This window comes from Pipra filicauda, unplaced genomic scaffold (genome assembly GCF_003945595.2).
Source record: "Pipra filicauda isolate LSUMZ 115617 unplaced genomic scaffold, ASM394559v2 scaffold12_size5214236_pilon, whole genome shotgun sequence".
NCBI classification, from domain to species: Eukaryota; Metazoa; Chordata; class Aves; order Passeriformes; family Pipridae; genus Pipra; species Pipra filicauda.
This window is the reverse complement of record NW_024103763.1, coordinates 4295827-4440005: the sequence shown is the minus strand read 5'-3', so window position 1 is coordinate 4440005 and position 144179 is coordinate 4295827. Positions and strand designations below refer to the sequence as shown.

Genomic DNA, 144179 nt, shown 5'->3' with positions numbered 1-144179 from the left:
CAGCCCATGGAGGAGCCCATGCTGGAGCAGGTGGATGCATGAAGGAGGCTGTGACCCCATGGGAGGCCCAAGATGAAGCAGGGTTTTCCTGGGTAGGACTTGTGGCCCCTGTGGGGGACCCACACTGGTACAACTCATCCGTGAAAGACTGCACCCCATGGAGGAGTGACCCATGGGACAGCAGTTTGGGAAGGACTGCTGCCTGAGGGATGGACTCACGCTGGAGAGGTCCATCAAGGACTGTCCCGTGGGAGGGACCCCATGGGAGCAGGGGAAGGACTCCTTTCTCTGAGCAGTGGCAGAAACAACAACTGACTGCAACCCCCATTCCCCGTCCCCCTGCACCGCTGGGGGGGAGGAGGGAGAACGTGGAAGGAAGGAGGGGTGGGGGGAACATGTTTTTAAGACTGTTTTATTTCTCACTCTTTGGCTCTTATCCTGTTAGTAATAAATTAAGTACTATCCCCACTTTCAGTCTGTTTTGCCCGTGAAGGTAATCAGTAATTGACCTCTCCCAGCTGTTATCTCAACTCATGAATTCTTAGCTGGTTTTTTTTTATTCTCTCCTCTGTCCAGTTGCAGAGGGAGAGTGAGAGAGTGGTTTTAGCAGGTACCTGGCATCCAGTCAGGGTCAACCCACTACAATCACACACATAACCATGCTCTAGAAAAGTCTGAAGGCCTTTCACAGGAAGGAAACTAAATGGAACCTAGAGAAGGCTTTTTTACAGTCTATTAAATTCTGCATGCTTTATTGTAGTTTTTGTTGACTTTTATTTTCCCTGAATTTTTAAATCTTATCCCCCAGAATTCTACAGTTGCAGTTTGTCTTTCTTTCAAAGAGAAAAATTGTTTCAGAAATTGTTTTTACAGGTGCTAATTTTCCATGATGATTATTGGGGAACCACCTGGAAAATTATTACGGACAGAAATTTCAATTACATAAACACCAGAGATGGATATTTTATGTGTGTGAATCCTTATGTAATTACTCACATTATGAAGGTTTTCCAAGTGAAACAATCCATAGGAGGGAATGAAGTTATTTTCTTTATCAAATGCTTTTTTATTCATTCCTTTTGGCAAATAAAAAGTAAACATCTTAATACACATAATTTGTTCTAAATAAATATAGAAGTTTACTTATTTTCTATATCTTCAAAATATCATTCATTAGCATCAGCTTCTGCTACCTCATACAAATTAATTTAGAAGGAACCAAAGGAAATGGAGTTAGATAATACCTTGATATGTAATTAATGAGCTCACTATTGCAGATGTCTTTGAGTCAAACAGCTGGACCAGCCTGATTGAAGTGGTTTTTAGTGAAATGTCACAAAAGCATGTGATGAGCTATCGCCTGTCAACACTGGCCCTGAGGCAGCAGAACAGGGTAGGGATGCTCAGAGTTGCCAGCATGCTCGGCTTCACATGGGCAGAGGAGCTCAGGGACTTGTCTAGGAGTCCCTAGCAGTCAAAAAAATTCCCTAGAAGTCAAAAATTCTCCATCCTTCCTATTTCTGGGAATAGTAAGAGAGAACTTACCCTCCTGAGACATTTACAACATCACTGGTCAAAACAGTAAAAGAAAGTATTTTCCTACTGGCAAATCCTTATGCATTTGTTATTAAGTAATATGGCATAGAAGAATGGCCTAGAAGGGAAAATAGAAGTTTCTATGTGTACTGCAAGACATCTTTTGTGGAAATCAAGGCCATGACTGTGGATTCAAGTTTTACTGAAAAGACCTTTAGATAGTACATTAGAAATATTTTCATAACATCAGCAACCCCCTTTTCAATTCCTCTGCCAGTTTGTCTCCTATGGAGACTGAAATTCAGCTAATGTAGGGCAACACAGAGACTCTCCCTCACAAATTAGGTTTTTTATTTATTTATACTTAGGCACTATTTTTGGTAGTCATACAGGAAAAAGACACATTTTCTTTTCCAGGAGCAGGGCATGACACAGGCCACACGATTTCTTTCATAGAGAAAGAGATTCAAGTTGAATAAAATGGGGTGAGGGAAAATCATGTAAGACACCCCACGCCACTTAAGAGTTGGCCACTTCTCCTGGGTCAGGCAAAGAGGACATCAAGGGGAAGAAAAAGCTCTGTCTTACCCATGTTGGCTCAGTCGGGACTGACTAGTGTTGTTTAAAGCAATTGCTCTATATTAAGGTCACAGGGAACTGGTGATTTCACTGTGTCATGAATCAGATTCATGTTCATTAAGCTTCAGTGGTCTCCACTTACTCAATCCTTTCCAAGCAGTGTTTGTTCTCACCCTGACTCCTAACAGCCAAAGTCAGTAGAAAGCCTCCTGTCATTGCCCATCTTTATGATGCTGCATTTCTCTCCTTCTCACTGGCAGAATAAAACATCTGGGAGTTGTTTGCACTCTGACCAGTGTGAAAAATGTGAAAACATTTTTTCAGAAGCATAGGAACAAACTCCAATGACTTGGCTTTGATTTGGGGGGGCTGATGATTGTAACAGTGACAACAGATGTTTTCTTTTGCATCTGTAGCAAGATTTATTCTGAAAAGTTAAAATACATTAGAATCATAGAATTGTAGAATCACTAAGATTGGAGGAAGGAAGGAGATCAGGTTGGACTAGCAGGACCTGCCTTTCCTAAACCCCTGCTGGCTGAGCCTGATCCTCTGGTTGCCATGTGATGGGACTCAAGATGATCTGCTCCACGACCTTCCCCAGCACCGAGGTCAGGCTGAAAGGCCTGTAGTTACCTGGATCCTCCTTGTGGCCCTTCTTGTAGACAGGTGTCACATTTGCCATCCTCCAGGCAACTGGCACCTCCCCATTTAGCCAGGAGTGCTGATACATGATTGAAAGTGTCTTGGTGAGCTCTTCGGGCAGCGACACAGAACTGTACTGGCATTACACAAGAACAGGCACTGATGCTGTAAACAGTGGAGCAAGAAACTAACTCCCCTTGTAGGAGCAGACAGGGATGTGAATTTTCTTTCTATGTCATATCTGCCCCTTTTAAGGATTCTATACATTCAATTCACTTGGAGCTATTTCATTCCAGCAGTGGGTGTCACACAACTTGACATACAGCTGTTGTCAATTAATAACAATGGGATATTATAATAAAATGAACAGCCTATTAATTCACATCCTGGTTTATTTTCGTGCCTCACTCTCGATAAAACCAACAGGCAGCTGCACTATGACTTTGAACTGGTCCCTATTCATTTCCTACTGGGGTGTGCTTGGACACCAAAATGTATTATGCATGCACACCAGCTCAAAGGAGCCCAGCTCTTGCTTCGAGCGTGTGAAAATAATACATTGGATCTGATGGTTATACAAATAGTAGTAATTATACAGAAAAAAACCCATGTTCCCTTGGTAATGGCACCTCATTAATTTTGTCGAAATCTCCCTAAATGATAGCAATGAATTCTGCTGTCACGTTTGGGTTCGGGGTTTTTTGTTTGTTTGTTTTTCCCTTTCAAAAGCAAATTGTTCTGTAGAAAAGTAAAAGAAAATTCTGCTGGTTGCAGTGGACAAATTGCCCACTAGATAAAACAGTGGTGTTGAAAACAAGAGCTGTGATGTCTAGTACACACTAATAGCTTGCTAATAGCTGTAGAGGAAGTATTAATTTGACAAAAAAAAAATTCAAGAAATAGTTCCAGAAGTGGTTGAGCCTAGTTCCCAATGGATTTTTGTCTTGTGGCCAGATGAATTGCATGAAGGTTGCAGCATGAACTCACTATGTCAGTAGACATGAGAACATTCTGAGGAGGTAGAAATAATATTAATTTTGAGAAAAATTGCTATTAGCCAGTTGGGGCTTTTTATTAGTAGTAGTTAATGCCAGATTATCTCCTTAGGAGACAACCTTTGATAGAGGAGAGGATTTTCCACTTGACCCTGTGCATTGTGCAGCTGAAGGTCAGCCATGAAACACAACTCACTGGAGGCCTTGAAGACAGACGGAGCATCCCTTGGGTCTTATGGATCCTCTGGCAACTGATACAATTTGAGCTCAAGTTGGAATAAGAAAATGAGTGAAAATGCAGTGTCTTCGAGACCTTCAGGAGTCTGTCACATCTGGTCAAAATTGAACAGCGAGTTTGAAAGTTATTGAAAAGAGAGCTGATGGTGGACATATCTCTGCAGCAATAGAGATTGGGCTTAGTTTCTTTGGAAATCAGGATAATAAAGAATATGTTTTCATTATTGTCACCTTTATGGTTCCCAGGGCTAGCTGATAACAGTGTCACCATATGGATTTGGCCTCTAGGTAAAACTACACATGTTCCTCTCAAAATCTCTGTCTTTGGAGGTCCATGCCTTTAATATAGGTGTTTCCCTGTAACGGGCAAACACAAGAGAAGCGGCTTTCTACTCTCTAAAATCAAGTATCATATAACTTTTCCCATGGAAAATTGCTCCAAATCAATGGGTAAAAGGAGGAACTGACATCAGGACAAGACACTGGTGGGTTGTTCTTGGCAGGTACATTGTTAGAGATAGGTTTGCTGAAAGAGTGAATTGCTGAAAGAGTGAATCTAAACATAGATCTGTATATGTGGCCAGTGTTCACAGTGCGGCCTGGTAGCAGGAGGTTGCAGAGACTCCTTTCTCCTCGTGCATGGATATGGAGCAAACAACTACTGCTCCAGTGATGTTAAAATCAAAGACCCTCAGCACTTTTCAAAACGTGATTATTTCCAAATATATTTTTTCAGTCTTCATTCCCACTTTTCAAAGACTATGAAGATGCTTCTTCAAAGACTGAGAAAACATTCTAAGGTATTTTGACTCCATTTGCAAAATATTGGCTAGATGACTAACTGCTAATACATACTCCACAAATCCTAGGGGTGAGTGACATTTTGTCCCTTATTTCTCTTTGTGAAGTCCTAAAAAGGGTTTCCTTTGGTTTGCATTTGGAAGGAGGAGAATGTTTATTGTAGAGCCTCCTATATAAACTTACATTGATTGTTAGGTGTTTCTAATGCATATAATTTTATTCTATATACTACTGGATGCAGTAACGGAAGCAACTAATTGGGATAATACACCGTTACTGCTCCACTACACATACAGAATCATAGACATTCAACTGCCAATTCTCAACTAACTAACTTCAGTTAGTTATCACTGTGTTTCTGATTTATTTTATTTTTTTCAAATCCTTTGTTAATTTTACTTTATCTAAGAATTCCTAGTGACTGTAAAAAATAGTGTTTTCTAAATAAAATCCCCAAGTGGAAAAAATATCAGCCAGTGCCTTTGTTACTAGCTGTTTCAAATTATTCTCTTGTTTCTTTGTGCTGGGTTTACATCGTAAGGTCTTGGTAGCCAGCGGACTGCAGGGATGGCTCCTGTGAGAAGACACCAGAAGCTGCCCCCATAGGTGGGGATAGATGTTGAATAGAGCCAGTTTCAGAGGACTCCAAGATGGACCTGCCATGGGCCAAAGCTGAGGCCATCAGTGACATTGCCTCTGTGTAGTAGTAGTAGTACCTCTGTGATAACAGTTAAGAAGGGGTAAAAAAGCATTGCAGAGTATCTGGGAGAGAAGAGTGGGAAAATGTGAGAAAAACAGCTCTGCAGACACAGAGGTCACTAAAGAAGGAGGAGGAGGAGGCGTTCCAGGCACCGGAGCAGAGATCCCCCTGCAGCCTGTGATGAAGGCAATGGTGAGGAGCCCATGCAGGAGCCCGTTTCCTGACAGGACCTGTGAGCCTGTGGCAGCCACAGGTTACCCATGCTGGAGCAGGCTGCACCCCGTGGAAATGACCCATGTTGGAGAAGTTTGTGAAGGCCTGTATGCAGTGGGAGAAGCCCCCCACTGGAACCAGGGGAGAGTACCAGTTTATCACACATTGTCTCTGCCACAATTCCCATTCCCAGTCACCCTGAGCCACCAAGAGGGTGGAAGAGTGAGGAGTGAAGTTGAACCTGGGAAGAAATGGAGGTGGAGGAGAGTAAGTGGGTCTTTTTCCTTTATTTTATTTCTCACTATCCTAGTCTGTTACAATTAATTGTCAGTAAATTAACTTACTTTCCCCAAGTAGAGTCTGTTTTGCTCATGACATCAACTGGTAAGTGATCTCCCTGCCCTTTTACTTGACTCATGAGTTTTCTTCACATTTTCTCCCCTTGTCCTGTTGATGGAGGGGCTTGGTGGGCACCTGGCAGCCAGCCAAGGAAAGTCTGACACAATCATTTTTATGTTTACTCTTTTTCAAAAGTTCTTTTGTGACAATTTAAACTGTTAGTCTCCCTATCTGATATGACTTATTTTCTTTCTCTTCTGCAAATACAGATCATAATATTTACATAAACACCCTTGTTTTTACTAAGCTTTACTAACTAATTTGCTTCATTTTTATTCACCAGTTGTGCTACTTAATAATTTTATTTTACTTTGCTTGGCCTTTCCAAGTACATATTCAGCCTTTACCAGTGCAACACATTATCAACTCAATTCTTGAGATATAGCACTTTCAACAAATGCAACAATAGTCTGTTCTCTAACAAGCTTACAGCTCAAATAATGGATGACAGAAGAAGCCTGAGCTGGGGGCAATCACAGAATGATAAGATTTTCAGAGTATACAGTCAAGAATGAATTGACCACAGGATATATATAGATCAACACATCCTTGATGGCATGTAACTCTGTAATCAGTGTCTGATAATGGCTTCTAGAAATCAAAGCAATGAGATTTTAAAACAACCTTCTTGTTAGAGTTGTGGGGACAACAAAATAAGTCACCCTTAAGCTGGAGAGTGGTGTGTTTCTGGGAAGGACTGTGTGATGCTGTTGCCTGCAGCAGTGGGGGAGTGGATTTTTTTTTTTTTTATTTTATTTTACTTTTTTCCACAGTATTCTTTGTATTTGCTTGTTGTGAACAGGGAGGGAGAGGGGCCTGTTAGAGTGTAGGTTTACGGAAGGTGGATGTCTAAGTTACATCTGTGAGGGACAGAAGTCAGGGCACAGTACCTTGGGAATGGATGAAGTGCCAGCACAAGATCTAGTGACAAGCAGGCTCATTAGACAGCTTTCCACAACCTTGCCCACCTGCATTTGTGGTAGCTCCTGTCCATGCCCAAGAGGTGGAAGTATTTGGTTTATTGCACAAGAGATGGACAGTGTGCATTAAACTGAGTATTACTGCAGACTAGCTGATCAGAGACTAACCCAATGACAGCTGTCAATCTTCCATTCAGAGCAGTCAGCGTGTGTGGCACCAACCCTGCTAACGTGCCAAACCATGTTAAAATAAACAATAAACTGCTTTCCAAATAGGGAGTTGCTCTAGCTTTTAGAGAGCAAATAAAAGCAAGAAGGAGAAGGAAGGTGGTCTGCAGGTCAGGAAGATAAGAGGGTGGGGCACACAGCCAGAAAATGATCTCACGATTGACTGTGATCTGCTTTTCAAAAATAGTTTCTACTCCGTCTGCAAACAGTATATTTGATGATAAATGGCACTGCAGAGTGGCTAGACGTCTTAAGAAAAAATTAAATGGTTTATTTGATTATATGGGGATGAAGTATTTGCGCAGGCAAAGCATAATTAAATACCAGGTTCTCTCCAGCCCTCAGAATGTCGCCACAAGGTTAAGGTACTGTCTTTTTCCCTTGTGCACTGATTGCTTTTTGCCTACACACACGCGCACACCCACCCCCCCATACCCCCAGATCTGTCAGCTTGCTGTATTTGACAATTTTTTTGTGATTTGAGATAGTCTTCTCTTACTGGAGAAAACACTTTTGTACCACTACCAGTAGCTTTCCAAGTACTAGTAGCATTCAGGGAGCAGTGATAGGGAATGGTTTTTTCATCCTGTGTGTTTCTGCCATTGGTCATACTTAGAGACTGAATCTTGTTTTAAAAAGAGCTATATTTCCTAACTGACTGTTGGTCTAGAAAATCAGATGTCTGAATGAAAAAGGTTGACAGGGAAGGTGGGGTATGATTGTAGCCTTTAAATTTTTTACTGAATTTCAAGTAGGAAATTCTATGGTGCTACATGCCATGGTCTTGCTGATGGAAAGAGGGGTTCAGCAGTCCTCACTGCTGAGGCCCTCAGAGACACTTCTTGCTCAAATCTGGAGTTGGCATCCACAACCTGTTTCCCAGACGACCATTGGTGGTTACCATTGGTGGCAAGCTATAGCATGTGCCTCTTAATTCTTGAGGAAAAGTACTCAAAATCCCTTGTGTAGGGATATAACAGTCCAAACTCCCTGAATGGAAGGAGAAATGGGGTAAAATGCAACATGGATGAGGAAGTAAGAGAACCAGATGGAACAGCCATCCTGCCACCAATAAGTGTGGTCAGTGAAAGGATCTCCAGAACACGGGCTACACCATTGCCCTGGGCATCAAACATCACCTTTCTGTTGACCAGATACTTTGGCAGTCAATTTTGTGGGGAATTTTTGTCCTGAAAACCGTTTACTCATTGCTCCACATTGTCTGGAATCAAAGCAAAGAGCCTGAGAAAAGTTTCAGGAGATAACCTGACGGGTTCAAAGGGCTTCAAAGAAAACATGACTGTAGGTGCCATGAAACAAAGTTTTTCTTGTCCAACCTTTGTCTGGACATCAGCTTCCCTCTTGCCACTCCAGTTAACTTCATTTCAGTCACCTAGAATAGGTAATGCATTATTCCTTTACGTTCATACACAGATAATGGCCTGGAAGATGCATTCACTGTAATATCTTAGATCCGTTTCCAGCTCAGCTGTGTTTCAAAAATAATTGCAGTTTCAGATTAAGCCAAGCTTTGCTTTTGTCCTGAGTATGGACTTCAGACCAATCTAAGTTACATGTAAGCTATTTCTAAAGCTGGGTTTGAACTTTCCAATAAGAAAAATGCCTGTTTGAATACAGACCTGTGTCACTGTATCCACCTTGATATGAACTGAAATGATCACTAATATCTTGAATCTAAAACATATTTTATTGTTCTTTAATTTAAAAACAATGAACAAAAGGTCTGTTCATAGCTGCTGTCAGGTAAGAAGGGATCAAAATATGCTGAAACTGAGTTTCTCTAGCTCTCTCTCAGAGCCTTTAAATTTTTTCACTTAGTAAAAATTTGGGATATTAGCAAAAACTGATTAACACTGTTACTCTAGGCAATTAAGGAATTATTATAATGTTTTCCCACTTTTTGAAGTATCTTGAGCCGTATGTAATTCACTGTAGTTCTAACAACATCTGTCATTTCCTTGGGAATACTTCACTTGTCAGAAATTAAAATACATTACCACTAATGAGACATTCTGATTTCAGATTGTCATTTCCGATTCTAAATATAAAAGTAATTACCAGCACAAATGACACCCCCCAACTGAACACTTTTATCATCATTCCCAGAAGTAACATCAATACTTTTGTTGTTTCTTGTAAAAGAAAAGTCTTTACCATAATGACCCCCCTGCTAGTCAAGGGGAAGCCATTACATAGATACAAGGGAATAAAATAATAACATCAATGATCTAGCAACATTTTCTACTTAAAAGAGTAAGAAATAAATACAAAAGGACAGTTATTTAAGTTCCTATGTACAGTTACATAAAGCAGTTTTTGTTTTGGAAAAAAATACCTAAAATATGCAGCTGAGTCTCTGAAAACTGCAGCAGCAGGCAATGAAGTTTGTGCTACTTGTAAATCTCAATAAATGAAATATCCTTTCTTTTCATCATACCAATATCTCATTTTGCAAACTATACAGCTGTTCATGAGAAGCCTTTTAAACATAAGTAGCAGAGTCATAAACAAGCTATAATTCAGGGATAATTTTGCCAAATCCAGACCTGATATTCCTCTCCTTCAGAACCTCTCCTTTTTCAGCAGATCCTTTACAGTAGGTAAACATTTCTGTTAGCATCATCATCCATCTTATGATTTGGCCCTGTCAGCCCTGTATACTCCATATTGGATATCCTGTGTTTGATATAGAATACAAGATGTCTAAGAAGGGAGTCAACAAGTAAACAAACACGTATAGACTCTCCCTTTATCTAGTACTTATAGATAAAATTATCTAAATAATTGCTGCATTCTTATACAACCTATTCCTATTCTGCAATTGCATTGAGTATCTCTGCACGTCTGTACATTATAACACACTTCTGTATAGCTCCTTCCATGTTTTACAAATTAAATTTTTAGATGAGTATTAGTAAATATATTAATAATGGTGATTAAATAAGTAAGAAAATTTCTTTATTACTTACTACTTGGTACTGAGAAACTGTATTTTGAACAACTGTTCTGGTTTATTCTAATAGAAAAGTTTTTCCTTTAAAGGACCCTACTGGGTATCTGATTAGATCAATATTCAGATATTATGTCCTCTATTCCCATTTCCTGCCCATGTGAAAGACAAGAGAACTTGGTAGATTTTTGCCCTAAGTCTCCTCTTTTTCTTGAGAATAAGACCATGACAGGAAGGATCTTCTAGGATCATCAGATCTAGTTTTCTCCTATCTCTATTAGCAATGTCACACACATTTTTCCACAGAGACAAGTACATAAGTTTATTTTTCACTCGTATCACTAATCAGCTATTGGTTAGGAACACTGGGTTCATTCCAACTTTGAAATTATTCTTGTCCTTGTTTATTTCCAGTTGTTCTTTTATCAGCTTTTAGGTCAGTTAAATGCAGTGAGGTCCTTTGATTAGCTGCCAGAAAATGGGTTTTCCTTTCTTCTGATTCTCTTCTTCCTCTTGCCCTCATTTTTACTCCTCTTCAGAAAGGATAGATCATCTGCAACTGTGTGCAGTGTTTTGGATGGGAACTTACCAGTGGTTCACAGAGGGTGAATAAGACTTTTCCAGTTTCTGCTGAAAGTACTGTCTGATCCAGCCACAGGCCCCTCGTTGGCCTTCCCACGGTTGTGTCTCAACCTGCTCACCCTGCAGCTGCTTAGTATGACAGGGTCTTGTTCCCTTCCTTGTTTCCAGTTGATGGACTCCAGCTTACAGCACAAATTTTAGCTACTTAGCAACCTTGTAATTTTGACTTCTACAATGTCATTATTTCTTTATTATGTCCAGATTTAAGGTCATCCTTTTGTTCCTGTACTGTTCCTACCTCCCAGCTGTTACCACCAAGAGCTTATCAGCATGTTTCTGCTTTTTCTGCCAAATTCTAAGATTTTTCCGAGTCCCACATCCAGTCCCCAAGGAATTCAGTTCGTCTTTTTCTTCCTATTGATTAGTTTTCCTCCACTTGCAATGTGCTTCTCAGGCATTTCCTTAGCTATCGTATGCTAACACATGAAACTTCAGCCCGACTAATCATTTTCAGTGAGGAAATGTTTTACTTAAGTCCAGACAGATTGAAGCTATTTCACTTCCCTTTTATCAAAAATTAACTGAATCATGAGAGATAAGTATTAGGTTAGACTGACACAATCTACTGTCAGGAGATGGCAAGTCTATGTTGTGTTTTATACTATTCCCCATCTAGTTCCTTGCCTTTAATTATTCTTTTAGAATTCAGGTATGAATATTGCTTAAGTGTCTAGTTTGACCGCATTCAGCAATTGAATTCAAATTTGGTCATCAAGTTAAAAATTACTGTGTTCAGCTGAAAACACAGTCACGTTTAATTACTTGTAAAGCTATCTTTCTGTTATGTAACAGGTCTGTTTGGACATCTATCCTGCTGAAGAAACTTTTCTTATTTGTGCTATTTTTCTGCAGTAATAAACTTCTTGATTTTCAAACTGTATTTTTTGTTATTGCTGTTGATCTATACTTTCATTTTTATCTGATCAGTCTAAAAAATGCTTGTTTCTCTATACAGCGAAAATCCAGGAAAATTTTGATGCACTGTTATTTCCATGGTTCTTCATTCTACACCTGAGAAGGTATTTTCCTCATTCATATTGCAATTCTTAAAATGTTTTTGATTTGGAGAAGTACTTGAAAAATAACCTACTCAAACGCACCCACACAAGCAAGTATAGATATAAACACTGGAGGAAAAAAAAATGAAATATGTGTGTGAAATAATTGTGAATCACACAGTACTAGTAAATTTGTTTTGTTAAAACTAGCAGAAAAAGCCTTTCTCATTGCAATTCTTACTAGTAACTATAATCACCTGATGCATTTACCTTCACATGTAAGAGAACCAGAGAATTTGTCCTAGTTGCAAGGTTTAAGAGAAACAAGACATACAAAGGAAGAAGCTGGAGATTTTCAAGGCAGGATGTTGCCAGGGTTACAGGAATTTGCTCTTGCAATCCTCTCCACCACACTTAAACTATCCCAGGGCTGTTTCCTGGGCCCACACACTGAAATAAATGCATACACCAGATCTTGAGAATGTCATTTATAGATTATAGGAAATACAAGACGCTGTTTTCAACACTGCTTTTGGCTCATTCTGTTCTTTATTCCTTATTAAACCAAATATTCTATGTCAAAAAGAAAAAAAAAAATGAGGTGACCTTATTTGGAGGAATGTAACTGAATTAAATTACATGTCAAGATGTTTTGGTACTATTTCCAGAATGCCAGAGTCTTCATATTTTATACTGGACTTCATAATGCTGCTGAAGAGTTCCAGAAAAGCAAACCTACTTTTTAAGTGTGTATTGATTCATATTTCACCTTATCAGCATCCAATCAAAACAAAGTATTTGTTATAAAACAGCACACTGTAAACCCCTTTAGAGAAAGACAAATGGTAAACTTTGAAACACACAAACCAGGAGATTTCCTGGCCCCATCTGGGCTAATGTCACAGGTCCCTGTCCCCTGTGGCATTTGTTACCACTGGGCATCATGGTCACTGTCATGTCCCCAGTCCTGCCCAGCCCTGCCTCCTGTGTGAACCTCAAACTCACATTGCAGCACTGTCTCTGCTGCTGCCAGATGGATTCTGGACTTGACTCACTGCCTTGCCTCCTCTGGGACTGCTGGTGGATCTTCCACTGCCACCAACCCACTCCTGCTCAGACACTGTGGGATAGAGCTTCATTGGAGAAGGCAAACCAAATCCAAACTCCAAAGGCAGGAGGACTGGCATTTCTGTGCAAAGAAAGGGCAAATCTTGTGGAGGTTGTGATGAGAATGAGCCTTACTCACACTCTTTGGTCCTTCTAGACAGATCTCAGGTTGAGAATCATTGCAACCAGGCACAGCCTGGCTGAAGGTCTTCTGTTGGACTATCCTTTGAGCAAGAAGGATTATGGTAGCATACACAGTACATAGTTTTGCAAGCCAATGGAGAATTTTCTTCTGCCTGGGAAAGTGCTTCTCTTGACCAGTTGCTCCCTCTGAGCTTTCCTGGGAATCTATGGGACACAGGAGAAGCCAGCAGTATGTGAAACTATATTTCACTTCAGAAATATTCAAGTAGCTCTCGGAATCCTGCTTGCTACAGAGTCTAACATGGTGTTAGAAACTAACCTCAGTTTCTCAGTGCCCTGAAAAGAATCCCTTTCCTCCAGTCATGCTGCCAGTTCTAATCTTTGTTTTGTTTTTCATGGCCAGTAACTAATTATCCCATTGCTTGATGCAGAAGGCTGAGAGGACAGGTTGCTTTCGGCATCAAATTTTTTTTAAAAAAAATCTTCATTAAGGAAAGCTGGAGATGAGGTTTCTCAGAGGCCCATATGGATAGAACCAAAAGACCTGTTAGACCCATAAGTAAAGTTGAGACCACAATGATCTCATGCACTCTATTTTCATTAATAAAATGCACCCCGGCAAAGGATTAACATTACTTGAGCACATCTTACCTGGGTTTTTGTGTGAACACTTAGTGCACTTTCCAGCATATCTTAGGCTTTGAAGGACTCACACAGAATAGGGGCAGGAACGGGTTTGGCCTGCTAACAGCCACTTTGCCATTGTGACTGTATTGTGGTGTTACACAAACCTAATACCAACAGCCCCAGCGTTGTTTGGGCATGTTCATAGAAATGAAATGTAGAGCATTCAGAACAGAGGCATTACGCCCTGCCTTGCATCATAGCCCAGCTGCCTTTTGCGCAACCCCCCCCCAGAGCCTCTGAATTCCTGATTCCATAAGTAACTCCTAACACTCAGCAGCAGAGCAAAAGGGCAGAAGGCAAACTGCTCTTTCCCCACCTGCCCCTAAAGGCAGCTCTCCTGGCTCCCAGCCCTGCCTTATTGCAGAGCAGGGTTCCAGTGGGCGTAAAGGAGGGTCTCTAAATCCCTGGAGGAGGAGATGAGGTAGAAGTTTATGTCGTAGTGAAGAGCTAGGGCAGGAGAAGAGAACTCATTGTATGACCTTGAATAGCAATGTTCACTGTGGAGACACATCCCAGGCTCATCACCTCTCCTTTGTTCCTGTTCCAGCTGAGCACTCAATGTACCAATTCTCTCCTAATCAGCATCACCCTTTGTGAGCAACACAGGAAGTTTCCCATTTTCTAGATACATCAAAATAATGCCTTGATTGAATCTCCTCCCTGTAGAGGCACACAGAGAGAAAGACCTTCTTCCACCTCTGCCCCTACACTGAGCCCCTTAGTGCAGCATTATTGACACTAATCAGAAACTGCCTCCAGAAATGAAAAACCGGGCAATCAAGAATAGCATGAAATCTATGCTGTTGCTGCTTTAAAATGACCTTTAACTGACAGCTCTCAAACCCAGCATCAGAACAGAGGCATGTCCAGGCACTGAATGACTTAAGATGTAGTGTGACAAGGTTACAAAACCTAGGCTTTTCAATCTCTTTTGTTCTAAAGTTTATCTCCATAGTCTTGGACTCACTAAGTAGCTGCAAACACCCACTGTCTTCTTAAAATGAGGGTCTAGTACTGTGTGATTCTCAGCACTAGTAGCACCATGGCAAAAATATGCTAATTGGATAGGGGCAGTGTATGCCTGCAAGACAATAAATATATCTTTGCAAGCGGTTCCCCCTGGAAGTGTTGAAAATCATGCAACATGGTTACTTAAACACTTGGCTTAGCTACTGTAAAGAGACAACATTCAGATACAAAAAGACAGCATCAGCTTGTGGAAACTTTATTCCGTGGTCTAATGGTCTTTGGAGCAGCATAAGTGAAGCTGTGCACAAAACAAGAAAATAAACAAGTAAGCAGTGATCCTGGCAAATAGCATAGCTATTTATTCTAATTAACTAAACTTAATTACAGGAGTCAGACCAACTGTCTTTCTACAACCAGCCAACAAAATCAATACCAAAGATTAGTCACAGCAAATGTAGTAGTGCTGCCTGTTAGGAAGGTGGCTGGACATTTCCTATTGGAAGATCTGCTTTTGTGCTAATTATCCTTTGCAAAACTTCATCTGTCTGAACTGAAATCGTCCATATGTGTTATCTAATTTTGACTGATTCTTCCAGAATATTGTAGCAAGAAGAGGATAACCATTTCCAAGAATGAAAGCAGTGAACAGGATGCTGCTTGGCCATGTAACTTTCCAGGACCTTTCTTTTCACCTTCTTACCCTTTGCTTTGGAGAAAGAATTTGAAATGCAGTAGAAAGTGCATTTCTACTGCTGGACCTGGAAAGTGCATTTCTACTTACTGGAGCTGGAATTGTGTTCCCCATAGGGTCTAGCCAAACTCAGCTAAACTTCACCATCCTCAGACACTCCACAGATATTCTAGAGTCTTCCATAGCTGCCATGCCCAGAGGTCCAGCTCTCCCTGAGGGCAATGCACCCATGTCCCTCATTGACACAACCCAGAAAATAGCTCAATGTGCAGGAGCACTGGGAAACTCCCTTGAAGAGTTGCTTTGAGTCATTCTGGACCTACCTGGATAAACCAAGAATTTGTACCTTAGGTAGCACTCAAGCAATCCAAGGGAGGCACGAGTTCTTTATGAATAAGGGATGCAAACCAAAATAACAAGAAAGAAAAAGACTTGCCAGGTACAGAAGATACAGTCCTAAGCCTGGGGCAGGAAGAAGAGAAAGCTGTGGCAGAGGAGCAAAAGGATCAGAACCTCAAGAACTGGGTCCATGGGAACTTCATGAGGTTCAAAAGGGTCAAGTGCAAGGTGTTGCACCTGGGTCAGGGCAACCCCTGGTGTCAAAAAAAAGCTGGACGTGACCCAGCCATGTGAGCTCACAGCCCAGAAAACCAATTTTATCTTGGGCTGCATCAAAAGCAGTGTCGCCAGCAGGTCGAGGGAGGGGATTCTGCCACTCAGCTCTACTCTCGTGAGACCCCACCTGGAGTGTTGTATCCAGCTCTGGGGTTCCTGACATAGGAAGGACATGGACTTGCTTCAGTGAGTCCAGAGGAGGACCACAAAGATGATCACAGGGCTGGAGCACCTCTCCTATGAAGACAAGCTGAGAAAGTTGGGGTTGTTCAGCCTGGAGAAGAGAATGCTCTGGAGAGAACTTATAGCACCTTCCAGTATCTAAAGTGGGCTACAAGAGAGCTGGAGAGGGACTTTTTTCAAGGACAGGTAGTGATAGGACTGGGGGTAATGGCTTTAAAGTGAATGAAGGTAGGTTTAGATTAGATATTAGGAAGAAATTCCTGACTGTGAAGGTGGTGAGGCACTGGAACAGGTTGCCCAGAGATGGTGGATGCCCCATCCCTGGTAACATACAAGGTCAGGCTGAACAGGGCTCTGAGTAACCCAACCTAGTTGAAGATATCCCTGCTCACTGTAGAGGGCTTTGATCTAGATGATCTTTAAAGGTCTCTTCTAACTCAAATTATTTTATGATTTTTTGTTGAGACAAGCACCCAGGTGGTGGCCCAAGTCCATATTTTGTGGAGGCTACCATACATATCAGTGTCCTCTCCAAGGTGGTCTCCATGTGGAGAAAGTTCCCTGGGTGCAAGCCAGACAGTAACTTCAATGCAGTCCAAGATGTGTTGACTCAGTGTAATGAGGAAAGCCAGGAGGAGGGGAGGAAGGAGGACTGGAAGGAAGCAAACAATATGGCACATAAGTAGGCAGGAGAGAATACTTCTGTGAGTGACAGAAAAAAAATGATGAATATTTCTTATAAAAGCAAAGTTCTAATCAATACATACTAAAAAGACAATAAGGCAGAATAAGCACCTAAATTGTTATTAATCCTCTTCTCCTCTGGCATGTGTGCTGACTATTCCTGGCCCATAACAGAAGAGGTAACCAAGCTTTATCCAACCATGCAACAGAGCCATCAATAACTCTGTCGCCAAGATGCCTAAGGGAATTCTCTCCTAACCCGTTTAAGTCCCAGTGAGCTTAGGAGTAGCTGTCAGAGCAGACCTTGATGATCCGCTCTAATGATCTTTTCAGGCCACTGTGGAAGAAATAAAACTGAACATTTTATTATCTGACTTGCTGTCTGTTTGGGCTTGGTTTTTTTCATTTCTTATCTTAGAAATTCAACCATTCAAGGACTGTCTTCAAAACCTTTCTCCTCACTTTCTTGGGTGGGGACTTCAAAGTAAATCTGGTCATGGTCACACATACTCTGCAGAAATGACTGTCAAACCATTCCTTATCACCTTCCTGCTGGAGAGGAATACTTCCTGGTTGAAATTAGGAGAATTGGTTGGAGTTCTTCTTAATCAGTCTTGTGTTAGATGCTAGGTTAGTTTAATACTCACTAGAACACAGTCTGACCCTGAGATTAGTTCAGTTGGTTAGAGCGTGGTGCTAATAACACCAAAGGTTGTGGGTTTGATCCCCATATGGGTCATTCACTTTAGAGTTGGACTCAATGATCCTTGTGGGTCCCTTCCAACTCAGAATATTCTGAAGTTTAAGCTGCCCTGGCTTACTCTGCTGAGAGGTGGACAAAAAGGCCTCATATTTCATCCACCTGGGGGAGCAATCACTTCTGAAATCATCACAGGTATTCCAGTAGGAGTCATCTGTCTCCAGCCTAAACTTAAATAGTGCAAGTGCTGAGCACAAAGATTATGTTCCACAGCATCTCTTTGCTGTCAAAATTTAGTCCATGTAATGCTGAAAAAAAAGAAAAATGAGGAAAACACAGGTGCTGCTGTATTTCAGTAGCTGTCAGACATTCGGGCTGGAGACCAATAGATGAACAAAGTAATCTCCACTCTTCATTCATATTAGGGTTCCCTATAGTGTCTGTCTGTTATGGGAGAAGGCCAGCCTATTCCCTTTGTCTCCTCTCCTGTGAATCGGTATTCTGAAAATGCATGAAAAAAACCAAACAAAGGCAATTCAAACATGAATTAAGTCACGCTTTGAAAAAAAAGTAACATAAATTTGCTTGAACAAAAAAGGTCAGGCACAGGGAAAGCATTAGAATGTGGCACATGGACAGGAGCTCTCTCTCTGAGTTTCATCTCAAAATAATTTGGCTTCAGTATTCTTAAAAAGCAGGTGTCATTGTACAATACTGAATCAGACATGCAGAGCTGTGACTGACAAGAAGATCAGCCATCAGTCCAACCTGGCATTTCTGCTATTTTAATTCATCAGATAGAGCCACTGGTGTGTCTGCTACCTGTCTATAGCAGTCATGGAGACAGGCATTGTAAGTATTGCATGATCTCCCTTCAGCTTCCCTATCCACACTGGTGGGAAAGGAGCTATGAAATAACTGGAAACACTCTTAACTCTAAGTATTCCAATCCTTTCTTCACAAAACCGGTTCCAAAACTGAAAACTTGTTTCAATATATGCTAGCTATCAGACAACCTGATTTTTTTTCAGGTTTTTCAGGGCAGCTTTTGAACTGACTCACATCTTGTGGGAAAGCCACGATGCAAGGACCATTCCCCAGACACCTTTAGAAAGCTGTCTCTGTGGTTCCAGACATGGCAAAGGACTAATCCCATTTCAGGCAAGTATAAGGAGAGGGAGAGAACACAAACCCACCTTCCTCTCTTCATCTCAAGTCACAACATTTAAGATGCCAGCAGTGGTCAAGCCTGGCTGGAAGCCCCTCACATACGTTGTTCCATGGCAAAGAAGGAAACTCAGGAGGCAAAAGCCCAGGCAGGCATCACACCTGTGATCGTCACCCCTTGGCAGGCATGCCTGGATTTAGAGAGTGTATGGGCCACCCTAAGGAGACCTCAGCAGGAAGCATTAATAACACTAGTTCATTAGAGATTTGCTGCCAGGTATTTTATTTGGGACATTGTTATAACACTTTGATACAAGAAAATAACCACTGATGGGAGCTAGTAATTATCTAGATAATTGATCTAGAGATCACAAGAAAAGGAAGAAATGATAAAACATTGGCTATGGCACAGCCCACTACCTTGATGCCTTCTGGTGCTCAAATTCTCCTTAGCCCTAATTTCTTTTTATTTTACTTACTGCAACTCACTCCTCTGTGGCCTTCTATGGTTTCTGATCCCTTGCATCTGAAAGGCATTTATTAAACCTCATAACTGTCTCAGGCTTTTTCCCAATGAACAATAGCCAAAAAAAAAAAAGAGATTTACAAGGAATTGCCAACTTTTTAAAGTCACCTTACCCTCTGGTTTATCATACTTCCAGCTCCAAATATCTCTAATTCATGTAAGCATCAAACAGAGACTATTCTTGTTTTATACAATGTGTCTTCCTAGTCTTATTCAATGTGCATTTGTTGTCATCATTGTAGAAATAGAACATGCAGCTGTTCATAATAAGAACATGATGCTTTAGCAGAAAAAAGCCCCATGGGGCTCATATGTCTCTGTTCCCTCTAGTCCTAGTCTCTTCCTTTCATCCTTGGGATGAGAATACAGACAATATGGCTGCTTGAAGGACACTACAACCTTATCTTTTCAAATCCCAGGTTGCTAAACTGCTTCCCAGTTGATGTCTTAAGAAGTCCTTCCTTGCAGCTGTCTTGATGCGCAGGATTTGCTGGTGACAGGACAGACCTGTGCTCTTCCCCCTCCCCTGGAAGCCAGTGAACAAAACCAGTGCAAAGACCCGGATATGTAAGCAGCACATGCTCTTTAACCCTGAATCCTGTGAATAATGATAAAGTTTGAACACCAAGGCTCTCATAGCCTCATACCTATGGCATCATGAGCTATTTCACTTTGATAAACTGCATTAGTGCTTCTATGTCTCTCATGGCCAAGGCCAGCCTTGATTTAAAGACACAGCAATTGTTTCTGTGACACCCATGCCCAGATTTTCACAGTGTGCTAAAATCTTTGAAATATCTGGTACCATTCACATTGAAGAGGAGATATGGTCTTTTAATGTGTGTATCATAATGAGACTAAAGAAAGTCTAATGAAATCCATGCTGGGATATTTCATTATCTTGCAGGCAATAAAGCCATCAAAACAAAGCCATTCATTTTCTTTCCTATTAGGAAAGAAAACAAGTGATCTATATCATTTAGATTATCTCATTGTCCTCCCTGGTCAAAAATGATAGCAGCATTATGAACATTAAAAAAAGCAATGTATATTAGTCACTTGTTTGTTTCCACAGTAGGAAAGCAGTTCCCTAGAAGGAAAAATAAGCTTGAGGGCTCAGCTGCATAAAAATTGTCTATTTTACAGCTCATTGCATTGTTAAGTAACATTATAGCGTAATTTGGCCTTTGGGGTATAGTTTTACATAGGGTAGACTAGCACTTGCATTTTTTTTAATATTCTTTTCCCCCAAATGCATTACACATAACCAAATTCAATATTTGGATTTTCAAATCTGCACTAAATGGAAATGACTATGAGCATATACGACAGCAGGCTGCTTCTGGACTCCAATTCTGAAAACATAATTGTTTCTAAAGTGATATATTAAACACTTCAGAATTGCTGATCTCTACTGTCTATCTCGTTAAAACAGATTATAAGGTCTTTATTATGAGAGCTCTGTCACACTGACATGCCATAAGGCTGTGATCATAATAAGAGATTTGGGATGTTAAAAAATACAAGGATAGTAATGATTTTTGTCCTGTTTCATAAGAAAAAAATTACTTCAGTGACTGCAGCATTTTTCCCAATCTCTTCCTCAGTCTGTCAGTTCTCATAACTTTCAAGAAATTCTCATAACAAAGAACCACTGGGTGTCAGAAACGTTAAGTTTCCCCAAACATTGTGGAAATAGGCAGAAAAACCAGGGTAAAATGCAGTTATTACTGCCAAAAGGCACCAAGGAGTCAGGCAAGTGCATCAGCTAGGGGCAGGCTGGGATGACCTGCACTGCTACCAAGGCAAGCCTTGGCAGGAGCACTTCTGGCCTGAAGTCACAGGCAACTGCTCTGGGGCTCACCCCTCATCTCTGATGGTAATGAGAATGCTCAAACAGGGCACACCAAGCTCCAAAATACACATCTTCTACAGCTGCCTGTAACACCTGGGACAAGTAAGAACAGCACATCAGCTGCTGCAATGTTTATTAGACATGATCTGCTTAAGCAGCAGAAGAAAATATACCATGGAGATATTTTCCCAGGTTTTACCTTCCTGCTCCTCCTTTGCTTTCCCTGGTACTTACTGCAAGACAAATTATATATATGCAACTTCTATTTTTGCTTTATTCTTCCATATAAATATCTGATAACACTGCATTGCATTAATAAGCTATACTAGCTTATAAGGACCTGCTTTTCAAGTGACCCTCTAAAAAAGGCCAAGCGTTGTCCAAGGGGAGTACCTGTGGCCAACCATCAGATCCTAATACACAAAATGTGTCTGTTTTGAGATAGATATCTCTCAGCTTTCTAAGCTTAAAATAGGGAGGACAGGGGTATCTTTACTACAGCAGATTCCCCATCTGCATGTTAAAGACACTCAGTATGGACACTGTGATTGATGAAGATTAGACTAGAAGTAGACCAAGGCAACTGTGGAGTAGGTTTATCCAGTATTTGGACTTAAAATGCCACGGAAACTGTGAAAGGGCATTCCCTAGGTATAAAATACTAGCTTTGTTTATTTCAATTAAGCCAGAATGAGATTCTAGTCTCTACGGCTGTGGGAAGTAAACTGAAGCCAAAATATATTGCTTAGAGGCAGCAACTGAAATCAAAGGGATATTCAGAAGAATGTGTCATTATGATATTGCCCATCTCTAGATGACTAAATACAACAGTATATAAAAGAACAGAAGCATATATTTTACTTTCAGATTGGATTCTCCTACAAAATTGTTGGTAGTAAGGAGAACCAGACTGTGTGCAAGCAAGAATGCTGCAGGTTCCCCCTAATAAGGAATTGCCCTACAAAGAATATGAGTGGCATGCATCTTTTTTTAAAAAGCTTACTTGTAATAAAATTTTTTAATTTAATAGAATAAATTAAAACTAGGAAAGAAATAGCGATATTTCACTTTATGCGGGGAGGGGAAATTCTGGATTATGTTCTGGAATTGGATTCTTAATAAACGAATGCATTATTAAATAATTATTAATTCAGGCAACTAAAATGGTTATCCTGTGGTAGCACCTCAGTCCTGTATTAATAAATAGATAGAATAAATACATAGGTCTTTCTCCAAAGCTGGGCTTTCATCACCGTAATACACAAATCTTTACTTGTAAGTTGGCAGTAGAAGATCATTTGTGGTAATTTAGCTATAAAGCAATTAAGTTCTTAATGCACTCTAGCATAAATTTCCCCTACCATTTTCAACTTACCTGAAAAGAGGGCACCAAATGTTGCCTTTGGGCATCTAGAGGACTACAAATGTGCTCAGGTGGCCAAGAAGGCCAATGGCATCCTGGCCAGTATCAGAAATAGCGTGGCCAGCAGGACTAGGGCAGTGATTGTCCCCATGTACTTGGCACTGGTGAGGCTGCACTTCGAGTCCTGTGTCCAGTTTTTGGTCCCTGTCTGTAAGACAGACATCAAGGTGCTGGAGCAAGTCCAGAAAAGGGCAATGGAGCTACTCCAGCACCCGGGGCCCCTCCTCTTCCTCCCTTCACTGACCTTGGAGTCTGCAGAGTTGGAACCAGCTGGCAGTGGCTCTATCAGACACGGGAGAAGCATCTGCCAACTTCTCACAGAAGCCACCCCTGTAGCCATCCTGTATCAAAACCTTTCCTCGCAAACCCAATACAAACAAATGAGAAACTGATGATAGATATATTTATGCTTTTTTATATACTTCCGTACCTAAAAGCCTTTAAAAAACTGAATACTACTTTAAAGGATTAAACCCACGTAACAGAGCATCACACCCTGGAGAAGAAAGAGACAGAGGAAAAATGCTGCTAAATTATTACTGGAATGTTGTCAGAGCAATGATGGACTGAGGGTAAAGTGAGGCAGGATTTGTGGGGAATACTGGTTTTGTTAGATTGAGAGATATTGCTTGGGAAAACAAACTACATTTCAGGTAAATAAGCTCTCTGTCAGATGACCCTAAAGCTTGTCAGAACCGTTCTAAGTAAGTATTTTCATTTCATGAAAACTGTTACATCCGCCTTCAAGTTTCCTTTTCCTAACTTCACAGCTGAAGTGTTAACTCGTGCCAAAGAGTCAGTAAAGCAGAGGGTATTAATTCAAATAGAAGCAGACACTTGTTCTTTTATCAGGTTCATGTTCCTGAACACTACAGCAAATATTACCAGAAATTTTTAAGTCTGCACAGTAGAAAAAAAATGACAAAAATTAGCAGCCTTGTAAATTAAGGCTCCTTACTGTTAAAGAACAAAGCAAGCAGGCTGGGTAGCTGTCTTTTACCTTTTTTACACTCACATATTCCTTTGCCTCACACAACAAGACAACCAACTGATGTTGAACATTATCTTGGAATAAGCAGTTTCAAAGTGTCAATTGCACATTTTATTTTGTACCTAGATTTTTACTTTACATCACTGAAACATTAAATATGAAAAGTACATAAGCATGAACTTTGTATGATTCCTCTGACCTGCCGTAGTAAGCTTTCTGTCAAAAGTCTCAACTAAAGCAATCCCAAGAGTTCTTCTACACACTTCTCAAATTAACAAGCAATCATGTCTTTCTTCCCCAGTGAACTCAGAGCTGCTTTACTCTAAGTAAAAAGCAGATCATTAAATGTATAATCTCATCCCTAATTCACTTAGTTACGTGCGAAGCAAGACTCCTAATTCATGCCCCCCAGGAGGTCTGATTCTCTCCTGCTCACAATATTGGGCTGCTGTCTAACTTCACATAGCCAGGAGTGCTTTGCATCTTCAGTGGGCTGGAGAGAAATGTTTGCTGGTCAAAACCTTTCTTTCTTAAAGTCTGTGTAAAACTGAAAGGAGATGCTCCCAGGAGTGGTACCCCTGTAAGTCTGTATACACAAGTCTGGCAATAATAATGATGTTAGCAGTAAAATAGCATACACAGATACAACTCTAAATTAGGAACCTGCTCCGTACTATAAACTAGTACTGACCAAGCATTGTAAATGATGCCACATTATGATCCCAAGACTAAACACAGGGAAAGTACATTAGCCAGCCACAAGCCTTAGAAGTTAATGTTTTCACTGTTCAAAATTCTGTATGCCTTTTCAACTTCTCAAACCTTGAGACTCAACCAAGGCATATTATTAGGCAGGTATGTTAACAAGAGTTCAAGCTCTTCCAGGCATTGGAACTATGCTCAGAACAGTTTTTCTTTTATGTGTACAAGCTTCTTTCTATCTGTTTTTGGAATAAACTCAATTAAAATCCTGGGTAGGACAGATGAATGAGTAGCACATCCAGCACAGGAAAACATAATAAGCTATTGCCTGAGGCTGGCATAAGAGAAAGCTGGCACAGGCTCTTATGGGCCAGCAGGGACAATAAGTGGATGGACAAAGCAATGATGCAGCAAGTTCCAGCCATGGGAGAGAAAAAAGAGGTGAGGTGCTGTCACTCTTTCCTGTTCAGTCTGTGCCACCCCAGAGAACAGGGTTCAAGACTTATTTGGCCAAAAAGAGAAAGTCTATTTGCCATGGCACTGGCTTAACAAATGGGAGCCCTGTGCTCTGGCTTCTTTGGCAACGACTGTTTCTGTCTTTTATTCTTAAATTCATATACAGTCTAAAGACATGGGCTCAGGTGCTCTCCCTTCCTCCCTCCCAAGGAACCTCCTGTTGCCTCACCTACAGAATCGTATCCTTGCTGTTTCTCCAACATAGAACTAGTGGGTGTTTTTGCAGATTTTCCTAATGTTATGACAGCAAGGAACACTGGCACTGAGAACTGGCTTTAACCTTGCAGAGTGGGCAGCCCCCGATGGAGAGGGGGCCCGGCTGCCTCTGAAACTCAGGAGGAAATTGGTCATGTATCCTACATCCTGGGGGAGTGCTCTGGGAAACAGACTATTATTCCAGAAGAGAGGGAGTGAGGCACACTCCATGATACCACATGACAGCAGATTCTACTGCTGCTGCTGCTGCATGGAACTGGTCCCAGTTAACAGCAGTCAGAGGTGCTGGGGAGACACTGGGACAGGGTCCTGCTGGGCTTTGGCAAGAAAGGTTTGCTAAATTTAAGGCTTCAACTAACACGAAGATGGGTTTGAGGCCCTAGGGAACTGTGAATGTTGTACTCTGGGGAAACTTCAGCTGTCCAGGGGTGAGCCTGCTTATCAGAGCCCTCCCAAAACATGGAGCCAGCTACATCTAGCTGATTAGTAATGATGAGCTGATGGTAATGACTAATCCCCACTTCAGCACCTACACATGATGAACAGAATCATCTGACCAAACACTGGTATCTGAGCTGTTTGGGCCAGGCTCTTCTTTCAGGTTCATGTCAAGAAAGAAGCATTATTCACCTGATCTACTAAGGATGATTGAAAAGCACCTGGTCCTTCTGCTGAGTACAAAAGGAGCCCGCGGTGAGTCGCTCACATATAGGCATCAGCGTTTAACTAAGGTGATACTGCGCAGGTGCTTATATAAGCATGGTCCACCTGTTTTAAAACAAGGATTATTTGTGATGCTGCGTTTTGCATAATGTCCCATCACTCAAGTAGAGCACTTAACAAGCTCAAAGAGGACCCAGATCAGGCCCATCCAAGGTGACTCGAGGACTGTGCGGCCTGGTTTCTGGTCTTACATGGAAATATGTTCCCAGCAACTCAGAGCATGGTGTCTTGTGTTGAAGCTTGAGGAAGCAATCAGTATTAAAAAAAAATAAAAAAAATTGCTGATAGGACGGTGAATACAATATCCATACAGGATAGGAACCATTTTTGGGTGTCACAGAACACTTGGTTTGACAGCTTTCTACTGGCAAACACACAATGTTGGAGGCATTCATAGCAGTGTGCTTCTCCAGGTGGTTTCAGAACTGAATCACACCAGCTTTTGGAATGGATCTTCAGTTTTATTTCCTCCAAAAGGATCTGAGGTCTGGTGCACAACAGCTGCTGTGGGAAACCAATCACACATAGTGAATGGAGAGAGTTTGCTCCAAAACTACATTATTTCTCCAAATTGCTAATTTATACTTAAGACAATGAAGAGCATGTTCTAAATGTAGCAAAAGCGATATTCAAGCTAAAAGACAACTGAGGTAATATTTTTATTTCTCAGATTGACTCTGCAAAATCATGGGTTATTGAAGCTGTTACTGGTGAGCTTATGTCATGTGGAAGCTTAGAGCAGACTGTCCTAAATATTCCTTTAAATATATGGAGTTTTGGACTATGCTTTATTCAAAGACTTGGGTCAATTCTTAGGCTATCCAAACTATGCTACCGTTAACTTCACTAGCACCTTCCGACTTTTAAGTCTCTTAAATTATTAACAGAGAGCCCACAGAGGTAGAAAAGACAGACTTGCCTTCCCAAGAGAATTTCTGAAACACAGAATGTCCACACTTTAGGCAAAGCTGGTTTTCTAGGCTCTGATCTAAATCTGTGAGAGCATGTTACCAGAAGTCCAGTAAGACAACCAATTTCCTCACATGAAGTAGGATGCTACAAGCAGAGAAAATATTCCATGTACAAACAAACCATCAAAGCGTAAAGATTAAAGTACACAGTTTTTACAAGATGAAAGACAGTTTAATAGACATTACTCTAGCAGCAGGTCAGCTAGGTCAGAGCAGGATGTTAAATCCTGCAATCCATGAGGTATATTTTAAGGAGAAAGGAATCAGATAGAAGTGAAGATAACTCACTTGTATAGGAATAAAGACCAACAGAACCAGTCTACTTCTGTGATCCATGAAAAGTTAATTCACATTTTATTAAAAAAGTGTTAAAAAAAAAAGCTTACAGATAAAATCAAGAGAATCAGCCAAAGATTGGAAAATCAACATTTCTGGAATTGCTACTCAGAGTGAATTTCCAGTTGAGGCAACATAGACATTTTCTTTGGACATATAATAGATGCTTATGTAAATATTGTGAGTCATTTTAGGGGAATTACACAAATATGAACTTCCTATACAGTAGAACGTATGTAGATCCTTTTCATATTATTATTTTAGATGAGTCCTTACTTTATTTCACCCTGTTATCACATGGTAGTTACCAATTCAGGTACAGCTGAACACCTGAAAAACGTAGACAGTACTGCGAACCCAACTAATGGAGAAATATCTGAGATACTAAGTTCATAACCATCAAAAATATAAAGGCTGCTAACTGGGAAAATGTGTGATATGCTTGAACGAAGCGCTGACCATGTCAACAGTGGGGACAGGGTGAAGTGGTAAGGGGAAGAGTTTGCCTGGAAGTTATCACAGAGCTAACAGTCACTGATTCACTATGCTAGCAGGGAAAAGCTAAGCACTATGTGGGCCAAGACTCAGCAATTCAGTCCATCACACAACAACCAGTAAAGTATGAACTGGATACTGCCCCCACTTTAGGAGAAACCCTCAAGGCCATACAGCAGGTGAAAATCGGCAAGGCAGCTGGGATTGATGGAATTCCACCTGAAGTCTGGAAACATGGGGGCCTTGCACTCCACACCAAATTTCACGAGTTTGTGGTGCGCTGTTGGGAACTCGGCGAACTACCATCTGACTTTCGTGATGCAGTCATCATCACTTTGTATAAGAAGAAAGGTATTAAATCAGATTGCTCAAACTATCGTGGTATTACTCTGCTCTCCATTGTGGGCAAAATCCTGGCAAGAATACTCTTGAACAGACTAATACCCACTATAGCAGAAGGAATCCTTCCTGAAAGTCAGTGTGGTTTCAGAGCCAACAGGAGCACCACAGACATGGTATTTGTCCTCAGACAACTGCAAGAGAAGTGTAGGGAACAGAACAAAGGTCTCTATGTAACCTTTGTCGACCTCACCAAGGCTTTTGATACTGTGAGAGAAAAGGTCTGTGGCAGATTTTGGAACGTTTAGGTTGTCCCCCCAAGTTCCTTAAAATGATCATCTCACTCCATGAGGATCAGCACAGCCAAGTCAGATATGGCAACACACTTTCTGAACCCTTTTTAATTAAGAATGGTGTGAAACAAGGCTGCGTTCTCGCTCCTACCCTATTCACAGTCTTCTTTAGCATGATGCTCCAAAGGGCCACGGTAGACCTCGATGATCAGGATGGTATCTACATTCGATACCGTACTGATGGAAGCCTATTCAATCTAAGGCCTCTGAAGGCCCACACCAAGACCTTAAACCATCTTGTCCGGGAGCTGCTTTATGCTGATGACGCCGCCCTTGTTGCCCACACAGAAGCAGCTCTGCAGCGTTTAACCTCCTGCTTTGCAGATGCTGCTGAGCTCTTTGGGCTGGAAATCAGCTTAAAGAAGACAGAGGTCCTCCATCAACCTGCACCTCAGGAAGTCTTCCATCATCCCCACATCACCATTGGCCAATCAGAGCTCAAATCAGTCCAACAGTTTAATTACCTAGACAGCCTCATCTCCTCGGATGGTAAGATTGACGGAGAGATAGACAACAGATTAGCAAAGGCATATAGTGCCTTGGGAAAACTCCATAAAAGAGTTTGGTGAAATAAACACCTGAAGAAAAGTACAAAGATCAGTGTCTACAGAGCCATTGTGCTGTCTACTCTTCTATATGGATCTGAATCATGGGTCATCTACTGCCACGACCTGCGTCTCCTAGAGCACTTCCATCAACGCTGCCTCCGTACAATCCTAAACATCCACTGGTCAGATTATGTGACCAATACATCTGTTCTAGAACAAGCAGCAGTCACAAGTATTGAGGCCATGTTACTGAGAACGCAGCTGCGATGGGCAGGGCACATCTCCAGGATGAAGGACCACCGCCTCCCTAAGGTCCTGCTCTATGGTGAACTTGCCACTGGCTGCTGCAAGAGAGGAGCCCCGAAGAAAAGATACAAGGACTCCCTGAAACAACATCTCAGCCTTGGCCATATTGATCAACATAACTGGTCTACTCTGGCCTCCAATCGGGAGGCCTGGAGACACACCATCTATAACGCAGCTGTCTCCTTTGAGAACACACGCAGGATCACTCTCGAGGAGAAAAGGCAACGCAGAAAGAACCGTGTCTTGCAGAATACACCATCTAAGGAGTCTTTCTGCTGTGCCTTTTGCAATCGGATATGTCTGTCACGTATTGGCCTCATAAGCCACCAGCAAAGAGCCCTTCCCAAATCTTCGTTCGTGAAGCCTAGCCATGAAAAAAAAAAAAAATGTGGGGTAAAATGCTGAAGAGCACGGAAATATACCACAACTTTCATGTCAATTTCCCAGTGAAGAAGCCTTCTCTTTCTTGCATGCAAGGATGAGGTGTTATTTAGTCCTAGGTATGGAAACAATTATAACATGTTTACTTCCCCTGTCATGTTGCAGTGCGTGAGTTTCCGCAGGATGCTGGAGGAGGCCACGTGCTCTCCCAAGAGAAACATTAGTCTGATCACCTCCTTGCTCCACTCTAATCCCTTTCTCAGCAGATTTAGTCAGGTCACATAGGCAAGCAGTGAAACTGCAGGAAATGAGCTTCGGCCAGTCCCACATAGGTTTCCACAGCTCCTGTTCACTTCCATGCCGATCTGGCTTTGCTGCTAGCTGTAGCCAACCTGGCTTGTTACGACCCGCCCCAGAAAAAGGGAGGGGGGTAACCCAGGTTTTTATCAATAATTCCCTTGGGGTGGATTAGAGTGAAACGACACTGAATAATCGGTGTCTGAAAACATATACTGGCAAGGTTTATTTTAACAATTCTGTATCAACAGGCATGCTAGCATTTCTGTGTTGTCATATAACAATGTGGCATAGAGATAGAAAATGCATAGGGGACAATTTTGCATCAACAGGTATGCTAGAATTTTAGGTGCTGTCATATAACAATGTGACATAGAGATAACCTTGGGGGGGGGGAGAAAATGCATAGGGGAGAGAAAAGCAGGATAAGAGTAAGGGAAAGAAAAGCTGAGAATGGACAGATGTCTATAGTCACCGCCCACGGGGTCCAGCGATGAAACTTGGTAGTTGCAGCTTCCATGTCTGTCAGTTGAAGTGGTGGCCTTGATCCGCCGGAGGTGAAGAGGGAAGCCCCCACACTCCAAGAAGTTATGAGTTATTATATCCATGGTCAGTGTCACGGGCCATGCCTCAAGCCTCCAATCTCTCCCTGGGCCCTGCGCAAGAGCTGCTGTGTCTGGCCTGGTTCCCGCCCTTTTCCCGACTGCCAGAGGGGAGGATGGACTCCTATGGGCCATCAGAGGTCCTGCCCCTTCAATTGCCCATCAAACGTCAAAAGCCTGCAAACTCAGCTCTTGCTTTTTCAGGGCTTCACATCTTCAGCACTGGAGGGAGGGAGGGGCCGGATTGCTCATCAGAGGTATAATGCAAGTCAAAAGCCTGCAAAAGTCTCCTAGAATGCATAAATCATCAAACATTTCAGTCTCTGACATGGCTCAGAAGTCCTGTATGCTGTAATCACACTTCCTACTGTCACTGATACACACAGAGTTTAGGGAGAACCTTTCACTTGCGTGGTAGCTGTGACATAGCTCCCATGAGGAGGTTAGCTCAGACCAGAAAATCACACTCTTACACTTGACCCTCCCTTAACCTCCTCCATATCCTTCTGGGCAGCAAGCCCCTGCCCTTGTGATTGTTGTCAATCTGCCTTTTCTTTCCTGAAAACTTCCTTTGCTTGGGGCTACAATTCCTGCTTACACAGAATCTTGCAGAGAACTCAGCCTCTACTTTTAAACTATTGCTCAAAACTTCTAGTTTTCTCCTGGCAAACTAGGGCTTAGATGTCTGCAGAGGAATTCAGGAGAAGTATGCTTGAGTCCCATGAATCCTAGGTGGCAGTAAGCCCTCTTCTGTACCATTCTAAATCAACAAAGTCACATTTTTGTGGGATATTAATATGACAACACTTTAGTGGCTTCAGAAAAACAGTAAGCTAGTGCAGGATCTGGCCCACCCTTCCACAAGTACTCCCTCATGAGGAATAGTCTGTTTGGCTGAGCAAATCCTCCTCAGTGTCTCAGGAAAACTTGGATATATGTATCAGTTAGATCCACTAGATTTAACCTCTGCAGGCATTACACTAGCACATGACGGTTATCTCTCTGAACTGCTAAATAAGCAAAAGAAACCTCAGCTTCGAGGTTTCGAGTACATGTTAAAATATGTTAAGGCAGGTGCTGAAGGACCTCACTTGTAAAGCTTACAGTGAAACAAGTACCTGTGCTGCTGAGATGCAGTACTTTACCAGAAATACTCAGTAAGATGTGGCACTCCACAATATCAGTTAGTGCAATACCTACTGCGCAGTCACATCCAAACTTAGATGCTGCTCCCCTTGTTTAAAAACAAGCAGAGTTTCTGGTCCCACTCAACCAAGCTACCAAACTTGCTGTGAGGGAAAATATGAATGTAGCTGGTGAATCAGCACAGGACCACTTTCTGGGTAAGGCAGGCATAGATTTTAAATGTCATCCTCCAACACACCCAACTGATCTACAGTCAGGTTTTCCCAAAGGGAGTAGTTTAGCTAGTACTAGCTATCTTTAGGCTAGTAAAATCTACAGGCTCAAAGGAGATGTTCTTTTTTTTTTTGATAAAAGACAGTTTCTCACAGACGATACAACTGGACACGACTAAATGAACAATTCCGTCCTTGACACCGCAGTTCACAACTGGCACAATGATTCTTTACTAGGTATCCAAACACTTCTGAATAATACCATTTATTGAAAATATTTTGAAAATACATTTGCACATTATAGACAATCTTAGGAAATTCTTCACTTTTCACAAACCAGTGGCCAGTGCCTCTCAGTGGGGAAGACACACAGTGACACCAATTCTGTCAATAACTATTTCTAAGGCACACATTTGCAAACTGCTTTAGAAAAGTAATGCCATAGGAATACATTTTATATTTCACTATCATTAAAGCTCCTTTTACTAAAGAGATAAACTGGCTGTGTAACCTGAGATTTCCTAGAGCAATGCAAAGCTTCAAACTTGATGTTTTACAAAGCTGTAATAAGGGACATGGTGCCTTTTAATTTTGTGCAGATATTTAATTTTTGATGAATTTTTAAAAAGTCATTTTGCCCAAAACCAAAATGAAACACGACACTCAGAATTCAGAATTTTTCTTTATAGGAAAGTGTGTTCCAGGTATCTGGAGCCCATCAGTTACATAGCTCAGGTCCAGTTTCTGTGACAGGTTTGATGATGCCCCACTGCTAATGGGATCCAGCCTTACACCCAGTACAGCACCTCTCGCCTTCCTCTCCTGTCTCAGTGATTCAGGCTCCAGTCCTGGCTTTGGAGGGCTGCTTGCAGTTGCTTGCATGCAGTGGAAGAACTTGTGATTTTTAAATTGAAACACATCATTGTATTCTGTTGGGGATTAAGTGCTGTGACAACGGAGTGGTCACTGGATGCAGAAAAACATCCTAGAAAACACTCCAGGTTTGTGACTGGTTCTTCTACAACTTTCACACAAGTGTTCAATATGACTGTATTTACTTTCTCTCTTACAAAATATAAATACAAAACCAGTTTCTAATATCACTTCTGTAATTTTGCAGGTCAGTATCACCAGACTTCCAGGAGAAATAGAGCAAATGAACTTGTGTGGAATCAAATCACTTATAAGAGCAAAGTGAAAAAATGTGTATCCAACATTAATTATTACAATCACAAAGAGCTGAAATACAGCAACAATTTTTCATTTGTACATATTGAACAGCAAAAAAAGTTAAAAAAAAATATATATACAAGCTTAACAGGGAAACAAATCTGAAACAGTTTTCTACTGCTCAAGAATAAGACAATTTTCCCTTAAATGTTTTACTGCATTCCCTCTCACTCCCAAGAACTAACGCGTTTTGTCTTCCTGTTCTAAGGCAAATTGAAACCAGTCAAATCTTTCTTCAAATCAAGAACAGCTGTGAACTAGTGAATTAATACATATTCACCTGAGATCACTCTGAAATATAGAACAAGATCAATAATGATTAACAGCTAAGGTGCATACCTGTTTTGTAACTTTTAAAGAGAAACAGCATTTACACAGAACTGTTTTTGCTACAGGACAGTTAAACTGTCATCTGTAATGAGAATTACTGAAAGCCATAGAGGAGGAGACAGTATGAGAACTGAAAGCAGCTTACTCTTCTACTTTCTTCAATATTGTTTTGTTCCCAAGTTTCTGTAACATAAAAAGAGGGAGGGGAAGAAAAAATAAATGTAAAAAAATCAATGATTAAAAACATTTTCTCTCTAACTCAGTTTATTTCATGCTTATGTAATTTTCACTCAAATCTGCTGACTGACTCTAAAGTAGTCCTATGGTAAATACTAAAGTAGATTCATTTCATCTGCTTCAAACAGCACAAAACAAACCCACAAAGCTAAATATAGTCTACATGTGTACCCAGCTCTGATTAATGGGTAGAATTAACTACGAGATAAAAATAAATGAACCAATGCTTCTATCCTTTTATATCCAGATTTAGTTTTTTAGTACTTTCTAGAGTAATTCTGTTGAATACAACTGGTATCCACCAGTGACACGTTCAAACAAAATCAACCTGACTACTGATAACCACTTAAAAGCATCACAAAAGTACATTCATCCACACACTGAACAAGCCAGAGCTGCAACAGTAAACAGAGACCTACCATTCATAAAGCGAAGTAAGGACAAAGCTAAAGGGGCTGTCCCATACTTTGTGCTGGTCTCAAGAAACATAACCATTGTGACGTTTGGAGGTGGGAAGGATCCAGGCAAGAGTGAAAAGGAACATTTTGCTTACTTATTTTTTGGTCATTTTGCAACATGCATCAGTACTGTATCGATATGTACCAGGTCATGAAATCGTTTAACATTCTGTTCTCTGCTCTCATGATTTTGGGATGGATTATTATTTTTAACATGTGGTACATGAGATGGAAAAAGAAATAAACTGAAAATCCCAGAAGAAACTCAGGCTGCAGCCAAGGACTGAACTCCAATTTCTAGCATCTCATGCCTGTACTTCAATCAGGAGATCATCAGGCAGAAATGCATCATTCATGTGTAGCCTTAATTGTCTGTTTGGCACAGCTGCTTAATGACTACACCACGTGAGAGGAATAAAATCAGAGGGGAAAGTTGTGTCGTGCTTACAGATGTGCTCAGAAAAACATGAATCAGACTGCCATACCAGCCACAACTCTCATGAATCTGCACAGTGAAAATAGAGTAAGGCTAAGTTTCAAACCCAGATCCTGCAGAGATCAGGTGTGTCATACGGAAATTAAATTTATGACTACCATGTTTACAGGTTAATAAATAAATGATCCAACACCAGTCTGGCAAAGCCTATGGCAAACAAAGCTATGATTTTATAAAATTTGTTTGTATCTCTATCACTCTGCAGATTAAATCCAAGTACTTATGTTGGGATGTCTTTGTGGTATCAATGCATCAAATGCAAATAAAGGTGAATATTAATGCAAAATAAAAAGTCATGTCTACGTAGTATACTCAAAGTGATTCCAACTTGCAAATTGAAGTAACAAAAAAAATAAGACATAATTTAAGTGATTCCAATTTGCAAACTGAAGTAACAAAAAAAAAGACATAATTTAAAAATGTATTTTCAATATATCTTCAAACAGTAACACAACTTGATTTTGTATAGCATCCTACATATAAGATGTACTCAAAACACTTATCAGACTTTAATATCACAATTACAGAGTTAAGCAGCAGAAGAGAAAAACAAGTGCTACAGGCAAGAAAGAAGACATAAGCTCTCAGATGGGATTTGAAACAAAAGGGAGAATTAAGTTAACTTTGTCTCCTGTTTTAAGTCTAGAAGAAATAAGTACCATAAAGTAGTATCAAAATGATTCAGTTTACCTCAATAGCATCATCCATTTCTGTAATCTCATACAATCATTTCAGCTTGTGCCAGGATTAGGAAACTCTTTTTCTGGAGAACTGTCATCGCTTAGGTCACTGTAGCTGTCGCTGTTAGAAGTAATAAGCATTCAGAAGGATCTAAACCAAATATTTTATTTCAAACCCTCCAACCCATGATGCATATGATCAACACTTTCCTCAAATGCAACCCATTTCCAGAAAACTTAAGAACATCTTTCTCTAAAGGAATGGGCTTAAGTTTGGAGTTTAAGACCTGACAAGAAAAAGTATTCTACCTAATAAACAGTATGCTCAATTTCTTTTTGCTTGGCTCCTGTACATTCATTCTACAGTTTGCTAGTGCTGTGTGGCTACAATCATGATTAACAACATGGAGAATAACAGGTATTCAGAGCAAGAATAAAAGGAATTTCTCCTTTACGATAATCATCGTTTTGACCAAAGAAAAAGTTAAGATAACTTTATCTACTCAGAATTCTTCAACTAACACTTAAATTACAATTTTTGTTCTTCCAGTCGGAACATAAATCATTTTCATTGCACCAATCAATATCCTGACAGTTCTTCCTAAGGTTTTATCCCCTTCTGCTGTTTCCTGAGAGAAGCAGATTGGTTTTCACAGAACAAACAGCCATGCAAGTGATTCTTTTATAAGTGGCCAGAACAGGGAAACAGTGAAAAACAGGAATCACCACAGCAACTGAGAGAAATAAGTGCCCACCAACCACATTTTCAGTCAGCTGTGAAGTCTGTTGGGTCTCCCAAGTTTATCTTAACTTGAAGTGCACTTCAGAAGTGCCTCCAGCGTCAACCTACCCCTACCATACTTCATTTCTGCATTCTGTTTTCCATATATTTGAATTTCCCAAGATCAGAAGCCAGCAAAGGGAGCCCAGGGAACTCACAAGTACATTTGAGCAACAGTAATTCTGGTCAGTCCCATGACAATTCAGAGCATAGGTTATGGTTAATACAGTACAGGTAGGGATCTCAGACCTCACACAGCTTTGGGTACCAACTCTACACCAGCCTCTGCACACCTGTCTTGTCACATCTCACTTTTACCACATACACCTTCATCCTCCAGCCAACAGGACCTCAGTCAGGTCATGCTCCCCACCTAGGGGCAGATCTCCTTCTGAGAAATCAAGAACGTCAGCAGCCCATGACTCACCTAGACACAGCCTTATCCATGGATCCCCAGTGACTGCCTGCTGGGTAATGTTTCAAGGGGAACTAGGTAGCTTCATAGAGATCTTTGATTAAGACTGCAATGTGGGAACAGTGAACAAACGGCACTCAGCTATACTAGTGCTTGTTATTGAGCACTGCTTTGTTGCCTGAATTTCATTGTCTCTTCTTTGAGTGAAAAGAAAAACCAAGAAAGAACAAGTAAAAGATCAGCCTTTTAATAGCGTGGGACAGGCAGAGTGGCACCAGCAGTCATCTCATTTAATTTCTATCTCTGACTGTTAAGAAAGCCTCCCACAGTTACAGCAAGTCACTGTACCAAGTTTTGTATAAGGCAGCATATCTATTCTGGCCGTCCTAACATTAAGATTTTGCCTACAGCATTTTGCCCTTTCTTTGCATGACACACATGCTGCTGATGTGGTTCTTACAAAAGAGCGAGTCATATCAGCCTAGCGTGAAATGCTCAATTTGATCATTTCACCAGCTGGCAATCAATTACACAGTTCAAGTGAGGAAAGTGTTGTTAACACTATGATCAAGCATGCCAGATGCACACAGACAAACACAACATCACCGACGCTGTACTTACTTTTTTCTGAAAGTACCCATGGAAACATGGAACAAAAATTCAGTGTTATTAAACAGTTTCGTATTTTCACATCACAGCAAAACAGCAAATACCATCCACAGAACAGAGTAAAACTGTGATTGTAGAGAGCTGTGTAATCTTATAATTGCCCTGATTTAAGACCGAAGTCTTCAGAGAATTTTTTTAAAATTAGCTCTGCTGCCCAGTGACAGTCACAGCTGTAAAACATGTCAGAGCTCTGTATACAATACAGTATAGGAGTCAGATGCTTAAGGAAAAATGCTTAGGGAGTGAGTGAAGTGAGTGGAGAACTGCCCAGCTTCATCTCTTGAAGGCAGGTAGGCGCTGATTCCCAGCCAGCACTCTCCTCCTAGGTCCTCTGCCACCCAAGGTCACAGGTTTTAGAGGCATATGCCCATAGAAGCAGTCACACAGCACCAGATGCTTCCATCATTTCCCCAACTTCTCAAGCCTGCTCCCAGTTTGCAGAAATTAATTAGTAATTATCTTGGGCAGTAACCTGACACCCCCTTCATCTTGTTCGTAACAATTCTTATAACAGTGGAGTCCAACAAAAAGCAGCTACTGAGAAGATCTAAGGCCACTAGATATAAGATCTAACCCCAGCAGCTGTATTCCTTTTTTTTTTTTTGTGAGATTTGCAGTATAAAGAAGTGGCCAAGGAAAAAAAAACAAAACTCAAAGAGTGTGCAGTGTCACTGCACCTAGTCAGTCAGTCACTTTAGTCTTTAAGATGAAAAATTTTGGTCACTTTGATCCTTACATCTAATCTAGCTGTAGTTAATGGAAATACATTCACTGCACAGTGAAATATTAACCAGTACCTAGCTGGTATTTCCCTTTGCTGTTAACTAATGTGAAACTCCTTAAGTTAACGCAGAACACTTCTTAGAACCTAGCTGGCATTTCACTTTGCAGTGAACTGCAACGTATTTCCTGACCTGAGCAAAGAAAACATCCTTTGTTGAGAAATTACCTTACAGGGTTTTGTTTTGAAGTTCACTCATCCTCAGATCTCTGTCTTCTCAAGACGTAAACAATAAAAAGAGCTTTCCCCTGCTTGTGCATTATTATCAAATTAATTCCCCTTGCAGATCTTGCTTTTCTACTGAGAGAAGCATCATCATCTCCCTGCTATTCATCAGTCTAAAGCATGGAAGGAAGCAAGATGAGAAGATTCCCTATTGGTATGGTATAGAAGGTAGCTGACTGCTGGGGCCATATGACATGTAGCTGGAATGCATTACCTCAGCTGCAAAATCACTTGAATTAAGACTCAAGATCAATTTTAAACCTGTACGTTCCAAACAGCTGCTCAAAAGCACCACACTGCCTGCTTTCTTATTAAGAAACACAGGCAACTGTAAAACGGGTACTCCTCAAACATTCTACTTGTTTCCCTTGGAAAATCTACATTCTTTATAAACAAAGTATTTGACAGTTTCAGAGGATCTTTTTTTTTTCTTTTTTTTAATGTAAAATTGACAAAAACTCATTTTCCAGAAATGTAAGCAATTTAAACAATTGTTACAGTAATGTTATGCCCTGCAAAGGCAGGAGCCAAGCTAAATGCATTTCTTTCTCAGTGCAAATTAAAGATAAATGTAATTAGATTTAGTACAGGCTGTGGTTGTTTAAAACAAACAATTGTTTAGCTTTCAAGAACACAGCAAAAGGAAATCTGTTAATTATTTTCATTTATTTCCTCCCCAAAAAGCTGAATTATTGAAGATATTATAGTCATTAAAACATTGCTTAGAATAAATGCGTATTTGACTGTGCAATGGTTATAACTGCAGTCACCCATATGCAGTGCACATTTCTATGATCATTATATGGTCAAAAAAATTATATAACATTTATTATGATGATCATCATTATACAATCCTATGCTTCAACAAAACATCACTTCATTAAGGAATACCTCAGGACATACCTGAGTCTCCAGTCCCAATCTGCCAGACACCTGCACTCACATAACTGGACCTAGGATAACATCTTCATCTGAGATACTTACCACCAGCTTCTTACAATCACTGGAGAGAAATAGGCACTTGCAGCACATAATGTGTATGTGACCCACATAACAATAATAATAAGCTATTTGGCTCCTTGAAGTGCATTTTCATTTAATGACTACAGAAAAAGACTTGAGGTGACTAGCTCAGAAGGGTCTTCACTGTAAACACCTAACACTTAAATGACAAAGTAACTGACTTAACTAACCATTACTAAGTGCCACTATTGCTAAGAGAAGATTTCCTTTAAAACTCTTCCATAGTTTTCTGTAAGAGCACTGAGGGTAACAAGAGGTCTTTGCTGCCTGGACCATCCTCACTTGGGGCCTTCCCCAGTGGTGACTGTCACTGGAGCCAGACCCCTTGCCTGCTTTGGAGACTGCAGTACTGACTCCTGCCAGTCCTCTCCCTACCAGGACAGCTGCCACCCTGGCTCCTGGATTGTCATCTTTTGTGGAGCAGCCCCTCTCTTGCTGCTCTCTTGACAGTCTTCAAATCACATAATTTCTTTCACTTTAATCTGATATGCCTGGATTTGGCCAATGGCAGATGCTATGCCAGATGCATTCTTGACTGGGGACAATGTACAGGGGACATCAGAGATAGCCCTGCCCATACTGCTTTTGTCTTTCATACACCAGAACATGTCACACAGGTTCTTTTCTGTTCTGTTCACAGGTGCTCACCTAAACTTTCCTCCATAGCTGACCTGGGAGATAGCTGGACCATGCTACTGCAGTAAGCTCCACATGGGCAAATTTTCTGAGGTTTCTGGCAGTTTTCTTAATGCACCACTCCTTTTCTCTGGCCACTTTTGTTCCTTGTCTCTGAACACAACTCATAAGTCATCTTTTATTAATAACCTGCCTGAAACTCAAGAGAGTACTCCGTGATGGCATTGGATTGGTGCCTCACATTAGTATATTCACTAATGATCTGCAAAAATTTCTTTTGGCAGTAGTCATAGCTGCCCACACTTTCTCACCTAGGAACATCTCTCACTTCCTACATTTTCTCCCACCTATGGAACATTTGTGTTTAAATTATTTATCTTCAGCTCTTTATCCTCTTCCTCCAAAGATGTCACTATATTCAGCACAGATTTCTAAATTCCCTACATACTTTTATGTTATTTCTTTGTTCTGAGCAGTGCTTTCAGCTCTTATTGAAATGACATTATTTGCAAACATAATTAATGCACTCTGGCTTATTCTTGCAGGTCATTAATAAAGGTGTAGGTTGCGGACAAAGAAATAAAGCTAAACTTGCTATGGGGAAAAAAAACCCCAAAACAACAAACCAAAACAAACCAGCAACACGGCTTTATTGTACATCAGTGATTCTGCAACCCATATTACACTGTTCCTAAAGATAAGCCAGTTTTTATTATCTTTTCCAAATAAAATTATGTAAGACTCAGTAAAAGCCAACAACATTACATGTGAAGTTCCCCTCTTCATCCACTAGTTTTCTATTAAACCCTTCTGTTTTCTCTTACAAAGCAGTCTATTTGTGGGTATTGTATGCTTTGAGAGTCTCATGTGGATCTAGTTTTCTCTATCCTTGAAAATGAAACATGTAAACTGGAAGCCTCCCACCTGCCTCACTTCTGTATGAAATGGTGCCTTCAGTATTTCCATGGAAAGATGTGGAAAAGGTTGTGATCTAAAACCATTCACAAGGAAATGAAGTGCATGGCTTTGTTTGATGCCTGGGCACTCATGGCATAAAGCATGAGAGGCTGAAACCACAAAGGTAACTTGGGTGCCCAACTACCACTTCAGGTAACTAAGTAATAGCTCATCACTGAGTTACTCTGATCCTTTGCTCAGTTCTTGACTGTCTCTATACACACCAAAGCTTCTGGGAACTAAGTTTAAAACCCCTGAGGATACATTCCAGTCTCAAACTAGGTATGGTCATGCCCATGTGTGCCTATGTCTCTACCAGACTAGGCCTCACAAAACTTTAAGAGAAGGTTTATTCACTTTTATTTATTTAGGGCACTCTCCTGGGAGTTGTAATGCATCTTTAAATTTACTACTAGCTTTGCTTAGAAGCTAGGGCTTCTGTCCAGGTGTCAGATGTTCTAAAACTGCACCCTAATTATGGGGCTGTTAAATGTTTTGGGGTAATGGTTTCCTGTTAAGACTCTCATGCTGAAATACATATTTCCTTTTGTCTCAGGACTTCATCATTACCTCTCCTTTTAGTGTTTATAATAGCCTGGTTTAGGCAATCTGTTCAACTTGCTGATCTCCACAAATTCTCTTTCAGGTTACATCTTTGCTCTAGTCCACAGCATGACTACAGCTTATGCAGGCAGTGCTAGATGAGTTGTGCAGAACAGCCTCTCCTCAGATTTGTTTCAGTCTTGCTATGACCTGCCTTAGCTTTATAGCTCAGTGAAATCACCAGCATTCTGGGGTTTAAAGGTTTACTTTGGAAATCCTTTCCACTCAGCAGGTGGACATCTTAATATGAGTGGGTGTGCTGTAATTAGCACTGAAATTCCCTTCTGAACATTCTTCCCTACAAAATGCTCCTCTTTTAGCCTCTAAATGTTTTTCTATTCCAGTGCTCTTTCTCAAGACACAGGGGTTTTGCTTGATTGCTGTAAATGGTAAAATCTGTAACTTTATATATAATGTGTTGGGGTATGAATGTCTTTGCTAAATGTTTAAGGTTTGGTTGGAGTTTATTGTATGAACGTGAAGAAAAAGAGCTGTGTATAATTTTTTTTATGATTAATTCAAACAAGTCTAAGTGTGGCATATTCCATAATTGCCAAAAATTAAAGTCAAGTTTAGATAGCATAGTTGCTATAATGCTAAGGGATTTAAATTAGCAGGACGTGTACAGATCACTCATCAAAAAAAAAGTAGTTTTTCTTTATCTCAGAGATAAATAGTTTTACCTATGGGATGAAGCAGTGTGAGAAAAGATATTGGGACCTCGGAAACAAGATCAAGGGTTGAGGCAGAGAACTCACAAAGAGGGAAAGACAGAATATCACTGAGGTCAAAGACTGCCCCTTGCCAAGCACCACAAAAATCTGACCTATGTATTGCATCAGCACAGATTTTAAAAGGTAGCTAACATTATGACCACCAATTACAATGACAGGCTAAGGTAATAGGAATATTTCAATCAAGCTGTACTTTGCAGATCAGAAATAATAATTCTCTTTGTATGTACATTATTGCACAACTGGGCAGGATGAACAAAGATGAAATGCATTTATAAAGTCAACTGATATACCCATAAAGGAGTAGGCTACCAAACCAGATTGGTCTGGTCTGGCTTGGCTATTTTCCATTACTACTCAAACCTGAATAAAATTTCTATTTCTCAACAAAACGACTTCATTTTAATAGAACACAACACTCGGGGGGGGAAGGGGGGGGGAGCAGCCCAACCCACAAAACTAATAAGTTTGGTGCCTTGTTTAGAAGAAAAGTCAATATGCCAGAGTTGCATCAGTTCAGCATTACTATTCAGTCATTTTATGATTTTTTTTCATTTTTGTTATTGTGCCCTAAGTTTCCTTCTGACCGCTTTATTATTCCTATTATAATAAAATTGTAACTGTTTTAATATTATTGAAATAAACAAGAATTAGTTAACACTGGCTAAAAAATACTGCTACATGCAACAACCCAAAACCTTCGTGTCCAAGAGAATCAGGACAAAGAGTTTTAGTTTAGCTGAACCATCCAGTTTTGATCTAGATCCAAACGCTTCCATAAGTCTAAAGATACCCCAACTGTTTTGTTTCAGGCCTGTCTCTGCAAGATAGTATTTATTATTTGGCTACTTCAAAATAAAATTAGTGTTTTCTTTCTTGTTGCTATCATCATTCAACTACAACTAGGTAAGAATTTCACTTCAATTGCTTGATTCTCTAGCAAACCTCTTTCCCTAGGAAACTACTGTCAATGGAAGTTAGTACAGGAGGCCACCAGCTTCACATGAATTTACTGAAGGTTTTTTACTTCTTTCTGATTATAATGTGGGGTTATTTCTTCATCCCTAATAGCTCCTGAAAAGGAGAAAGTCAGGAACTGTGTTTTCTGCTACACGTTATTTTAGACCAGGATTTATGACAGGCATGTACAGAAACAAGTAAATCAACACATGAAGAACTCTTCATCCTCTTCCGGACTTCTGAATTGAAGGATGGGATAGTCCCTCCAAAAATGTGACTGTCAAACTGCAGGCAAGTAACAAAGAAAGATTACCTTGGAGACAATTTACATCCACGCTGAAGGTATGCATTGAGTGTCCCAGTTGCTGCTAGCAACAGTCCAAGGTATGGAGGTGAAGGTTTCATAGGTCTTGAGGAAAATTCTGGGTGGAACTGAACTCCCACAAAATATGGGTGATCTACAAGATAGATGTCAAAGAAAATTACACTATATAGGAAGAAGATACCAGAAAAAGTTCAAGAAAAAAAAGTATATTGAGGATTTCAGACAGGTGTCCAGAAGCCAGATCACTACATCTGAATTTAAGGGTAAGGCAGTAGGAAACTTGACTTTTTTTCCACAAAAAGCTATTGACAACAGAGGCAGAAAGTTAGTAAGGCAAATTAAGGAAAAATCCTGTGATTCAAAAAAGCTGAATAATAAACCTGTACCAACAGGGGGTGGGGGGGAGGGAGCGGGGCACACGAAGGAACAGTCACAAAGTTACAATCACCATGTTATTTTCATCATAGTTTGGTTTCCAATATATATTTATGCATATATATTCAGAACAATATGCTGCTTCATCTTCTCTTAAATCTTCAACTCTTTGTTTCTCACTCAGAGCACCCTTTTACTAGTGCTTTTGCTTCCCTTCTTTCTTCTTCAAAATTGTAAAAAAGAATGTTTTTGTACTCTTCCAAGCTGAGCATCTGTTCTTTCTCTGAATATTGTTTTAACCACTTCTAGTGCCAGGACATTAGACAAAACTAGTTACAGACTTCCTCTGGTTCTACATTTTCCAAAATAATCCCAAACATTCAAGGAATTTCTCTGCAGCACAGAGTAGGTGGTAACAAGAAATCAAGGATTTTCTTCTAGGAAGATAAAACTATATGGTCTAGTATACCGTTCTTCTCTCTGCTGTTGTATCTTAAAGAGCAAAGGGATCCTAGATTTATATCATAACTTCAATGACAAAGCACTAAATAGTTCCAAAACCTAAAAGCTTTGCCTTAAGCTATCTGGTGTACTGTTATTTCTGCATTTCTGCTCCAACCTACCCTATTCCTTATGATGACTGTTTTCCTTTAGTAAACAGAGTCTCCTTGCAGCCCATTATGAAATAATTCCAGGTTTTATTGCTGCTTTTCTTCTTTTCACAGTAACACGCAATTTAAAAATTCTGCCTGATTTATTTCATGATGTTCTCTGTAGAAGTTGTTTGATGCAGGGCAAAGTAGCCTCCCAACACCACCATGTGTAACAGAGGCAATCTGTCAGGAACAAACTAACCCAAGAACACCCATGACTATTAGTAGTTTAAGAATTCGCATGTATCCTTTGCTCTCAGATTACTCTCTATGGTGCAGCAGTTTGACATGCCAAGTAGGTGTCTATATATCAAACCTGGTTCAAAATTACAACATACCACGGAGTATATAAAATGAATTCTCAGGTGTATCATGCAACAAATAGCACTCCATAGGCTAATAATGTATTCTTATGATGAATTTTTGTTTCTATATATGGAGTTTATCTTGACCAATGGCAATTAGGGGTCACATAAGAACAGAAAAGGAAAAAAAATCTTGTAGAGTAGCCTGCATCTTCAGGTGCCTGATACTTATCTAGCCAACAGTGACTTTAAGAGCAAGGAGTTAATCAAATATACATGCAAAATCAAAAGGATGGTTTTGAAGAATTACTCTGTGTACCAGTGAAAAAATATATGCAGTGTAGGTCCTTTTTATTTCAGAATCTTTTAGAAAAGACATCATCTTACTTAACAAAGTAGTCCAAATCTACTAAAACTTCCAAAGTGTCACTCATCTCTCTGAATCACTTCCATGTAAGAAAGGAGCTTGCTTTGTAGTTAATTTTCACAGTTTTTCAATTATTCTAACCAGCGGGTAACTGGAAGAGACACAAAGTAACTGGAAGGCACCTTGGGAGGCCTCTGCTCCTACCTTCTGTTCAAAGCAGGGACAAGTTCAAAGGGAAATCAGGCTGCTGACAGTTTATCTAGTCAAGCTCTGAAGGTCTCAATTGCAAGGATGAAGATTTCACAGCCTCTCTAGGTAACATACTCTAGTAATGGTTTATACTTTGGTTATATTGTATGCATACACATTTCACATACTCAAACAAACTGAACACATATTAGTTATTGGGACCTGACTAAGAATATTTGAGGGTCCTTAGGGAGCAGGGCAATGTCATTGTGAAGTTAGTTTTTATCTTTACAAAGCCAAGGCAATCATAAGAGGTCCCTGATGACTAGAAAAAGGCAGTTACCATGCCCTTCTCCAAGATAAAAAGAAGGATCCAAGGAACCACAGAACAGTTAGTCTAACCTCAGTTTATGTCAAGATTATGAAACAAATCTTCCTCCAAGGCATTTCCAGACACATGAAGGACAGGAAGACAGTTTAGCACAAGCTAAAGAGAACAGTCTGTCTTTGGATGCAGGGAAAGCAGTAGCCTTCCTTCATTCTGACTTCAACAAGATTTTGATATGGTTTCCTAGCATCCAAGTTGGAAGTTGTGACTATGGGTAGACCACAAAATGGCCAGACTGCTGCATTCAAAGAGTAGTAGTATACTTGGAGATACCCAAAATTTGACTGATAAAACTCTTGACAACCTGACCTATATTTGAATGTAGCCCTGTGTGGAAGGAAGCACAGGGTTGGAGAGATGACCTCCTAAATCACTGAGTGATTCTACACAGCCAAATCCCCCTGAGCTAGAATTATGACCTTTTGGGAAAGGAGCATGATTGTCCCTGATAATCAAATACATGCACAACCCTTACAAAGTGTTAAGACTTTTCCTAACACACTTTTAATTTTCACCCATTGTAATACACAGATGGAGTCAGCAGTATCCCCCAACATGATCTTGGCTGTTATGACAGCTTAATATCGTGTCTGCATGTCATTTAACAACCTATAGTTTATACAGTTTTAACATGCAAAAAGTACTACAAACAAGACACTCACTCTCCAGTTCAATAATTTCCATTCTGTTCCCCTCCGTATCATGGCCAACAAATTTCAAACCTTTCTCTTCAAAGCAGTGAGTCAATTCTGGGTTCACCTGAAATATTGAAAATAATAATAACTGTTATTCTTGGATTTAACAAACAGTAGTAGTTAATAGTAATTTAGCATGCATACAAGAATGAAAAGAATTGCGAAAGGACTGGGAACTCTTGCTTTCTTGTTTTAACAACTCTCCAGTATAAATTTGTAAAAGTGTGCATGCTTATTAAATAAAGAGATTAATCAGTGAGTTACTATGCAACATTCAAAAGACTAAAGCCAGGGTCCCTTCTGCTTGCTGTCCTCCTGATTCTGAGCAGCTTGCATTCCTCCTTTTTCCAGTGGCCCACTAGACTAGGTGTAGAGACTAACCTCCCCTTTGAACACTGCATTTCAGTGGTTATGACACAAGCTGTGGTTCAGCTCCTCCTTCAAACTGAGGAGCTCTGCAGTGAGCTGTCTCATGCCCTCGATGATGCTCTAACCACTCAGCTAACATTCCAACTTTGAGCACATTTACCACCATTACATTCTCCCCCCACCTTTTAAGGAAACAACATTGTCTGAATCAGTTACAGCATGCACACAACACATCCCATACTTCAGGCCCTTCTTGAGACACTGATGGAGTGAGGCCCCTTCTGAACTACCTCAGAAATAATTCTAGGAGTCCACTCCGTGTCCTCATGACAGTATTTTGAAAGTATTTGGACACCTTTTCCCACATGTTCACAAACAGAGGAGCGGACACGTAACAAGGGACATACACAATTGGATGGTAGGAAGCAAGTGATGTGAATTGGCCTCTGAGTTGTAGATGTCTGAAGTCTGCCTACATTTAGACCATGAAAGAATACGCACTACCTAAACATAATCTAAGCCTTTAGCCAAACTGGCTAGTGCATTTAAGGATTACAAGCCTTTACCTTCCAAGTGTTTCACAAGAAACCAAGCCAGGTAATCTCTGATACAGCTCTCCAAGACCATTTTGCTAGACACTGCATCTTCTCCAACCCAGAAACAGTACCTGACATTATTCCCCTCTGTTGAACACTTCCAAGAACACCTCTGCAATACTGTGTCTACACTCAGGCTCCTCAATACAAGAAAGAGATTGAAAAAATGTTGAGAGCTCATAGGAAGTCAATCAGAATGGTTAGAGGCTGGGCCATGTGCAACATGGGAGGAGAGACCGGATGAGCTGGATTTGTTCAGCCTAGGAAAGAGAAAGCCAAGAGTGGATCTCATGGCTGACTTCAACTATCTAATGGGACAGACTCTGCTCAGAGATGCACAGCACATAACTGAGACTAAAAAGACAAACTGCTCAAGGAATTCTCCTGTTAGAGACAAGGGCGTTGGAACAAATTGTCAAAAGATGTTGTGGAAACTCTCTCTTGAAAGAGATTCAAAATAAGATGGAACAAAATCCTGAGTGGCATGATCTAATTTTAAAGTTGGCTCAACTCCAACAGGGAGCTGGACCAAAAGACTTCGAAAGGATCCTTCCAATCTAAATTATACCATCTGACCACTACTAAATTTTGGTTTATGCTTATGTAAGTAAACTCCCATCAGCTTTTTTCTGTCTACCAAGAGAAACACAGTTTGCTCAAGTTTTAACTTTTGAGCCTAAAGTACATTAGCAGTGCTTACCTCATATCGATGCCTGTGTCGCTCCTCTACAAATGCTTCATCACCATAAAGCTTCTCTGAATATACAACAAAAAATAAATTTATGCTAATGTGTTGCTTTAATAGTTGTTACAAGTATTTCTTGTAATTTAAACCTCAAAAAAGTCATATGTAAAACATAACAAGAAACTATTCATTTCACTCCAGCTTTCTGTCTTTCCTGAGTGATTACTAGATTCCTTTAATTTAGCATTACCTGAGTTTATTCAGGATTCCTATTTCTATTGACCAGAAATACCTTAGGCAGACTAGAGAGTAAAGGACATGCTTAAACTAATTTAAATTGTAAAGCTCAAAATAAAATTAAAAAATGTTTGAGCGAAAAAGCAATATAAAATCCCCTCAGGGTTTTACAACAGTGGTACAGAAAACGTGCAGGGAAGGAAGGCTTTTAGGAGCATCTGTTCCATTTTAATAGATTATGCATGGCAGCTGGCGTAATACCTCCAAAGAACAAACAGAGAATATTGCTTTTTTCTGTTTTCCTGATCTCATTACCCAAATGACTCTTGCAGTCCTCTGTGTAATCTGGAACACTCCAGATTTCACAGCAATAAGGAATAAGTTAGAAGTATGCAGTAAACCAGATTATAATCATATCTCTCACTTACAATCACGGTTCAGACTTTGCTCTCAATTCACCCCAAGGTCATCAGAATTACTACCTTGCTGAGGGGTTGGTACAAGAACTAGACTGCCAAGAACATTTCCAAAAACTGCAGAATGATAGTATTGCAATTTTATAAGAAGTGATGCATACATTAATTTTAAAGAACCATCTCTTAAAAACCATTACTTTCATTCAAGTTGTAAAGCATTAGAAAGTCAAATCAGGTTTCCTGAGTAAAATACCAGAGTTTTTTATGGTTCTTTGATAAATATTGTCATCTAAACAGTTCATAATACTGGTCAAGAGTTACAGCATTTGTTAATTTTTATTAACTTTTCTAAGTGTTTGGGCCGTAGAACAACTTGTGCATATCTATATCACACCTAGGCAAAGTATCACCCAAGTCAGCGAGATCACCAGCATGAGCATTCTCTAGAAAGGCAGATTTTTCATTAAATGCACACATGTATTACACTTTGGTCTCCTGCCGAAGTAGGTGTCACTTTTAAAAAGTTCAGAAGGATGCATTCCATAAGTTCAACATAACTAAATATAAGAATATAAGAATATGGCAATATAAGAAATATGGCCATACGTAATCAATGAACAAGAAACTACTTTTTTCACATTTACAGTATCATTTATATTACTCCTGTATAATGGGCTGATTAATATGAGACAAATGTTACTTCAATTTCCCAAAATTAGACTGTTTCCAGGGCTGGGCTAGGCCTAGGGCAGTGCTGGGTCAGAGACTGGTGTTAAGGAGGGCCTGGCTACTAGAGAACATTGTCAAGACAAGGTAAGGACTAAGGCAGCAAGGCTATAAGACGTTTAAGGCTGAGGTGCACTGGCAACTCTAGGGAAGCAACATTTAGGTCTGGGAAGAGTGTAAGGGGCAAGAGTTTGGGTTAGTTCTACCAAAAAGCTTCAGGGGTAGGATAAGAAGCCCCGGCTCACACATCTTATCAGCTCATAAAGAAAATAGGAAGAAAGCACTCTGATTTTCCCAAAAATATAATGAATTAAACTACCATGAAATGTATTTCAGTTATCTCAACATTGTCCTCATTGTTTATTTAAAGCACTGGACTCTAACTGACAGTTTCACTGGGAATTACAGATGTCTCCCATTTCTTTTTTACATTCCAGTCCTCAGTAAATGTATATGGGAACAGGATCAGAGTGAATGAGCTCAGGAAAGTTGTCACCCAACAGCTTGCTTGAGCTTATAGTCTTCAAAAAAATGTGCTTTGAAATTTTTGCTTTTCCATGTTACAGAGCTCCAATTCAAAGGGCAAGTCATAACAGCAGAAAAATTACTTACTTAAAACAGAATTTTCTGTTTTGAAAACAGTCCTCCTCTTCCCCAGTCTCATCGTTCCCCCCATATCTCCAGGATTGTGTTCTGGCATGTCAATAACCTGTAGAAAAAAGTTGTTCAGACATAGTTTCATCCACCAGATAAAAAACCCCCAACCAACAACTGCCTAACAGGTTGCATAGATTTGTAAAAGGCAACTTTATATAGTTTTCCACCAAGCATTCCCAATTATTAATTCTCTTTGTTTTTCGTAATGCTTTGTTCTTCAATAATGGCACTGTAATAGACTGAGTATATTAACTAATTGGTGAAAGACTTTTTCATTTAATGTTAAGATCAAAAAAAGCAAGTTACTAATCTCTTAATTTAATTTTGAAGTGGAAAAAATGTCTTTCTTTTAAAAAATATACCAAAATGTTAACAATAGGATAATTCTGCCCAAAGTTATTGTTTGTGCTATGAGATTATATAAATTCATAGACCAAAAATATCCACCAAGTGATAAAGACACCATCTCTGAAAAACGAAGTCCCTCAAACACACAATGTTAGAGGCTGAAAGATTATAGTAGGTAAATATTTCTGTACACTCAGCCGTTTCTTATATATTATTCTTCATATACAATGTTCTTTCCTATGCTAAGAGCCAAAAACAGTTGTCTTATCAAGTGAGAAGGTGACCTCTTTTTTGGAAAGTGGAAAGAAGTGGAGGGCATGCAATAGCAGAGTGAAGACACTTGTAACAAGACTATAATTTTGTAAAAGCAGAGTATGAAAAGAGGTGACTCCAATACGCGTGTGCTAATTCAGATTACATATGTAACTGATTTATCACAGGGAAATGGAAAAGCCTACCCCCCAATTCACCTCTACTAAAGGGTTTCTCAGATTGCTAAAGAATTCACAAAATACTTTGTATGAAGTAAGAAGAATATGCTATTTAACACAACATTTAAAGAAGAGAATATACAAATACTGGGTTTGAGGACCAAAGCAGATGGATTGAATGAATGCTATGCAGGTCAAGTGAAACCAAGGACAGTGGGACTCAGGGCATTTGAGAAACCACAGCTTAGCAGAAGGAGTGCGCTTAGTTTTGCTCAGTTTGAAAAATCTGGCAGGGTCTCACAATCAAGTTTAGAGGAGGTCTGTCTCAGAGAACAGTAAAACAGTTCAAAATTGCAGAAATGTGAGCTGAAGCTTTGACCTACGTATTTGTATTCACATATACACAGTCAGTGAGGAATGTAATTGACAAAGAAAGGTTCTACAAATACAAATATTCACATATATGGGTAATCTGGAATTGGATTTTTATTAACCTTAATTTGCCCTCTGGGACTAATGAAAACAATTTCTGATGATACACTTCATAAAGTGAAGTTATTCAATTTAGGAGGGATGGTGGAAAGTGCTTAGCCTTTGGCCTTGTGCCAATGCATTTCAGCTGTGTAATTATCTCTGTATAACCTTATACCTTCAAAATGTTATTTATAAGCTATATACTCATTATAAAATGTAATGAGCATGAGTTGTGATCAAACCAGTGGGATATTACAAATCCTCTAATTACCTCTCAGATCACAAAGGTGAGTACTATGAAGCACATTCAGCTAAAAAAAACCCCCATGAATTCAAAAAATAAAAAAAGCATTCATTGAGTTCTTCTTAATTTAAAAAAATATTAATCAACTGATTTTATTTCCTTCCCTTTATTTTTGCTTTTTTCCTGAAGCAGTGACCACAAAAGAATGTGTACATCAGACTGTGTGTCTATGTCAAACACTCTGACCCTCTGAAATCAAACACAAGTTTTCCTTGAGGTGTTATTTACTTACCTACACCCATACTACAGATAACCTCAAAGATGTGCTACTAGCTCTTGTTAAAAGAAGATGAAGTGGTAAAAAGCAGTTATTGAGTATTTCAAGTATATGCTTCTCTTCCAATTACAAAATTTTCACTTTAAGGGCTGTTTAATGTGTATTTGCAGTTGACAAGAAAAGCAGTGAGATGGGTTTCTTTGTTTGTTAGTTTGAGTTTTCTTAAGTTTGGAGGCTAATGTCAAGATTAGACATTTCTTCACTCCCAAGGAATGCAAGCATTCCAAGGAAGTTCAAGCAGCTGAATGCTGTCTTCCACCATCAGTTTTAGATTTTAATTCCTAAAAATTTGAGGCATGATGTTTTGGTCTAATTTTGCTAAGTGCATAATGGTAATACCCAGCTGTCTGGGGTTCACCCCTTCTCTTGCTCAGGGAAAAAAAAAAAAGAAAAAGAAAGTCACTATTTTCACCTTTCAGTATTTGCTGTACTAAGATATTCTATCAAAACACTTCAAAGTGTAATGCCATAAACAGAAGGAAACATGGTGATACGATAAAGTGAATGGGACAATAACTTCTTGAAGGACATTGCTCAGCTCTTTAAACTCCTCAGTCAAAACACTGGCTCCAAATGAAGTGGACCTGTCTATGCAATCCTTAGCAGATTTCACTAGTTTACTGCACTTAAATGCATTCAGAAACATAAATTAATATATATATGGTTTCCTGTTCATTAAGTAGAGCATATCAGTTTAAACAGGTTATGGCCATACTCTCAGCTCTTCCTTCTTTTAGTGGGCAAAAAAACAAAGACTGAATTCATGTGAGCCTCACTAAAGCTCTAGATAACGGTCTGGAATGAAAACACAGTTGCATCTGCTCTGCTGAGGGCTTTTGTCGCCCTTCAGGTCAGAACCTAACATGAGGCTGCAAGCCCTCTAAAAATTCCACTGGAGAAATGGCCTTTCAGGGAAGATTCAGATGAGTTTCAACATCAACTAACTGTGTGTGTTTTCATCCTTTCATCTTCCCCCAAATTGTTAGATTTACAATAGTAAGAAATAGACAAGGCTTGAAATAATAATTTTTGTATTTGTCAGGTGAGGAAAGGAGCTACTTATGAAATAATACCTCAGACCTACTGTGACTCTGGATCTTCCTTTTTGATACACTCTGGCTTCGATGAACTTCAGCAACTATTACAGCACATCCCTCAGTGTTTGTATATTACACAAATTTCACTGCAACAAAGTCTGCGCAAGAAGTTTTTGACACCAAAGTGGCACTGCTGCTCTACAGCCCAAGAACAGTAGGAGAATCAGAAAGGCAACTCATATGAATGGAATTTTTTGACATATTTTACAGAACTTATTTGATCAGAAAAACATAAACTTTCACGTTGTGGTCATCTTGAACAACTATGAAACTGAGGATATTTTTCAAAGAGCTTATGCTTCCTGACACAGAATAGATCTGCTCTTACTATGTATTATTCTTACTATTCTTTGAAAACTGCCAACACGTACACCAGACAGCCAACATGAAATAAATAATGAATTACTGTAACATAACACAAAGCACGTTCTAAAAATAAAACAGTCTGATCAGTATTAAATCATGTTACTGATTAATAGTGACTTCAACTACCCATGAACAGCGATCTTCTTTCAAAAATCTACTGCTTGGATTGTTTCATTGTTGTTAGAAAACATATAAAAGCTAATTAGAAAACCTTTCAAGCCCTGACATTGAACATAGAGCAACCAAGGCCCTGAAAGCCCCACACCTATTATTTTAGCAATCATCCCAGGACCATTACGTTTTATCTTTGTTTTGCCTCATGTCCTGCAATGCCATTTTGAGAAATATATCTACCCTGGTTACCTTGGTAGAAGGAAGGTGGAGAGTGGGGGGTGTCTGGTTGGGTTTTCTTTGCAGGTTTCTTTTTTTGGGAGTGGGGGAAGGAGGGGAGCATTAGTTGGTTTGAACAACTCATTGGTAAGACAGCTTTGAAAACATGTTTTTACGAGGGTTTTTTCTTTTGTCTTTTTACTCTGCCCTTGACTGGTGAGCAAAAGATTTGTGACTGCTGAAATAAATTGCTACACATGTAAGTTCTGATCAAAGCATCAGGAGATGCCGAGATCCTAAAGATTAACTGAACACTGAAAAGAGGCTCTAAGACACTTGGCACATAAGAGACGTGCACAGGGAAAGTTGACAGTGCGAGCAGGGAATACAGTGACAGGTAATGATGAATACCAACCCCTGCTGAACATGACTATGAAAAAAAAAAAAATCCAGCAACATAAACTGTCAGGGACTTGACCCAAACTTAAGGAACTTATCCTTTTATGGGCTCTTCCATCATTTCTCTGCAGGATTAGTCAGTACTTGTTATATTTGATCTGATCAATCAATCACAAGTTTATCAGTAAACAGATCCAGATACTTACAAATAGGATGTTTATACTAAGATTTTAGAAACAATACTACAAATATTTTAAAGAAAAAGTTGACAGATGCAACACTAAGAGCTGTACTGAGAACTTCCAACTTGGCGAGTAAACCAAAAAGATACACTTTCCCTTTTCATTAATAAAACAGGTTTTAACATTTTCAATTACTGAAAGAAGGTGCAAGGATTACATCTGTCTGAATCCCTTGCTCCCCTTTCCCCCAGAGATATCCTAGTTCAAAGCAAACCCCATCAATGCCCAGCTACTTAAAGCATTCAAGCCCTCTAGGACTGAATCAGTTGTCACAAAACCACTTACAGATTTCAGACTACTCAGAGCTCCATTACTCTGACTGAAGTAATGTTTGTTTTTAAAAAGATGTCCACCATCATGTATAAGATCAAAGAAACCATCAGTAGCTGATTCATGCAGTTATATACTGATATAAGTAACTAGCTTGAAAAGTTCTGTCCTCTACTATCTTCACTAAACTATAGCACAGTATATAAACATTCCAGCAAACACTAGCTGAAATTTCTTAAACTCTTAAAATCCCATAGCATACTATTGTCAACTACTTTCCAATTTGGGCAACTCTCTTTTCCAGAGATTTGTTGTTTCCTATTTTAGAATTAAGTAACTGCCCTACAGCATTTATTTCATTCAAGTCTGAAAGTTCTCTAAGAAGGATTTTGCCTGAATAAACAGAATTTCTGGTACAGAATGTTTTGTAGCATTTTCTCCAGAAAAACTCATAAAGGGTGTGACATCCTTTTCTAACAGTGCTTGTTCACTCATAAGTATAGTGCAGTGGGCGTGGGCCCGGCCCGGCCCCGGGGCACGTGCGCCGTGTCGGCACGGCCCGGCCCTGGGGCCTGGCCCCGGGCGTGGAAAGGAGCAAGAGAATAGGAGCTTCGCTTGTGTGGACAGTACCATTGTGGGAGTTGAGAGGGGAGCCCCGGAACACACAGAAGAGAAGGACAACTCTAAATCCGGGCAGATGGAGCTCGTCAGCCCTGTAAGGCCATCCATCTAAGAGAAGGTCACTCTAAACAAACCTACGTCCTGAGGACCTCGATGCCACCGTCCGAGCTCGCTCGGCCCCGGCAGATGAACCTTAGGATTAAAGGGTGGGCTCAATTCAGCACACAGTGTCTCACCTAAAAAATCCATTGCGCAGGCTCGAAGGCCTTACCCACATTTGCAAAGCCCTGTATCACCAGCGCGCTTGTAACAAATGTGGGTAAAGACCTTTCCCTAATCTTCATTTGTGAAGACTGGCCATGATAGTGCAGTGAACTGAGGAAGTTAAAGGAGATGTTGATACACAAACTCCATATAGATATTACTTAACACCATTTTAAGAACTTATTCTAGTTATTCCAAACACATGTCCCAGAATCAACTTGAAGAGTTAATCAAGTAGAAAGTTTCAGTGTTAGCAAAAGGAACAGGATAAGACAGTGCTGGCTACAGAAATACACTGGAGTGCCAGTCATGCTATGCCATGGAGGCATAATCCCGGAGGGCAGGATTTGCCACACTCTTGAATAACTAAAAAGAAAGTGGAAGACTGTTCTCAGGCTTTGGATTGCTCCAGCTCACATTATAATTAATGACCGTAACTGAATTTCAGAAAGATCAGCACATCTGTAGCTAGGAGAAATCCTTCTTTCTACCATATAGATCTTTTAAAAAATCAGAACTCTGTCACCACCTTTGAAGGGGAAATCTCCAACTGAAATTGCTAGTAGGTGAAATTCTGCCCTTACCAAATGCACTTAAATCCACATCAGGTATTCCAGAAGTAGGAAGGTATGAAGCAAGTCCGTGTCTCTGAGCATCCTAAAGCAGAGGGAAGAACTTAAAGAATGAGAGAGAGTCTGGTGCTCACTTCATCAAACATCCCAGCCACAAAGGTGGGACAGGGATAATCAAACACTTATGGCCTGAGACTGTTTAAACAGTAGTATGTTTGATGGTCTCTGACTCAGAGAACTATTACATCCAAGCCCCATTAGATAAGCAATGCAAAGTAGCCAAGGAGGCATGAGATTGTCCTTAGCAGAGATAAAGCACCGCAGATGTTTCATCCTCAAAATGCTCTAGTGTTCTGTACTTGCTCTACCCTGAGTTATGCATGAGCAAGCATCTGTTGCAGTCGTTTCTCATTCATTAACGTGGCAGTGCTAGTTCGAATCACTTCGTTATCAGTTATCTCCGCCTTCAGCAAGCAAGGCAGAAGGAAAATTGTTTACTTCAAGGAAAGTAAGCAGGAAAACTGCTTACTTCAAGGGGTCACTACTCCAGACCTTCACTGAGAATTACTGGTATCAGCTTTCTGACAATGCTCAGTACCATGATCTGCACTATTCTACAACAAAACATCCGTTCATCTGCCATAAAAATCAGTATCCTCAAAAGGAGGATGAGGAGAATTAGTTTTTCATCCCATTTCCCTAAAGTAATCAGACCACCACCAGGCTTGTGAGTAAGAAAGACTGCCTGGATTACAACCACAGATCTGTCTCACAGAATGGTGTCACCAATCATCCTGACGTTCTGTTCACCTTCCAGATCTGCCCAGTGATGATCTGGTACTTGATAAACACGGATGCAGAAACTGAGTCATTTCTTTTAGAAAGCAAGCAAGCAGGCAGCAAATAGAAAATTATAGATTGCCCTATTTTAATTTTTATTCTAGCTAGAAGGTACTTTTGTTGTAGTGCAAAACTTTCCAGCTAACTGCAGAGCTGAGAAGGAATCCCTGGACAGGTCCTGGGTCAGCTGAAAGACTTCTTTTAAGTAACCTCTCTCACATGCTAATCAGCAAACCACAGCCATTGGTTTCTAATTATTTTTTGCAAGTTCTCCTTTTTCAGACCTGTCAAGAGAGGGGCAGAGGCACTTTTGCCATAAATTTACTGAAATTGTGTGTACACATCCTAAAACATAAAAGTTGCAGCAATGGAAATAAAATACAACTATGGACTAACTATTTTATTTATTGAATATGGAAAAGCATCCCATCAAAAGAATAGCTATTTGAATAGAAAAAAAAAGTAAGGTACTTTGAAGTTGAAAAAGAGACAAAGTTTTCAAGTAAGAGCTCTATTCACAGAAGAAAGAAGTGAAAATGCTATCTAGAGCTTGAAATCCATGTCAGTTTTAAGAATACAAATCTAAATATATCTATATTTTTTGTGGTTTAACCTCTGTCTTCAGAGAAATTACTTTATTCTCTTTTCGATTTACCCTGATAAATAATTTTAACATTATCGGACAACACATGCTTGACTGAGATTAATAACTTCTAGCAGTTGAGATGACTTCACCAACTAGTTTTAGATTTAGTTACTGTACATCTGATTAAGATTTCATTAAATTGAGGTTTTAAACTTAAGGACAAAACTATACAATCACATTGGTTGATACTGACACAAGAAAATGCCTTGTTTAGAATCTGGAGTAAACAAATGAAACAGAAATAAAGGATTCTAGCTCCATAAGGATTTCTCTGCTACAGATATGTAAGAAGCAGCCCAGTACCAGTCAATCCAATTAGGATATCATGCTTCATATTATGCCCAAAGATCAGGGGCAGACCATAAACTTTAATGGTTGATCGATCACTTTTTGAAATGAACACAAGAATTTAAAATCTGACATTTCTACATTAAAAAGAGAATTTTCTATTAGCTGGGCTACACTGGTATCTCTGATAGGTGAACATTTTATGAAAAGCAGCTGAATAGAAGGAAAAATGATACACTTAAAAAAAAATTCCCTAGTGTTTAAGTCTTAACTTCAAAGAACAAAAACACATAATACAATCCAAGATCCCAAGGAAAGACAAAGTAGTGAGAAAATATCTTGAAATGTTTTAAAGACACTGCTAAGCAAGCATGTTAAATGGCTACAAGGTATTTTGCAGGTTGTGTATCTTTGAAAAAAAATCCCACTAAAGTTGTAGACAACTGCATGCAGTTGCGAAAGTAAATGTTGCTCTATAGCTAGTGCCAAAATCTTGTGCCAATTTGATTCTTTTAACAAGAAGCTGAATCCACTCCGCAAAACTACACAAAAGCAACCAGCTCACGCCAACCACTGTAACCTTTAACTGAAGCAATCTGTTCTGATGCGCAAGTCTATTTTCTTTTCGACTCTTCTTTTACATTTAAGTTGTAACTTAGTAAAAATGAAAATAGACGTGGATAATAAAGAAAGGTAGATAATGAAGGCTAGAGTAATTTTCATACTAATTTACAGTATAGTCATGCTTCTTCTTACTTCCACCTCATTCTTTTCTTTGTTCTCAGTTTTGCCTGGTTTTGGAAGGCAAGCAGGATCACCTTTACTGTTTAAACAGAGATTCATATCCACCATGTAGATATCTTGAAATATTTCATATGCACCTTTGTATTGTCCTCCTTCTCTCTTCCTCTTTGAAAGCTTTTGGTTTGGTTAAACTCCTGATTAAATGTCATGCCAGTTCCCTCACCTTTACTACTTATTCCCCTTAACAAGGTTATCAAATGAAATTAAGTCGACCACTGCATTACTTAGTAGTTCCCCCATTTCATTTACTAATTTGAAACATTCTAGTAATGCTAATCTTATGAACTAAGAGGAGAACAGACATACTATAACAGGGAATTTCTAGACAGAAAGCCTCTGGCACAATCTGTAATGTTAATTACTACTCTTGTCTTCCATGGCATGCCTAAGACAATAAAAGTACCCTGGCCTATCTGATCGTTCATGCCTGCAACTTTTCCTAAATTACAAAGAACAATCTGAATGCTGGATATCTCAATAGGCATACAGAATGGACACCTAGAAAGCTCTCCAGCAAAAAGCAATGGGATTTTCTTTCCCCCATGAATTCAATAGCAGCAGTGGAGAATGACTCATGGAAGTATTCTCCTCCCTTCCCTACACATACATCATAACATTTCTCATTCCAGCTGGAGAACTAGAAGAACTAAAGCAAGTGCCAGATATCATATAAGGGTAATCGAGGCACTGACTTCTAATTCTAAGATTTCCTAAATCTTATGGTTTTCTATTGTAAACTATATCAGAACAAACAACAACAACAAAAGAGAGCACAGGATGATAATTACAATGATACATACAACTTTGACCACTTAGATTATCTTGCAAAAAACTAGGTTGGCATCTTTATTACTATCTATCCAACCCAGTACACATCAGCTTCAGAAAACCAAAATGATTTATATTATTATTGCAGAAGAGATTAATTACCTTGATTACCTCTGCCAGCCATTTCAGGGATACTTTGAGTTACATGCCCTACATTACAATTAATAGTTTCCTACTTCCACTCAGAGAAGCTTCAGTTGGCCAAAGATCATCTTGCCTGGAAGAACCTTAATTCTTTTAAGTCTTTTACGACTTATGACCTACAATCCAATTTTTTATTTTTTTTTATTTCACAGAGAAACCACATTGTCTTTACTTCTGAGCAGGATACTTTCTGTTTCACTTTGTCTGTTCTGCCTCCTCCAAAAACCTTATTATGTCCAGATCATTATTTAATTCTGAGCTTCTTGAGATACCTCCCCCCAGCAAATTAACTCTATCCCCTTCAACATCAAATTACAAGAATTCTTTGGAATTTTCTTTCCTTAATTAAGTTTATAAGGTATCAGGGGTCAAGTTCAGACAGCGTTTAAAAAGACAACTGGCTTGCCCAGTTGTCCCCATTCTACCGACATCAGCAGAGCTCACACGCTGATCGCTTCCTCCCTCCACAAGGCACCAGTGAGCAGCACTAGGACGCCCGGATTCATGTATGAGTTAGCATGACAGTACAGACATACCTGTGCAGTTGTTTGCTAACTGATCATAAAACCAGAGCTGCAAACCTACATATTCATTTTCAGGGATGAACACAGTACACACTTTTAAAAGATAAACCAATAGGAAGAGCTACACATGAGGAAGTAGGAAGAAAGAAGCAGAGAGGATGTGTGTGTGCATACAGAGAACCATTAGCAAAAGGGTCAGAGAGGAGGAGAAATGGAGGAGAAATGGTGAAAGCCTACAGGAAATATTTTACCACTATCGTTTCTAAGAAAGTAACATCTATAGAATCATCAACTTTACACTACCACAGATCAAGTAGTCATTTAATTAGCATGACACCAGCTGGACACACCCAGTAGAATTTGAGACACCCGCTGTGAAAAGTGTGGGTGGCCAGGTACAGATTAATTCAACAGATAATGCAGTGATCCACTCAAATGCTACAAATGTTTACCAAGCAATGAAAAGATATTGCCACACAGCAAAAGTTCTAGGCTGTGTCACCACCCGGCACAGTGGCACACAACACACAACTGGCACAGCTGCGACATCTGGCACGGAGCAACACACAGCAGCTACAACCTCGCAAAGGAAAAGTAATCAGTGGTGCCTATACAAAAAGCATTTTTATCCTTCACCTGTACCTCTAATTGTTTGCCTGCAATGGTAGAACGAAAAGTCAGAGAGCACGAGAAATAATTTTTAGCTAAAAAGCACATGTCTACAGTGAATCATGGTCAAATCCACAGTAAATGCAGTTCTCTGTTCAGTGCCTAACTCCCCAGTATGAAACATCTTATTATCACATACAAGTCAAGGATGGGAGGCAAATTAATACAGATTTAACAGACAATCTCATCAATAAAAAAGCTGGGGAATGGTCTGTATTTTTCTTCTTCACATTATTTTTTTCCATTACATTAATTTGATGGGGGGCAGAGTATTTATTAAAAATAAAACTTTAGCTAGTAGTTTTTCCTTTATTTTTAATAAAAATTAATAGTTCACAACATAATGAACAGGCCACTCATATCTCATATATCTCACCCTCCAATACAACTATGCAACTGATTTGAATTCGTCATTTTTTTCTTGCCCATGCACTTTTAGGAGCATGTTCAATTCCAGTGCTCACTTCTGGGTCTCTATAAAGCCGTTATGAAAAGGGTGGAAGTCCTTAGCTTCTGCACAGACCCTTCTTTGCAGGTATCAAGCCACTTTACAAACACAAGTTTGTTTCATTACCTCTATCTGATATGAGAAAAATAAGGTAGATTATACAATTTGTTTAACCAAGCAGAACCAGGACTTTGTGACATCTAATCTTGTTCCTACACTTTAGAAACAAGGCAGTTAATGATATAGAAACCATGCATTCCCCTGGTGAGCTCCTAACAAGGCCAGTGCTTTAATGCAAGTGGGTCATTTATATAGATAGGAGAAACTTCTATGGAAATGACTTTCATAATATTGGAACTGATTTCATGTAGTTTTCAACATATGAACTGCAGTAATCTGTTGAATCAGAATTGTGCAGAAATATGTGAACAGGCAATCTATTTTATGTGCTCTAATTTTTAATTACTTTTTTTTAATACAAAATTTCTGCAAGCTTATTTGTGTGGGTGCTTTTTTGAGGCTGGTGGGTGGGAGAAGGTGTTTTGGAGGTGTTAATATTCAGTGATATAATCACAGCATTGAGGGATCTGGACAACCCCCTTTCAAATTTATTTTGTTTCATTAATCAGAATTACATTTTTAACTTCCTAAACAGGACAATGGTGAGGAACTAGTTAACCACAGTGCTTCCAAATTAGTCCCTGTGTGTGGGAATCACCCCACATAACTTCAGCTGGGTAAATTTCAGATAGGTAATTTAAGGGAATCAGTTGAGTGTTCCTCTCTGCAGGGACAAGAGTACATACAGAGGCAAATACATTCCAGCTGGAGAATCACACCAAAACATGTGGCAGCTTGAAATGTTCATCTAAACCATGAGATAAGAGTGCTGTTCTCTTGCACAAAGTGTTGTTTTGCTTGCACAAAAACAGTTTTTTTAATATCCCTTTCACATCCATTCTTTGCCAACACTACATATACCACCCCAGACCATCCCTAGTTCACTCTGAAGTAACACACTATTCAAATATATTGCAGTATTACAAAGGCAGACTTGGGCATAGAGTCCTCTATTAAATAAATGTTCTCTGCTTGTTAAACCAGACATGGACAGATACTCACCTACATCCACTTCATCCAGAAAAATGTTTTGTACATAGCATAAATATCCTTATTTGATTTACAATTAAATTACACATAATTCCTTATGCAAGTACTGGAAAGGTCAAAAATCTTTTTGAAAATGTAACATTTAACCCTATTTAGAAAAATCCTTCTTTATTAAGAAAACCTTAAGAGAGAAAAAAAGTAGCAGGTTATTAACAGCAAGAAGGCACCCTTCATAAAAACTAAATCTATGTTCAACTGAAGATAAAGAAACACAAATATTTTTAAGTTAAATATATAAATATCAAGTCATTATCCCCCACTACCCAAATATTTGAGAAGTAACTTGTAAAAGGCATCAATAACTGAGACAATTATTTTCATTCATTTTCATTTAAAGAGAAAACTTTAGCATAGTAAAGTTAAACAATGCTACTTGTCGCTTGAACTTCAGGTTTTGTTGAGTTTGCAAGGATGTGGTGGAATGAAGAAAATAAATTCACTGACAAAAGAATTATTAGAAACTTTTTCAGTTGTTTGCTTAAGTACTGGCTCTCTAATGCCTCCAAGAAGACAGAGACAATTAAATGTCTCCTTACTTAAGTTTCAGCTCAAAAAATACAGGTAAAAATGAGTTAAGTTGGGTGAGAAGGTGATAATATAAATATATTCACCACATAATGGTGCTAATTTTATAAGTGACTATGGCCTATTGAAAGAAATAAACCTGTTGTTACTTAACAAAAATTGTAGTCCAGAAAGGATATTGCTTGTATACATAGCTTAATTTTAGATTTTCTCATTACCTATTTTGATTACTAAATCAAAACCAAACTATAATAAGTTCAATAAGTAACAGTAGTAGTAGTTTGGAAGTTCTCAGTTTACACAAATGCATCAAATGAGCAATTTATAAACATCTGTAAACCAGATGATACTGAGTTTACAGAATGATACTGAGTTTCAGAAATGTAATCTATTTGGTGTTAGAGAACTCATATAATTTCTTTGTAGTGTCACTTACAATTCTGCATTCACAGCAAGAGAAACAGCAAGACAACACAAACCTCGTAAGTACTCTGATTATCTCTACTTAAAATGGATTATTCTGAGAAAGATTAGAATATTTTTTTGCCACAAGACAAAAAAGTTTTGTACCAAGTCAAGCTGTGCAAGAAAGCACTGGTCGCTGATCTGTGTTATTTGCAGACACAGCATGTCTGCTGTTATTTGTCAAAACTAATTTTTCAGTTTACAGATTGAGCAATACTGAGGCTTTGGTACTTTTCCCAGACTTGGGCAACTGTTGGGCTTCCTTCTTATCAATGAAGACCAATGTTAACAGTTTCATGGCAAGTTATATCTCTGATTCCTGCACAGGCTCTCTCTAATTAGCAAGGCCAAATGATAGTCTCAAAGGAAGCCATCACTAATTACATCTAAATTATCTTTTATCTGCAATGTAATAATCACCAAGTGTTTTCATACACATATTTTTAATATTTTCAAATGTATAATTCCAGATTCTTCATAGCTAGATATTAGGACTTTTTAAAACTAGGATCTGATGGACAATAGAAGGTGACTGTGCAGAGTGGATGAGAAAAATCAACTTTAGCAATATCTCAGAGGAAAACCATTGTTTCTCCTTTTTTAATGTTCTGACAGTTCTAACACCCAAAGGACGCACAGCACACACAGCTATCTTGGGGTTACACAGGTCTGCTCTAAGCTGATACCAGCCTTAAGGCTGAGCTTCACATAGCATTTGGTGCACATCCTGACAAGCTAGAGATACTTACAACCTTCACATAAAATTCTCTCCACTCTTGATTCTGAAGGTCCGATTTGTTACAACTTAGCTGTGAACTCCTGTCTATTACAGGGGAAAAAAAACAAAACGAAAAAAGCTAAGTCCTTTTGTTTTGAAGGGAAACTAGTCTCTAACCTAAAATAGATGAAGCTGGCTCCAAGGTGAATTCAACTTAATTGATAGTTGGTTTCCTCACTAGCACAATTGAGAAGTGAGTTATGACTGACATGGATAATTTGTTAATTTCAGTTTACAACAAAATGCAAATTTACTTCTTAGAAGTTCTGGTTTACAGATGTTTATAAATTGCTCATTTGATGCATTTGTGTAAACTGAGAACTTCCAAACTACTACTACTGTTACTTATTGAACTTATTATAGTTTGGTTTTGATTTAGTAATCAAAATAGGTAATGAGAAAATCTAAAATTAAGCTATGTATACAAGCAATATCCTTTCTGGACTACAATTTTTGTTAAGTAACAACAGGTTTATTTCTTTCAATAGGCCATAGTCACTTACAAAATAGATAACCGATTGCTCTATACTGTTAGTTAGACAACAGCTACTCCTCTCATAAGCCTCATTAGTTCCCTCTGATTTCATCTTTGGTTTTCCCTCATGTTCCACATTAACTCTTGACTTGCTCAAAAGAGAAGACAGGGGAGACTTCTCTAGCAGCCTTTTGCTTCCATTGTCCCAAATTCTCATATCAGAGAGAACTGAAAGTTATTCATGGTCTTTTTGACAGTCTTCCTTTGGAAATAATTTAGCAAACATCTATTATATCTAGAGAATGATACATCAGAATGCTAACAGATGAGTGATTTCTATGCCAAGGTAAAGCCATTACTCTGTAGCATCATTTTTTTTATATTTCACACTGATAATGAAACATTCCCCAGAATACTACTAATAATCTGACTTTACATGGCATGGCTCAGTTTCAGACTTCTGACAGAATTAGTAACTTCTGGAGCTCAAATGGTGCACATAAGCACATCTTTTTCTGAATCAAAGAGAGAGCTCCAAGGTTCTTACCACAACGTGATTTCTCTCTCTGCCTCCCCATTTTGTGCTGCTGAGTCTGACCAGGCCAGCAAGGCTTGACCCATCTACACAGTGCTGAAGGTAAAAAAATTGAACAGAGAGATTCAGAGGTTTCTACCAAAGAAGCCTGGCAAAATGACCTCCATTTCTTTCTTCCTAAGAGCACCTCTCATGGTTGGTGCTGTTTTCCCCAAACTTACCTGTTCCTGGAGGAGTGCAGGTGGTCATTATCTAACACAAGAACCTTTAGTTCAGTATTGTGGCACTGTCTCAATAATTCCCTTCCACTTCAGCAGCAAGGTCAGCACAGCTGCAGCAGGTTCAGAGCGACCTAAAGGGTCACTGCAGCACAACTCTGGTAAAAGACCTCAGTGTCTGATTTGTAGAGGCTTGAGCATTGTTAACTGACATCAGAATATTCATTCTATCAGCTCCTGCTGTTTAATATAAAAGGCAAAATTGTTTCAGAGAGAGAAGCCAGAACCCAGGATTCTCTACCTTTCCCACATGCTCACAAAGAGAATCAGGACTATCCTATCATGTCACCATACCATCTCAAGCTGTAGGCTGCCTTTAAAAGAAAGCATCACTAACTCATACTGTATCAGGCCCCTGTCCATTAAATCATATTAAGTAAACTATAAGAATACATAATGGATTAGATCCTTCCAGATCAAGACAACGAGGGTATGTCATTCCTGACTCATTACTTGAATTATTACATTGACAGACAGTAGTCCTAAACTTGCATGAAAAGAGACTATAGCTATTTCTAGGCAAGAAAAAAAGCTGAATAAAGGAGTTTCTTATTGGTATATTCACACTGTGAGATTTAGGCATCTCAGTGCCATGTAATTCCTGAATCATGTGCCCATGTGGTTTATTAGGTGCACCTCTAGATCTCTTTTGAACAGTCCATCGGGTTGCATCATTGAGAGCAGAAAAAATGCTCTGAAAATGAACTACACACTCAATACTATCTCTCCTCATAGATTTTGTATATAGGATGAAGAAAGGGTCTTAGATACAGCTGTGACGTCTAGAGAGTCCAGGCATCTCCAGGGTCAAAGGACAGCTGAGAGAAGACTTAATATCAACACAGACAAAACAAACTTGCTAGTGTACCTTACTAATACTTCCTTTGCCCTACCTGAAACTCAACAAAAATCCCTCCTCCATAAATCCATACATGCTTTTCCAGAATGGAGATTTACACATTTTTGATCACTTTAAGCATTTCAAAAAACAAATCCGAGTTTAGTATGGAACAAAAGGTTTTAGGGTTTTAGCAATTACACTAGCTGCAAATTTCAGCCACAGCAGTAACAACTGTATTGCACTGCTGCACAAGTCAAGGTTCACAAAGCGGAAGGATAAAACCTCCTATTGAGACACATTCTCCCTCAAAACTATCTTGTGCAATAAAGAATATCTACATCACAGGGAGTTTCAGCAAAATAATAGTTTGGCTGCCAGATGTGCCCGTATGGCAGCAACAGCTGACACATATAGCTACAATGAATAACACATCACCAATTTAAAGCTGACTACAAACAATGCATCTTATTAAATCATTCATCCCTGCAGCAGTCGCACCCAGTCCTGTTTAGGGAGACACCTTCAACATCTCATTAGGTATATGTCACAAGGGAGGGCCTGCAAGAGACTCTTGTCAGGATAACCCATATAGTTCAAGTATAATTTGTGAGATGAGACAACCCTTTTACACGTCACCACTAGAGGTTTTACAAACAATGGCAATTTTAATATAAAGAATGCGTCACCTGTGACACATAAAGGATTTTACAACTCATCCCCAACTTCCATCTAACAGTTCCATCCCTCAAAGCAATGCCAGGTTCTCTACATTCGCTGTAGTTTAGTTTGCTGAACTTCTCACCCATAACTATTTGATTTTTTTCAGAAAGTTTATTCACTGGATGTTCCTTTTCGCTCCATCAGTCCTTTGTCTCCTCCTACCCTAACAGTAAGAACCCAACTGGCAGCACTGAAAAGTTCTATTGCAACTCCCCAATTTGCACTACAGAGCTAGTTCCCAACATCTGCCAACGTACAACTTGAAAAAAGTCCTATGTATTAGACTCTCAATATCTCAGCTTTAAATCCTTTTCCTTTTTTCAAACAGGTCAAGAATGTCTGAAGATGACTGACTACAGTTGCAGCACTGATTCTCTGCAGAACTCACCAAAGCTCTTACAGCTGAAATGAACACACACCATGGTAGCAGCAGACACCTGCATCTCCAGGGCTTCATTTGCAATTATTTACAGTACAACTATTTAAAAAGAAATATTACTACCATTTTTGCATTGTATCCAACATTTAACTTCAGATGCAGCATAGGGATTGGTACTTTAAAATAGGCATAGACATATGCACATTCTTTGTATTAGCATTACTTCTATACAGGTTCTGCTCTACTTCTTTACTCAATAAGAAATCAAACTTATTTGACACCTGTGCAAGATTTCTTTGCAAATCAGATAAGGAACAGTACGTTCCACAGAGTCCCTAACGCAGCCCAATTTACTTCAATTGTCCCATCATCTTTCTCCACTTCCACCTCAGAAAGTATGCAAAGTTAACAAAGGGCTTTGAGCTAGTAACAGATGTATGGAAGCTAGAGATGATGTACAAGCAGTATACAAGTAGAAATAAGTGAATGCTAAGGACAAAGCCACCTCTTGCTCTTTCTTTTCAAAGGCACAACATCCACAAATACATCAATTACAGCAAACTTCACCTTGACAGCAGACATCAATACTGCAGCCAGGCTGCAACATAAACCTCACAGAGATTCCTCAACTACCTTTAAAGTAGTTGGGCTCACATACAAGTAACAGTGGTGCTGCTACAATAAAACACACCAAAGCAGCTGGAAAAGTACTGGAGGGTTAGGGTGTTAACCCATCACTGGAGGATTAAACAGGATGACTGAGATAGTTGCTGCCCTCGGGGTGACAGCCCCACCCCTGTGGAAGGTGCCTTCCAACAGTGTCAGTGAATGGCACAGAAATCCACTTGTAGACCAACCCAATTTATAGTCCAGCATGTTGAGGTAAACAAGGAGCACAGATTCCCATACCATTCAGACATCAATGGTTGGCAGGAAGGATGTGACAAGGGCAAAACAGACAGCAGCTGAGTTACCCCACTTCATCCATCATTAAATGCACATGACCATGATGCCATAAATTTCACCCCTCCTACCACTAGCAGTGGTGTCCAAACTTCAATCATCCCTGCATGTTGTATTCTCTTATTCTCCAATATGATTGGAATTGCTTGCTCCAAATATGCCAGCAAACCAGTTTATTAGGGCAACACTCACCAACAGGTGATTTTGAGTGAATACTGAATCTGCACACACCATCACTGAAAGAAAATGACCCACAACCAGCACAGGGACACGTGACATGCATCCCTAAACAGTCTTACAAGACATCACCAACTTAGTTCTCTTTTTGCTAATGGCTTTGTACCTAAGCTACAATAAAAATGTCAATTCCAAAAGGCTATTATGCTTACTAACATGATTTCTCTAGCTCAGGGCAAACCCAATTCAATTATGTCATAAACTGCAGGAATGATATATTTTCATATATTCAAGAAAGAGCAGCAAAACACTGTAACCAAAGCTAGACTCCAGCTTCTACACTGGGAGTCAGCTTGCACAGACTTCAAAGCTTCAAGTGGTGTTCTCTAGCACAGATAAATGCTGATGTCTGTTAGTCACACATCATCTAACAGCAGCAACAGTAACTTATGTACCCCTACTTTTGTTCAAATTCTTAATCAGTAACCAGAATTCATTACATCTGTAGTTCTACCACTACTGGGCTGTGCTGAATAAGTTGGACCTATTTCAGAATAGAACTGATGTCCTACAAAGGGGTCTTCTGGCAAAGACAACGTACTGGGACCTGTCAAACTGAGTTCTGGGGCTGATTCCAACACAGAATTCAGAGATGCCACACAAACTATTGGAGCAGGGCACTGCAGTTTAAATGAGAGTGAAGAGAACAAAGAGATGGGAGATCAAACTACAAATCCCAGCTCCACCAGTCTCACATTCAGATAGCCTCTAGATTACAGTGCCTTGTGAATAAAGCTGACCCAAGGAGAATGGATTCCTCCCCTGATTTGGCACACAACTCTTCAGCAGATCACCCAAATTTCCAGACATCGGTCTCTCACTTTCACGGGAAGATGTTTCAGTAGAACTAGTTATGCTATTTTGCAATTAGATAGTGTTCTTTAATGAACCCTTAACAAATTAACAAGGTTGATGTGCTGAATTCCTTAAGTTGTAATCCCTCGAAACACAATTTTTCCATACTACTAAGTATCTTACTACTACATTTTCAACTCAGGGAGGTGCCTTAGGTACAAAGACAAGGAATTTGAACACTTAAATTTTGCAATGTCAACAATATAGATCAGGCACACCAGCTTCCCAGCACCACTTCCAAAAGGGATAAAGCAGTTCCTGATACCTCAGGAACTATTTAAATCTGAAAAACCATGAGCACCCAGAGTGGTCAACAAGTGGTACAACTTTGGAGATGGCACCTAAAGATGGGAACCAACTGAAGAAAGTTGAGAAAAGATGAGCAGATCCAAGAAGTAGGACTCACAAAGGAATACTAAACTGGCAAGGATTTCTGTATCAAAAAAAAAAGAGGACAGGGAATTTGGCTGATGTTAAAGGCCATTTTAAGAAGGAAGATGATAGGTCTCTTCTCCCTATCTATGGAGACAGGAGAAGCAAAGGGCTTCAATGCAACAAGGCTTGTGGACATACAGTAATAGAGTCTAATAGTAAGATAAGGAACCACAAAGAATAGACCAGACAAGAAGGTTGTGGAGTCCCCACTATTTAAAGCATTTAAGAATACATTCAGCATATATCCAACATAAACACTGGTGATCCCACTCCAGGGCAAAGGGAAGAATGAATTATGTGATCTCTGGAGGACCTTCTCATTTCCCTGACATTTTGGGAAGTGAGTACAAGCAAATTCAAATGGGATACTAAATGAAAGGTGCATATCTACATGATTTATCTAGCAAAGTTTGCCTGCTCTTCTCTGGTTTTCCCTCCTGCTTACCTGTCATGGAATCCTACACCCATACACCTGCAGTTCCAAAACCATCCCTTTGAACCCATCCATCTCCTACAGACTACAAAGCTCTTGCTCAGTGATACACTGATGAGTGATTCTCAAGAAGTGATGGATAGGGTGAAAAATCTAGTTAGTGGGCCTGGGACTAAGCACCAAAAAAACGAACATAACAGACAGCAGGCAGATTAGAAACCACAGCCAGAGCCAATAACTCAGCAGCTGCAAAATCAGCAGTGTTGGGTCATGAAGCATCAACCACAGGCTGAATATCAAAATGTACCACAGATCATCAGTGGAACATGATAAATTGGAACATTCAGAATGGAATATTCAGAACCTGTAGAACACAATACTCAGTTATGAAACTGTTCCCAAGAAGTTTTTTCAGAACCTTAAATTCAACTTTCTCATTTAGAATGTTTCAGTCTTTTTTCATTCACGTGATGGAGTGTTTTGATTCTGAATAGTAGCAACCAAAATTTTATCTCAGAGGAAATTCATCACTTTCCTGTGCTAAGAAAAAGCACAAAATTTGGAGAAGTGTCCTTGCAATTGGTGATTATCTACTCACACAGAGAGCAAGTAGCTTCTTAATATGTTATTCATCTGGATCTTTTTAAAACAAATTTATATTTACCATTTTCAAAAAGGCCACTATAATAACAAATGCTATATATATCCCCATAGGAGTTTGTCTCAGGCTTCTTTGAGTGTGGTTCATCTTGAAGTGTAAAACACAAAAATTCAAGTGAGAAAACCTCTACAGGATCACCTACAAAGACCAAGTAAACCTACATCAAGTGCAGTGGAGGATGATGACATTTCAAAGATAAAAAAAATTAGTCATTTCTGCAGCTGAAGTATCCTATTCCTTTGACTATTGAAAACACAGTAACTAGTGCACTGACTCAATGACAAATGCCAGTTTCATAATTAGGGTGGAGCACACAAGCAACTATAAAGGTTACCCCAATCTGAAACTCTCACTTCTGCCGAATACATTTGAAAGCTCCAGATTCTGAGTGAGGTAAGCATAACCTAAACAAATCCTTGGACCTAACTTGGATAATTTCTTTTCTTGGCAGAGTTGATCTAATTTTACAGAAAAAAGCTCAGCTCTTTCATCTAGGTTAAGTATTAATCATTTCACATGGTTAGTAAAACAATGAAGAGCGTGCCAGATGTATTTTGAATTCTGAGGATTGCTATTATCTGCTTTGTTTACAGTTATTCTTCAAGACAACATCTGAGGAACATGGAACATTTACTCAATGAAAACCTTCTGAAGTATTTTACCCAGTATGCTTTAATGGAGGGCAGCACCAGTGCACTGTCCATTGGGGGGCTGAAAAACCTACTTCAGAATCAATTTGCACAGTACCTGAAGGTAAGTTACACTCTTATTTATTTACTGTGCTTCCTATCAAATGGATAGGAGAAAGGAAATACAAGCAATGATGTTCAAGGCAGATTATTGTGCCCAAACGGTTTCACTGACTCTATAAATAATTTTTTAATAAGGTTTGCCTTATAAAACTTCATTTAACGAACAGTAGTTCCAGAAAGATACCTGAGCATAGAGTTTATAACAAAGACTTATGAAACAAAATGCAAAAACCCTAAGAAGCTTTTTGGGGAGGGTTTTTTATGGTTTGTTTTGGTTTGCTGTTTTGTTTTTTTTTTTAATGTAAGCCAAATTTCACTTAAAATATTGCATCTGAGTCTTATAAAATATTGTTGTTTCAGTCTAAATAATTAATCTTGAATCTAGAAAATACAGAGAAGAAAAATTTATAAACCAAGTAAAACAGTAGGACGCATTTAGAAGCAAGAGATCTCAGCCAATTTCTATCTAGATTAAGTTCCCACTATCACAAAATAAAAGAAGGTTTGCCATTCTGGAAAGATGTCAAATAAAGAAAAGAAATTCCACTAGTCTAGAGAAACACCCATTTCCTGTAGCTGGAAAAAAATCTAGATTCTGATTTCATATATATTCTCTGCCAAACCTTTCCTGAACTGCATTAGGACTCAATTTAGATTCTTTTGCTAGACAAACAAATCCCTAAATACTGTGTTTTGGATAGCTGACAGAACCCATTTTTGCTAAAGGTCTGAAATAAGTGGCATCCCAACAGAAAAATCCAGAATTTTGAGAATTACAGTAATCCAATTTAGTCATTTCAATTAACATGAAATGGCTTATCAACAAAACACAAAGGTTGGTGTGGGTTTTTTCCCCTTAAAAAACATGTTAGAAATTAATTGCCAAAAATTAATAGAAATGTGATAGCAAATTCAGAAATATAATGCATTTTATATTAGCTAGAGATCATTTAGCAGAATACCCATTTTGCCAGATATGCAGATATGGAATTGTTCAGAAAAAGCAATACTGATGTTTTCTATCTGAACTTCAGACATTTTCAAGCAACTGGTCTGTTTGCAAAAATTTATGGCACCATAATAAATCAACATAAAAACATAACAGGCCATTACAAAACACACATAGATAAAAGGTATTAAAAAAGAAAACATTTCAAGAATTTAAATTATAACTTCAAATTTGGTTTATATTATTTAATTAGTCTGATCAGGGTTGTTATCAGAATACTCACTGCATCAGGATGTTACATGTACTCTTACCAGACACAACATATAAAAGAAGCTAATAATCTAAACTAGATTTAATATACTATCAAAATTTTTTCAACAGTGAATACAGTATCCCTAACGAAGAGGGGAAAAGGGGAAGGAAAGAGACTCTCAGATCCTGGCCCAAAGAGTAAAGAAAGTAGCAACACCTTTTCAAATAGTGCATGCAGGGTCCAAATTAGTATCTAATAAAGGAGTAGGTGGTATGCATGTTAATTTTTCATTGGTGACTGTGTACATGATGCAGCTATACCACCTGCTGTTTCATACATTCCAAATTTACCCCAACAAGACTGAGTAATACTTGGTATTTCCCAAACGGTCATTGCCTCTTTGTTAACATTTTTGGCAGACAATAGCAAGCTGTACTTCTAGTTTAACCAGTCAAACTAGTAAATACAACACTACTAGTGTTACTTCAAGTAGCACTGATTATTATTGACTGTGTCACTTCTTGGCAACATTCTTAATAGGGAAATAGTCATGGCAATCTACTTATTTCATTCTTTTTTTTTTCCTTAATTCTTGTCCTATAAAAACAGGATCAATTCTCACTTGATAACATAATTAAATCGTTGGACAAAAATAATGATGGAAGTGTCAGCTTTGATGAGTTTGTGATGCTTATAAAAAGGATAACTAATAGAGGACAGTAAGGCATCTGCAAGAACAAATATCACTGCACTGAAGAAGAGCCTGGCATTTGTTTATGTTATTCATACATCTAAACCCACAGATTTGTTATTATTTTAAAACATATGGAATAAAGATTTAACAGATAACAAAGTGTGTCTGTACTGTGTTTCCTGCATACTCACCAGCCACACTTTCCAGCTGAAATGCCTTGCAATTAGTTCAGAACTACCTGTTTCTATTTCACGCTACATCTGAGGTGTCATTTAACAAACCCTGCTTTACCTGAGCTACTATTTGGACCTCTAGAGCAATTCAAATCACACGGTTTCTATAACACACAAAAAGAAAGATGTAGCATTCCATTTGAGGAGTGTTCCCTAGTGGATACCATCCAATACTCCTCCCAGTTCAGTTTCATCATTACATAAGACAACACTGCCATAGGGCAAACAGTTCAATTTTTTAGAACATGAAGTACTTATTTTCAGTAACAATGTAACAATGCCAAGTATGATAACTGCAACATTAAATTATATTTACTTTTTTTTGTTATTACTCCTGTAATAGGTAATTATGTATATAAACTGAGGGATTGCTTTTGCAACTAAAACATTCATTGCCTTTCTCTGGTGAAGTTTTAACCTTTTCATAGCACGATTCCTGTGACAGATGTGTTTTCCCACAAGTAATTTATGGGCATTATTATTTACCTTAAGAAGAAATTAGCCAAAGAAGAGAAATGAGAAGAATGAAAATTTTGAAGGCAAGTAATCAGCAGATTAGGCGCTAATCCTGCTAGATAACTTGGAACTTCGGACTGAATTTTGGCACCAGCACCCTCCATTATCTTGATAAATTAATTAGATCTCAGAGTTACTTAAGGACTTAAAGACTCAGATTAATTGCAAAGTCTGTCAAGTGCATTCAAGACCCCATATGACTGTGGTTCCTATCCCTGAATTTTCCCTCCATGAAATGAGGAGTAAAGTACTACACACCAGTGATGCATGAATAGAAGCCTCAAAAAATATTATGTGTAGACATGATATGAATGTTCTAACAGGCACTCAGGCCAATTCTTTTACAAAAACCCTTTAGTTGTTGAAATATATTGTTTCTTGGAAGAAAATCATAATATTTATTACTTTTTTCTGGTTTATGGAAAAAAATTCTCAATTAACAGCATGCTTCGATTTCAAAACTAAATACACCACCTGCCTATTAGCTTACTAAGCTGTGGTAGCTACTTTACACACCTAAGTACATCACAGAACTTTAGGAGGTGCTTTTGTGTGAGTGAGACATGTTCCTTTATATCTCTTAGACGACCTTAGAAATTTTGGAATTCAATAAGGTTACTGAGATCCTGAATAGGAAACATGGGCACCAAGAACTAAACATGTTTTAAGAGTGTCACCTACTGGCAAAATGTATTTCTGCATTTCTTGAGTACACAGAAAACGCAATTTTATCCACTGCAATAAATTCACTTTCATGATCCTATACAAGGTGCAATAGGTCACGAAGAACAACAGTCACAATTAAAATTAGCTTTTTTAAATCAAAGGAAAAAAAAAGAAAAAAGCATTGCAATTATTTCTGGAAAGAGTCTTTTTTTTTTGCCTCTAGAGAAGTATTAGATGCAGTTGCAATAAAATTGACAAAGAAAATAATTTAAAGGCTCGTTAAAAAAAAATTTAATAATAGAGGAAGATGAGGGAAATGGAACAAACAAATGACTTTTTGTCCATCCAGTGAATCCAGTTCATTAGCAGTTCACAAACTACACAGCTTCCCTTTAAAGGAGTTATTTTTGAAATTAGCATTTGCCAAATTACCAAATTATCACTGGAATGAGAAAATTCATACCAAGCACTACGCTCAAGCAAATGCATTACTTTTCTGAACAGCCACCTTCCTGCAAAGAACACTAACAATTCATCTATCATTATTTTCCAAAAAGGCTATAAAGTAAAGTAGAAAGCTTAAGAATACTTAATAGGAACATCACCTGCAAATAATCAACCAAGGTGAGATCAAGAACTTGAGGGGCTGTGCTCAGAGTTCATGTACCTCCCTCACCTTCCCTACTGAACAATGCCTGGCATTGCTCCAGACTTGGGGAAGAGTGGCTGGAAAGCTGCCCAGGTGACGTGGTGGTGTTGGCTGACAATGGCTGAACACAAGCCAGCAGTGTGCCCAGGTGGCCAAGAAGGCCAATGGCATCCTGGCCTCCATCAGCAATAGTGTGGCCAGCAGGACCAGGGCAGTGACTGTCCCCGTGCACTCAGCACTGGTGAGGCCGTGCCTTGAGTCCTGTGCCCAGTTTTGGGCCCTCACTACAAGAAAAACATTGAGGTGCTGGAGCATGCCCAGAGAAGGAAAACAGAGCTGGTGAAGGGTCTGGAGCTCAAGTCCTGTGAGGAGTGGCTGAGGGAGCTGGGGTTGTTTAGCCTGCAGAAAAGGAGGCTCAGGGGTGACCTTATTGCTCTCTACAACTACTTGAAAGGAGGTCGTAGCCAGGTGGGGACTGGCCTCTTCTCCCATGCAACTAGTGACAGGACAAGAGGAAACAGCCTCAAGCTGCACCAAGGGAGGTTAAGGTTGGACAACAGAAAGAATTTCTTCATTGAAAGGTTTGTCAGGCATTGGAATGGACTGTCCAGGAAGGTGGTAAAGTCACCATCCCGGGAGGTATTCAAGAAATGACTGGACGTGGCACTTAGTGCCATGGTCTAGTTGACAAGGTGGTGACTGGTCAAAGGTTGGACTCAATGATCTGGGCAGTCTTTTCCAACCTCAATGGTTCTATGATTCTCCGTAATTCTGAGGTACATGATTACTTGATAATCTCAGTTTTTATTTCTAATAAAAAGGTTCAAAATTCCATAGATGCAGATAAAGGGAAGCAAAGAAGACCAAGATATTTTCTAAGTATTTTAGAAGAAACTATCGGCTTTGCTAAGTACAGTTCTGAGTACCTGAATGCTTGGCAAATTAAGAAGGGATGTAAGTAGCTGCACATTTTATGGTGGCCCTGGGTTCACACCAAGCTACATATTCCAACTTCTGTCTTTTTCTTAAAAATAAAAGGAACTACTGCCTCTCCAGTACCTTTCTTCACCCCCTTCAGTTTCCAAAGGAGCAGGAACCAAAAGAAAAGTACACTGCTTTGGTCCTTAGCATACAGTGGCATCACAAGACATTATCGGTGCTGATACATTCCAATTAACTTTCTTGCATAATGAAACATCTACATCAGTTAGATATTTCACAAGCTTCACTAATGTGCTTCTCTTCCATTCATTGTTATTGATTATATAGAATATCTAAACAGTTTTTAGCACAAGATGGACTCTGCTAAGGCAGATTATTTAGAAGTTATAATTATTGGTAGTGCAAATTTCCCCCTTGGAATGATTTATATCTGTTTCTTGTCCAAAACTGAAATGTCAAAGATTAGATTAAGATGCTGAAATATGACTGGTAATAACCAACTTCAGAACCTTAATGCAGCTCAGAACAAAAGAATATCCATTACACATACTGCAAGCATACTGCTTCCCTTGTAAACAATGTATTAATCTTCTATGACACATACAGTCATTCTAATATTTCCTTAACTTTATGTCCACATAACTTTCTCTTTAACATATCTACCTTACTTGTCCTTGAATGCAAACTGCAAATCACCCAGTTCATTACAATTACATAAAACTGGCACTCAAAAAGCTCTAAAAACAAAGATAGCCCAGAATCAGTCTTCTTTACTCTCCCTTCTTGATACCAAAAGAATTTACAGTAAGTGTTCAACATCTTCCACATTTTACAACATATTGCTATCATGAAATTGAACTCTCCAGTGAAACAGTATGTCTTTGCACAAATTCAAGAAAGAGGAAGGAAGAGATCTCTTACATGATGGCAAGGCCACAAAAGTTTACCTTTGCTCACCTGAGGACATCTCCAAACACCACGAAGTTTTAGCAGCAAGTCTTACACTAAAACTTTTAGGTCTTTAATTTACCTTCAAAAGTTCAGACTAGGTTATCTTTCCTATAGAAATAAACAACCTTGTCAAAAAGGTCAAATGCTTCAAAACCCTCCTATTGGCACATTTCAGACTAAGCAGACATGAAAAAAAGAAGTTTCACTTGCAAATCCCAACAAAACACTTTTGAAGGAAGTTCATATAGAAACAGTAGGTCACTATGAGCAACCCACTTAATTTGTGACTAGAACAGATGTTTACATCTTACACCAAGATATTGCTTTATTTCTCACATTTTTCTGTTCTTTTTCATTGTCTTTAAACCCCTTGTTCACTGATCATTTTTAAGTCTTACTACAGTGACGATGTGATGAACTTCACTCAAATTCTACCATCAGCATATGATGCAGAAAGCCCTGCTCTATCTGCAGCACTGAAATTTTTGTCAAAAGGAAGACTGTAAGATGAGTCAGCAGGAGGGGTGTAGTGATTATTTATGCATTTTATATAAAGGAAATACAAGAATTTTTCAAATCCTTTCCATTTAATCCTTATCTTTTTTATATAAATTTATATTTTGATAAAAGCTTTGCGCTACACTTTTCAGCTCCCTTTTATATTTTATTCCCTACTAAAGCCAACCCAATCATTATTGTCTACTCCTAGGATCAGTTTACAGACAGTTTACAGGAAAATATTAGAAAGATTAAAAAAGTAAAGCTAAGATAATTCAGAAAAGCGAGCAGGTAATGGTAAGACACTATCAAAAGAAAATACCTTTTTAAACAATATTAAATAGGGACAGCAGAAAACACCTCATGTCCTACCACATAAAAATATATATAGATCTTAACTAAGAAAGAGATAACTCCCTTTTTAACAAAAATGTATGTTCACAAAACATATGCAGGAAAAACTGTACTCACAACAGGGTTTTTTGTGTCTGGGTCAAATTCTGTAGAATTTGCATCTGAAACAGAAATTCAAAGTAAACACAGTACATTTGTTCTACATGCACTACAAACTTGTAACAGTTCTGTAGCATTTCAGGGCTTGTCTGCATTTAAGCTACAATCATATGTTGAAACACATACTGCACCACTTCTGAAGCAAGCACAGGAGGTATATGACCTCAGACACACACATTCCCTTTCCTACTTTCCAAAACTCTTTCCTCTCAGCTCATAGTAGTAGAAATTCGTCGATGAGCTAAATCTCTTCATACTACTACTGCAGTGCTTGTGGTTTCTCCACTCTGGCTAAGGAAGGCAAATGAGAAAACCACTTTTACTTCTCACCACCTGCACACTCCAGAAAGAGACTAGAGGTGAACTGTAAGCACACTTTCTCCTACGCTATAGATCAAGAAACAGGTTTCAAGCAATCTGCATAATAAAGAATTCCTACTCCCTTGCACAGAGAGGTTGCACAGCATATATAGCTGAAAATGATCTTGCTGCAAGAGCTAAGTATCTAACAATCATAGGATCTGTAAATAGTTCTAGTAATAGACATACATTTCACATAGAGAATAAAATTTCTTCTAAGCAAATCATATTCACACTAGCATACTGAGCTCACCTTTCCAATTCAAACAGTTTCTTGCAAATTCCACAACTGCTAACTGCATTCCCAGGCAAACTCCTAGAAAAAAAAAACAAATAACCAGAATTTAACAGGACAAAGCAGGACTGACTAAGTACTTGCTCTTCTGTCTTAGACTTGACTACTTTGAAATCTTAGTACTCAGTGTACAAAGACAAACAGAAGCTGAAAGCCTGGGTATACCCAGATTCAAAGTTTGCTTTGGCAGCTACTCAGAAACTTAAAAAAATCGTAAGAAATGTGGAGTAGGAATGAAATTTTGAGAGGCATTTACACAAACAGCACTCAGCTTATAGGTCAGATGACTTTACCACAATAAAATATATCAGTAAATCAACAAAAATAATCTAATACAACAAATGTGTCCAACAAAGACACCTATGTTTTCGGCACACTACTTAACATATATAATTATAGTGATTTAATTCCAATGAGAAGCAAAGACTCTCTACTCAAAATGTGAACATAGCAATAAAACCTTGGGAATAGGGATAGTCTTCATTTCCTTCCTTTTACAGATGTAGTACACAACTATGATCCTGGGCATTATTTACATGGCAAGTATCCACAACATCATATATACTTCCCTAAGACAGAATCCTTCCCTAGTGTGGGGTTAATTTTATTTTTTTTAATCAAATCACTTAGCTTGCTATACATCTGCAAAACACAGTAACTTCTGACTCTAATGATCTTACCAAGAAAAGGTTTTTTTTTTGATCTTGCCCAGGAGATAGCTTGGAGTTTGCCTTCTGTTCCCCTAATTCCAAACCCTCCTGGGACCAGAATGCCACTGTAATGACAGCCATATATAAAAGAATTAACATGTAGAATCAAGCCAGCAGAGGAAATCCATACAAACTGAAGACTTTTGAGGCAACTAAGCAAGCACAATGCATGAAAGGCATGTTTTGTATGAACATTCCAAATACAAAGAATTTAACTCTAAATTTGGAGATTTGTTTCATCTACCCACCCCAATTCTCTTCTGACCAGCCTCATGCTTCACAGTGAAATTCCGACTGCTTAAATACATATTGCTCAAATAAACTATCTACATATTCACTACTCTAGGATCCCAACACCAAAACTTTACATCTTCTAAGCAATAATGTAGAAACTAAATGCATTTTGACAACAAACAATATCCCTTCACAAATACAAATTGAAATCCTGGCAATGATTCTTAACAGAGACATTTGCAAAGTGTCAACAGCATTTACAAGCACCTTTCACTGACCTACACCGTAAAGAAAGTCCAGCTATCCAAAAAACCAAAACAAGAATAACCCTAACCCAACAACTAAACAACTGCAACTTGTCTAAAGAGAATACAGCAGAGTTTGAAGGTATAGGCTGATACTTCATTTCCTATGTCTGAAGCTTGTCACCAACCATGTAATATTTCCCTTTATATAAGTAACAGAAGTTTGGATGCATTGAGAAATTATCTGATTTATAGAAACATTTTTCAGCATAGGAAATCAATATCATGGTCTGCATTTTGGACACAGAATACCCAACATCACTTACTCTGCTTTGCACAGTTTGTGCCACGCCTGGTGATATTTCACTGAGTTCTCCGCTTCTGTAGAACGTTCAAGTTCTGTTGAATCTATGTACTAATAAAGAAAAATAGGCAATGAAATGGTCTTTTCTTCCACAGAAAGAATAATCAAGCATTAAGAAAAATTATTAAGCATTTCAAGTGAATTTCCGAATAAACCTGTAACAACTTCACTGAAGACCCAGTACTTGTTTTGAGGACACAGTGTTTGCTCCAGTTGCAGCAATCCATGCCCCTTTTTTTGCACATACCTCAGAAGTTCTGCCTGCCAACAGTTCTGTTTGGCATCCTCCAGGCAATCAGACTTGCTAGAATGCTTCACATAACTGTGTACCCAGGTTATCTCCCTATGGCAATCAGGAACCAGCCGAGGAGTGGTGCTGATAGCCAGGATGTTCACTTCCCTGCCTTTTGGGTGCCACAGTTTATCTAATCTTATTATAAGATTGGATAAACCTGCATTGTCTGTGAAAAAGGCATTTCTGGGGAGTGTTGTGTAGAAAGGGAGACACATTACCTATGCCCTACTAGAAATCCTGCATTAGAGTCGCTAGTGCCATTAAGCAGCACAGCTCCTGAGGTACCACTAGAGTGAAGTGAGATGGCTGTGTACTGCACTGGGGACACAAAAGATCAGAGTTGGATTCTGGGTTTTGTCAGTCTTCTCCTCAGAATAACGTAATTAATCACATCCTGCTCTAAAGTCCCTCCTCCACAAAAATGAGATCATCCGAACTGACAGAATTCACCCATGTGCAGAGAAATGAATCTGACAAGAAGCTTGCTGACAGTTTTCCAGACAGACAGGATTGCCTCCTAGAACTACTTCTGAATGTTGTTATTCAATACTAGAATACTACAGGATCTACTAAAAGGACATTTTATCATGCTTGGAGGTTGGAAAGAGAAACTAATTACAGTTTAAGTTAATTGTGTTTTCCTTGCCAAAGATATTGAGCAGGCACATTTATCACTTCAAGCAGCATCAACATTTCATCATTCAGATGAAGCAGCTCCTTCAGAGCATGGCATTCTATCAAGAGCCTTTGGGCAAAAAAACTAAAAGGAGGTTAGGACATGCAGGTAAGTACAGCAGGAGCCCTTGTTTGTTAACCTTTCAGCACTGCACTGGAGCTTAGCAACAATCAAGTCTCATGCTTGTTAATGCAAAAGCCCCACCAAAGTTAAGACCAGCTGCACACAAAGCTGTGTGTTTGCAGACAGGGCATCTTTAACTTTTTTGCTAAAAGCAAAGCTATTTTACATATCAAAAAAATTTCCCACCATGCAGCTGCCAGTAGCACTATAGTGACAGAATCACATAAGTCAGAAAGGACCTTGTGAGGTCTCTAGCCCAACCCTCTACTCAAACCAGTTCAAACTGGAGCAAGTTGTTAAGGATCATCAAAAGCCAGGATCTAAAAATCTCCAGGGATCAATTCTAGCTGTTCCCACTTTCTTGTTTTTCATGCATACAAAACCAACTTTTTGTAGTATTTGCTCATAAACTTCCCAAGGAACAAAGAGAGACTGACCACCTGCCATTTTTGCCTTTTTCTTTTTTTTAACATGGATACAACATTTGCCCTTTTCTAGTCATAGAATCATAGATACACTAAGGTTAGAAAGGATCCTTGAATCCATCCACTAACCTAGCACTGCCAAGTCCACCACGAAACCATTTCTCATGAGAACAAGTGAAATTTAACTTTGATAGTAAATACAAATTTGCAGGTAAAGTCTGTTTTTTCATCAGATCCAGTTTTGGGTAACTTCAGTGTTCCCTTCAGATAACTTTAGTTCCAAAAAAAAAAATAAAAATTAAATCTGTAAACATTTCTTTTAAAAAATTAGATGCTTGGCCTGTCTGTATTTATCTCCACGATTCATTTTCTGATTTTCACATGAATTAAAACTGCCTCACATGATGGGAACTAGTGGGGTATCACAGAATTATACAATAGTAGATTCAAAGTATTCCTGAAAGCAAAAGCCAGAAATATCCTCACCATTAAATCCAGTTTGTAATTAATTGCCAGCGCAGAGTGTTCCAGAGCTTTGAAAACAGATGCATAGCAGTCACTTAGCTTGGTGTACTTGCCAACGAGAGCTATGGAACACACCTTCAGCAACCTTTCATATCTGACAAAAAAAAGTTTTTCAGTTACTACATCAGATTTCACAAAGAAAACATTTTAAGTGTTTGCTTTTTCTTTAACTCCACAAAATATCTTCTAAAATTTCCTAACCTACCATGTTTTTAAACTTAGACCATTCACAGGTGTTGATCAGCACTTATTAAAACACTTATTAAAAAAGCAGCAGGATGCAGAATACCTGCAAGCCATTTTCTTCCATTTCATTAGAAGATCACTTGGCTGGTCATCAATAGGTAAATTTAACCTCTGTTTAAAATACTTAATGATGCCTTGCTCCTCCAACAGGATTGGTACTCGGTAAGTAGAAGAAACATCATGAATAAATATCACCTAGCAAAAGAAAGCATAACATAAAAAGACTTACCTAAAATTCTTCATAGGAAACATACATTCTATTTTTTGGCTACTACAAGCATTTTTTCTTTCTATATACATTCTAATTTTTAAATACTTTTCTTTTGAATGAGCAGGACAGCTTGGCAGCCACCATCCTAAGGATTTAACATTAAGAAAGAATCACTAACTGCTGTAAGTTACAGCTGTGCTGACTATGGAGACTGTTATAATCCTGAAACAAGCTAAAGACACTGCTTTTGTCTTGACAGTACATAGAGTCAAGAGAGGAGGGAGGACTCACTTGAAATAAATAAAATAAAAATCCACTTAGAGGAAGACTGTGGACAAAACAGCACATGGTCTTCATGGACTAGTTATGACTGTCCTGGAAGCCAGTTCCGGGCACACAAAACACAAGAAAATAATCAGGAGTAGTCAGCATAGATTCACCAAAGGAAGGTCATACTTGACCAATCTGATAAACTTTCATGATTAAGTGACTGGCCTGGCAGATAAGAGGAGAGCAGTGGATATCATCTACCTGGACTTCAGGAAGGCTTTTAGCACTATCTCCTCTAAGATCCTCATAGACAACCTGTTCATGTATGGATGAGCAGACAGCGAGGAAACTGTCAGAATGGCTGGGCCCAGAGGGTGATGATCAGCAGCACAAAGTCTAGTTGAAAGCCAGTAATTATCAGAGTACCCCAGGGGCCAGTACTGGATCCAGTCCTGTTTAACATCCTCATTAATATTATTATTATATAATTATATATTATGTAATATGTATTATATTATACTATATTATATTACTGATTCTGTATGATGGGGCAGAGCACACCTTCAGCCAGTTTTCAGATGACACCAAAGTGGTATAAGTGGTTGACAGGGCAGAGGGCTGTGCTGCCACTCTGCCAAGAGGCAGAAGAAATGGGCTGACAGGGGCCTCATGAAGTTCAACAAGGGTAAGTGCAAAGCCCTGCATGAGGGCAGAAACAACCCCAGGCACCATTACATGACACCACCCAGCTGGAAAGAAGCTTAACAAGAAACAACCTAGTGGAGTTGAACATTAGCCAACCCCTGATACCCTAGGCTGCACTAGGAGGAGTGTTGCCAGCAGGTCAAGGGATATGATCCTTCCCCTCTACCCAGCACTGGTGAGGCCACACCTGCAGTACTGAGTCCAGCTGTGAGCTTCCCAGTACAAGAGAGACACGGACATATTGATTTCAGAAAAAATCCAGGATCATTCTAGGGAAAATAAGACATGCACATAAGTGTCTTCTGAAATCCAAAAGTGGTTCATTAATTTTAAGACACACAGTGGACTTAAGAATGGTTTTGCAGAATTGTGATGAATATAGTTATGAAAAGAAAAAAGAACAAAAGAAAGAGGGGAAAAAAAAGGCTGCAACACAGTGTGGCACCTAACAGTTCAGTTAGGGTGGGTCTAACCACCAGACAAACATATATTACACAGTTCAGTGCTGAGGAAAGACATTTGAGCTAGCCAGAACAGTGTAAGAAGAATGCAGCACTCTGCCCTCATGAAAGTTGTGACTGGTCAACCATTCAGGTACTACCCTAAAAGGTAGAAATTCGGAAAGAAAGGAACAGTGCCGTGAAGACAGCTCTCTCCCTGCCATGGAGCTCTTAGGGAAGTTCAGTTATGCACATTGCTCTTGGTCCACTTAGACTGGCATAATAACTGCAGTTGGGATCTGAGCATGTATGTGCTTACACGCAGCCTGATACTGCCAGAAGAGCACACACCATTTCTCTTTGACTGAATTTTCAGTTGTCTCTCTCTGGCTGAAGAGGAATCACCAAGCATATCTGAAGGATTTTCTGGAAGCTAGCTTGATCAAGGGTGTTGTCTTCCACAAATAGTAAGATGGAAGGAATGAGGGGTGGGGGGTATGAAGCAATGGCTTCACTGTTCTCTAAGTCCTCATCCGGAATCTTGCTATCAAAAGCTTTTTCTTACACATTTGCAGAGATAGAAGTCAATACTGACACATATTTGAAATACCACACAACTACTTGCATCTATTTTGCATTTTTACAATAGCAAAAAATATGAAAGAGCATTTGATTTCTCAAAATTAATATCTGAATAGCAATTAATCACAAACTATTAGGCAAAAATCACACAAATTATAAAAGGATATATGACTACACAGTAGATATTCTAAACATGTTGAAAGAGCATAAATAGCCTGTTACATATGATCACAGTAAAAGTGTTCATGTAGTTGCAATCATCTATGGACATAAGCAAATCACCTGACTTTAACCACACTTTGTTCATCCATTACTACAATCACCTGAGATCATTTATGGGCAATAACCAATCAGAGTTGTGAAAACTGTACAGTTTCAAGCTACGTACAGCAACTAACCATGCACTCAAAATCTATTCCTTTGATTAGCTTTTACATAACATGCATTTAAATTATTAAGGACCGTTTGACGTAAAACCTAACATACAAACTTCCAGTATTTTTAAAATGCTATAGTGTACAGAACAGCAAGATAAAAATTATAAAAACAATTACATGTTAATGAAGCAGTCTGAAGTTGAAAACAGAAACACATAGAAATATTTGTATGCTTTCCTACATGTTTAAATAATGACAAATAAAATATTAAGGTACTGACCTGCTCAGGCTCCACATGACAAAACATGGAAATCTTTTCCTTCACTGCCATTTCTATAGGTTTTGCACTTCTGCAGACTATCTGTCATAACAGAAGGAAAAATTTCAAGTATTTACTAGGCAAACCAATAGAAGAACCTCAATACTTCATAGAAAAATTCATCTCCTTTGGAAGCAGAGCACAAACAAATGTGCCTTTTATACTCTTTCCCCTCTTTTAGAGTTCTACAATATATCATAGCTCACAAATAATCTACTAGCAAGGCAGAAGTAATCCAGTCACCTACCCATAGTGACGAATTTTTATTTATCTTTCATTGACACTCTGCAATACTGCTTTCTCATGTTCTCCTTTCTTGCAGCTACTACTGTAATAGTCTGTCTAAAGTCTAGCAGCTCTGTACGGATGAATAATATGATGAATCAAAAGGAATACTGTAATCTTATCAGTAAGATCAGATTTAAATTTAGAGCATTAATACTTAGCTTACATGCATATTTCTAGTATTTCAGTAGTTTAGCATCTTCTTGTAATTTTTAATTTGCACATCATGACAAAAAGAACAAGGCCAAAGATGAGAAAACTATTTCAAAATTGTGTGGGGTTTTTTACTGCTGCAATTATTCTGCTAGTATTTTGCTGATACATTCAAAACTCAGTAATTTTAGGAAATATTGATCATTTTTAAACAATGAAGAAAATTACTATATGTTTGGTGTTTGTTGAAAGGGGTCTTGGTTTTGCATTATGTAACTCCAGGCAACTAGCTCAAAATGCAGAACTGCTCTATCAATGTGTCTATTGATTACTTTGTCTACTACCTTAAGTTATTTTGAAACCTGAAAGTGTAACAGAAAGTAGGATGATCCTGTTACAAGATTAATTCATTATTTTCCCCATCTTTCTAGCAAATGCATCTACTTAATGCATTAAGCCCCTTTGTTCAGAAACTTGTAGCTGACCTTTGATCACCTTGCTAATGCAGTTTAACTACACTGATATTGATGAAGTCTAATTAACTTCCCCTACTTAGTGCACGTTCAAGTAAAAAAAGCACCAGGAAACAATCTGCACATTCTATTCAAGTAAGCACAACTCATACTTAAAAATTCGGTACAGTTTGAAGGTGAAGGTATAATTCATAAACCTTGATAGTAAGAGCACATGACTAAATTAATTTTGAAAACTATAATCCATTTTGCTGAGGCAAATTTAAAGTTAATGCAGACAGAGAAATCAAAAACATCAGAATCAGCATGAAAATAAAGAAACCACAATAATAACAGTGGCAGAGATGCATCTCAAAGAAACATAACACACAGAAGATGAGAACAATTCAATTGGACAGGGCAGCACTGACAAGCATATACTCAAGTTTTCAGTGCTGTAGCAGAGTACATGATGCCTGCAGCTGTAGCGTGTTCATTAGGCACTTCGGACACCCCACAGAGAACAGAAAGGCTCTTGCACACACAGCTGAGACCATCCCAGCACGCCACCTCAAGAAGCCTGGGAGCAGGCAGGGAGGCAGCAGGCATTCAGAACAGGACAAGCCAAGTTCAGATCAGGCAGCCTGGCAGCATAGCTCATGGAGGAAGCCCTCTTGACTGCTCTGGAGGAGCTTCCCCGTGCGCTGTCTCGGCCTTGGGCCTCTGCCCAAGAGAATTACCATTTAAACATTGTCTTGAAGCAGCATCCAAGGAACTTTATAAGGGCGCCAGGAGGCTACACTCTGACTGTAATCTCTTGCTGCTTTAGCAGTCAATAGCAGCAGTCACAAAAAATAAAAAAAAAAAGATACTGTGCTTCTGGCAGTGCCAGAACTGCCCCAGGCAAGAACTCAAGATGTGAGAAAGTGACTACATTTGTCTCTTTTTTTTTTATTACATACATTCACTTAAAAGGCTTTTTAAAAATTTTTATTTTCTGGGTGGGGAGGGAGAGGGAGAAGTGAGGCACTGGCAATTATCTTAACAGCCTTCAAAAATGACATGCAACTTTCCCTATGCAATTAGCACCTCAAGAGGGATCTTGAAGTTTAGGCTCTGAAGCTTCAAATACTGCATTGCATTAATAAAAGTCCTTCCCTCCACAAGACGATTACAATCACCAAGTCACAACAACTGGAAGTTAAACACATCCGTCGTATATCCTGTTTATAAATCCATTGGTTTTGTAGTTATAAAAACACTCATTCATACGTGTAAAATGCAAGAGCTCAAAAAAATCAGAGAGAAGCACAACACAGAATTTAATTGTGTGACTATATTTTTAAGAATCATTTTTCCTTTTTGAGGACATACACATTGCTTCTTCTTAATCACGCATAAAAAGAAATTTGTGAAAATGTTAGGAGCCAGAAACATTCTAGTTCTTCCCACAAAGGAAACTGAGATTTCAGATTATTTTTAGCAGTGAAGAATTATTTTTGCAAAAAGATGTCTTTAAAAGAACATAGCTACAGTCCCAAGATATTGCAAGGAGTTAGTTCAATTAAGTTAACTTTGAGTCAACTTGAGTAATTTGATTTCCTGTGGCTTTAGTGAAGCAATACAGCACATATTTTGCACTTCTTGTTTCTCCTCAGAGACTAAGGCTTATTCTTTGAACATAGGTTATGCAAGGACATTTTTAGATGAACCATCAATAAAAAAAAAATCTGTATTTACTGACTCACCAAATCTGGAGACAAGCCTAGACCCCTCAGTGCTCGAACACTGTTCTGTGTTGGTTTTGTCTTCTGTTCACCAGTGGCGTTAGGCTGGAAAGGCACATTTTGAAAGCTTGAATAAGCAACCAATCTCTACTAAGAAAACAGTTACACATTAAAAGAGAAAATTCATTGCAAGTAATATTTTCAGGACGTAAACATATCCAAACAGAGCCACGATATGCCAGAAACATATAAGTAAATAACAGTGGTGACACTTCTAACAAATACTCTGAAGACCCTAATTCAGGTCAGGTTTATTTTGTCTTTTTTTTATTTTCAGAGAAAAGTTTCAATATAATTGACTCGGGTAGAAGAATAATAATGTTCAAAAAATTGGATTTTGCTAATAAATGGAGTGTCGAACACAGCACAAAACCTCCAGTGACTGTCTTTGAAAATATTCATATGTAGCAAATAATTCTGTTTTCAAATACACAGAATTAATCCTACCAACTGCTAATCAATCCATAGCTGTAGTTAATAATAATAACCTTTTAATCTGTACAAGTGAAATCACATCATCATTACCAACCTTTGCTTACAAAAATCTCCTCAATGAATACTTACATCTCGTGAAGTAAAATTTAGAGTTCAAATGAAAAAGTACTTTTAGCCCTGTACAAAGAGTTGTAGTGGTCTTGACTTGACTCCAGCATAAAAGGGTTAATGGGACAAATAAACAAATACAAAGCCCAATACAGAGTGAAATTTATTTTATTAATTCTCATAACTTACCTGTGGTACTAGGCTAACATGGATGTTACAAAAGTTTTCTCTTTTTGCTTTGAACTGAAACTGTCTAAATGCTTCAACAAATGGCATTCCTTCAATATCTCCAATGGTTCCACCCAGCTGAAAAGTAAAGCTTAGATATGTCAGCGGTAGAAAGAAAAAACAAAAGAAAAAAAAGTCTCTCTTATATACTTCAACATGTTTTCTGAAATTTTTGTCTTAAAAAAATCTGAGAATTGAAATTTGCAGGCACACTCTGAAAAGAACCCTCATCTATTCTGCACATTTTGTTTCTTGTGGAGAACATCAAACAACTTTCCAGTTTTGTTATAATCATTTTACACCAAATACATAAGCTGCCCATGGGAAGATGTTCGGTGCTACTGAATAATACATGCTTTCACACTGCCATCAAAGGGGTGAACCACTAATCAACAGTTAAGCTCATGTGAAGGTTTTTGTGCAGAAGACCTTTATTTTCCTGTCAGATTAAGAAGTAGTTGGGATCAACAAGATACAGACATTTCCCACCATCGCCATGGCTTTCCAACATCAATAAATGTTTTTTACCAAATATTTATTACCAAACCAAAATGCAAGACTAAGTCCATGCTAAAACTTATTTATAAAGACAGAAATTAGATGTCTTTCAAGGACAGATAGAGCTATAGTAGACTAAGCGCTGAATAACGCAGTTTAACACAAAAGTCTGACAAAACAGTTGTGTTTCAGAATGATCTTTCTGTGCCACCAAGTGGCTTTTGACAGAATTGCACATTTGTGTTCATCCAGTATCAGAAAAACTTGTGATAATTACATTTGTACATGGTACACATGTTCAGTCTAACTCCTTCAGGATTTTGCCATGGAAAAACTATTCTTAGAGTACTGACAAAAAATACTTTTATCAGGCTGGAGGTACAAGTGCATAACAAGAAAAGAAAATAGACCCCTTATATGGAGAAAACAGAAAATTAAGACTGAAGTTAAAGGGTTGATAAGACCATCACTCATTTCTGTTGTGCAACTTCTGTATTTACCTTTTTCATATTTGTTTTAAATTAAATGTTTGACTCTCACTGTGCACATCATAAAAAAGATCTATACTTATACTGGTGAGTATATTTGAATCAAGACAGACTCTTCTGCCTAAGAAACACTGAGCAATTCTGCTGCCCAGGTCATAAAGTTTATTGCACTATTGATTATGGTAGTCACTTCTGGTATTAAATGTATGACATATTCTTCTGTCAAATTCTCAAGTATAATCTTTTCCGGTATTGTCTGCTGTACTAGTAATACTAGCAATTAGTGTCTTTCGTCCTCTCAATGCCCTACTATGGGTGGGGGAAATTTGTTGTTTCCATTGTGCAGAACATCAGCAGGTTAAGTGATTAAAAAGGTTGCTGCCAAAGGTCTTAAAGATAACACCAGAAAGTGGAAAACCAACTTACATATTATTTAAATCTATGCCTTTAAACATGACCACAAGTAACAAGATGGACATTTGAATTCTTATGGAAAGCTAGAATGTTACTCCTATTGACCACGGGAGACTTCAAGTAATACACAAGTTTTCTCAGTACTGTGAGCAGTATAAAGCTTCAGTCAAATGCCTGGATCTTGGAATAGGCAGTTCACATTACAGTACCTGTCTGCTTTAATTCCATAAGTTAATAAACTCTTAAGCAGCTCAGTTTCAGCAGTATTCTAAAATGGATTTAGTCAAATGGAAGTTGTAGGGATAAGACCACGCCTATCACTTTCAGAACAAACCAAAGAATATAAAATGTGTCTTTACATTGCTGCTCTCCATAAAACTTCAGTCTGACCTTTTCAGCATATGGAGCAAAGAGAAAGCAAGCTAGTATTTTATGTTCACTGCAGATATATAACCTAAAAAGTTCCATACTTGCCTCAATTACACAAATTTGTGGCTCCTGTCTGTCATCATCCACCGGAACTTTTGCCTGATTCATTACCCATTCCTGAACTGCATCAGTGATGTGTGGAACAACTACAAGACAAAATCAAAGAAGGTAAGCCTAGCTTACTGTAGGTTACTTTAATTTTTGCATGCAAAGGGGGAAAAATGAACAGCAAGTCAAGAGGAAACTGCTAGGTCCTTTCTCTGTTCCTCCTTTCCTTGACCCCAGAACCCAAACGTTACAGGAATACGCCCATTTCTCTTGGAAGGGAGAAAGTAAGGTGGTGCAGCAAGGAGCAGCCTGTTCTAGCTGATCACTTCTTTTGTGAAGACTGAATGGACTAGTATCCGACAAAATTAAAAATATTACCTTGAACGGTTTTCCCCAGGTAATCACCGTGTCTTTCTTTATTAATGACATGCTGATATATCTTTCCAGTGGTGATATTGTTATCTTTATAGAGATTGATGTCCAAAAATCTCTCGTAATTTCCCAAATCCAAGTCAACTTCTCCACCATCATTCAATACAAAAACCTCACCTGAAAAAAGAAAGTGAAAACATACAGATAAACAATAAAAAAATCAGAAATTATTAAACACCCAGCAGGAATACCATGAATGTCTTAAAACAGAAGAATTTTTCTTTTAAATGACAGAACAACACATCAATAAAGCATACTGCAACCCAATCTATATTGCCATTCTGTGTGACTTAATATCCAAGTCATTAGTTTTACATCCAATGTCTGTCCCTCAGACACGTACAGTTTTGCAAATAAATAAAAGTTGTATTGCCAAAATATTTAAGTGACTTATAAATATTTAACCAGTATTTCAACAGCACTACAATCCATCATCAGAAAGAAACAATCTCCAAGAATCATAAATCAACAACAAAATATCAATTTACTTGTAGGAGACAAAACCTGTGTTTTTATAAGCAAGAATTATACACATTCAAAGTGCTTCACCATAAATTCTTGTTTTTTGGATCTATTCTAGTGATTAAGGCATGGATCAGAAGTAAAGTTACGATGAATATGTTTCTTCAAACATGATTGCTGTTTCTTATTCAGTTGTTCCATCCTGTGTATTTGGTTCACTGTGTCCACAGCGAGAGTTATTTCTGACACTGAAAAAACTAAAGTATCTTTAAGGTTCAGACTTTCCCTAGGCCTCTAAAGAGTCTCTAAATTCTGAATCTAGTCAAATTCTGAAGGAACTAAAGGTGCTATATCTTGAGGTAAGGCTGGAAAGGTCTTTAGAAAAACTGTAAAATATTTTGCCCACTGAAACAATGGCCAAGGAAGTTACAGGACTAATGCACACACCCCCCCACCCCCCAAAAAAAAAACCCAACTAACCAACCACCCATCCAAAATAAACCAAAACAACAACAAAACCCCTCAGTTCCCATGAAGGTATAACGTGGACTACAGAAATATATATTCCACCAAGGTACAACACTAGTAAAAAGCCACACAGCTGAAGGAACATTCAACATTTTAAATGCATGTCAGACTGCCTTGTAGCTCATCAGCAACACAGTCAATACAACCAAGGTAGCTTAAACAGCTAACCAACCAAACTAAGCATCTGCTTGAAAATTCTATCATTACCTGGCTCTCTAAGCTTCACTGATGTTTTTGACTAGATCTTCTCTGACTAAAATGAGAACTTAGGCTAATTCTTATGAAGGCATTTACACCAGAAGGCACTGACATCCAGAGAACAGCATTCACAAGTAACTGTTGAGGACTTAAGTTTCAAATAAGTTTTATAGCACTATTTAATTTTTTTTTAATCAAGTTGAACTGAAGATAGCATTAACTGAACAAGGCTTTCAGCTAGGATTTTCCCATTAAGGTGGTATTTTATAGAAAGAAAGCATCTGCTCATAACAGTACCTTCAACAAACAGGCTTCTGTCTCTTTACTTAGAGCAGACAATGAGCTTCAGAACATATAGTAAGCAATAAACTTGCAAAACAATTCTAAAATGACTAATAAGTACCATACTACTGGCTTTTAAAAAACAAAACCAAAACACATTATTGTGAATACATATATTCATGCAAAAGGGAGCAGCACCAGTCTTCATACCATGTTCGTATGGCGAAAAGGTTCCAGCATCTATGTTTATGTAAGGATCAATTTTGATTGCAGTGACACGTAGACCACATGATTTCAGAATGGTGCCAATGCTGCTTGCAATGATCCCTTTGCCAATGCCTGAGATGACACCACCAGTCACCAGGATGTACTTCATCGGAAAATCAGCACACACACACAAAGACCTTGACCTGGAAACCTAAAACAAAGATGTACCTATGATGAAAGAAATTTCATGTCAGGGAAGAACACAGACTCAGTCTACAAAGAATCAAAGTTGAAATGACCTATGACCATTTTGGAATCTGGGAGCAGGATTCACCTCTCCCAGCCTATACACCAATACATAAGCTAAGCATCTATGTTGTCCCAAAACAGGTTCTTTCACTACGGCGGATTGGGGAGATTGGGGGAGACCTCCAGGCCTTAAGCTGCTTGCCCCATTACCTGCGAGGTGAATGCCCTTCCCCCCACCCCTGCACGTGGCCCGTTGCGGAGCACACACAGACCACCTGGGAGGGACGGACAAAAGAGAAAGTTTATTGTGGGGTTGGGGTTTATAAGGCTTTTAGGAAGGTCAACGGGGGCCAATCACAAGTTCAGGGTCACACAAAAGAAACCATCAGGTAAGGGGTCAACAGCCAATAGGAAGGGGTTTACAAGGGACCAATGAGAAACCTCAGGACACCTTGTGTGGGAGAAAATAGCTTCACAGGGGGTGTCTGGGAGAGGGAGACAGTGACACTGCAGAAAATACACAAACATGTTGAGACATGTTCAAACTACAGTAAAAACCTCTGTTTCCATAAGGTTTGAGCTGTTTTCCTCACCAGTCCATCTCTGACAGGACTTTTTCCATACTGCATATGGCAAATTCATTGCCACATTTCACCCAGTGCACAAGAGGCTGATCCACATGCAGAGTCACTGTACTTTATTTATTTCCAGTTCTGTGCAGAAAGGGGTGCTGAGTGACAAATCCTCAAAGCCAACAAGACCATTACCAATTCACGATTTATACTTTTTAGCAAACGAAACCACTAATGTTCATTGTCTACAAGTTACATTTCTCTACCCCACCTGAAACAGGATGGTGTGTGTATCTCTTCCACAATTGAATTCATATTCCATTCAGGCAGCGGTGGAGGCTAATCACTGGAACAATTTTTGAGCAATGACAGCATGGCTCACCAAACAGCAAAAACTCTAAGGTCAGGAAAATGTTTCCTTACTTAAGGACCCAGTTCATCCAAAACAGCACAAAACCGCATGGGACTCAGTATAAATCAAAGCAGTATAGTTCTTCATCAGGTGGTAGTAAGAAGCAGTCAGTGAATAAACATTGTATTTCTTCCTTTTACTATACTGAAATAGCATAAATAAGGCCTGGATCTTCAGGAGACTGAGTTCAAGAATGTATCAATGTTTGTTATCAATCCTCTTTCATTTATGGTAATGGGAATAAATAAAGTACTATTTGCTTTTCAATATGGACAAAAGGAAGACCACAACCATTAAAAGTATTTAACTCGGGAGAAAAGGATGATCAGGAATTAACTTTCTCTTGCCATTTAATTTTAATTTGTAATTTTTCTAATAGCACAGATTTTACGATTTGGAGCCTACTACTTCTTTCACACTATTCCTTCACAACTCAGCTAATGCCCTTGTCACATTTCATGAACATCTAAGCCATTTTCAAAGCTCTTTTCAGGAAGGGGGGGATAATTTTAATAACAAGTATAAATCTTGAGTACGTGCCAATTCAGAACTCTAAAACCTTGCTTACAGGAACCAAAATTAAAAGCTCGCTGTGATTTTAGGAAAAAAATCCGCGATTTCCCAGCAGCCTCAGGAAACGCGATGTTTACTCGCAATAGAAACAGAGAACTACGCGTGGTTTCGGAAGTCACTCGTAAAAGGAGTGGGAAGTAGGGGAGGGCGAGCTGAAAGCGTACACAGTAAGAGATCATTTCGCCGGGAACTGGCACATGAGTTACTCCGTCCAGCCTTATCCCCGGGAGCCGCCGCCTCCAGCCGGGATTTGCGGGCGCTGCATCCCGGAGGAGCCGCCCCGCGCTGAGCGCTCGGGGCTCCGCGGCCGAGCGGGGAGAAGCCTCCGACTTACGTGGGTGCCACGGGCGGGTGCTCCGACCGGGGCCCGGGGGCGACGACGAGGAACCGCCGCGGGGCCGCCGGACCGCAGCGAACCGCCGGGGGAGGCGGCGGCGCCCCGGGGCAGCCGCAGGTGAAGCGCCTCCGAGCGCCGCCGGGGCGGGACGCGGCAGCGCCCAGCGCTCAGCGCCGCGGGGCTCCCGCGGGGCTCCCCGCGCGACAGCCGCGACACGCGCGACAGGTGCGGCGCGCTCCCGCCCCGCGCGCCTCCGCTCCACCCCGCCCGCTCCCGCCCCTTTCCCCGCTCCCGCTCCCGGCGGAAGTGGCGCACGCGGAAGAAGCGCGGAGCGGCCGCCCCGGTTTCCGCAGAGCAGCGCCGGGACCCCCCCCGAGCGCGACCGCCACCGCACCCAGAGATGTTGCGCGGCCTGGGCAGCTGGCTAGGGCTGGAGCGGGCCGGGGAGGAGCAGCTGCTGCCCGCCGGGAAGACGAGCAGTCCTGAGGAAGAGGAGGAGGAGGCGGGTTCGGCCGCGCAGGAGCAGGAGCAGGGGGAGCTGCAGGAGGACTCGGAGGCGCTGCTCAGCCAGGCCAAGGGGCTCGGCAGTGAGTGTCCGGTGCTGCTCTGACATGGGAACAGAGTGAACGGCTGCGAACGTGCCTTTCGGTTGCCATTTCTTTCAGAGTTGTTATTAAAGCAGCAGCGTTTCCTTAAGTATCTGTTCTGTTGGCACTGTGGGAAGCGGGCTCTGTACACATAGAATAAGTCTGTCTCTATAGAATCAATGCACTTCATGAATTGGTGTGGGGGGTTGTGGGGTTTTTTCATAAGAAAATAATGAGGTTTGATGATTTTGTTGAACTTGTCTGTCATAGAATCATAGAATGATTTGGGTTGGAAGGGACCTTAAAGATCATCTCATTCCACGCCTCTTGCCATGGGCAAGGACACCTTCCACTACATCAGGTTGCTCAAAGCCCTGTCCAGACTGGCCCTGAACACTGCCAGGGATGGGGCAAAGCTGTAATTTGCTATAAGATGCCTGCTTTACTATAGATTCATAGATAAAATTAATCCAAAGTACAGATCTATACTCGTTACTGAAGGGTTTTTTTAAATTGATGCTCTGAAATGCTGGATCAGTATAATCTGAGAGGTCAATCTGAGATGGTTCTTGACTGTGCTTTGTCTCAGGCAATCTGAACTGCAGCAGTTTTGCCTGTGGAGATTGATCAAATACTAGTCCTGTCTCATTGTGGTAAATTGATTCGAATCTGCTAATTGCTCTGGTTGTTCAGGAAGAAAAAAGTACTTTGAATTTCAGGGGAAGAATAAGTGTTGACTGTTACCAATATTAAAGTCCATCCCATAATTTGCTCTGGAAGCGAAAATCTGGTTTAGTGATCCATGGGTTCATTGTCCGTGACACCAGGGTAGGTTGTGGTAGAAAAGCTTTTTTATAAAGATTTGGACATTGCTGTTTTAAGACTCTAGAAGCATCTGCACGGCTAACAAACAGGGTAGCTATGTAGAAAAGATGGCACATAATTTCCCTGGCACATAAAGCATTTTACTGGTAAAACCAAAGCCTTACAGATGTTATTTTTTGCTCATTATTACGGCATTATAAAAGTTATGAAAGTTTTGCCAGTGTGAACTAATAATAGCATTATTGCTACATACATGTTCTTAATACAGGCATAGATTTATAAGATGGAGGGTAACTTTTTTTGTCATTTGAAAGTGGAAGTGTTGTTTTTCACCACGAATTCTATTTTTCTAAGGCTAAGTGCCACCTCATAGTGAGGTTTTAGAAGTACCTTACTTCAAAAATATCTTTGCCCTTAATGAAAATAAAAGGTATTTTGCTCTTCAGCCCGGTTCCAGGACTGGCCAGAACTACTTTGTCCAACAACACCAGAATGTCACCAGAAAGCAAATGTCTGAGCACCTTTTGCACCTAACACAATTGCATATGAGAGAGTTTTCAGGGATACATGAAACAACCAATAAAAGCTGGTATGGAGTAAGCAATCCAGTAGGCTGCTGCTTCCTCTACTCTTGTAAGGGAAATAGTGTATGTATTTATATCTAAAGTGTAGAAGTTAAGCATCTTTTTGTATGTGAAGCATGTGATGAGTTGTAAAGCCATATAACAGATATGAAAGATGCTGGCGAGTACTTCAAGGATGTTTGGTTGCCACCATTCTGTGGCCTATAAACAGAAGTTACATATAAAAACCCGGCTTGCTTAAAGGCTGGCTAGACCTCTGCATAGTTCAGTATTGATTTGGTGATATCATAGCAAAGACAATATTTTATACACCACAAAAACAGTCAGCTTTCCAAAAGGTGACATCAGTGTTCCAAAGTAACTCATTCTACCAGTGACTAACAACTGTGTGTTAAAGGAACTCACTTTTTTTTTTGCATGGTAAGACTATTTCTTACATTTCTAACCCATAAGGAAACTGGTCGTTTTGAGAGGTCTTGAGAAGGAAGGTTGTTCTGTTTCTGAAGGTTTATGAAATACATCTTGCTGCTTGCAAGTTTGTTCTTAAAAAACGATAATACAGTGCAGATGCCCACACTACATAGTTCTTTCCCTGCCACCTCTCTTCACTTCAGCTAATACAAAAAATATGAGTCTTTGGGGATATTTGTCACTGCTGTTTTGACACTGAATATATTCAGAAAAATAAGTGAATAGGGCCATGGTGCTTTCCATAGAGATAAAGAGAGGAAAACAATGCAAAATAGGTAAGGGCAAACATCAAGAGCAAGCTTGTATGTTAGGATTTCTGAAGGAATATCAAGTGTTACTTGCATGAAATTTTTCATGGATTTTCTGCTTCACTTTATGAGATTTTTATTGTGCATTTTGGTTTTCTTTTTAAAATATATATAATTATTAATATTAAATTATATATTATAAAATTATTATTATATACAATAATATATAATGTTTTAATACTGTGGCTAAGTTAATTTATTGCTTCATGTCTCTGAAATGCTGATATGAAATCAGGAAAGACCCATTGCTTCAAAAAACTCATTGGAAAACAGTATTTCAAGGACCAGTAGGAATGTTTGATTTAGTAAACAAGGTTCACGTATGACAGTTTGATTTACAGAATGTTGTGATCGAGCATAGAGTTTGATCATCATCATTAAAGAATATATACTAGAAAAGGATAAATAGAATTTTAGGAGTTCTTTGTAGGCCAGAAGCTGGGTTAAGTTATTTTGAAAGACACTTTTAAGTAGGTATGCAAATGTCTAAAGAGAAGGAAAAATAAATCTAGTAAAAGAATTGGATGTAAAGAGATCTTTTCTCAGGTCTTTCTTTTTTTCTCTGTGAAAGGTTACCTCTTCAATTTTGCCACTGCTGCTACAAAAAAGATATCCGAATCCGTTGCCGAAACAGCACAGACAATAAAGAAGTCTGTAGAAGAAGGAAAAATTGACAGTATCATTGATAAGGTATTTTATTTCTAGATACCTTTCTGAAAAATCTGTTTGCTTACTGTTGTTATAACATGTGGCAAATCTGGCATGTGATTACCTTTCTTTAAGCTGTCTTAAGATATTATGTATTTCAAGAGATACTGTGCATCTCCTGTCATGATGAATGATGTGATTGAAATGTTTAGTCATGGTAGACCTGCGAAAAAATGGTCACCCTGCTTTACTCAGTACTGCACCTGTGTTCCATTCCTTCAGGATGTTCATACGCTGGAGACACACCAAAAGAAAATATGGAAAATGCTGACTGTGCATATTCCTGCATGACATGTAGGAGGAAGGGCTGGAAGAATTTGAGACAAGCAGTTGGGGGAATGTCTGTCTAGAGATGTGTGGGCTGAGTTTTTTTCCCCCCAGTTTATTTAGTTGGAAGAAGAAATGCTGTAGCTTGCATCTTAAGTGCATCTCTGAAGCAAGAGTCAGAATTAGCTCAGTGGCTATTAAATCCTAAAACCCGAGAGCTATACAGGTACAGTTTCAGAAGAGCCAGTGAGCTCATGAAACACCTTGCTGTTGTCCTGTTCTTTTACCCCCCCTGACCCTGCCACTTATCTCTTGCCCTCTGTGTTCCTGGCTGCGAGCTCCAGTTAACTTCTGCCAGTGAGTGTTCTTCCAGTGCTTTAAGTCACAAACTTGGCAAAAGGGGAAAAAAAAGGCAATAAGTGCTATGTAGTGTTCTGTGTTTGTTACTGAGGGTAGCTTGGAAAGGGGAAGGGAAAGGGAACTGGCCAAAACCAATGCAGCTGCAGTAGGACTGTGCCTCCACGAGTGTCTGAGGGGAGATGCAGCCAGATCCCTCTTCCTGCTCCTGTCTCTGGCAGCCCTTCAGGGGAATTACAATGTTGCCTTTTTTTTTATTTTTTTAATACGATGAAATTCAATTTCTTGATGTAATTAGTGTTCATGTTGTCTTCCAAATAAATCATCAAATGACACTTCTGAATTTCTATTATGATCACATTTTGTTTTCAGATTTCGTTGACAACAGTCTACAGTAATTAGAGTCTAATGTACTTTTGATCCACATAATAAAGAAAAAATCAAGTAAGAAGGTTATCTGTTAATTTAATACTGAGTTGCTGAAGGAAAAAGAATTATAGGAATTTATCAGGATTTAGCTTGAAGACTTGTGTACTTTTTGGGAGCTTTTTAAGCCATAGATCTCACTGCATAAAATTTGTATTTTGTGAGTGGTTTAAATATTCGTTTCTAGCTTTATGGTTTTTTGCCTCTGCTTTCAACTACAGCACATTTGCATTGTTACTTCTGGATTATGGCATGCCATATTCCGAGACCATTCTCCAATTTTTAATTCTAAATTCAATATAGGATATTTCTGAATGTAATTTTTTTAATGAAAATTCGTCAACAACATAAATGGAGAAGTTATTTCAGCTAAGAAGACATTCTGAAAATTCTGCTTTACGATTTTGCAAGTCCAATTTACTGCAATGGATGTATTTCTTAGGCAACTCTTGAAACTTACTGTAAGGCCAAGGGTATCTTTAGGTGCTTAATGCTTTAAAACATGCTTAAATAAGTCTAAACAGTCTGTCTTGTCCATATTTGATATGATAAGGCAGTAAGTGGATATGCATAGTATGCCAGTGTTCAAATTATCAGCTAGTCTTTTTTCCTTGTCCTCCTAATTTGATAAAACGATAATTTTGAAAGCATACACAATAGTTATAACTTCTTAAATGCAAAATCAAATGTTTCGGTAAAGGGAAATGTATGATTGACATGAAAGACCTTCAACTTACAAAAAGGGCTACCACAGATATAAGAATATGGTTCTGCACTGTATTTGAAAACACTTGCTGAGTGAATGTGAAACAAGGGGAGTGAATTTTTTTTTAATTGTGGTTCCCTAATTTTTTTTAGACAATTATTGGAGATTTTCAGAAGGAACAGAAAAAATTTGTCCAAGAGCAGCAAACCAAAAAATCAGGTAATGTATGCTTTTTTTTCTTAGTGCCTAACATCACATAAGTGAAAACCTGGTGGAAGCTGTGTAGTTGAGGTACATCTAAAACTAATCTATCAAAGCTCTGTTTAATGAAACACGTTATGGCACAACTTAATGCATATTGTGCAATAGGAAGATGATATTTTTAAGTGAGGTTAGTAGTACATTATCTTGCTTTTTTAACCAAATTCAGCTTTATGAAATTACCTCAAAGATCACTGTGCTAATGCAGAGCTGATCTCTTGCTGCTGTTTTGAGTCTTAAACCTGTGTATTTATTGAAAACTGGCATGCTGATTTCTTCTGAGCTTTAGCAATAATGTCACATTTTCATAATGAAATTAAAAACATAGGTTAGGGTTTGCACTATAGTATTTAATTAGTTTTGCTTTAGGAGTTACTCTGCTTGCATTAAAGACATAATTGCTCTTTTGCTTTCCCATAAATCATTTGCTCTGTAATTATCTGTGATCCAAATTCTTTAAGTTATCCACCCATATACTATTAACATCAGTGGATCTATTCAAGACTTTAAAATAAGCACACTTGTTTTTTCACATTGAGTTTCATCATTGGCTTTTATCTATTTTAATGTCTTACCTGATTGCGGTAATTTCTGACAGTTTCAGTAATTAGTGACTCTATTGTTAATCTTTAAAATGAGCTGTTTTAAATGGATTGTGATAAAATTTTTCGTGGTGTTTATAGTTAGTATGTTAGTCTGGTTTCTTCTTGCAAGATTGCTTATGTGATCTTGTTGTCTGTAATTCTTTTTGTCTCTGTTAGTAAACTTTGGCATCTCTTAATATATTTCTACAAGCTTTATGAAAATAGGTAGTTAGATTGGCCAAAGGAGGAGTAACAGATGACCTGACTGCAAGAAGCATTAGCATCAGAAGGGAATACATGTGGGTGAAAGATCTTGCTGATATCAGGTGCACAGGCAAAGAAACATTGTTAGTTAAGGGCACAAGAGTAATAAGTTAACTGTTACAGGTGCATCCTGTTGTCTCTGTAGGCTGAATTTGCATTGACAGTGAAAAGATGAATAAATATCTATACATCTACAATAGTTTATTTTCCTCTCTATACAGCCTATAGAACTATTTTGGAAGTATCTACCTAAATATGTAAATCAGCTGAACTCGAGTGGGCTTATTCAGTGTATAACATGATGTAATTTATAACAAATTTATAATCTTTTTCTCCATTGTTAAAGAATTGGTGTCTTCTGCGTGTAAATTATTTTGCAAACTTAATTTAGACAAAGTTTACACATTCAGAGTGAATCAAGAAATGCTATTTGCAGACAACTTAGCCGGTCATACAGCACTACTTCAGTAACTAAACTAAGAGGCACCAAGTTCTGACTGGTGCAAAGAAATCCCCACAGTTTTATTTTTACAACAACAGAAATCAGCAACTATTTAATTATTATTTTTTACCTCTGATAAGTAAGGATCCATTTCTACAGCTTCTCTCTCAAGCTATAAACTTAATTTAAGAAAAAGGAACTATGAATAGGACTAATGGTATAACTCTGCTTATTTTTATGACACTATATGTTACTTTATGTAAGGTCTGTTTTGTTGTTTGGGGGGGGGTTTTTCAAGTAATACTCATGGAATTATCTTCCTCCTCTCAATAACAGAAGCCGCAGTGCCTCCCTGGGTAGACAGCAATGAAGAAGAAACAATTCAACAACAAATATTGGCCTTATCAGCAGTAAGTATTTAATTTCCTGTAAGATTTGAAATCCTCTCTTCGAGAGATTAAAGCTTCTCTTTTTTTTTTTTTAAGTGAGTTTGGTTGGCATTAAATTATGTATTTTCAATATACTTCTAATATATGTGTGTGACTGTGCTGATCATGTGCAATAGTAAATAGTTCTATCAGTTTCAACTTGAGCCACAGCAGATCCTCGGTATAATTTTTATTTTTGTAAAGGTTTCACGTACTGCTTTTCTGATCTTGCATGTGAAATACGGTGTCCTTTGTCCGATATCAGTTAATGACCATAAATACGTTCTTCAAAGGACAAACGGAACTTTCTGCGGGATCCCCCAGCAGGTGTGCAGTTTAATTTTGACTTTGATCAAATGTACCCTGTTGCACTGGTGATGTTACAAGAAGATGAACTTCTCAATAGGATGAGGTTTGATCTCGTTCCCAAACAGTAAGTAATTTCTGCTGGTAACTATGTATCATCGTACTTTTAATGTTTCTGTAAATACCCATAAATTACTCTTTGTTCTTTTCACTTCCTTCAATTCTTTGTGTTCTTCCGATGTATGTTTTTTATCTGCTAATGTCAAATGTGTGGAATACTGCATGTGCATGGAAGTTTAGCAGTTGGAGGAAAGAACAGAAGTACATCTATTACACCTTCAGTAAGAACCAGTAAGGACCTGTTAACTTAAGTATGGGAAAGGCCTTCAATTTTTCCATGTCCGATGTGCTAAATTAAAATTATTTTTTTCCCCCAAACAAAGGTAAATGCAACAACAAAAATGTTCAGATCTGTTGGTGTAACTGACACCCCAAAAAGGTGGTTACAGATAGTCAGAGACCCCACTGGAGAAATGGTAAAAGAATATTTCACAAAGCAGCAGCAGTGCAAGCAAGAAAAGCTGGGTTCGAATAGGCAATGGGAAAAGCTCTGCGTTGAACTGCCTTCCTTCTAGTGGACCTAACTAAAAGATCCAAAGGTCTTTGTCCGAGCAGTTACGGCCTTCTTGGTCACAGCTTTATTCCCTAACTGTTCTTCCTTGTCCAGTCCCAGACTCTGCTCCTAAAGCTCGTTTCAAAAGTCAACATTATTTTGAAGTGGGAGTTCTCAACACTAGTCTCCTTGTCTAAGGATGAAAACAGAAAACATCTTTCTTTGTGACCTTTTCTGTTTTAAATTTCCACCTTTTATAAACCACCCTAGCTCCGCCTTCTATTTACCTTTTCCCTGCTTTCAGTCCTGAAGATCTGCCCATATTCTAGATGTTCATCAGATCTGTCTCTGATGCTCTGTCTCCAGCCTCTAGTCATGCTGTCCTTGCCTGTTCTACCACATTGCTTAATAGTTTTTTCCCCCCTGTTCTTAGTCTCAGTGGTCATTTCTCTTCCTCTCTCTCTTCCTCTCTCTCTTCCTCTCTCTCTTCCTCTCTCTCTTCCTCTCTCTCTTCCTCTCTCTCTTCCTCTCTCTCTTCCTCTCTCTCTTCCTCTCTCTCTTCCTCTCTCTCTTCCTCTCTCTCTTCCTCTCTTAACCTACATACTTTCCTCCCCACAGGTCATACCATTTCTACCTTTTCTTGCCTCTGGGTTAAAGCTGGGTCTTTTCTTTCTTGCTGGAGGGATTTCAGAGGGAAATATTACCTGAAATATGGGATAGTTTCCCACTTATCAAAGCTGGTCATTTCTGGGATGTCAGTTTCTAGTTACTAAAGGTTGCTGAAAGACTTACAGCTAAGTGAAATAGTTCTGCTATCAAAGGTGTTCCAGTTCCACCTGATGTCTAGGGAAGATGTAGATGAATATAGTTTGACAACAACAGAATGTTGAGTTTAGAGAGGAAATAAAGAGAACAGGGTTGTTTGGCTTGTTGGGTTAGTTTACATAATTTGTCAAGAGAGATGGAATAGCACAACATTTTTCCATACTATGTGTTGCTGCATGCTGTTAAGTTTTTTCTACAGTTGTAACATTATTATTATATGTTCAAGTCCGTTGCAACTCCCTTGTAAGGGATCAAGAAATTCTACAATGATGGATTTTTTAAAATGTGTTAATATCACAAATTCCTTTTTTAAGTTTTTACTTAAATAGCAGCTATGTCTACTCCTTCTCTCTGCATATTTCGTTTTATTTCACTGCTAGATGGTAAAAGGAAACATATTTCCAAGTGTAGTAATCAAAATCTATTTCTTCTCTCTAGCGTAAAGGAGGAGGTGTTTTGGAGAAATTATTTCTACAGGGTGTCCTTAATTAAACAGTCTGCACAACTCACTGCACTTGCAGCTCAACAGCAAGCAGTAGGAAAAGAAGAGAGCAAAGGCAGAGAAGAGGATAGTGAACTGAAAGGTACTGGAAACATTTGTTTTAGCAAGCTCATTAACTTACTGTCATGCATGCTCACTGAATACATCAGATGCCATCAAATTTTTATCCTGGATTTCCTATTAAATCAGGGCTTCTCTCACCGTACTTGGTGTGTTTGTGTAGCATGGGGAAGAAGAGGCTCCTAGTGCTTTCAGGCTGTTTTCCAGCTTCAGCTAACTGTGTCAGAGGAATGGAAATCTCAAGAGGAGAAACGCTGTACTTGGCTTATAACAGCTCATGACCACTAGTGGTCTCAGGTGTGCTTTTTTTGACTTGATTCACTTGGTCAGACAACTAGCCAACCCAACCAGCTGGCATATAGTTTGCTCTTGGCTTTTGCTTATCCCTCAGACCAAACAAATGAGCGAGCGATACAGAGGTAGAATTTCGGTGGTAGTGGAGGCAGAGACGTGCAGGGTGTGGAAAGGCCCACAATGTATTATAGAAATGGGAAAAAATGGGGACCAGGAGGTTACCTGGGATTCAGTCTTGAGATGAAAAAGCCACTTCAACATAGATGTCTTTAGTTACATTGCTCATTTTATACTGATGATTCTTACTGACCCTCTTATGAACCACTGTGCCTCTTTATCTGCATGCAAACAAGTTCTGCGAGCAGGAATATAAGCAGCTTAAAGAGTAGAACAGTTAGTGGCAAAGATGCAAAAAATAACCAGTAGTTCATCAAATCTTAGCTTAAGTTAAGGTGGGCTCACCACCTCTGGTAAGACACTTGAAGATTCTTGGCAGGCTGGGCAGAAACTGGGCAGGAGAAAGCTTTTGCTGCACCCTGGAACAGATTCTCATATCCCCAATATGAATAAATTGTTGTCATCCATGAAATCCATTAATACACATGTCCTGTCATGTGGACATGCTGGCCTGACTGACAGCCAGCTGATCACTGCCAAGTTGACTTCTTTTTCACCCCTTTCAAATACAATAGCTTTCTTAGTATTTTTCCTCTTGAGTCCTTGCACTGCCAATGGTCCCATCTTTCTACTCCTACCTCAGTTTCTAATGTCTCCTTCCTTATTTTTTTTACAGGCTTTCTCACAGGTCTTTTGCATAGCTTACTAATTTTTTGCATTGTTTGAGCTAGGATTAGTCAGCTGGGCCTTGACTTCTTGGACACTGGCAGCTGCACCTTGGGATGAAGGGGAGGTTACAAATGGAATTTCAGAGCTGGTCTTGTATATTGCATGGAAGATACCTTTTTGAAAAGGACTGTAGTGGCTTCCTCAAGCTTTTGTGTGCGTGTGTGCGCCTTTGTTGTCAGTTTTTCTCATTCTGTTTCTCATAGGTTCTGTTTGGAGTGTGCCTGTGTCAGCCTAGGCAAGGTCCCCATCTAGAGTGAAAAAAGTAATTTTCTCTGAGTTATTATCCAAGAGCACTGACAAGACAGGCTATTCCAGCATCTACTGCAAACCAAGAGGCACCAATTCCCACTTCTTTTATTCAGGACAGTGGTCTGCTGTCCAAAGCTATGGGTGTTTTAATTGAAGTGTCTCAATTCTACAGGAGAGATGGCATCTGACCCTGTTGAACAACAAAAATGTAATGTTTGAGTCATCCAAACCCTTAGAAATTGCCAGTCAAAGTGAAAGTTGCTAGATTCTAGTAAAATTTCCATTGTGACTGAACCAAAACATATCTTCAGTTTAAAAAAACCCAAACCACTGTCTTTTGGCCTGTTGTGGCTCTCATACAGTTTAGACCACCATACAGTGTAGGACATGAAAATAGATTTACTGTCATAATGACTCTACATTCTGTAATGGAAAAGATACATATACTAGACTGCAGTAAATACATGTTTTGTTTCATTCAGAAATTGCATAGATTTGGGAAGCTCTGAATCATCCATGTTATTTTTGGCTTAAGTAACCTTTTTGAAGGTTGGATTCCCTAATCAGAGCCTAAAACTGGAAGTAATTGCCTGTTGGTAATTCTTCGTGATGTTCAGTGTTTCTTCTTAAAGCTGACTGTCTATAAAATAGAATTGTTAGCCTTCCATTTTTATGTCTCTCTGTCTCCTCCTTGGCTGCTCTTTTCAGAAAGTTAAATTGGCATGGTTGATGTGAAAGGAAAAAAGGAGATACAAATGGAAGATGTTCCACATTCTAGTGTAAGAGAGAGGATGGGACAGAGCAGTGGGCATTGAGTAGATAAGCTGTAAAAGCAGTGATAGCTACCAATTAGGAAATTATTTTAATTAAAACTGATCTTAATTTTAAAAACTAAACATAAAGAAATTCCCTGTTCTGAAATTGCTGAGTTAGCAGGAGGGGTCCACCTGGGCACACGGCAGGAAGCAGAGCTGTGAGCTCAGAGCTGCTTTGCATATTTAAACAAGCAGAACTGCTAAGCAAGCAGCCCATTGCTACCATAACTTGCCCTGTATGTTAATTGTTCTTGCAGCCGCCTGGCTCTGTTTTGTAACTCTACCCTGATAGTTGCACAAGGAAGAAAGTTGGGGTGTTCCTTTACCTGCCAGGAAGATATATCCTTGCTTGTGAACAGCTGTCGTCTTCTAGCACCATGCTACTAAATACAGAATGCACAGCAAATTTTCTTAGGAAATTTGAACCAGCTTCTATGGTTTATGTTTTTCAATTACTTCCTTTGCCATGTCAGTAGTAGTAGTACCCAGCCAGGGGAGTTTGGGAACTTCTGTGGTAGACATTAACTAAATTTCATGACCAAGTCTACTTATTTGTAACTTGAAAGATCTTGTGGCATGTGGTGCCATCTGTAAGTGTTTTATAGAAGACATTGTCTCAGATTCCCAATTGCTCCTATCTGCATGGTTTTTTGGATCCTTTTGAGTGTCAGAGGTGTTCCTGTCTTTTAACTTTGGAGTCATATTGAGGAAATGGTTTGCTAAATTTGCCTTAATTAAGAATAGTAAATTGCTTCTCTTCCATTTTGTTGTTTGAAATGCTTCACCTATGGTTGAATTCAGCCTTTAACCATCAGGATTCCTCAAATCTTAAAATGGAATAGTTCCCTGTATATTTAATAGACATACAGATTAAATGATATTTTTACATATTTAAATGTAATCTACCTTTTTTTCTCTCCCCCTTGATAGAAACAGTACGACCGAAAACACCACCTGTTACAATAAAGCCTCAAATAAAATCTCAAGAGGTAAAAATGCTGGTATATTTTATCTGGTATTTAATATGTGAAGCTGTTCCTTAGTAGGTAATTATGCATCCTTTTGAGTAAGTTTTGCTGTGAAACCATAATAATATAGTATCTGACAGTCCTAACCTGCTGCTCTTTTGCTGTGATGATAATTTTTAGCGTATAATCTTGAAACTGATTTTCATTAGAAGAAACAGTAATTTATCTGAAGAATGCTTTCATTAGTATCTTGCATGTTATAATAAGATATGTTTTTCCTCCCAAGAGTGACATTTCCAAAATGTTTGGAGTAGAAGGTTAGCATTGTATTTAGACATGAGGAGTACCTTCATAAAAATGTGCTTATGTGCCATGTTCTGTCCAGCTCTTCAGCGGTGGTCAGGCTGGAGTATAGGAAATCTAAATGATGCATTGCAATAGCAACATTGTTTTATTGCACTTTTACTTGATACTGCAGAAACCTGTACCATAGGCATGTAATGACCCTTGTTCATTTCTGGATTGTAAAATCGGTGCCAGAGAAGACTCTTGGCAGAAGCAGAGCTGTGCATTCATTTGCCAATAATATGCAGGGGACTAAATTAAGCTACAAAGATTTCAAAGAACAGTCCTCTCTTAATCTTATTCCTGTGTAGAAAACTGTTACTGAATTGTGGTCAAATTTTTAGTGTTAATCTTAGGTCCTGTTGTAAACTGCTTAGGAGTTTATTATTGTTTCTGAAGATTACCAAAACAGAATTAAAGTTGTTAAGCGAACACAAAAAGGCAGCCTAGGATGCAAAGCAGATCATTTTCAGTACAACTATCTAACGTTTTTGTCTGTGCAAAAATACTCTTAAAGAAAAGTATCCCATAAAGAAAAATAGTTGTCAGAAAAACGCATTTGGTTTGTTTTTTGCTGACTCTATTTAAAAGCAGTCACATGAGTGGAAATATGTGTTGGTGACATTTCTTCCCCTGTCTGGATAAGTTTATACTAAACTGTCTTGCTGCAGGATGAGGAAGAGATTTCCACAAGTCCAGGAGTATCAGAATTTGTGAGTGATGCTTTTGATACCTGTAATCTGAATCAAGAAGACCTAAGAAAAGAAATGGAACAACTAGTGCTAGACAAAAAGAAAGAAGAGACTTCAGTAGTAGAAGGTAAAGCTATTATTACCTCTGTGTCTTAAGTAGAGCAATTCTAGGAAAGGCTGATTTAAAAAAAAAAAAGTTGTAATTCAATTTAGAGAAGTAGATTTGTGACAGTTTTTTCAAACTGTATGAAATGAGAATTTAGCAAATTTTTCAAAGTGTATACAATGAGAGATTGCAGAAATTAATTCTAATTTTCACCACAATCAAACCACGTCTTACAGAGAATGTTAGCTATGAGGGGTTTAAATCCAAAGCACCTAAGAAATTTTAGGTCACTCTTCCATGAAAGTTAGTATGGGGCATTTTTTCCTGTGTATCTCCTTTCCCTGCCTTCTCTTTCATTGGTTCTTACGTGTACAGTTTTTTGTTTCCTTTAAATTCACATCCTTGTAGGTACAGTACAGTATTTGGTAGTCAGGCTCTGTTTTCTTCTTGTGGCACCAGCTAAAAAGGCAGTATTTGCACCAGACTATGAGCTTGCAGAGGCCTCTGCTCTAAAAGGTTTAGAGGCATTTGGAACACTTAAAATTTAACAAATAGTTCTGAGAATGATAAGAAGAAATTAGGTGGAGCTCATACTTAAAATAATTCAGAAGAACTAATATTAGTGTAAAGAGCATAAAAAACAGTCTGTGATGATCGAACTCTGGCCATACACAATGAACAATTTACTATGAAGATGCTTGTATATGTAGATGCTTAAGAGGTAATTCACCACAGTTTTCAGAATTCATCTTACAGTGTGCTTTGGATGTTTCTGAATCATTGTTTTCTGAATTCTTTTTTTCCAATACGTAGCCAAGTTTGAGGAATTGTTATGAGTAAAATCAGATTCTTGCATCTATTTCTTTGATGAAAGTGTTTCAGTAAGTTATTAATTTGTTATTTGTTCAGAGAAATCTCAGCTGGCCTTACTGACTTGGACTATGGAATTGCGTACCTTTGTATCTAGGCTGAAGTACTAACCAACATCAAACACCCATCTCCTCCCCCACACTGTTGCCTATGATAGGTAGAGCTAATTAAAACAGAGATTAATAACACTGTAATGCCTTCTGACTCATTTTTTGCCCTGAAGTATGAAATATGATTACCTTTAACCCTGATTAAATGAGCTTGCCTAGCTACAAATGCCAGTGAGGAGAATACCTGCTTCTTTGTTTTAAATTAGGCACAGCATTTGATCCTATTTTTTTTTCATAACAGTATATAAACGCATTTATGAACTTCATATTTTATGGAGATTGAAAAGTGTAAACTTGATTCAGTTGATAGCAGACTGAAAGACTGTAGGAAATGATGTTGCAAAGGGATGCTTATAACAACTTAGCTATGTATTTGCTTTTTAGATCTTTATTATAGTATGCACATAGGAATATAGACTTATATATTACTTAATTCCTACTTGTGATCAATAAGAAGGTGAAATTTCTGATCTTGAAGTTTCTTTAGTTTTTAAGGAGAATTGTCAGTAAAGTTCAGGAAATACAAGAGAGGTGCACTGCAAATTCATCTGCTTTTATAATAATAAGCAACATTATACATTATCAATTAAATTCTTACACATTATTTATCTCTTGTAGAAGAAACTGCTGATTGGGAAAAGGAATTACAACAAGAGCTTCAGGAGTATGAGGTGGTGACAGAATCGGAAAAGCGTGATGAAAACTGGGATAAAGAAATAGAAGAAATGCTGCAAGAAGAAAATTAAACATTTTCACAAAATTACTATAACCCAAAGCTTTTTCTGAAGACTGACATGGATTTCTGCTTTCATATTTTGCTTACAGAAATATCTTCAAAAGACATAAAAGAATCTAAAATCATTATAATTCCATATGGGAATACAACTAGTATTTCTGTTCTTTATATGAGCAGTTTCTGAACTTCTATATTCTTCAAAAGAAAAAAAGAGGAGGCAGACACTGCAAGTTATATGCCATAATTAAAAGTGATAACATTAATACATGAAGCAACAGTTCATGTTTTTAGATGGTCAAGAAGCTCTTCAAAGAGATTTCTAAATATAAGAATCAAATTTTTTTTTTGTCTACAGCCTTCTGTTTAGGATGTAAAAATGGGTGTTGTAAGTAACTTAGTCCTTGAAAACAATTCTCTCTTGACATTTGCACTCTGGTCCCTGTATAATCTGTAAATGTGTACTATTTTTGAGGTACTTGTAGCTGGTAGCTTTCATGTGTATTTAACTTCCTTAATGTATGTAGCCAATCAATTTGTAGAAAACTCTATTGAATAACTTTCAATGATTTGTTAAAAAATACTAATGCAGACTCCAAAAGAAACTGATTATTTTTCAGTCAGGTGGCAAACATTTAAGCATTTAAATAAGGATAGAATTATTAACAGCTTGAATTAAATTTGTTTTTGTTAAATCATCATATTAAGATATTGCCTTTCCCCACAGAGAGAAATAGTTTAATGCATTCTCTCTGCAGAAGGCTGTTATGTTTCCATTTAATTTTGCTGTCTGAGCTGAGAGCAAATTAAATGTTCCTCTTTAAGTGCTGAAACATTTATGTAAAAACTTTTGCTGGTTTGGACACCTTTATTAAATACTGTAGATATGTATAAAACTGTCTCTTTTATTTGGAAGGAGGGCAGAGTGAGAGGCAAGCATACTTCAGACTTACACAGATTTCAAAAATATACATTGTCACAGTGCTTAAGACGTGGAATTTAAATTAAAAAATAGGGGGTTTTCTCTAAAAGATTTTTGATTCTTCATAGGCATCTAGATGTTTCCTGTAGTTTTACCATTAAGTCAGTATCCTCATATATATAAATGAAAATTTGATGTTCTATTTGTCATCTATTTCATAAACTTCTGTGACAAAACATTCATGAAATTCCAAATACAAAGGAAAATGGGTAAAATTAAGTAGGTTGGAGCCATTAAGCACAATTGAATTATAGCCATGTTACATACAGTAAGCTCTGTCTTAATGACATAATTCTGCAGAAAACTTTTGTAAAGAGACTGAAAAAGATTATAGCTGTAATTACTCAGTCAATATTCATCCCGTGGGAATTGAAAAGAGCTAAGTAGTTTTAACTGCTGTTACCGCAAGAAAGGTCTATTTAAAATTGTCTCCATTAGCAACTTGGACAGAAAGCTCTCCTGTATTTCTCAGTATACAAAAGGAATTGTTTTAAACCTGCATATATTTGGCTTCTCAAATTAGTTTATTGCCATGCACTTTCTCAACTACAAACCATTTTATGCAGAATTTGTATTTTTATAGTGGTTTTCACTTAGTAAACAGATGTGAGATACATCATGGTAAATAAGAGGTACTTAAGAAGCTTTTTATATCTAGGATTAATTAAAGACCACAAAAGTTAAATATGTTACACTCATAAAAATGAGACTATTCACAGCTTAATGGTTACTCTTGACAAATTCAACTGCTTATAGATTTAAGCTGGAGATATTAGGATCTGTCTACTGTACAGTTTGACACAACACCTTCTAAAATGATGGGCAGTTCTATTCTGAGAGTGGCAAGTCTTCCCTAGATGACTAAGAGTTCAAAATCTCCAAATGCCAATCTTCAGTGCTCCAAATGTCCGCTTTCTTAAAAATAAGCCTGATCATTCCTAGTGTTTTCAGATATATTATTACCTTATTTGCATGGAGTTTATACATGAAGTCTCATGTTTGATTTCATGTAAGCATAACCTATATAGTGGTTTCATCTCTCATGAAAGATGGTTCCTACATATAAAACCTTTGTTTTCCAAGTTCCACTATTTGAATTTACATTTAAACAGGCAATAATGTAGCAAGGCTGAATCTGACTAGAACTCTGATATTTAAAGTCTCTTATCAAATATCATATTAATGTTTTCCAATATGCATATCTGGTTTTAACCTGTAAAACTGAAGTAAATTTTGTGTAATTCTGCAGTTTTCAGGCCTGCCCTATGCTTTTCATTTAGGCAGGTGCTACAAGTGCCTAGCAGTTCTTATTCTACGTGGAAAGAAGGATAGTGTCTGCATTCCACTTGTCACGTGAGATGAACACAGGTAGACTTCTTCACGTTCTTTGTCAATATTGTATGTCTCTGTAGCCCAAATGTGTCATAATACTATATATACATGTATATATATAAGCAAGTGTGCTGGTGTTTTCTTAATAGCATCATTCCAAGGACTGGGATGGTGCAGATGCTAAAATCCAGCAACACAACAGTAGGAAATCAATGACAAAATGAAAAGAAACCAAGAATAAATGTAAATCACGTCATCCTGTGGATACAATGTGACAGAAAGTGCAGTTGTTTAAAACATTGAGGAGAAGCAAACAAACAATCAAAAAGATTGTTAACGAGTTTTCTTGGAGGAAGCTGAACTTGCAAATTTTGGAATTAACCTTTTAGAAACAGAGAAAAGATTACCCAGAAATCATGCAGGTTAGCTTAGAATGGTGATACAGCTTTCTCCTGAGATGCCAACATCTCCAGATCTTCTGTGCACTGAAAAATCCTCTTCAGCTATTAAATTACTAGTCCAGTTGGCTTAAGTTAATACCTATATGGAATTTTTTTATTTAGTAATTTTTTCGAGGATGAGGAAGAGGAAAGATTGTAAAATCCTGGAATAAGAAAAGTGTAGTGAAAAGTTCCCTTACATTTCTATTCAATCACTTAACAGTTGTTCTCTTTTCACAGTTAACCTGCATTGTTTTAGTAAACTTTGGATTTTTTTAGTTTGTTTCTTCAGTATTTTTTTCCCTCCTTGCAGTTTGGTGATCTTGGTGTTTGCTTGGTGGGATGGTGTATGTAGTACTGTAGCGCAGGATGTCGATTTTAACCTCATGCATTTAAAGAATAACCCTATGTGCAGGAGCCTGTCACCAGACTGTGAGATGCACCCTTGAACTGTCGGCCCCTCACACATTATTGACCTTTACTTTGCAATAGCTATTTCATAGAAAGGAACAAAGTGTGTCTGGTTACTCCTCAGTGCACTGCCAAGCAGTAGCAGCCACACTGGGCCCTCGGTCCATGGGCTGTGTCTGGAGTGTTGTTGTACTGTTCCAGTGTGAAGAACCACCTTGATAATGGTCTGGGTTTCAATACAGCAGAAGTTTAGAAGATTAATTGTCTGGCCTGATACTCTGTCTCAGTAAGTGCTGACTGATATATCTGTAACAACAGTGCAGTAGCCTAGCCCTAAATACTGTTACCCATTAGTAGATTTTTCTTCCAAATACTCATTTTCAATGCTATTTTTCCTTTGTTTGAAACATTTGGGGTCTCTCGGGGGGTGGGGTGGGGTGATTGTTAGATCATCATTCCAGTTTTTTTAAACAATATGGCAAGTAACAGTCAATTAATGTCTTGCTATATTTTCTTCGTATATATTAAAGTTAACTATTGGAGAAAACAATTTCTGCAAAAACATCAGAAGACACGCATGGCTTCATTTTATTCTCAGTATAGCCCAGTATTTTATATATATACATATATATGTATATAAAGAGGATGTATATATATGCAAACCCACATTTATTAATGTGTCTAAATATATTTAAAAATATAAATGATAACGTACTTTTCCTGTTCAGCTGTTACTTTTACGTAGATACCATTGTGAGACAAGGAGCAACCAAAATAATTAGCATTAGTTTGTCACACTATCATTTTTAATGAGACAGCACTGTAGAAATTATCTGTAAAAATGGAATCACTTGCTTTGTTCCCTAAAAGCCTGGTTTTCATTATGGCACAGGTTAGAGATGTTTGTTTTTTCCTTTGCTAGTTCAGGAATTCATGAATCTATGACAAACCTCTGCAGCTAAACTTGGAAGGTATACTTAATTCAAAACTACATGGGCAGATAGGTTATTTCATCTCTGTGATTTTGGCAAAGTAGGGAAAGACAGAAGAAAAATGCATTTAGTTCAGGGTAATATATAAAATTAGAAGAATAAAGATTGATGCATGCTTTGATACATGATACTCTAAAGAAAACCATGCTTAGTGTGGAGTTTTTTTACTTGTATGCATGCACAAAACTTTAATTATGCGGTTGCTTTTATTTATTTGTTCTCTTGACTATGGTTTCCATAGAGCGGAAGTGTGAAGGTTTCAGAGCCAGATAAAACCACTGCTTTTCTGCATTTCCTCTCTTTCCCAAGGAGAAACGAGCCCCATTTACCTCACAATCAAATAATGGCCAGAGAATGAATTGATTATACCCAGCTTCTTGTCCCACTTACTTCAGAAATGTTTTAATGATGGCCTTATGCCCATTCATGACTTTGATGCCTGCAATTTAAACATCAAACAGTTTTGGATGAGCTGTATCATCACTGCCTTTCATCCTGTATCATGTGTAACAAGACTTTCAGGACCATCGTGTTGGGTGGATGAAAGGTGCTGCTCTAAGAGTGATACTAGGAGAAAAGGATAGGATATTTTAATATCATATTTTAAGGGGGGCATTTTTCCATATACCACAAAATTTGTGGCAACTTTCCTTAGAGCTCATTCACATTTGGAGTTTGTTTTCTGGGAGGGATGTGTGACATGCATGATGCATGTAAGAGAAAGCACCACCCAGCTGACACATCTTGGTTTCATTACTCCTCATCCCATTCCACATGTACCCTGGCATCTTGTTTGGTTTTATTTATAGCTACATGGTATGTTCAGCCAAGCACATGTTTTCAGTATTGTCCACATTGGGCTCCAGGCAATTTCCCTAGTAGCCATCATTGAATTTTAGAATCCTGTGAAGTAGAAGAGTGGTGATTTGAGTTGGATCTTTGGTTTGTTTGCTTTTTCTGTTCCTGCCTTCATTTTAATTTTTGATTAGTCATTCTGTGAGAAGTTCCATTGGAAGAATTACTGTTCCTACTCAATGTCATGGTTTCACCAGGAGGGAAGTGTTCCAATTCTGGTAGTCCAGAGCTTCTTCAAACTTTCAGTAAAAGCAATTATCATAATAAGCATGGGAAAAGGACAATTTGTTACTGCATTTCAGTAGTTCCTTGACTGCATGGCATGTAAGAAAAGAAATAGTATCTTTATTTCACAGTTACTCAATTGTCATTGTTTAGAAGTTTGAGCATCTAGTTCTAGTTTTCACCTTACTAATTTGATTAAAACATAATGAAGGAACTCATTTTTCACCCAGTTGCCTGGGAGTTGTCGTCCACCCCCCCAGTGAGGGTGGTGAAGTATCCAAGAGAGGTGTCAGACTGGCTAACACATGTACAGCGTTCATGAAGTCAGACTACTCTTGAGTATGGTGATAACCACGTAACCTGGATGTAGTTCATAAAAATAAACTACCCAAAAAATTTGTAAAAAGTTGATGACTAAAGATTTTTACTAAGGGATACTTAGCTCTATCTTAAATAATAATTAAAAAGAGCTTATTTTCCTAAAATTTCAGCTTCTTGTCTGTCAAAACATGAGACCACTCCGCCTTCTTGGCAATGGCCAGTTGGGTGGAACACCTACTTGGCAGCTCCTAGTGTGTAGGATTGCACAAGCAATCTCCAGCAAGGTCATTAACAGGGCACAACTGAAAATATGTTCTCAACCTCCTCTCAATACATGTACCTACTTGCAGGAGTGGAATACAAATTTCCAGTACTGTTGACATGCACTTCCTTGGTAAGTGCATTTTTGAGGGAAAGCAGTTCACGGAAACACAAAAAGAGACATAGGGATAGCACCATAAATGCAATTGAAAATACTAATTTTTTTTCATTGAATTTCACATGTGTGTTCTTGAGAGGACAACAGCACAGCAGGCAACCAGTGCACCAGAGATCTGTGTTTGAGTTGTGAAGCTGATGGTACCTCTCTCACTACGCCTTCATCAGCTATCCTCAAAAAAACCTGAACCTTCTAGAAAACTGACTTACCAGGAAGAGTCTCTTTCTTCACAAAACAATTATAATTGATCTGTGTCACTGTATCAGAACCCAGACAGTTCATGTGTGAAAAGAATTACTGCTGGAAATATATTCTCTCACATCTGATAGTTTTTGAAGAAAACTCCCCCTTGACAGAATGGCCTCATGTTTGCTTCTGCTGCATAATGTACGCTACCCTCCCTGGCACCCAGACTCACCAAAATAAGCCTCACAATGAATTTTATTACAGTAAAGGCTTACAGCCAGCAACAGCTCTTTGTGTCTTTATTCCATTCTCTCTCAAAGTAGCTCAGATTTTTAATTAATCTTCCTTCTATGCCAAAAAGTGCCTGAAAGGGGGAGAGTACAGAAGTAATTTATATTTTGCTACATATATATATACTTTCAAGTAATGCTTGGGAGATATTAAAAGTAAATGTTAAAGCCCTATTTAAGGATTGCATGAGCCAACCTGGGATCAAACACAGCATATTTGAATGGATCTCTTGCTGCTCTCTGATGAAAAGGATGCATGGGGAAAATCCCAAAACACCAAAATTCTGCTGGGGAAGAGGAGGGATCCTTCTTTCTTTTTCCAAGAATCATACCAGTATTATGTATGTTTGTAAAAGAACAAGAGTTATTTTATGGAACAAAATCCCCATCTAAAGATCAGGGTGATACCCAAAAATGTAAAATTATTTTTCATCTTGAAACTAACAGTTGAATTGTTCTGGTACGTATGGATTTAGGATGTAAGGACAAAATCATTTAAGCAGGTACTGCCTCACCAAAGCTACTTTATTCAACACTGACACTTGACCTATTTTCCGAAGTAACAAGTGCTTAGGGAGGTTTAGTGTGATATTTTTTTTCAGCAACTCCAAAGTTCCCGCCACATCCGACATGGGAAGTGGAATTATTTCCCTGAAAGGCAGGAACATATGTATTTCTAGGATGCTTGCTTGCACCAGTTTTAAGTTACTCCAGAGCGGTCCCCGACAACCGAGGCCCACGTAAGCACATGGCACGGCCGGTGGTTCGCAGGAGTGCAGGTGACCCTTGGCAGCTCCATCCTCCCCTCCGTGTGTTGCGTCCTTGCTTCCACCGGCGCGATCCTTAAACCTGGAAAGGAGCCCCGTGGCGGGGCGGGCTCCGGGGGCGATGGGCCACACCCACGGGCATCTCCAGGAGATACGCTCCGTGCAGCTCTGGCCTCGGCTACCCCTGCAAAGCGATTCCTGGCAGAACTTCCTTGCGCACCTCGCTCCCCCCGCACACACGCCCTGCTTCTCCTGCAGGAGCAGCAACTCTGCTGAGTATCACTGAGGATCTCCAGGAGCCTCATTGGAGATACCAAGGACCGTCTGGCCGCGATCCCGTGCCGTGTGCTCTGGGATGACCCTGCCCGAGCAGGTTGGACCAGAGGACCCGCTGCGGTGCCTTCCAACGTGCGCCACTCTGTGACTCTGCTGACCCCGCCGCCACCCCAGGCCGTTCCGCGGGCACCGCCCCGCGCCCTGCCCCGTCACGGCCACGCCGCTGGGCTGGCCTCGACTTCAAAGCCGTGCCCAAGGCAGGAATACCGACAGGGGAGGCGGGACACAGGGCGGGGACCAGCCCCCACTGACGCCGCTCTCCTGCGGCCATGCCGCGCCCCCGGCCCTCCGCAGCGGAACTACAACTCCCGGCACACCTCACGGCGGGGTGGGGCGCGGACTCCCACGTGGTGCGCAGAGCTGCGCGGCGATTGGCCGGAACCGGGAGGGGGGCGGTTCCGCGGGGAGCAGTTCCGGTGCCCCGCGCTCGGCACTTGTTTGGATGCTGCCGTCACATCATGGCGACGCGCGGGGGCGGCGGCGCGGCGGGAGCGACCCGGCGGACCCGGAGCCCGAGCGGCGGCGGTGGGGACGAGGCGGCGGCGGCCCCGAGCGGCAGCCCCGAGGTGAGGCGGCTGCGCGGTCGGGGCCCGGCGGGAGGGCGCTCCGCCTCCCCTTCCCCGCCGGCTTGCAGCGCCGCGCTCCCCGCCTGCCCCGTCCCCACGCGGCCGCCCGGCCCGGGCGCACGGGGCAGGGGCGGGCAGTGCCTCCGCCGCTCCCGGCAGCCTCAGTCCGGGGCTGTCCCCGAGGTCGGGCGTGTGTCGGGGAGGTGCTGGCGGTGGCCCCCGGGGGAGCTGCGCTTACCCCGCGGGGCCGGGGGCGGCCCCTCCGTGCCGCCCGGGGGGCGCGGGGCGGTCCCTGCCGAGCGCGGGCCGCTGGGGGCGGCAGCACGTGGCGGGTGCGGGGGCTGCGCGGCCCGGGGGGAGCTCTCGCCGCCTCCCTGGGGGTCCCGCCGGAGACCCCCCCGTGTCCCCACCTGGTGGGACCGGAGGGTGGCTCTGCCCGCGGGGGCGGCGGGAGCGTTTTCTTACCCCCCGGAATAGGTAAAAAAAGGCATTTTTTCTCTTTTTCCGTCCTCTGCCGAAACCACACTGAAAGTAGCGATGTCCCCAGTTATTTTACAGTAATTTCTAGTTGCGCGTCCGCGTAGGAAAAGCATGAAATACAACTACTTGGTCGCGGAGCGGCAAAAACTTAAAATATGCTGCAATTCAGTGGCTGTATGTAATATCACCCACTGGATGTTTTCCGTGACAGAACTGCCTTGGTAATCTCATGTGCTGCTTAAGTATCTCATCCTGTGTCCTTACACAAATTCAAATGGCTTTTTGCAGTAACTTTTTTCTGTGGTGCAAAGGATAACAGCACCCCAGAAATAGTAACTTCGTGGTGCTGGTGGTTGTTTACTTTGGCTGCTAGAGAGAGGTCTAGGAGACTTCGGAGCTAGTTTTCCGTCAATGAAAGCACCATCTTTTGCTATGTGTTTTCTGAAGATCTTTACTAAGAAGTGACTTGTAAGTAACTTTATTGTCTGTTACGAAATCAGATGATGATGATATTTAAAAGAGAAAACAAAATCCCAAACAAACCTGCATTCCATATTGTTTCAAATATTCACAGTCAAACGGAATTTCATTTTTAAATGTGGTGAAATGTGGCAGGCAATGTAAAGCAAATTTTACTTTGAACTTTTTTCTCTGGGTTAAAAATTGTTCAGCACTCTCTTGCAGATTTCCCTCCCCCTGCCTTGATACACAGGAGCTTCTTTATTTTTAGGTTCCTTGTGACCTGTTTGCATTGGGAATTCAGGACTTGTCTACCCTGCTTTTTCCAGAATCATACTGTGGATGACTAGAAAAATACTGGGTTTATAGTAAGGAGGAAGCGAAACCTCATTGGCGGAAGTGATTCATGCAATATTAAATGTTTTCTTAATTAGCACCTGTCTTAGATGCTTACATTAAAAAAGGGTTGGTGAAATTCATAGCCCTTTGCCCTGCATGTAAATGCACTAAAAGTTTCCGAGTAAATTTTGGGTTCCTGCAGTGAATTTTTTGCTAGAATTACAGGAAATGTTTGCCACGAATTTTTTAGGTCACTCAAAGAATCACCAGCAAAAGCAGTTTTCATATAAAAGTGAAAGGACGACAGAGTTCATTGGTAAGGTTCCCTCTGCCACATACTACATGGTTAAAGCACGCAGATTAAAATTGCACTAAAATCAATCAATCTAAACTAAAATGAACCAAAAATTGTCTACTTGAAAGGCTTGGGAAGGGGGGAGAAATGAGAAGGATTGGAAAGAGTAAGGATAAAAAGGAGTAAGGGAGACCCTCCTGTTGAGCCACAAGGCTCAGAGTGGACCCTCCTGCCAAACTTAGCCCCGGACTTGACCAACAGTTTAGGCCAAAGGTTTTAACAGCTTAATCAATAGTTTAAGTTAAACAATTTAACAAAAGATTCTGTTGCATTTACTATAGCACAACAGTAACTCACTTGCAGGCCTCACTTACTTACTAAAGTATTTCAGAATCTCAGAGATTCACACGTTCCCAGTACAGATACTATAGCATATTCACACTTCCACGCGTACAGACCTGAAGAGTATGTACCAGGTATATACCTGGGAAAAATTCCCCTCAAATCCAGGGAAGTACTCACGTCAGATGCCTTTCCATCTTCTAAGGGGGCAGAGAGTTGATCCTCGAGGATTGGTATCGGCCCAGGCTCCATCAGCATTCGGCAGCGGTCCTCCAAGGATAGCAAACTTGGGGGGTTTGCTGACTCTGAGAGGTGCCCCCTCAGAGGGAGATGCTGGCCACAGCCCACTGTGGTCCAGGAGAGCTCAAGGGATCTCACCTAGGACCGCTGTTTATAAGGTCTCAAGAGACTGGGCTTTAGTCATAACAATTTTTCATCCTAGCCACAGTTTTGAGTTGGTAACTTTCTTTGAAAGTTTGGTAACAAAAATATTGTTCCACTTGAGTTGTTATTCAGGTAAGAAAACTAAGTTTCCAAGGCTGTTTGTTAAAAACCAGAAGCTTGTTAGACATCCCTAGTTCCTGGGAGCAGACAGTGTTTCTGATAAACTCCAGAGGAACTCAACCCAGGTGCAATTCCTCAAGGACGCATTTCTGAGATCATGCTGTGGCCTGGGGCCAGGGTGAGGGGGTGAGAGATGCGCCACCACAGTGTTCTAATGTCTTAAGCTAAATGAGGGAAGAGATCATCTTTTTTTTTTTTCCCTCCCTTTTGTGGTTGTGTTTGAGGTAAATAAAAAAGCTTTCCTTAAAAGTAGGCATGCCATCTGTGTCATGAGGCCACTGAAAGAGCAAGAAAAAGAAGTATGGTAAAAGGTAACAGGAAAAAGTAAGGGCCATAAGCAGGGGTCATATGAGAATGTAGGTGTCTGAACCAATATCAAAGAGCATATCTTGAATTGTACAGTATTAATAGTGGAATTCTGTTAGCACTGAGTCCGTATTGACTTTTATAAAGGTAAAATAAAAATTTTGAAAGCAGGTATTTCTTAATTGTCCTCCTGCTGTGTTGGGACTTCTAATCTTGCAGTGCTTTGAAACTAGAGATGAGCAATACTGCAGGTGCCTCATCCAGTGTTTTGAAAGTAGATAAATGAGTGCATAGAACATAGTTTTTAATGTAATGACAGAACAGGGTGAAATGTTTGCTTGAGATGACTTTCAGATCTCACAACTAAGATCTGTGTTCAATGGGGAAGCCACCTCAGAGGCCATTAGGTTTTCAGAAAGGTATAATTAGACTGCATGATCATTCAGGTCAGTGAGCACAGTATAGAGAAGTATTGCAGGGAGAAATAACTTAATAAACTAGTCTTGTGGTCACATGCTTCTGAATAATTGTGTCTGAACCAGTGGATGAAGGTGTACCTGCTATAAAATTCAAACTTAAATTCTGTGGCATCCTAAAATGGCAGTTTTCCTGCAGAAGTTGTAAATAAAATTGCTACCAAGAATGACTGATTTTTCGACACAGTTGATACAGTTATGTTAAATAAAGTCTTCTTGAGTATCTGCACTGAAGAAAAGTCTATTACATACGTGTTTTCAAAGTAAGCTTTTCTCTGTTAGGAGGGAAAAGTAAATTGTTGGGATGCCCGCAGCCTAAAATTTGGTATGAATCATAAACATTTATGAGAGATGTAACATACTTTTTTGCCACAATATTTTTTTTTAATGTAATTGGTCAGGATAAGGGATGTAAACCTTTTATGTCCAGTTGCATGTGCAGTAAGTTTGAAAATGTAGTCAGCTGAACAGTGTTGTCCAAATTGTCTTTTTTGGAGCCTCATGCTGAGCAAACGATTATGTATTTACTTGTGTAATTAGGTTGTCTTACAGTTGTGAAAATCTGGTTTATGTACACTTGTTTCTTCCAAAGCTTTCAGGATATTTCTTGAAAGTATTAGCAATTACAAAGGCTAAGATTGTAAGAATCTTTTCACAACACAGGCCAACTGCTACTGTGGGTATGTAGATGTTTTGATAGATTAATGCTAGTGCTTATATTTTTTAGGATAATTGGCTAACATACAGGAGGAAAAAGATGTTGGTGTAGCTACTAATTATGGTTTCTTTTAATAAAAGGTACGGAGAAGTGTTTTTAGGTGGTTTAGGGAAAGATTGAGTATGTGTATATATGCAGGAGTATGGAATACAGGTACACATAGAACTGACAATAAGCACAGTATATTTTAGGTAGCATTGTGTTACAGACTTGTGTAGGTAGTAGAACAAAAAAAATTATGGTTTGATGCATTTTTGGCATGGTGGTAGGACAAGTTCCACCCAAGTGTCTGTTCTATCCGTATGTGCAGCGCATGTTGCTGAAGCAGTACTGTTTGAATGAAAGCTGGCTTAGGCTCTTGTGGTCATAGCCAGTTTCATAAATAGGATATCTGTCTTGTACTCAGATCTTTTAGGTATGAAGTAAGTAGAGTTTTCCTGATGTGCACCTTTTTTGATCAAGGTATAAGTTGCGATAACAGAGCAGAAGACTGAACAAAAACTCCAGGGTGAGCAGGAGCATTGTTACCAGTAATTTTCTAACAGTCATCCTGAAGTTGATTGTCCTATAACTCTACCTTAAATAGCTTGAAGATTATATGCTTTTCAGAAACGTCAGCATCTTGTAATAGCTGGTTTCACAGCTAGGTAGGTAGGAAATATCTTATTTTTTAATGGTAAAATTTTGATAAATACTTTTTGATCTTATGAAGTTGCACTTTTCCTGTGCAACATACCCGTTTTGCCTCTCTGAAAATCTTTCTAGGCATATAATAATCTGATTCTGTTCTGTCAGAATTACGAGCTACCTGAGGCTCAGGCTGGCTGGAAGCTGAGAGAGCATGGTAGCAGCTAGAAAAGGTAGCAGTGATTTCAGTAGAAGGACTTTGCTGGGGTAGTTTTGTTTTTATTCAGTCAGTACTGAATCAGCGCTATTATACAATGTGCTGTGGGAAGTGCTCTGTTCTAGCTGGAATGTTAAACTGAGAAGTTCACTGATGAGCACACATTTGAAAAGATAAGAGGTAAGAGTTGGGGTTTTTCAAAACATTGCCTCAGTAAGGAGGGAGCACTTTCAATGATATGATATGATACCATATGATTCCATGGCTTAGTACTTAAAAGTTCTTGGTGCGATGTTTATTATTGCTGCAATTTGAAGCTTGATACAGACCAAATCTGACACTACCTGTAGTTTTAGTGTTTTAATAATAGCATTGAGCATATGAAGGCTGTTTAGACTTTTGGTTAGTGTTTTTAATATCTAAAGTGACAGCTAATGTAGAAAATCTTTTGTTAGTCATAATAAGGAAATCATCTAGCTATTAGTGTTTGTGGCCCCTGTCAGGCAATAGCAGAACTTTTGTTTTATAAAAGAAAAACAAACCCTTTCTGATATAGGTTAAATAAATTAGAATTTTAATATGCCATGCCACTACTGTCAGATTTGCTAGAACTTATGGACTGCAACTCGATAGATAAGAGTTTAACTAAAGAGGGGGTTTGGCGGGGGGGGGGAGCTGTGGTTTGGTTTTGCCTTTTTTTTTTTTTTTTTATGTTATCAGATTGTTCTAGCTGCTGGTAGAACCACTTCTTTAAATACAGTATTCTAGCCTGTGGTCAGTAACTTGTAATTGTATTTAAGATAAGAAAACTGGATATTTTTAAAAAACCTGTCTGCTGCTACACTGAGCTTTGGTTTTGCAGGGAGCATACGTGCTGGTCAGTAAGCTTGGATTAGTTCCATGTTCACTGGAAAACTGAAAGAAAGTTGACCAGTTCTGTATATTTTCACCATCTTTACAATTTTCAAATATATTGGAGACTTGAAGGACACTTGTACACAAACATTTTTCTTCAATTTAGTATTCTGATAGGTTATTTCTAACTTCTCTGTTAAGACTTCAGAGAATGAGTCTGAAATTCTAAAAATCCTAGTGGGTTTTTTGACAAAGGATAGAGAATATTCAAGAGTTTAGAAAAAATTATTGTCAGTAAAAAATTGAACTGACACCTAATTTGACTTCAACAAAAAGCTCTGCTGAATTAATGAGGTGGTGGTGTTCACTTTGTCAAACTTCCAGATGCTGTAGAATATGCATGTGAATTGCCAGCTCTGAATTGATGTTTAGGTTATTATGATGGTTTGCTAGAAGAGAGGTGGGCATATCATGACTTACTGGTCACATGTATGCCCCTGCCAGTATTTGTTCTTTTTTTCCCCAGAAACGACAGAATTTTCTCAGATGAAAAGCAGTGACAATTTTTTGGTTGTCTAAATTTGAAGCAATGCTTCTCATGAACATCATCTTCTCAACGGTGTTCAGTAACCAGTGTTTACTATGTACTTGTGGTGAGGATAAGGTATTTGATGATTAGATTGACTTTTATTTTTTAGTGGCTCTCATGCTTTGGCTTCTTTCCAGTCATCCTGCTCGCACTTCTGGTTGGCAGGATTGCCTATTGCTGTGCAGTGAGCTGGGGTGAGGAACTGATCTGGCTGTAAATTGTGTTAGAACAAGTTGCATGAATGTTGTTGCTAGCACAGAGGAGGTGGGTATGAAAAAGGGGAATGAAATGATAGCAAGAGCTGCTTGGGCAGTGCTGCTGTTCAGTGTATAACCACAGCCAGTCAGGCCTTGTCAGCTCCTGTTAGAGCTGCTGGCAGTTTTGTGCTCTGCTTTCAAAAAGAAACTCTTAAGTCTGTTTATGGATATCAAAAAGTGTGGAAATGCTGTGCCAAATCAGAAACTTTTGAGTCTAGAGCAGACTTTCCCTGTGTTTTGCTAGACTTCTTAGGCACATCAGTTCATGTTCTATGCAATGGAAAAACTGCAAGTTTCAGCTGTTATGTTGGGAGTGCAGGTGCTCTGGTATCATGTTGTGTTCAGAATACTCAGGTCTTTCCTGTCTTGTCAATTTAATGTGGCACACTATATTCAGCTTCTGTATGAATCATGGTTTTTAGAGAACATCTGTGCCATCGTTTCAACCATTGGCTTGTACAGAAAGGTTAAGTAAGCTGTGCTGTTTTCACATTTCTTGTCCATTTTTGTGAAGCATCTTGTTTATTTAGCTGACCCCAAACTTGCAGGGGTAAGCCTTTTGCATGCCCATGGAAGACCCACAGTATAAGACAAGGAAAAAAAATGCCCATTTTACAGTTGACTTTTTAGAGATGTAAAACATTGGAATTGGTTATTTGTCACACCAGTTCAATTACTGCATGACCTTTTTAGGCATCTATCAAGTGTGATGTCTGACACGACTGGACAGTAAAACTGCAGTGCATTTATATTTGTCCATAAAGCATGTGCATGATTTCCACACTTGTAAAGAGCTGTGCAATGTGAATCTTCCTTGGTAAGTCAGAAGTTGCTCCTTAACATCTGTACAGATTATTTGCAGTTAAAAAGCTTATTGTCCTGTGTGAAAGGTACTGTGTGAATTCCATCTTCTCAAGGATGGATCTTACCTTAAGATAAGTTCTGAAGCAAGAAACTTGCTTTGAGAATAGAGAACAACAAAGCTGTTATGCATGAACATTGCAAAAAGGATATATATTTGTTTAATGATTTTTAAATAACTCTTTCAAGGATGCTGAACAAATTGGAAGTCAAAATATATCTCACAATATGTTATTAGTGTTGCTGCGTTCCTTTGATGTTGGCAAATTCGTTTTGAAGAAAAAAACAGTCCTGTGCAGAATATAAAACGCAGTGTAAACTCCTGGCTTTAAAAATTAGTTCTTTTTAACATACGAAAATGTAAGATAATCTGAAATTAAATTGTGCTTAAACAGCATAACTGCATATAAAGAAGCCCTGTTTTTATAATTCCTTGTGATTTTAAGGAAATTTACTTTAGGTTCACTGAAAAAACCGAGAAGGATCCCTTTATTTTGGCAGTAAAGTGAGTTCAGCTCTGATTATCATGCTTTTAGCTATCAATGCACATTGTATAGCAGGGTTGCAAATGGACAGGAAAAGAATACCCAGCCACCTCCATATAGTTCCAAGCCTCTGCAGTGTAACCAAATGAACAAAACAAAAACACACCCAACCAAACACCCATGAAGTTCTCATCAGCCTTAAATAAATTTAGAAATTGAGAATGCTGTTCAGGTGATTGAGAGAGGGTCTGTAGCTGCTTGATAAGCTATAGAGTGTTATATCAAGAACATCAGGTATTCTGCTCTAAAATATGAACGTATCACTGCAACATTAAAACAAGTGGTGACGTTTAACTTTTTGGTTAAATGATTTTGCATTTTCAGAAGTCTTTAGAGAAAGTGGTGTTTAACTGAGCAGAATTAATGAATTGTTAAATACCATAGGTAATAGGACTCCAAATCTGACACCAGGTAATATTCACTTCTTGGATGATTTCACAGATGAAAATTTTACCATTTCAAAAACAGATATGCTTCTGATCCTGCTTATCATTTGTGTTATAACAACCCATATTCTCCCGTTAAGAGCTGTCATATTTGGCATTGTGATTGAAGTCGTTCGAGCTCTTGCTCTCTGTCATTGAAGCAGTGCATTAATGTATATTTCTTCAGACTTCCTAGCAAGTGGTTTTGGTTTTTTTAAATTTTACTCTAATTTGTCCATGCAAAAGAAGGCTGGAAGTTTTCATTTTAAACACATTTACTTGACTATTTACTTCCACTTCCTCCTTTCTGTTCTAAAGGTGGTTGGTGCTACCATGGAAGAAGCTGGATCTCAGGAGATGGGAATGAATAACCAGGATCAGCTGGTGAAGAGCAAATGCAGTGAATTGTCTGATACAGCACTGCAGCACACGCAGTCCAACTGTTATGGCCTGGAAAACACAGGCACGTTGGAAGAGGCTGAGTATATCACAAAGAACAGAAAGCACCTGGGATCCACATGCTGCTCCCAAGAGTCTCGTGAGGAGACTCCTGGGAGAGAAGAAGCCCGTACTGATCCACCTGATGGCCAACAAGATCCAGAGAGTGAAAAACACAAAGAGAAAACTTTGGGTATGTTCTCTTTGGCATTTTGATTTTTAAATAGCTTTAATATTTTTGTCAAATAGCTAAACGCATTTGCTTTGTCTCAAATTTACTCTGTAGCCAAAAACTTGTCACCTTCAACACGATACTTTGAGAAACTCTGCACTTCTGCTTAGGAGAAGATAGTTCTTAATGCATATGTAAGACTCCTTCAGCTGTCAATGCTATTTTTATAGGAACTTTAATAATAATAACAACGTGGTAATTGCTAATCAACTTTTTTAATTTTCTGGTTTGAATCTGGGATTGCGGTGTTCAATGCTGCCAAAGCACAGCTGATAATTAAATTCCAAAAGCTTATTAAAAAAATTTGTGTAATTATCCTTTAATAGCAAAACTTAACCTTTTAGATTTCATTTTTTTCAATTTTTTCTTTTTATCTGTGCTATCGTAAAACTGAAATATTTTTGTGGTTTTAAGAGTAAAGTAATTTTTTGCTGTGTAAGATGTTGAATGGTACATAAGCCAAGACAATTTTATTCTTGCTCTGATGACTTCCCATTTGTTATCAGTTAGGATTATGCAGCTATCAAACAAGAGAGCAACTTAACTCACTAATTTCTCATGGATTTATATTTTACTTCTAAAGACAGGCTGCTTTTCTGGTATGTTTTTTTTCCTCAGTATCATTGTCTTTCATCCATTTCATAGGAAAAGAAGTGTTATTATTAATGCAAGCCTTGAATACACTTTCTACTCCAGAGGAAAAGCTGGCAGCTTTGTGCAAGAAGTATGCTGATTTGGTAAGTAATTTGTAAAGATAGCAGGAGTTATTCATGTGTTAATATTAACTGTGGAATGCAAGCACAAGTAATACAGGACAGTTAATCATTTTGAATATTTTTAATGTTGGGGAAAAAAAATAGAACACTCAGGCTGACTATGAATATTGCTTTAGCCAAACTTATTCCTGTAGTCATTTCACTTCTATGTGACTGCCTATTAAAAATAGGTTTTGATATCTTGGTGTTGAAGCATACTATTAGGATTAACAGAAAAGCTAAGAGTTCTTTTGGAAGTAATCATTTTCCTACTTTTGTCTGTCGATTAATGCTTTTGTGCTAATGTTTTATAGGATAATGTTTTATTTAAGACAAAGAGAACATATTGTCTTACAGAGATTTTGGGGGGAAAATATTCAGTTATGTTTAACTCAGTGAATAGGGGACGTTGGAAAGATTTTGCTTTGTGCTTCCTGATCATGCAAAGGAATGGATAGAAAAATATACATTTCTTCACTAGCAAACCAAAAAGAAGCAGTTCATAAAGTGCATTCCTACCTCAAGTAGGCGAAATGATAATTTATTCTCTAAATTAATTGATCACAAAATCAGAGAGGTAGGGGAAAAGGCTCATAAGTTTCACTTTCTAGAATGTTCCTGGAGACAACAACGCTTGACTTGTTTGTCTTGAGACAGGGACAGACAGGAATGGAAAGACTGGAAATACAGTGTGTATATGCTTTCCCACCCTCTTTGTAGTTATAAAATGAATATGAACTAAAGACATAATTGAAAAGCTTAACAAAAGCATAAGATTATCTTTCTGTAGATGTCAAGTGTATCATATGCAAATGTTTCTGAAAATGACATAATGGCTGCACAACATGGCATAATTTTCCTGAAATAAATTTTTTTCCTTTGAGATTAATAATGTCTCCAAAACTTTGAAGGTGATCTAGTGGGTAGTCTTTTTACTCACAGAGGCAATATTAATTGCTTAAGGACTGACTTACATTAGTTCTGTTAAGGAAATCCCAAGTCCTCCTTGGAGGTCTGGTACATTTTGGCTTTGTTTTTCTTGCTCTTTCTCACGTGTTCTTGTTCACATGTATTCATTTCCTTCAAAACTAGCAGCTTCTCTAAGAAGTCACTTTCATTAAAATGAAAAACAGTGATAGTTCTATAGTGCAACTCAAGGATGGGGGAGCCCACTTAAAAATGAGCTTTCATATTGTGAGAGAAAAATGCAATAAATGAGTTGGTTCTTGTGGGCAATTGCTTGTGCATGTGATGCCTTTTGTATTTGAGCAAACAGCTCCCATTTCAACTCGCACTGGTGATGATGATGGCCTGCATGAGGAGCTAGGCCTGCATGAATCCCTCAATTTTGCAGAAAGAAAACAGTCTGCACTATCTTCACTTTGAGTTTTACTGCTGAAGGAAGGATCTCAAAACAACTGGGGAACAGCTAGACCAAATGAATTGTAATTTCCTTCAAGCAGCTTGGCAATCAGAAGAGATGTGATCGTGTTAAGTTTTTTGTCCTCCCAGAAGATGATCCACAGTTGATAGGTGCAGTAAGCATTCAGAGTCCATAGATAGTCACCACCATGGAAAACCACTTACTTTTCTCAAGATGCTCGGAGTGGCTGGGAATCTGGGTGGGAGCTTGTCTGGGTGTAAGAGTAGCTTTGTTTTGGCCAAATGAGTCTTAGAAGTACACCTGTTTCCCTTAGAAAGTTTAGGTTGGATCTGACTCTGTTCCTTTTAAGATGCATTTTTTTCTTCATGATTGTGGTGGTAAACCACTGGCATAGGTGTCAGCTTTAATACCAGCAGAGGTTTGAACCGTGTATGACAGTGCACCTACAATGCTTTTTTTCTTTTTTTAAAGATTCATCATCTTTAAAGCTCACTGTCAGGTTTTTCAGTGGTGTCTCATGAAAAGGACTGTACAATAAAGGTAGGAATGCCTCTCTCCTGGCAAAAGATCTTCAACAATTTTTTTTTTCCTAATTTGGAATCTATCAGGAGATCAGTCTGTGATGCAGGAAGGTTTGCATCCATGGTAATGTGTCTCACACTGGCACGCTTTTACAGGCCTGAAGTTTCATAGGTATGCAAACAGTAGAACCACTTGGAGTGGTGTTTTCTGGCCACCCAAGGAAAGGGCTTTTTATGTTTGGATGTGAAAATATTTCTTTAACATTCTTCTTCTCTAAACTAGATTAAATATACATTTAATTTACTGTTGTCAGGGAGGTCATTTATTCGTTCTTCTGTGCTTCAGCATTATTTTGAGCTCTTTCAGAAAGCCGGCATTTTATTATTCTGCTATCATAGTGATGTTCCTCATTGCCAGCCCTCTTTTCCTGTGGTGTCCTGAGGCTGAGGCACTATCTAATGAGGAGCAGAGTAAGACTTAACATAGTTGCCTTCTTTGCAATAGAAGAGACTCTGAACATGGTTTCTCAGGGAGCCCAAAAATTATGCATAATGGATAATCCTGTCAATGGGACATTAATGCAAGAAACTTCTGTTCACTGGATATTCATAGAATAGATTTTGAAATATGTATACAGAGTTTAACTGTGTTATCTACCATCTAAACAGCCTAAAGGAAATAGAACAAAAATTTTACTTCAGATGGTTGAGACTGCAGATCTCTTAAGTCATCAAAGTCTGGGCTTTGTAGCTTTATTAGTATTTGACTTGATTTGTCAGGGCAACTAGTTTTGTCTGTTCCTTTCTGAAATACCATAGCATTTCACAAACTTGTATCAATTGCTGCTTCTCTTGGTAGGAGCTCCTGCTGATAAGAAGGAACTCTGCTCTGCACAGTTATGTGGTTTTTCTTTTTGATAGTAAAAACAAGACCTGCTGAATAAACGGCTGTGTGTACCTTCCAGATAAGAGTGGGAAAAGTTGTGACTTGTTGAAAAGCCAGTTTCAGTTGGCTTTTAATTGTATTTGCCACGTCCTCCGTTCTCAGGGCTACTCTTACCCCTGTAGCTGAATGCAGGCTGATAGCTCATAGTCAATGACAGGTCCATGGTGCCTGTTCCCCAAAGCCAAATGTTTTTTAAGTTGGAATTAGTATATTTTCATCTTTTGTCCTTATACATTTAGAATTCTCTGCAGGATTATGGTAATTTCTCTTTAAGATCAGCTTGGGTCTTAATAAAATTTAATTTCCTTGTTTTAATCCAAAATGTTTAAAAGTTTCTTCAGTCTGCTCATCTAGATGGTAGTTTCACCTATGTTTATTTAACAAATTTACTCTCTAATGTTAGTTGGAGGAGAGCCGGAATGTTCAAAAGCAAATGAAGATACTGCAGAAGAAGCAAGCACAAGTTGTGAAGGAGAAGGTCCACTTGCAGAGTGAGCATAGCAAGGCCATTTTGGCACGTAGCAAACTGGAATCTCTCTGTCGGGAGCTTCAGCGTCATAACAAAACTTTGAAGGTTAGTTTGTTTACATAAATTACAGTGCTGCTGGTGGTGGAAATATTACTTACTGGTCACTGCTTAAAATCAGGAGTGCTGCTTTTTACTTGCCATTTTGCCCATTACCTGTACCTGTAGGAGATGAGTGGCATATGGTTTAAGTGTAGCTGATTTTAAGGTAAAGAATGTGGGGATAGTTGACTCACTGAGGTTTTTTCCCCCTCAAACCAGTTCATATTACTTGCAGTATTTGATCTTGTCGTATTTTTTCTGGGAGTAGTCCTGATGACTGCTGGAAAAAATAGCAGAAGTGAAATAATAGCAGCATGAAATGGCAGGGTATCAAAAAAGGCTTAATTCTGTTGGAATATAATGGATGGGAGTGAAATGGAAAAGAGCCAAGAGATTCTTATCTGTGATTGCTGTAGGAAATTTCATTATAGTATCAATGCTGTTTTTTACATCTGAGAAATTCTGACACTTGCAAAGGTACCTATGTAGCATCTTACTACCAGCCTCTCAGTAATGTTGGTAATGGTGAGGACAAGATTATCTAAAAGTTTTGGAATTTCTAGCTTCTTTGCTCCACACACTTTACATGGATAGTCAGCATAGCATATTATGATTGTGGCTTGTATTAGTTCTAGCAATCTAGAACTTGAAACAGTACAGGAGTTAATTATCACTATTGTTTCTGACTCAAAAATACGAAAAAGGTGCATAGTTTGACCTGAACACTTTTAATATTCTCTCATAAAAGGAAGAAAACATGCAGCAAGCACGTGAAGAAGAAGAAAGACGGAAAGAAGCAACTGCACACTTCCAGATTACACTGAATGAAATTCAGGCTCAATTGGAACAGCATGATATACACAATGCCAAACTCCGACAGGAAAATATCGAACTGGGGGAAAAACTGAAGAAACTCATTGAACAGTATGCACTGCGAGAAGAGGTGCTTACACTATACTTCTAATGGGATTTTATTAGTTCCTTGACTTTAAGGATGAGATAATTATTGAAAGGGGAGCAAAACCTCCCATTCTTTACAACCCTTGTATATGTAATTTTTATATTATTCTTTTTACTTCACTACTGAGAAAAAATTAATAGCTGTTTGGCCCACTGTCTGCCTTTCCTGCCTGGTTTTGAATATCTAAATTGAAGATGCGTTGGAAGAAGTCTTTCACAGTGAAAGTGAGCAAATAGAAATAAGTTGTCCAGAGGTTGTGGAATCTCTGTCTTTAGAGATATTCAGAACTCAGCTGGGCAAGGTGTGCGTAACCTGACCAGGCTTTGAAGCTGACCCTGGTTTGAGTGGACTAAATGGCTTCCAAAGGTTGCTTCCAACATAAATATATATTAATAGTTGAAGTTGTTAAAAATTATGACTTCACATTATAATGGGGGGGATATAAGAGTTATTCTCTGTCTTATTTCTTTTGATTCATTAAGGTTGCGGTTTTCTTGGGAAGCTCCCTTATGTATATAGCTGCTCTTGATGGCATAGAATCAAAATAAGCTATCATGCTTTAAGAATATATTTGGCCTGGTATCATGGAAGTGTCTCTACTATAGGACTAACCGAGCTGGCTTTAATTGGCACCAGGTTGTGAGCTAGCTGCCTAAGCTACAGTGGTGGAAAACAGCCAATTCTCCTTGTCCAAGAGAGAACTGAGCTCCATGGAGTCCTACAGCTAAGATTAGTTGGCTGGTTCTTAGTTGGCACAGGAGGTTTTGGAGTATTATTTCTCAGCTGTTTCTGAGGGGTTGTTTTTTTGGTTTGGTTTGAGTTTTCTGTTTTGTTTTAAATCTGGATCAATTAGAAAGCTCTCTGTAGACTAGTTCTCCACCTTTTGCGATGATGGAATATTCGTATCTACCATGAGAGTATATGGGGAAAAGAAAAGGTAGGAAGCTGCCTTGTGCTACTTAAGAGATGGAAGTAAGACCGCAAATATTCAGTGATTGGCGGAATTTCATCAGTTAAATAAACTTGTTGCAAACTTTGCTTATTTTGAGCTTTTTTTAATTATGCGGACTAGAGCTTTTAGAAGTAACAAAGTACAGTAAGGATTAGAGGTAGATCAACCAACTTTAGAAGTAAGGATGTAGACTGCTTGCTACAGGATTTTTGTAATGTCTGGTGTGAAGTGATTGTACCAATTTTGTAAAAACAGGCACCTGGCTTCTGTGAAGGGCAAAAAGGGGTGATTATAATGTATGGAGATAGAGGGGAAAAAAGCATGTAAAACACTCTTCTGCTGCTTTTTCTTTTGTGTGAAACTTCTAAACAATGTCCATCTCCCCAAACACTACACTTGCCGTCATTGACTAGCAGATTCTGTATTTGACTACTGTGGTTTTCTTTTCTCCTTTAGCATATTGATCAAGTGTTCAAACATAAGGAACTGCAGCAGCAACTTGTGGATGCCAAACTTCAGCAAACTACTCAACTTATTAAGGAAGCAGAGGAAAAACATCAGCGAGAACGGGAGTTTGTAAGTGAATTCTATGTTAAAAGAAATAAAACCTACCAAACCAGACTTTCCATGATTTAAAGCAAATACATGATTTAAATAGAAATTGAGGGAACTGTCTTTTGAAAGTTAGGATAGAGTTCAGCAATGAGACTGAAATTTAAGTTTTGTGTATGATGCTTAAAATATTAATGCCCATACTAATAGGCAAGTAATGTTACTGCTTGCATTTTCTCAGCAAATGTGCTGAATGTCATTTAGATTTTTCTTGGGCTGGGAAACGGGCTGAAACACCAAAGGTACTTTCTTGCAGTCAGGAGTTGTAACCTCTGGTTTTATGCCATAAGAAATAAAAAATGCAGAATAAAGCATGTGCTCTTCTGCATTGTCTGCCCCCCCCAACTATGGATGATATTTTATTGGTATGTTGATATCAGCAATTTACTTGCAGTCTTCTAAGCAGTTTTCTTACAATGTATCTGTAACTTCTAGGCAACAGCCTTGCTTTTTCTGTACAGTCTTAAAATGATCAGTGTCGGATTGTTCTATTTTTTAACGTAATTTCTGAGTCATAAGCTGATGAAAATATCTTCAAAGATGAACCTACAAAATGGTGACAAGTTGAAGCAAAATTGATTTGAACTAGTCTGTAAGGGTGCTATTAGTGACTAGAGAAATGAAAGTTGAAAATAAGTTACAAAACAGTTATAAATTACGTACAGTTTGTTAATGAACTGTTAATAAATTTAGTGATTCAAACTTGTACAGAAATAGAAACATTGAGACATTTTTCTAATTGGTAGCATGAGTCAATAAAAATCTCTGCATGGCAATACATGCTTTAAATTGTATATATGAAAGTACAGTATAGTAGTAAAAAAGCCCATGTGAGAAAACATGGTTGAATAGCCCTTAGGTGACGTTATTGTTTATTTATTTTTCATCATAGATCAAGTTAAGCCATTTTTAGGAATACTTTTTTCATTATGTGGCTTTTTTGCATTGTTTTTTAGCTGCTAAAAGAAGCTACAGAGTCCAGACACAAATGTGAACAGATGAAGCAACAGGAAGCTCAGCTGAAGCAACAGGTATCATTTTTAATGGAGAGATCTTCAGCAACAGTTCTGAAAAGAAAATACCAAGACTGTAGTGAACATAATGCAACATCTGAAAAAACTTTAAATTCATCAGATGCTTGTGAAAAGTACTTGGTATTTTTTTAAATTAAGTCTTATATTTAATTTCCAGTAGGTAGCTCTTCAGTAGTGAAGCATGAATTATGATCAGTAAACTTGCTGTTTAATACATCTGGAGGGTACTGTTACTGGAAGGTGCTAAACACTGAATTTCTGAAGTTAGTGTCCTTTTAAATTAATAGTGTTAATATTACAAAGACGAGAATATATGAAATCTTAAGAAGAAAAGTTTAAGTTTAGCTTCTCTGAAGCTGTTGTTCTCTCTTTTTATCTTTGTTTTTTTTTATGTAGCTGTTCAGGACCAGAGAGGCCTTTGTGACTATAAAGAGTTGGATGGGGATTTTTACCCAGGCATGTTTTAGAATCTGTTTCTTACTGTTTCCATCTCATCTCGGAAGGATGGAGGATTGGGAACAAGCAATGTCACATTTATCCCTGTAGTTATTCGGATTTAGTAACCTGAATATCTCCGCCCACAAAAAACCCCTGCAGTCTTCAAATTACTTGTTTACTGTAACATAAATGTTACAGCAAAATCCTCTGTGAGGGAGGAGAGATGGGCTTTGGTTCTGGGTCTGACCTGCAGTCATTGACCACACATGAACTCAGCACATAAGGCACAGGGAAATGGTAGTTTCATGCAGCATCAGAGCACATGAGAAGCAGTAGCTAATTCCGTTCACTGCATATCTGTTACTGCTTTAGTTGAGGTTTTATATGAAGTCTCTGTCCTGGTTTCAGCTGAGATAGAGTTAATTTCTTCTCTGTAGCTGGTACAGTACTGTGTTTTGGATTCAGTGTAAGAATAAGGCTGATAGCACACTGATGTTTTGGCTATTGCTAAGTTGTGTTTATCCTAAGTCAAGGACTCTTGTGTCTCATGCTCTGCTACTGAGGAGGTAACAAAAATCTCCAAAATAACTGTGAGGGAGCATAGCCAGGACAGGTGACTCAAAGGGATATCACAGGCCATAGAATGTCATACCCAGTATATAAACTGGGGGAGTTGCCCATAAAGGGGCTGGTGGGGGTTTGGGCATGGGGTCTGGCACTGGGCAGCGGGTGGTGAGCAACTGTATTGTGCATCACTTGTCTTTTCCTTTTTGTTATAATTTTTATTATATTTTACTTTGTTTCAATTATTAAACTGTTCTTACCTCAACCTACAATTTTTACTTTTGATTCTCCTCCCTATTCCACCGGGGTGGGGAGTTGGGGTGAGTGAGCAGGTGCATGGTGCTTAGTTGCCAGCTGGGCTTAAACCAATGCAGTCTCTTTGAAACTTGTTCCATGCCCTTTTTTTCCATGCTTACTGTATCTAATTCTTTTCTAGGCTTTCCAGGAGTTATGTTTAAAGTGTGTTTGTATGTGTGTAGTTCAGTGTAATCATACACATCTTCATCGGACTTGAACATACGAGTGTCCAGATGCTTCCAAATAGGTCCTTTTTTTCCACACTTAGTCTTTTATGGTTTTTTCCTAGTAGGTTACCCTTTATTTAAAATCTCACTGCTTTTTTTGTTGTGCTTTTTCAGTGAGTATAGTTTGTGGTTTCCTGGGGCTGACAGATACTTTTTGTAGAATAAGACGAGCTAGAAAGTTCAGTGACAATAATGGCAGAGAATCAGGATGTACTGCTGACAAGCTGGGCTAATTCCTTCTGTGTAATTTCCTTTGCTAATAGAGCAAAATACAATATTTCTGTGCTCTGAATTGTATTGTCCCATATCCCCCAATGTAAGAATTGAGAGAACTGATTACTCTTTAGTAAGAATAAGAAGTTTCTATTAAATGGTCATGTATTCTTAGAACATCAAATCACACACTAAGTTGTTTTAATAAGAATCAAACTTTTTTAAAACTATGTTATTAAACATATTTTGCAGTTCTTTCTTGGTGCAGGGCAAGAAGTTTTCTGTCGAATGTTAATGCTCTTGACTTTTTAAAGTGTGATGTTTTTCACTGTTACATTAATTTCTTGTCAATATGCACTTTCCATGATTTTTACGCAGTGGGTAAATTACATTGGTTGTGAATGTGTATTTTGATTTCTGGAATCAATCATGTTTATTTTGTCCCAGCCTTGGTTATTAGCTTTGGCTGGTTAAGGAGGAAAGGTAGGTATTTCCTAAATTTTAATTTCACTAACCATGTTCTGAATTTCCTGTAGATGTGTATGTCCACAGATCATTTTTTTCCAGTGGAGAGGTAAAAATGAGATAACGATGAACTGTGATGTCTTCCAACATTTTATTAAACATAATATTCTTCATACTTCAGAATATATTGCTGTTCTGTAAACACAGAACTCTACTTCACATATAATATAATTTGAATGGCATGTTTTCAGACAAGTTCTGCGTGTTCCTCAAATGGAAATTATAGGATAGTTAAAAAAAGATTAAGAAATTCATGTTTTACTATTTCCAGTTTAATTTTGCCTTCCTTAATATTTTTGTATTTGTATACCACTGTTCATATTAATGTTCTTGCCTCTTTTCCAACAGCTTTCTCTTTATATGGATAAGTTTGAAGAATTCCAGACCACCATGGCAAAAAGTAATGAGCTCTTTACAACTTTCAGGCAAGAAATGGAGAAGGTATGTATAGGATTATCTATGAAAAGTATACAAAAATAGGAGAAGTACTATAGAAATATTATAAAAAGTAATATAGAGATGCATGCTGTTAGTGGGTTGCATTTTAGATTTTTTTTGCCTTCTGAAAATATATGGAGTATTTTGACATTTAATTTGGATCATAAGATAGATCATAAGAATTTGTCATATTATGGAAGAAAATGTAAATTTTTCTATTTTTTTAACATACTTGCCTGATATCTAAATCCTAATTTCAGTGTTTTACCAAATAATACTTCTCGTTCTCTTTGGCTGTGCTTATGTTTTAAAACTTCTTTTCCTGGAACCTTTTATTATTTGTACGTGGAAGTTGCTAGTCCGTTTCTTTTAAGACTCAATTTTGTTTTCTTTGAATGCAGAATATGTATTTGTGGGGTTGATTTTATGCAGAAGCACTTCTCCAAAATAACTTGTTCAAACTGGACTTGGAAAATAACGCTTAGAAGACAAATTACTCATGTAAAACCACCTATGTTGCAACACAAGCCACAAAATTAAATTTTTTTTTATCTTTTGTAGATGACAAAGAAGATTAAGAAACTGGAAAAGGAAACCATTGTGTGGCGTACAAAATGGGAAAACAACAACAAGGCTCTTCTGCAAATGGCTGAAGAGGTAATTAACTTCTAAATAGCAGTATGGCTCAGCTTGAGTCTGAGTCCTAGAGAACTTCATACAGTTTTTCAGTTTTAGAGAATGGGAAGTAGTACACAGTAGCCTCTTCTTGGATTGTCGGCTTTATATTTTTTTGTTGTGTAAGGTATTGTTGTCCTCAGGCATGGAAAATGGAAGGCTGCTATGTAAATCTAAACCAATGGCACATTGGTTACTGTTTCATTGGTGGGATAATGTGTATGAAATCACAGGAGCTGAATGAATTGAATGAATTTTAATATTCTGAGTAAAGTTCAACCAGTGCTGCAATAAAAATCTGTTTTAGACGTAGAAGACTGACATGAAGGAAATAACCCACGTGTAAGGGATCAGTTGCTTTCTGGCATTGCTGCTGCTTCTGAGGTCATAAGGTGCCATTACTTGTAGTTGGCGAGAGTGATGCTGTTCAGTTGTGCCTGCACTGCCTAAGGCCTAGTTCAGGTGTGTGAGGTGTGACATTGCCAAACCATGCTGGGTCGTGTAGGTTCTGCTTATAGCACTGCTTATCTTTTTGTTCTTATAAGGAGCTAGTTAATAGAGCCAGGAGTACGGTACCTTCTGACCTGGATTCTGCTGCTGGATTGTGGATTTCCTACTTCTATGCTCTTCTCCCACCTGTAGTTGCCATTATATGGGTTGTAATTGATGGCTTTGTGGGATAAATTTGAAAATATCAGGGTCCTGGTTGATGCCTAGCTTTCACATAGCATTAAATAGTCATGTCGTCCTTATTACTTGTTTTTGAAGGTGTCCATTGCCACTCCAGCTCAGACAAACCATCTGAAGTGTAGTTAGGTGAAGTATTCCGAGGAAATTTGCTCTAGTTCAGCTGGAATTTGACCTACTGGATTAATTAAGACTTAATATTTGGGATTAAATAGTGGTGATTCTTTTCATTAATTTAGGAAAAAAAACCCAGTTGTATCACAGAGCTTTTATTTCTTTTGTCCTTCAGAAAACAGTAAGAGATAAAGAATACAAAGGCTTTCAAATAAAACTGGAGCGTTTGGAGAAGCTATGCAGGGCCCTTCAGACGGAAAGGAACGAGCTGAATGAGAAGGTGGAGGTGCTCAAGGAGCAGGTGTCTCTTAGAGAAGCAGATGTGGATCTAGCTGTGCAGGTGTTGCAGTCCTGCACACTCAACTCCCACGAGGAGCTGGGAACTCCCATTGACACGGAACCAGGAATCCAACCTGATGTGGAATCACGTGCGGCAAATAGCTCCGAAAAGACTGTCTCAACAAGTCCTGTTCCTGGCACTGAATCTGTAGACTAAAATGAAGTGTAAACACTGTATTGAGAGATATATTTTGTGTATAACTTTCTCTGTTGGTGGTAACTATTTGGTTTTGTGGTGAAAATTTTCTTACTTTTTCTACCATATCTGTATTTTCTTAGAACTACTGGACTTATGTGGTACAGGAAGCTGCATAGCAGCTTCGAATAGCTTAAACTATAAATTTTCCACAACTGTGTTGCACATCTGCCTCATTTTTTAAAAGAAAATATTTTTCCATAAAAGGATGCATGTGCGTTTCCTCCCCACAACACAAATCACTGTCATGAAAGACTGTGTACAGATATAACATCGTTTGGGGAAAATGGTGACAGCAGGTCACTTTTTTGTTTTAAAGAACAGCACTCTGGTTTTGTTCATTGACTTGCCACTCAGTATACTAAAAATTACCAATTTTTCCAGTAAATTTATCTACATAAGGATGTCTAATGGCCAGTAAAAAATGTCAACTTTTCCCCCTAGTATGTTTTCATATATATGAATGAGAAAGTAAAGGTCCAGAATATAGTAAAAGATATGTGTAAAGGGTTTTATGTCCTTTGTGGTATGAAAAACACAGCTTTGAAATCCATTAATTTGCAGCTGGTGAAACAGGGTGTACAGCTTGTTGCAGACGTCTCAGGGTTGTGTCATAAAGGTTAGTTTGGACTGTTTGCCCTACCTGTGAAAATGTTAAATATAAATGTGTGAGAAAATGTACAGCGACATTACTGAGTGGGATTTTGCAGTTGCGGAGCCTGTTGCACAGATGTTGGTCACATCCTTCCCTCTTAGCTGTAGTGTGTCCACCACATGGTTTTCCTGACTAGGAAAATCCATTACTGTCTAAGCAAATATCTGGATTATCTGGAGGGCTGGAAAGTAGAAACTCACTGCTGCAGGTGTGGAAGACAGGAGTCTGGCAAATAGGCTTTCTCTAATAGCTGGATTGTGACAAATATGTCGCAAAAAGTGTTAGTTAAACGTATTCTTGTTATAGTTGAACATGAAAATTCATGTACTTTTCCTGAAGTACAGTGTGGAACTTCCTGCACATTCAACCCCAAAGCTGTACCAGTTGGCAGAGTGCCTTCCCAGTCAGGTTATCTGGTAAAGATGGTACTTCACATTCTTACACTAACATACCACAAGCAAAGCTTCCTTGTTAACCTTAAACCATATTGTATTTTCCTAGAAAATTTGATACTGTCACTATGACTTCTTCTGAAAGAAACTAGGACCAACACTTTATTTTTTTTGGCAAGGCAACGCGTGATATAACTACAAGCTACCCTTAACTTTAGTTCCCACGTATTTACTTTCTAGTTTTGGTTGCTGTCATTTTAAGAAATACGAACATGTGTAGCCTTTTCTGGTACTTAAAGTTCTTTGCACTTACTTGGGAGGGAATTTCTGAATCAAGCACATCTCAACAAACTTCCCACCCCAATGACCTTGACAGTTCAGTGGCTAAATTACTTGAATGTTCAGGCTGCACTGAGCTCCTGATTCTTTTCCTGTAGTAATATAAGTTGAAATAACGTAGCTGTCTTTGAGAGAAGGTAAGGTTATAAATGTGTTTTAGCTCATACCACTAAGAGGAACTGTGCAAAACTGACATTTTTGAAGTGAAGCAAATGAGAAGCTGGCCGTCTTTCTCCTAGATTTGTGTGGGTTTGGTGTTTGTGATCCAAGCACAATGCAGGAATGAAAAGAAGGTAGCAGTGAGCAGTCAGTCAGGTTAGACTCAGAGCTTTGAAATGTTGATCATGCTAACCGTATGGCATAAAAAATAACTGGAAAGAAGTGTTTCAGACTTGCTGTCCAAATTACGTGCTTTATAGAATCAAGCTTGAAAAAATAATTTTTCTGAGAACTGGCTTTCAGCTTAACACTAAGCTATGAAGTAATTTTCCTGAGGAAAGGTGAAAAACTGTATTTGATGCATCATACTGTTGGCAAGGTAGGACGTGCAGTTTTCTATTTTTACAATTTATTATTTGGACATTTATATCCTGAACAATTCTTTTTATAGTGCTTGTTCTATATGGAGGCAAGAATGAATTTTTGGTCCCTGCTGCAAGAATATTGTAAAGGGCTCATTTAGAGAAGTGACAGATGTATAGAACAGCAATACAAATATGTTTGTTACTGACTAAACATGTAAATGAAGCAGAACGCCCCAAGGAAAATTCTTTTAAAACAGGGATCTCTTTTGTCTTTCCTACCCTCAACATACTCATACCATAGCAACTTGTCTGGCCAAGGCAAGCTGTACTTTGCTTCCTGAAACCAGTCAGTAGAGTTTCATTGCTTAAAAAGTGTTCTTTTAAAAAAAAAAATTGATGTAAGGGATAAGCTTAGCACTGTCACTGATCTGCCATACTGCAGGCTATTGCACTGCCAGGCTGCAGCCAAATGGGCTCCAGTAGGGTTTTTAAGTAAACTTGTGTTACTGCCTTTCTCCCACTACTACAAATTGTTTCACTTGGGATGTAAACTGATGTAGCCTGAGATGAGTGTATCTAATTGTCAAAACTCTGGGGCCTGATTGACAAGTTTCACCACGATTAAGCTGCAAAAAGCTAAATTGTATGCGATTCAAGACCCAAATATGTGTATACCTACACAAGTAAGTTAGGGCTGTATCTCTAATGTTTTGTCCTTCCTTTCATTACACCTGGTTACGTTACAGTTCAATTCTCAGGTGTTGCAGAAAATCTACCTCTTTGGACTGTAGATGGAAATAACTGTGAAAAAAGTGATGCAGAAATCTAGTTTGTGCTAAACACACTGCTTTATTTTTACAACCCATGTCTGCTTTCATGAGGAAAAATGATAAATGAACAGGCAGTCTTTGTTTTGCTTTTCAAAAACATTTTGTAGAGATTTTTCACTAATGTGAATCTGAAATTTTATCTACTCGATTCTGTATAGATTAAGTAAATAAGTATGCTTAATATACTGGACTCTGAGTTTTTCTTTAACATTATATTCATGTCTTCAAACTGAATCTACCGAAACTGTATTTATTTGAAAAACCAAGCGTGAAAATTGAAGATGTGAAATTCGAATTCAAGCGTATTGTTCAAGTGAGCTGCCCCGCGAAGGGGCTGTTCTGGGGTCGTGTCAGTGACTTGCACATTCCTGGCAGTAGTTCCTGGGGCACTGCACGGGTTGAGGGGTAGGTGAGTCCTGTGCTCACCTCACCTTGGCAGTGTCCTAAGGTGAGGGTCAGTCAGACCACAGAGGGCAGGAGCTCTGGCTGGATCTGCTGCACTTGCCTACTTTGAATTCTGCTCGGGCCTTCTGTCTCCCAGAATTTATCTATCATAGTTCAATTGGTGCAGTGTGAAAAATATGGGAGTTTATGTTAAAAATCAGTTTTTTCAGTAAGTTCATCAAGTGCTCCCCATTCTGTCATACTATGTGGGGTCATTTGTTACTAATGTACGCTCCCTCACAGTTTCCTAATACTAAAAAGTGTTCTGTTTGCCTTTTTTGGCATAATCCCTAATGTTTACAACTTCCCTAAACTTGGTTTTGTTTTGGAACTGGTTTTGAGTTCAGTTTTC

The 144179-nt window shown here is 38.9% G+C and overlaps 3 protein-coding genes across 5 annotated transcripts; 2 read left to right on the top strand and 1 right to left on the bottom strand.

Moving 5' to 3' along the window:
• Positions 1-31995: 31995 nt before the first annotated feature.
• Positions 31996-95648, bottom strand: CTPS2 (CTP synthase 2). Of its 3 annotated transcripts, none has more exons than XM_027738252.2 (20): positions 95476-95648; positions 93339-93546; positions 91605-91775; positions 91224-91324; positions 89311-89427; positions 88540-88623; positions 85863-85943; positions 83041-83192; positions 82713-82845; positions 80670-80758; positions 79835-79929; positions 79113-79175; positions 78458-78501; positions 49903-49999; positions 47927-47982; positions 46229-46325; positions 43278-43422; positions 36998-37003; positions 35191-35301; positions 31996-33492 (listed from the first exon to the last, which is right to left on the bottom strand). In XM_027738252.2, the coding sequence occupies exons 2-19, from the start codon at positions 93502-93504 to the stop codon at positions 35232-35234; spliced, it is 1767 nt and encodes a 588-aa protein (XP_027594053.1). In that variant the 5' UTR covers positions 93505-93546; positions 95476-95648; the 3' UTR covers positions 31996-33492; positions 35191-35231. The 3 variants fall into 3 exon arrangements, with proteins under 3 accessions (XP_027594053.1, XP_027594054.1, XP_027594055.1); XM_027738253.2 differs by having other exon boundaries at positions 93339-93563; positions 95476-95558; XM_027738254.2 differs by lacking the exon at positions 36998-37003 and having other exon boundaries at positions 95476-95555.
• A 110-nt stretch (positions 95649-95758) lies between these two features.
• On the top strand, positions 95759-111926 carry SYAP1 (synapse associated protein 1). The gene is made up of 9 exons (XM_027738255.2): positions 95759-96065; positions 98825-98943; positions 100870-100936; positions 102605-102678; positions 102990-103129; positions 104879-105024; positions 108137-108195; positions 109191-109338; positions 110916-111926. Exons 1-9 carry the CDS (start codon positions 95879-95881, stop codon positions 111041-111043), a joined length of 1068 nt encoding a protein of 355 aa, XP_027594056.1. The 5' UTR covers positions 95759-95878; the 3' UTR covers positions 111044-111926.
• A 6777-nt stretch (positions 111927-118703) lies between these two features.
• Positions 118704-143566, top strand: TXLNG (taxilin gamma; the record flags this gene model as incomplete). The annotated part of the gene is given in 11 exon segments (XM_027738305.2): positions 118704-118937; positions 118939-119172; positions 127846-128158; positions 128843-128934; positions 132207-132377; positions 133120-133314; positions 134741-134860; positions 135853-135927; positions 138543-138635; positions 139194-139289; positions 140284-143566. Coding segments are annotated over 11 exon segments (1944 nt in total), but the record flags the coding sequence as incomplete, so codon positions are not given.
• Between the last annotated feature and the right edge of the window lie 613 nt (positions 143567-144179).

What these genes read in the sequence shown, in the direction of transcription:
- SYAP1 (XM_027738255.2), top strand. Translation starts at nt 95,879, where the DNA reads ATGTTGCGCGGCCTGGGCAGCTGGCTAGGGCTGGAGCGGGCCGGGGAG. An exon ending in AGAGGATAGTGAACTGAAAG is followed by an intron (nt 105,025 to 108,136) that starts GTACTGGAAACA and finishes CCCCCTTGATAG; the next exon opens with AAACAGTACGACCGAAAACA. An exon ending in CTCAAATAAAATCTCAAGAG is followed by an intron (nt 108,196 to 109,190) that starts GTAAAAATGCTG and finishes GTCTTGCTGCAG; the next exon opens with GATGAGGAAGAGATTTCCAC.
- CTPS2 (XM_027738252.2), bottom strand. Translation starts at nt 93,504, where the DNA reads ATGAAGTACATCCTGGTGACTGGTGGTGTCATCTCAGGCATTGGCAAA. An exon ending in TGGAAGAAAATGGCTTGCAG is followed by an intron (nt 82,846 to 83,040) that starts GTATTCTGCATC and finishes TTTTTTTGTCAG; the next exon opens with ATATGAAAGGTTGCTGAAGG. An exon ending in CAGACACAAAAAACCCTGTT is followed by an intron (nt 50,000 to 78,457) that starts GTGAGTACAGTT and finishes TTTTTTCTACAG; the next exon opens with GTTATTGACATGCCAGAACA.